We start from the raw sequence: 144,179 nt of genomic DNA, 5'->3' as shown, positions 1-144,179 counted from the left end.
CTTAACTTTATTAAAATTTGTTACTTGGGAGGTGAAAACGGAATCTTTGAGGCAGAAATTGCATTTATTCTAGGAAGGATTGCCATAGTGAGCCTGGCAGATGCAAGTCATGCATGCATCTACTCATTGCTTTGGGAAGACTGAATCAGTGAAGTCATCTGAGTGTTGGTGTATCACAGAAATGTTGAATCCTACCTAGTAATATAGATTGCATACATTTTAGCTTTATACCTAAAGACTTAAAGACACTCCTTTCCTAAGTCTTGATCTCGTCCACCTTTTGACTAAAATATTTGTTTGTTCTGTGGTGATATGTGGGTCTCTGCATTCAAGTCCTCAAGATTTGGAGGTGAGTCTGAGCACCATCTGAAAGATGTGTTGCTTACCATCTCTCTGTATCAATTCGAAGGTTAAAACAATCAAGTAAGCTAGATAACACTTGACGTAATACAGTGTGATGTAATACAACTAAATGTTTGGTACATCTCACATGATTGTTTAAGACTAAGACTGGGAAATGTGCTGTCATATATGATGATTTTCTTTTTGTCTGGCCATGGAGTAAAAAACACACTGTAAATACGGATAGTGTGTGATTTCCTCTAAAGGAAATGGACATTCCCATTGTCAATCATCTTAGAGCAAGAAAGAAAGCAAGTCTGAAATCAGGATGTAGACTAACCTGCTTCTCTGTCTGAGATTTACAGAATTATGATCAAGACCCTACTATGGAGGGATGTCTGGATATTCCCACTCGTGGGGACAGAGTGGACTCCCTGTGACTTGGAACATGCCAGATCCTAAGCCTGGAGAGGGAAGTTTGGTGAAGATTGGTAGTTCTTTAAGAGTACTTATTTTTTTCTCAGGATATTAAGCTTCAAGCATTTTCAAGCTTTTAATAAATATAGCCCGGGGAATTAAGAACTGAGCCTCATTCCATGTTTTGAAGGTAGGACAGTGCAAACAGCATTTGTTTGAAGACTTCATTTACAAAATAGCAAAGTGAGACCAGTGGGAAAGCTTGAGTTGGGTCTGAAGGTGCTAATCAATCACACCACTCTCTGTGCCAATCTGTCCCAACTAAGAAACAGTCGCAGCAGTAAGACAGGCATGAAAAGATCTACTTCATTGTTATTATATAATGAAAAATGTGTATTGAATCAAAGGCCAAATACGCTTCTTGCTACCTTCTCTTGAATTGAACTTATATACCTAGGTAGAAGCAGAACAGCTGGACAGCAGTAAATTTCCTCTAATGACAGGAACAGAGAGAGAAGAGAGAGAGGTGTAAAGGAAGAAGGAGTTGGAAAGAAGAACATATTCAGTCTGCAGGAAGGGAAGGTCCTGAAGTAAGAGAGGAGAAGGGCAAGAATAGATTGGGCTACACTTGCTTAGTTTCATCTCCTCGGTGTCAACAATAAAGGCATTCCTCCAGAGTGAGTCATGGGGGAGAAGAGAAGGCCATCCTCCCAAACTGCTTTCTCTTAGGAGAGGTATGGAAGTTTGTTCTTGATGGGAACTGAAGAGTGGTGGTAATAAGCTGTCCCACTAAACGATAATGATAGTGGGCTTTCTTTCTCCTTACTATTTTGTTGGTATTTCTGAAAACTGCATCCTAAGGACTTTTAGAACTTCATAAAAGCATTCTTGGGGTAGGAGAGCCTGTTGTGTTTTCTTCTAATGCTTTGTTTGTTGGAAGAACTCAGGAAAGTGTGGCACAAATGTAGAAAGAGGGTATGTTTCAGAGAGTAAACAGAAAAAGAATTTTGACTTACAGATACTATGAAGGAAGAAAACTTTGTTCAGAGACATGAAGACAAAAATAATCTGGATATAAAATGAACATACTTTAGAGTGCCTCTATCTGCAATAAGGAGATGACAACATGCATTGCTGGTCAGAAAATTTCAGAATCACTGACTTCCATATGGAAGCTTTTTTCAGGCAGCCAATTATTCCAAACTTTGTTTTCCTCTAGATGGAATCTTGTTGTCTTTGAGCAAGCCAAAAGGATCATAGGATATTTCTCCACGGTCTGATTATACACACATGGGGGGAAGTGATATTTGCAGAGTGCTCAGGCTTATTACATTTCCAATTGCTGTTGGTCGGTGGGAAGTGTTGTTAAAGAGCTCCAGGAGGTACGACTTTCTTGAACTGGATAAAAAAGCAACAGTCAAAAGTTAGTGGTAAAAAAGAAACCACAGAAGGTGAATAGAAAAGCAGAATTTAAACAGCAGTTTAGGAGTCTGAATGACAGACCATTATAATTGGAAGCCCATTTTTTTTTTAATGGTTTCTGGAGAAGGAAAAAGGCATAGTACCCATCTTTCATTCCCATCATATATATACAAGCATACCTTGGAGATATTGTGGGTTTTGTTCCGGACCACCACGATAAAGCAAATATCACAATAAAGTGAGTAGCACATTTTTTTTGTTTCCCAGAGCATATACGAGTTATATTTACACTATACTGTAGTCTATTAAGTGTGTAAGAACATTATGTCTAAAAAATGTACTTCCTTAATTCAAAAATACTTTATTGCTAAAATGCTAATGATCACATGCAACTTCAACCTGAGTTGTAATGTTCTTGCTGGTGCAGTGTCTTGCCTCAATGTTGATGGCCACTGACTAATCAGGGTGGTGGTTGCTGAAGGTTGGTGTGGCAGTGGCAGTTTCTTAAAATAAGACAACAATGAAGTTTGCCGCATCAATTGACTCTTCCACTCATAAAAAATTTATCTTTAGCATGTGATGCTGTCTGACAGCATTTCACCCACAGTAGAATTTCTTTCAAGATTGGAGTCAGGCCTCTCAAATCCTGCCACTGCTTTATCAACTAAATTTATGGAATATTCTAAATCTTCTGCTGTCATTTCAACGATGTTCACAGCATCCTCACCAGGAGTAAATTCCATCTCAAGAAACCACTTCAGTTATCTAAAAGAAGTAAGTCCTCATCTGTCAAAGTGTTATCATAAGATTGTAGCAATTCACTCTCAACTTCAAGATCCACGTCTAATTCTATTTCTTTTTCTGTTTCCATCACATCTGCTGTGACTTCCTTCATTGAAATCTTGAATCCATCTGATATGGTTTGGCTGTGTCCCCACTCAAATCTCATCTTGAACTGTAGCTCCCATAATTTCCACATGATGTGGGAGGGACCTAGTGGAGATCACTGAATCATGGGGGCAGTTTCCCCCATACTGTTCTCACAGTAGTGAATAAGTCTTACAAGATCTGATAGTTTTATAAGGGGTCTCCCCTTTCACTTGGTTCTCATTCTCTCTTCCCTACCACCATGTAAGAAGGGCTTTTTGCTTTCTGTCTTTCTGATTATGACTCCTCCCCAGTCACATGGAACTGTGAGTCAGTTAAACTTCTTTTTCTTTATAAATTACTCAGTCTTGGGTATGGCTTTATCAGCAGTGTGAAAACAGACTGTTACACCATCTAAGTCATCCAGGAGGGTTGAAATCAATTTATTTCTAACTCCTGTTCATGTAGACATTTTGACATTCTCCCATGAATCACGAATATTCTTAATGGCACCTGGAATAGTGACTCCTTTACAGAAGGTTTCCAATTTTCTTTGCCTAGATGCATCAGAGGAATCACCATCTATGGTAGCTATAGCCTTATAACATACATTTCTTAAATAATAAGACTGGATACTTTGGGAGGTCAAGGCTGGAGGATTGCTTGAGCCCAGGAGTTAAAGACCAGCCTGGGCAACATAGTGATACCCTGTCTCTAGAAAAACAATTTTTAAATTAGCTGGGTGTGGTGGCAAATGCCTGTAGTTCCAGCAACTCAGGAGGCTGAGGAGAGAGGATAGTATGAGCCTAGGAGGTCAAGGCTGCAGGAGGTTGATAATAATACTTTCGAGTCAAAATTACTTCTTGATCCATAGGCTGCAGAGTGAATGTTGTAGTAGCAGACATGGAAAGAACATAAAATTCCTTGTACATTTCCAGTAGAGCTCTTGGGTGACCAGGTACATTGTCAAGCAGCAGTAATGTTTTCAAAGGAATCTTTTCTTCTGAGCAGCAGATCTTAATAAGGAGCTTAAAATATTCAGTAAATCGCTGGGTGTGGTGACTCACATCTGTAATGCCAGCACTTTGGGAGGCCAAGGCAGGCAGATCACCTGAGGTTGGGAGTTTGAGACCAGCCTTACCAACATAGCGAAACACTGTCTCTACTAAAAATACAAAATTAGCCAGGCGTGGTGGTGCACATCTGTAATCGCAGCTACTTGGGAGGCTGAGGCACAAGAATCACTTGAACCCAGGAAGCAGAGGTTGTGGTGAGCCAAGCTCATGCCGTTGCACTCCAGCCTGGGCAACAAGAGCAAAACTCCATCTCAAAATAAATAAATAAATAAATAAATAAATCAGTAAATTATGCTATAAACAAATGTGCTGTCATCCAGGCATTGTTGTTTTATTTATAAAGCACAAACAGAATAGATTTAGCAAAATTCTCAAGGGCCCTAGAATTTTTAGTATGGTAAGTGAATACTGGCTTCAAATTAAAGTCACCAGCTGTATTAGCTCCACATAAGAGAGTTGGCCAGTCCTTTGAAGCTTTGAAGCCAGACGTTAACTTCTCCTCTTTAGCTATAAAGTCCTAGATGGCATCTTCTTCCAGTGAAAGTCTGTTTTACTTCCTTATCATTCGTGTTTTGACTGGAGTAGTACTTTTAATTTTCTTCAAGGTATTTTCTTTAATATTTACTACTTGGCTAATTGTTTGGCACAAGATGCCTAGCATTTATCGGTCTTGGCCTTCAACATGCCTTCCTCACTAAGCTTAAGTATTTCCTGCTTTTGATTTAAAGTGAGAGACTATTCCTTTCACTTGGACACTTAGAGACCAACATAGGGTTAATTGGCTGAATTTTGATACTGTTGTGTCTTGGAAAATTGTGGATGCCCAAGGAGCTGTTGGGGGAGGGGAGAAATGACTGGTCAGTGGAGTAGTTGGAATACACACAACATTTATCTATTAAGTTCACCATTTTATACAGGTACAGTTTGTTTGTGGCACCCCAAAACAATTACAATAGTAACATCAAAGATCAGTGATTGTCCAAGCGTGGTGGTGCATACCCTGTGGTCCCAGTTACTCTGGAAGCTGAGGCAGGAGGATCATGTGAGCCCAGGTGGTTGAGGCTACAGTGAGCCATGCTTGTGGCACTGCACTTCAGCCTGAGTGAGAGAGTGAGACCCTGTCTCAAATTCCCAAAAAAAAAAAAAAAAAAAAAAGCAAACAGACAGTAAAAAAAGATCACTGATCACCATAACAGATATAATAATAAAGATAAACTTTGAAATATTGCAAGAAGTACCAAAGTATGACACAGAGGCAAGATATGAAGTGAGCACAGTTGTTGTTAAAGAGGTGCTGATAGACTCGCTCCATGCAGTTTCTCCAAACCTTCAATTTCTAAGAAATATCTGCAAAGAGCAATAAAGTGAGGAACAATAAAACAAGGTACGCCTGCATGAAGCAACAGTAGCAGCATTTGAATGTTGGAGTTGTTTTATCATCAAAAGTTGCTGGAGATGATATTTAACAGCTGTTAAGAGTTGAGTATCTGATTGGACAGATGAGGAAGAATAGTGGCTTCCTAAAGCAAGTGATAAGCTGATATTAAAGACAAGTTAATATTTCTTTTACTATTCTCAAGCTTTCTTAAGATTCGCTTTTTGAATAACACCATTATGGAGCTGGCTGGTATAGTAGAAAAAAATGGATTTTCCCATCCTACAGACTTGAATTTTAACCACACCCTGCCCTTCACTAGTTCCATGACCTGGAGCAACTTATTTAACTTGCTAAGCTCAGGTTTCCTACTCCATATGATACAGTTAATAAGACCTATCTTATTGGGCTGCTGGGAGGATGATGGGAGAATTCATATATAAAGGGAAAATCAGGGCTTGGCTTTTCCCAGATTTCTTCCCAAGGGCAGATTAGATGGAAGACTGGTTGAATGTTTGAACCATCAGCTGGCAGTCAGCCAGCCTGATATTCAAAAGTTTCAAAATCTAGGCTCCAATGGATGACCTAGCAGCTAGACAAAATGTTAGAATTTTGGATTCTAGCCAATTGTGTATGTATATGTATGTGCTTGTCAGTCATCTGTGCTACTTTTTAATTAACGGCTTTAACACCAAGAGTCAGAGATAAAGGAAAAGTATAGAACTAGTTGAGAGGATTACATAGATTTAGAGAAGATGCTAATCAAATGGAATTGGTGTGAGCTCTACAAACACAGCTTCAAGGGCAGAACATTTTAAATCTACTGTTAACGTGCTTACTTCTGCAGCCTTTGGGTTCCTCTTTAGATATTTTAATGGTAAATAATGTTTCTCATGAATGTTGAAATATCTCACTCAAGAATTCTGGAAACATTTTGCATACTGTATTGGGCTTAGGACTTTGAACAACTTTCTTTGTGATCAGAAAGTAAAGATATTATTTTCCTCTTCCTATTAGTTATATAGAATGTAAGTTCTTCAGACATTAAAATATCAAGAACCCACAGGCAGAGAAAGTGGATGTGGATAAGATTCTTGAAGAGAAAAGTCAAAAGGTCTCATCTCATGACTGTTGGTAAAGACTCTCTTTATAGGATGTGTGTTGTCATGGCATTGGAGAGCAGCGACTGAATTGGGAAGAAATTAAAGACATTACACTGTGGTAAAGGGACTTAGCATATATAAGCTATGGAGAAAATTATATTTCCTTTATCTGGTCTTGACATCACACAGCCAGCTTACAGGATGCTGGCAGACATTACGGAAATGACAAATAGCTAAAGATTCTGTGATTCAGACTGGTCTCCACATTATCTCAGCTATAACTCCAGAGTTGAGAGGGAAATTGGGTGGAAAATGCCCTGGTAGTGTTAACAGCTGGAGGTTCTTTGAGAAGAGCAGGGGAGGCACACATACATCAACCACAAACATTTTTGACACACCTAAATGTCAATTCAGCACATTTGAATATTTACTTAGAAACACTTGTGCACTCAGCCTTCTAATAGATGCTGTAGAGCATATAAAGAAGGTAGATATTACCCCTAACCTAGAGGAAATAAAAGTCAGATATCAAATGCAAACTTTCTTTTTATAGTGAATCTTTTAAAACTTCTGTATGAGAAGCTTCGAGAATCATGCTTAGGAACCTGTAAAGCACAAATTTTTCAAAGACTTATTTTTTACTGTAAAGCACAAAGTTTTCAAAGATTTATTTTTTAATAATAATTAGTAAAAATATAACTTCATTGATAACAGGCAAATAGATTAAAAATATGTATATTATATTTAGACTGTTTCCTCAATCTTCCATATACTAACTTTATAATTTTTGCCAAACCTCAAATCACCTGTAATACATTTCCTTATTATCTAAACAAGTTATTTCTTTTTATTTAAATTAATTCATTTGAAAAAGAAATGGGAGGCAAGAGAATCGCTTGAACTCGGGAGGCAGAGGTTGCAGTGAGCTAAGATCATGCCACTGCACTCCAGCCCAGGCCAGACTCCGTCTCAAAAAAAAAAAAAAAAAAAAAAAAAAAAAGGGAACTTGGAAAGAAGTATTGTCTGCCATAATAAAATGTAATTGTAAAAGTAAGTACAATTAAAACAAAATAATGTAATTCAATTCAAGAAAAATACTTCTGCTTGCTGAAGGAAGACCTGTTACCTACTCTTCCTTTGCTTAAAAGGGAGAATAGTAAGTGCTAGAAAGTGTGAAAACATACTGGCACCAAATAGGGATTTTCCTTTTTATGTAATTACAAGGATTAAAATAAAATTGAAGTAATTTTCATACCATGTGATTTAATATTATTGAATACATGTCCAATAGTCATCTAAAATCATCATGTTCCACACTTTGGTATTCACTGCCTTAAGGCTTCCAAGGTCAAGTGTATGTAGTTCATTTTGTTTAGCCTTACAAGAATAACAACATATTCATTTATTAATCCAATTTTACAGATGAGGAGACAAAGGCACAAAGAGGTTAAAAGGCACCCATCTGTATTTAATCAGTGGTAGATATGGACACAAACCCAGATTTTGGAGGGACAAAAGTTGTTTCCCATTATACAATCATTATATCATTATGTTATATACTATTATGTCTTATATATTGTACAGCTATTATTTCATGCAATTTTATTATTAATGAACTCAAATAAGTGAGTAACAACAATTACTGAATTTTTTTTATCAAGCTATAGGGAGCTGATTTTTCCATATTTTAATACCCTGATGATAAGCATTTTATTAATTAGAGAAACAGCCTCTGCTAATGGTGTGCTTTAAGAGGGATGTAGTTTGGTAAGTAAATTTTATTCATCTGTTTTTGTATATTGTAATAGATATATGGAAAGGAAAGAGATGTGACCCTGGGTGGCAGTATAGAGAATGGACTCCAGTGACCTCAGATTTAGAGCAATGGAAATGGAGTCTCCTAAAGTTGAAAAATACAAGGCAACTATAGAGGGAGAAGCAAAGAACTGAAGATAAGATTTAGGAAGACTAAAGTATAAAATGGGTTGCAACTTTTGATAAAGCCAATGATAATCAGAAGACCCTAGTTACATTAGGGTAAGAATAAGATCATCAAATGAATAAACTCAGTGCTGTGGTTTAGAGTGTAAAGTTTGATGGTTGAAGTAGGAGAGAACTCTTTAATCTCTATTTTGCTTTGTCTTTTCTCTTAAAGAGACTGATTTCATCACTAAGCTGTGTAGAACAAACATTGATTGGGAGGAACAGAAGACGAAAATGGGATAAAATACTATAAGAGATAATCCTACTGCTAAAAATGAGTTCAAGTTTCATCTTGTGAGCAAATTTAACCCCAGAATATAATATTCTAGGGTGCAAATGAGGACAGTGATATGTGAAGGAGAAAGGGAAAATGGAAAAGAGGAAAATGTAAATGTAGATTCACATTTTAGAGGATAAAAAGATATATGTTGCTATTCAGGACTAGAGAGCTTTAAGTTAACCCTGGACAAGGTCCTAGAATGAACTATTAAAGACATGATTCATAAAAATCTAGAGGAGATCCAGCAAGAGATCACTAAGATTACTTCACAATGGAATAACATCATTTTGTTCTTTAGCAGGAAATAGTGACTGTTGAATGAGTGTATCTGATATTCCACAGGCATTTTGGGAACACTTTCACGATATTTCTGGAGAAATCATGAAGAGTGGGTTTAATGCAATAATAAATACCCAGTTGGAAGATGGTTCCTATGTATCTGAACAAGGTCCGCTTAACAAAATGACAGCATTCAAAGAGGAGATTCTTAATGTTTCTTCCCAGGATTTTTCCATGTTTAAAATTTGTTGCAGGCTAGATCTGCTGGTAATGAAGCTTAGTTTTTGTTTGTCTGAGAAAATCTTTATTTCCCGTTCTTTTATTTTTATTTTTATCTTTTTGAGATGGAGTTTCACTCTTGTTGCCCAGGCTGGAGCCTGCCTTGGCCTCCTGAGTAGCTGGGATTACAGGCACCCGCCACCACGCCCGGCTAGTTTTTGTATTTTTGGTAGAGATGGGGTTTCACCATATTGGTCAGGCTCGTCTCGAACTCCCAACCTTAGGAGATCCACCTGCCTCGGCCTCCCAAAGTGCTGGGATTGCAGGCATAAGCCACCGTGCCTGGCCTTTTTTTTTTAGATGTGGTCTTGCTCTGTCACCCAGGCTGGAGTTCAATGGCATGATCTTGTCTCACTGCAACCTTCGCCTCCTGGGTTCAAGCGATTCTCCTGCCTCAGCCTCCTGAGTAGCTGGGACTACAGGCATGTGCCACCATGCCTGGGTAATTTTTGTATTTTTAGTAGAAATGGGGTTTTGTCATGTTGGCCAGGCTGACCTGAACTCCTGACCTCAGGTGATCCGCCCGCCTTGGCCTCCTAAAGTGCTGAGATTACAGGTGTGAGCCACCATACCCGGCTCTCCTTCACTTTGGAAGGACTATTTGACTGGATATAGAATTCAAGCTTGTTGGGTTTTTTTGCTTTCGAGACTAAATATTTTATGTGACTCTCCTTTTGTTTATATAGTTTCTGATAAGAAGTCTATTATAATTGTTATGTTCATTCATCTAAGGCAAAGTTTTCTCCCCCTCTAGCTTCTTTCATAATATTCTCTTTATGTTTGGTTTTCTGCAGTTTGTTTTGTTTTTGGTATTTATCTGGCTTGATATTCTCTGATATTCCTGAATTTGTGATGTGGTGTCTGTCATTAATTTTGGAAAGTTTTAACTATTACTACTTCAGCTATTTCTTTTTCTCTGTTCTCTTTAAATTTTTTTCTTCTGATATTCCAATTACATGTATATTATACCTTTTAAAAGTGTCTATAGTTCTTAGAGAATACGTTATTTTTAAAAAATTCTTTTTTCTCTTTGCATTTCAGTTTGCTATTAATGATCTTCAATCTCACTGATTGTTTTCCTTAGCTGTTTTTGTTTTTTATTTTGATCATCTGTTTTGCTTCTTAGAGTTTCCATCTCACTGCTTACATTACTCATCTCTTCTTGCATGTTGCCTTCTTTTTCTACTAAAACCCTTGACATATTAATTATAGTTACGATATTGCAAATTCCATGTCTGATCATTTCATCATCTGTGTCATAGCTAAGCCTGATTCTCGTGATTGCTTTGTTTCCTTAGACTGTTTGTGTTTGTTTTTTCTTGGCATGCTTTGTAATTTTTTATTCAAATCAGACAGAAAAATAGACAAATAGGCAAGTAGGCCTTTATTGTGAGGATTTATGTTAATCTAGCTAAGTGCTGGGCTATGTTTACTGTTTGCTATTGGTGTGGGTGTCAGAAGCTTCAAATTCTTCCTTAATTTTGTCTCTCACCTTGACTTTAGGCTTCCCTAAGTACTTCTCAGAATCTCTGTTTTGCAGATTTTTCAACTGTAATCAACTGTCATACAGGAGCCCTATTGCTGAGGTGAGAAGGTTCTGGGAGGGAGAAGCATTCCATAATCTTGTTAAAACTCCATCTTTTGGGGGGCCCATGTTTCTTAACTGTCAGCGGCACAAGTGTTTCTCCAGTGTCATAGCTTTTTAATTTTTCCCTTAGAGAGGACTAGAAGGCTAGAGAAGACAGGAGAGAGAGGAATACCTTTCCTTCCTTCCTTCCTTCCTTCCTTCCTTCCTTCCTTCCTTCCTTCCTTCCTTCCTTCCTTCCTTCCTTCCTTCCTTCTGGAATAAGGCCCTGGAAAAGTCTTTCCCCTGCAAAGTAGGCCTTTGTTATGGAGAATTCTCCAAGGGGATTTCATCCTCTTTTCCTGTCAAATCTGGGGGAGGATCTTTCTCACATCCTTACTATGAGAATTTGGACATGTTCTTGGAGGTGAAGCTCACAAATGTGTGAGGGTACCCTTAGAACTGTGGCCCCCCTGAACTTTTTTTCTCACATGAGTCCACACACAGCCTCCAGCAATTTGTCAATATTACCATGTAAGTGCTCCTAACAATTTAAGGCTCCAGCACCTTCTTTTCCAGGTAAGGAGATCCCAACAGCTTCTTTTCCACATAAGCAGATCCCAGCTGTGTCTCTAGATACACCTGTCTCTCCAAATTTGGGGGTAGTGTTTTGCCCTGAAAATTCAGTTATTTGATGGGTCCAAGAAAAGTCATTGTTTTTGTTTATCTAGCTTGTTGTTCTTGTTGCTGTAGGAATGGAAGTGGTGACTTTTCATCTCATTACAGTTATGTGCATCCATGTGAAGAGACTACCACACAGGCTTTGTGTGAGCAATAAAGCTTTTTAATCACCTGGGTGCAGGTGGGCTGAATCCAAAAAAGGAGTCAACAAAGGGAGATAGGAGTCCGTCAGTTTTATGGGATTTGGGGAGGGAGTGGAAAATTAGAATTAAAGGGGGTTGTTCTCTTGCAGGCAGGGGTAGGGGTCACAAGGTGCTCTGTGGGGAGCTCCTGAGACTCATTGTCCAGGAGAAGGAATGTCACAAGGTCAATTGATCAGTTAGGGTGGGGCAGGAACAAATCACAATGGTGGAATGTCATCAGTTAAGGTAGAAACTGCCTATTTTCCCTTCTTTTGTGGTCTTCATTTGCTTCAGGCCATCTGGATGTATACACACAGGTCACAGGGGATATGATGGCTTAGCTTGGGCTCAGAGGCCTGACATTCCTGTTTTCTTATATTAATAAGAAAAACAAAACAAGATAGTGGTGAAGTGTTGGGGTGGCAAAAATTTTGGGGGATGGTATGGAGAGATAATGGGCGATGTTTCTCAGGGCTGCTTCAAGCAGGATTAGGGGCAGCATGGGAATGTAGAGGGGAGCTATCAAACTGGAGAAAGATTTTGGGGTAAAGGGTAATATTGTGGGGTTGTTAGAAGGAGCATTTGTTGTATAGAATGATTGGTGATGGCCTGGATTCAGTTTTATATGAACTGAGAAACTAAACAGAAGACACAAGGTCTGAATAAGAGAAGGAGAAAAACAGGTATTAAAGGACTAAGAATTGGAAGGACCCAGGACATCCAGTTAGAGAGTGCCCAAAGGAGTTTAGCATAAGTGTTTGCTTGGTTGGTTGGGGCTCTATCCTTGAGGTTTTTTATGTTGTCATATACCAGGCCAGACTGATTTAGGTAAAAACAATACTCTTCATTTAAAAATATACAGAGTCTTCCTTTTTCAGCAATGAGTAAATCAAGGCCTCGGTGGTTCTGGAGGACAACTGCAGCTAAAGAGTCGACCAGGGCTTGGAGGACAGATAAAGTTTGTGATATATCTGTAATGCTAGCAGAGAAGTCATTATAGAGGCTGTGGAATCTTGTGACAGAGGTTGATATGCCTGGTATTCCAGTTCCAAGTGCAACAGTGGAGGAAGAAAGTCCTAGACTCACAAGTAAAGGGATTACTGGGATGACTTTTTTGTTATGTTGGTGTCATGAGGGGGACAGGAAGTTGTTCATTCCCATCTGCAAACTGGATTTTGGGGGTAAGGAAGACTAGAGTACATGTGCCCATCCAGTTGGCAGGTAGGCACATGTAGGTGGAAGAGTCACATAAAAGAAGAGACTTTGTGTCAGGTAGAACTGGAAATGTAAAGTGAAAAGGTGAGAGGGTGTACTGAAAGAGGAGTCCTGCACCCAAAGTCCTAGAGCTCCAGCAAGGGCAGCAGCCATTACAGGTTGTAACAGGGATTGATGGTGCAGCTCATAGAGGGAAAGGTTTGGTTTTCATGGTGTATGAGAAAGCACATTGTGTCTATGAGTAACCTTTCACTGCTATTCATGGGGCTGGGTATAAGAAAGCAAGAGGAAGGGCTAGGAGGAGATTCAGACGAGCAGGGGGAGGATAGCCAAGGATGGAGTGAGATGCAGGATAAGTGTCTTCCTAAGCAATAGTGACTGCCAATGTTTTTTAGTTTGTCAATAATGATAGAGGGCTTATCAGTAATGCAAAGTTGGAATACTCCCATCTGTTTGGTAATGTATGTGGCTGGGTTCTGGAGATAGAGTAAAAGAACATTTGGATGGTGGAAGGTTGCCTAAAGGGATTCCAGTAGGCTGCTGTTGGGAGATGCATAAAGGAGCAGCAACAGGGATAGTTGTTTGTGTCATGAGGGGTCCAAATATTGGGGGGATGGAATTGACATAAGGAGAAAGTTGCCTTTCTTTCCTTTTGGAATAAGACTCTGTGACCTGCACATATACATCCAGATGACCTGAAGCAACTGAAGAACCACAAAAGAAGTGAAAATAGTCAGTTCCTGCCTCAACTGATGACATTCCACCATTGTGATTTGTTCCTGCCCCACCCTAACTGATCAATTGACCTTGTGACATTCCTTCTCCTGGACAAAGAATCTCAGGAGCTCCTCACCGAGCACGTTGTGACCCCCCCACCTCTGCCCGCAACAGAACAACTCCCTTTAACTCTAATTTTCCACTATCTACCCAAATCCTATAAAACTGCCCCACCCCTATCTCCCTTTGCTGACTCCTTGTTTTGGATTCAGCCCACCTGCACCCAGGTGATTAAAAAGCTTTATTGCTCACACAAAGCCTGTTTGGTGGTCTCTTCACATGGACATGCATAACATTTGGTGCTGAAGACCTGGGACAGGGGACTCCTTCAGGAGACTGGTCCCCTGTCCTTGCCCTCACTCCGTGAGGAGATCCACCTATGACCTCAGGTCCTCAGACCAGCCCAAGGAACATCTCACCAATTTTAAATCAGGTAAGTGGCCTCTTTTTATTCTCTTCTCTAACCTCTCTTGCTAGCCCTCCACCCTTCAAACTCTCCCTTCCTTAATTTTGGTTCCTTTCCCTTTATGGTAGAGACAGAGGAGACACGTTTTATCCATGAACTCAAAAATCTGGCGCTGGTCACGAACTTGGGAAGGCAGTCTTCCCTTGGCATTTAATTACTGCGGGGATGCCTGCCTTGATCCCTCACGTTGGTGGCAAGTACCACCTTCCCTGGGTAGCAAGTACCACCTCCCCATTCCCCCTCCCCCGCACCACCCCCCCACCCTGCACCATGTCTCTACCCTCTTTTTTCTCTAAACTTACCTTTCAACTATGGGCAAACTTCTGCCCTCCATTCCTCTTTTTTCTCCCTTAGCCTGTGTTCTCAAGGACTTAAAACCTCTTCAACTCACACATGACCTAAAACCTAAATGCTTTATTTTCTTCTGCAATACTGCTTGGCCCCAATACAAACTTGACAGTGGTTCTAAATGACCAGAAAATGGCATTTTTGATTTCTCCATCTTACAAGATCTAAATAAATAATTTTTGTCAAAAATTCGGCAAATAGTCTGAGGTGCTTGACGTCCAGGCATTCTTTTACACATTGGTCCCTCCCTAGTCTCTGCTCCCAATGTGACTTGTCCAAAAGCTTTCTTCCTTCTCTCCTATCTGTTCCTTCAGTCTCCACCCCAAGCTCTGAGTCCTTTGAATCCTCCTGTTCTAGGAACCCATCTGACCTCTCCCCTCCTCCCCAGGCTGCTCCTCACCAGGTCAAGCCAGGTCCCAATTCTTTCTCAGCCTCTGCTCCCCCACACTATAATCCTTCTATTGCCTCCCTTCCTCACACCCATTCTGGCTTACAGTTTTATTCCGCGACTAGCTCTCTCCCACCTGCCCAACAATTTCCTCTTAGAGAGGTGACTGGAGCTGAAGGCATAGTCAAGGTTAATGCTCCTTTTTCTTTATCCAACCTCTCCCAAATCAGTTAGCATTTAGGCTGTTTTACATCAAATATAAATACCTAGCCCAGTTCATGGCATGTTTGCCAAGAACCCTTAGGCACTTTACCACCCTAGACCCAGAGGGGCTAGAAGGCCGTCTTATTCTCAATATGCATTTTGTCACCCAATCCGCTCCCGATTTTAGAAAAAGCTCCAAAAATTAGATTCTGGCCCTCAAGCCCTACAACAGGACTTAATTAACCTCGCCTTCAAGGCGTACAATAATAGAGAAAAGGCAGCCAAGTGGCAATGTATTTCTGAGTTGGAATTACTTGCCTCCACTGTGAGGGAGAGAAACCCTAGCCACATCTCCAGCACACAAAAACTTCAAAATGCCTAAACTGCAGTGGCCAGGCATTCCTCCAGGACCTCTTCCCCCAGGATCTTGCTTCAAGTGCTGGAAATCTGGCCACTGGGCCAAGGAATGCCCAGCCTGGGATTCCTCCTAAGCTGTGTCCCATCTGTGTGGGAACCCACTGGAAACTGGACTGTCTAACTCACCTGGCAGCCACTCCCAGAACCCCTGGAACTCTGGCCCAAGGCTGTCTGACTGACTCCTTCCCAGATCTTCTCAGGTCAGTGGCTGAAGACTGATGCTGCCTGATCACCTCAGAAGCCTCCTGGACAATCACAGATGCTTTGGGTAACTCTTACAGTGCATGGTAAGTCCACCTCCTTCTTAATCAATATGGAGGCTACCCACTCCACATTACCTTCTTTTCCAAGGGCCTGTTTCCCTTGCCTCCATAACTGTTGTGGATACTGATGCCCAGGCTTCTAACTCTCTTAAAACTTGCTGACTCTGGTGCCAACTTGGACAACATTCTTTTATGCACTCCTTTTCAGTTGTCCCCACCCATCCAGCTCCCTTATTAGGTCGAGGCATTTAACTAAATTATCTGCTTCCCTGACTATTCCTGGGTTTTGGCACCAAATGTCATGTCTGTCTGTGTGAAGACAGTCTACCAACAGGTTTTGTGTTACTCTCTTCACATGGATGTGCATGACATTTACATATTAGACCTGAAACTGGAAGTCCTCAATTCTTCTGTGTTTAACATTTATTAATTGTCTAGGTGAAGATGTAAAGAATTTGGTCAGCCAGTTGAAGATGAATTAAACCAATAAGAATAGTGACAATATAAGGTGGCAGGTTTGTGATACTATTAAACTGGACAATGACATGAATTTTACCAAATGTATCATATGAAAGATAACTTTAAGTTCCTGCTTTGGTTTCAAAACATATCCTTCATGGATAGGAAAGAGGAGTGGATCCTTAACGATGACATTCATGGAAACAGTGTGGGGCTCTGAGTCATCATTTTTATTATCGTGAGTCAACAGTGGGGATTAGCTTCCAATATAATTACAGCATCAGTTTGCCAAAGTGCTTGTGTGAGAGATGTGTGAACCAGAGCAACTGTATCTTAAATAGGAGCTGGGTAAAATGAGGCTGAAATTTACTGGGTTGCATTCCCAGACGTTTAGATGGTTAAGGCTTTCTAAGTCACAGGATGAGATAGGAGGTCAGCACAAAATACAGGTCATAAAGACCTTGCTGATAAAACAGGTTGCAGGAAAGGGGCCGGCCAAAACCCACCAAAAGTAAAATCTCTATGAGAGTGACCTCTGGTTGTCCTCACTACTACACTCCCACCAGAGCCATGACAGTTTACAAATGCCACGGCAACGTCAGAAAGTTACCCTATATGGTCTAAAAAGAGGAGGCATGAATAATCCACCCCTTGTTTAGCATATCATCAGGAAATAACCATAAAAATAGACAACCTGCAGCCCTCAGGGCTGCTTTGTCTATGGAGCGACATTATTTCATTCCTTTACTTTCTTTTTTTTTTTTTCTTTTTTGAGACAGAGTCTCGCTCTGTCGCCCAGGCTAGAGTGCAGTGGCCTGATCTCAGCTCACTGCAAGCTCTGCCTCCTGGGTTCATGCCATTCTCCCGCCTCAGCCTCCTGAGCAGCTGGGATTACAGGTGCCCACCGCACACCTGGCTAATTTTTTGTATTTTTAGTAGAGACGGGGTTTCACCTTGTTAGCCAGGATGGTCTCAATCTCCTGACCTTGTGATCTGCCCGCCTCAGCCTCCCAAAGTGCTGGGATTACAGGCGTGAGCCACTGCGCCCGGCCTATTCCTTAACTTTCTTAATAAATTTGCTTTCACTTTGCCCTAAGGACTTGCCCTGAATTCTTTCTTGCGAGAAATTCAATAATCCTCTCTTAGGGTCTGGATCGGGACCCCTGTCCTGTAACACTTACAGGTATTAAACAAGAAAAAGACCCAATCTCAAATACACTGGGTTAAACCTCTTTCTTTAATGAAGAACTTCTTAGAAACTTTCATTGCTCAATTTCATCCATGCTTTTTCAAGTGAATAAAGAACCTGTATTATTTTTCAAATTTATTTGACCATAAATCTGTTTTGGAATTCTTGTTCTGCAATTTAACAATTGTGAAAACACTAGGCAAAACACTCTGAGGATCTTAGTTAGCTTATTTATAGAGTAGAAATAATGATTCCTATTTCACAGTCTTGCTGTGAAAATTAAATAAGGATAAGGTTAAAAACACGCCATAATGCTGGGCAAATAAGCAGTTCTGAGTAGATGTTGATTGGTTTTTTTTAAGTTTTTTTTTTTTTTTTTATTGATTTCTGGACAAAATCTTTAAAAGGATATTTAGGAATGAGTCTGACTTATTTAGTAACTGGTATGATTTGGGCATTTACCAATGAAAAAGGACATTGGTTCAGGAACAACCCCTTGGTTATTGGTCATTATGATGTCAGGAGGGTCCTAAGTGATGGGCACTTGGTGAGAGAATTAGAACTATGGCTTTTTATCAACTTTAGTAAAACCATTTCCATATTTTAATTCACATTATATCTATCCCAGTATGTATCTGTCCACTATCAGCTTTGTATATAGGCAAATAAGAGTATGTTCAGAGAAGAATATTTAACAGGGTGAAGACACTCACTATAAAGGTATATGAGGATCTGTTAAAGGAAGCAGAGATGTTTATTCCAGAAAGGAGAAGACTTAGGGGAAGGGGGTGGGCATGAAAGCTGTCTTCAAATATCTGTCTTCAAATATCTGATTGTCAGGTGGAAGACAGGCTAGACTCATTCTGTGTGTCTCCAAAGGGTTCAATCAAGAACAATCAACGTGTGAAAGCTTTAGAGCATGAAAGTTCAACTCTACACAAGTAAAAGTTTTCAGAACTCAGAGTAGTTCAAAGAATAGCTGCCCCCATCAAGTGCTGAATTCCCCATTACTTTAAGATGTTCAAAAAGGCAATAGTCAAATGCCTGGAATGGATGTTGTAGAGAAGATACAATTATCAGATAGTCAGTTTTATAGACTCAACTCAAAGATCCCTTAGTCCCTGAGCATCTTTGTTTCTATGACCAAAAGGTGGAGGTTCTTAGTGGTAATTCTCCCATTTCTGTAAACTATATGCATTATGTTGAGTTTATTTGCATCTTTAGCCATAAAACAGAGAGCTAAGAACTATATAAATTAACTAGCAAGACAAGCTGCTGGTAAATTAGAACATGAGTTGAGAACGTCTTCATTTGTCAGGGCTATTAATCCAAAGAGAGACAAATAAAAACAGTTCACTATCACAGAGGAGTACGCAACTCAAACCTGAGGTCAGTTTATTTTTTAAGGAGAGTTTTAAAATGCTGACATTTGCCTTAATTCTACACATAAACACATTTTACTTACATATTAATACTAGTTACTTTAGTAAAGAAGGAACCGAAGAAGCATAAGAAAGACTCAGAGACATACAGAGAAAGAAGGATGAGAGAAACCTAGAAAAAGGAGGGAAGCAGGCAGAAGGAAGTTCTCTTTTATTTTCCTGACTCCCTTGACTAATCTTCATGCCTTCACTGCTGCCTCATTAAATTTTCCACCTCTGTGAAGTCTGGGTCTTTCATCTATAAAAGGAAGCAGATGGATGTGATACTTTGTTTATTCATTCAACAAACATTTATGAAGTACAAACCTGGCAAGCAGGCACTGTCCTAGCTCTCTGTGTGTGATGCAAAGACACAGGTCTTTGCTCACCCTCAGCTTCTCTAAGCCCATGTCATGTCAATGACAAGACGTCTGTGATCCTGGGCTGCCAGGTGTTGCCTTTGAATAGCTCACGATTGCCTTCAGCCTGAAATGATTTTCTTCAATCATCTCAAATGAATGGCTGGTTGTGAAAGGGCTGTGAAACCTGGAACACGCCATCTGCATGCATATTATTATTATCCGAAAGTCTGTGCAGAAGGAGCATGGGGGCTTAGACATGGGAAAGAAAACAAATCACTTTTGAATTGCCACGAATTTCTTCTTAGGAATGACTGTGAGTTCTGATTCCTGCCATTCTCTTACTTCTTTTCCTCTTTTCCCTCAGGATTTTGGATGGAAAAAGTGGCAAGTCACTTCTTAAAATTTGTTACAAAAGTCTGACCTAGGCATGGATTTTATTCTTAGGTATAAAATCTCATGAGAACATAGCCTGGGAGATGCTACCCGTTAAATGATATTTCTTATTGTAGATGTTAAAAATGAGCTGTAACCTTTAGGCTTTCTGCTGTATGTTATTAATTTCCCTCAAAACTGGCCTTTTATACAGGTTGTGATAATATAAAAAAAGAAGCAGAGACCATCCTAATTCAGATTAACTAAAACAACACCACACACACACACACACACACACACACACACAATGGTAGAATGCATCAGAAAGAGAGTCAGTGACTGCCATATTAGTTACCTTTTCTCCTGGGGCTACCACTGAATAGGAAAGCACTGCAGAAAACTTGGCCTCTTATATGGAAGAGGTCTATGTGATTTGGTGAGACAGTGAATTTTGCTATATTTTTAATGAAGTACAGATTTGTGTTTAGGAGCATAGGCTCTGAAGCTAGACTTCTTTGATTCAAATCCTGGCTTTGTCCATTTCTATATAGATGACTTAGGCAAGGTGCTTAAACTTTCTGTGCCTCAATTTTCTCATTTATAAAATGATGAGAATAAGAGTACCTGCCTCAAAAAGTTGTTGTAAAGATTAAAGGTTATTGTACGAAAAGCTCTTTGACCAATGCTTGAAATATAATAAGTGCTAGATGTATGTGTTATTATTATTATTAGTTATTCCTAGAAGTTTATTGTCACAAGGCTTTAATTTCTTAAGTAATATAAATGAAAAAAGTTTTGTCTTCCAAGAGAGTTGCTTTCATTTATCTTTGTTTGGGTTGAAAATTGCAAACTGTAGCATTGCTTATTAGGATTTGTACTAGAATCACCTAAGTGCTTGTTTATAATGCACATTTTGGGCCGGGCGTGGTGGCTCACGCCTGTAATCCCAGCACTTTGGAAGGCCGAGGTGGGCGGATCATGAGGTCAGGAGATGGAAACCATCTTGGCTAACACGGTGAAACCCTATCTCTACTAAAAATACAAAAAAATTAGCCGGGCGTGGTGGCAGGCGCCTGTAGCCCCAGCTACTCTGGAGGCTGAGGCAGGAGAATGGCGTGAACCCGGGAGGCGGAGCTTGCAGTGAGCCGAGATCGCACCACTGCACTCCAGCCTGGGCGACAGAACGAGACTCCATCTCAAAAAAAAAAAAAGAAGCACATTTTGGTCCGCAACAAAATCAGAATATCTGGGAGGGTAATCTAGAAATGTGTATTTTAAATGAGGTGCCCAGAAGATCCTGAGGCAAATTGGAGTTTGAAGACAACGGAGTAAAGCAAGCATGGCCGATATTAGCTTAATCACAGCAACAAGTCAATTTCTGGAGGGTAAATTGTACACCAGCCACTGGGCTCTTGGGATATAATCTTATTAAATCTTCACAAGAGGCCTCTGAAGGCAGGTTCTATTATGAGCTCAGTTTTTCAGATCAGAAATTGTGGCTTTCACAGTATCTGGGTTAAATGATTTGCTCAAGATCTGCTGGTGAGGGGCACATCAGGAATGGAATTGGGTTTACCTGTTCAGAATTGGTATTCCTAAACATTCTGAACATTTTACATCCTGTCTGAACCCAAGCTCCTCCTCTATTGAGGCTTTCTGTTTTGGGGAATGTGACGCATAATATTCACCTCCCAATTAAGTCAAAGATGACACAGATCCACCTCCACATGAATAATACATTAGCCAATGTATATCTTCCTGAACACGGGCTGTCTGCAAACAGCCAGGAGGATGGGTGAAGAGCAAAGGCTGGGAGAACCATCCTCAGTTGGGTCGTGGTTTATTTCATTTTCTAACATCAACTCTGCCAGTAGGGGGCGTCTGCTAAATCCACACCCCAATTCTACAACGTAGGACGCTCGATCCTTAAGACTCTGAATCCCTAATATATTTTTTTAAACAGATAGAAGCAGATTTATACAGGAAGAATGGAAAATAGGGCAAGGAATATGTTGAGATAAATGTACTGTCACACTATAATGCTGGAAACCTCTAATTATTGCCAACTCAAAGCATATTTATGTAACATAAACCATGAACCAGGTGCTATGCTTGTCTACGCTGGAATGCAAGAATGAATCACACAAAGTCTGCAAAGACCTGACAACATGTTAATAAGTAGCACTGTTACTATTATTCAGCTCTCACTAGGTGTCAGGCACTGTACCAGATGATCTACATGTATTTTGTCATGCAATTTAATCCTTTTAAAAATTCCACGAGGTAGGCATTTTCCAGATGCCCTGAGGCTCTGAAAATTTTAAAAATTGCCTAAGTTCAGGTAGCTTTTCAGTGGCAGAACTGAGACTTAATTTGAGGTTTTTCTATTGCAATATAAGATTTTCCGGTAACAAAGTAAGACAATTGCTTAAATAATAATGGAAGGCCAAATGAGTATCATTAAAACAACATAAAGATAAATTACTAAGGGGGCTCAAAGAAAAGTACAAGTAGAGCCTTTGGGTAAAAGTGTCTTGAAGTACATAGTAGAAATTGTAATGTATGAGCTGGGCCTTGAAATGTGGCTCCAGCTTTGGTAGAAACGGTGAGAAGGATCCTAGGTGATTGTGAGGAGGCAGATATTCCAGGCATGAGGAAATAATAAGCCAAGACATGGAAATGGAAACCATGTTTGGAGATACAAAAGAGTTCACTGTGGCAAGAGTAGAATAAAGGGACTGGGCAAATTGGGTGATAAACCTAAATGGTAGTTAGATCCTGTTGTAAGGAGTTTGTACTTAATATGACAAGCAGTGGTGGAAAGGAAAAAGCTGAGTTTTTAAGTGTGTCTGTGTGTGTGTGTGTGTGTGTGTGTGTGCGCGCGCGCGCGCACGCGCGCGCGCATGTGTGTGTGGTGGGGGAGAAATTTGGGCAAGTAGAGAATCTTTTAAAAATTATTTTTTTAATCAAACACTATGAACCAGATAATGTGCTATCAGATTTATAATAATATCTTAATTATTTTTTCTGCCCGTGTTTAGAAGCTTGCTGTCAGAATATATGAATCTGGTGGTAGTAGGAATGATGGACAGAGGTGGGGACAAGGGGATTAGAGATCGAAAGTGGGAGACCAGTTAGATGACTATTACAATGGTGCAGATGAGCAATTCCGAGAGCTTCCATTTCAGTTATTGGGTAGATCCCACTGAGTGTGCTGCTCTTCCCACGTTTCTCTGAGTGGCATGACTCCTGAAGAGCATTTCTTGTCTAGCTTCAAGTTCTGGGGGGTGAGTAAGCTAATTATGGAGTATAGGTTTAAAAATCATTGTTCTCCCATCCAAAATGTCAGTAGAATCTGCACAGCTGTCCAATGTTCCTTTCTTGGATTCAACACAAAAGCTTGACAAGAGATCCTGATATATCTGCATTTATTTCACTCACGGAGAGTGTATGAATTTTTCCTACTTACCCTGAGACAAAGTTTACTCAGCTGAATTTTCAAAGATATCCTAGGAGAAATTGTATTTGTTCATAGTCACATTACTATCACTTTCTTACAAAGCAGGCTCACAGCAGACTTGCTTTCTCTTTTTTTTCCTTAAGGAAAAATGTGTTTAATTATTTTCTTGCCTTTCTCCTCTGAAAAACAACATGTTGCCTTAACTCCTAGTGACATTCAAAATAGTTTGGGAGGAATGACGCTGACAGTGATATCACTTTCCTACAGTTCTGCTTCCCCAGGCGGACTGAAAATGCTTTCAAACGACCAAAGAGCGTGTATGCATATATAATTCAAAATTCTCTTTCTGTGATTTTATAAATACCCACACAAATTCCATTTCTATCTATTTAACACTTATGGAGTCTCCATGAATAGAGAAACCATTCTTTCTATTTAAAATGCATCAAGAAATATCCCATTGTAAGTAAAACAGAATTATAATTGCCTAGCTAAAAGCTATAGAGAGCCCAGTCCACTGGGGACACTCCTTTATCCATTTAGGATGATATACTCTTAATATTATGACCAAGAGAGTGAGATGATTTTCTTTCTTACGTGTACAATTGCTCTGCAACAGTTTAAAATACAATTCATTCTCTACCTGCATGGATTCTTGTGAGAGACAGATCTATAGGTCAAGGTCTATGGAGTCACTTCACTATTTTATACTCTCATAGGGTCAGTTTCTACCAAGTCCATGCATTAGGATGTTTGTGGTGGTCACAGGCCGGTGCTCACACACGAACCTCAATCAGAGATGAGAAGGTGAAGCCGTGTTACTTGCCTGGGTGTGTATTATTAGAGGGAATAGATGCCACTCATCATTGTTTTCAGTGACCCCCTACCACAAGCCATTCTAAAGGGTGCCAGTGACTGAAGCTTTCCCCAGGACTACAGCAAGGAACAGGACTGACATCATATTAGATGTGAACTCCACATCAATGGGCCAGTGTTAGGAGCAGGAGCATCTCTGCAGCTACCCTGCTTCTTACTGAGTAAAAAGAGCTCTTCAGTAATCTAACCTTAGACCATCTCAGAATTCGAATTTTAGAATTTGGCTTGTAAAAAGATCCATGAATATGTAGATGAGACATGTATATCTTATTCCTTCAGGAGACTTTCCTTCTCAAATAGCAATAAAAATAATATCATGTATCCACAGGTCTCTACCATCTGCCAGTCCTGTGCTAGGTACCTTGTGCCTATTAACTTTCATTGTTTTGCTGCAAGGTGTGTGTCATCAGCCCTTTGAAAAGAAGAAGAAATGAGTCAGGTGGGTAAAGTGACTTTCCAAAGTTACATGACTAGGAGTAATAATAATAGTAATTAACAGTAGTAGTAACAGTAACACAATAAAAACACATATTGAAAGAACACCTACTACGCCACATTGTGCTAAATGCTTTCCCTGGACTAATTCATTTCATTTTTACAGCAGTCCTAAGAAGTATATCATATTATTATCCACCTCTAACAGGTGACGGATCTGAGTTTGTTAATGTGGTGGGCATCTGCTTCCTTTCAGTTTGTTTATTTTGTTTGTTTGCCCTACAGTCTCTCATTTTCTATGCCCGTTTTTCTGCTCAGGGGTGGACACTGTCCTAGACCTGGACAATTGGAATATTCTATCCTTTTTAGTCACAGTATCTGGCTCGGGGATTAACTCATATCCCAAACTAGCTCAGTGAGGGCCATCCCAGGGATTTGGGCTGCAATTAATGAGAAAGAAAGGCTCCTTTCTTTTGAATCACTAGTTATCTTGCTAATGTAAGCTTAGGGATGCCAGAGGAATATTTGCCATGACCTAGGGAGAACCTACTTGAGAAAAATCCAATATAAAAGAAAGTAGAACAATGAGAGTGGTGAGAGAGAAAGACAGACAGAGAAAGAGAGAGAGAGAGAACCTCCCAGAAGCCAGATTAAGTCCCATTTCTGTTTAATCTGTTTTGGATTAAATCTCTTTCACTGTCAACCATATAAAAAAGGGACACCAAGGATGGGATGCAGATTACAGATCCAAGGATGGGGTTGGCTCATTAGAGGCACAATGGGAAGCAGTACAAATTCACCCATCCCTACTTCTGAAAGCTGACCGTAATTACTATAAATGGTCTTCGCGAATCTTGATTAAAACCACTTCCTACTGAAGGTTAAATTTTAGAGACTTATTGGAAAAATATCAGGATGCTGGAGGGTTTGTGATTTTCTTATACCTTTTATAAACTGTTACAAGTAAGTTTCAGTCAAACCTGGACTGTCAGAAAGCTGAGAGAAAAAACACAACCTTGCAAAGAGAGGTGTTTTCAGTGAACAGAAAGCAATCCAAGATAGCTGAGATTCAAAAATACATATCCTGTAACAAGTCAGAAAAGCTAAATTTTCTGGCCTTTGCTAGTCCATGAAAATGAAGGCAGAGGCCAGGCAAGGTGGCTCACACCTGTTATTCCAGCACTTTGGGAGGCCGGGACAGGCAGATCACGAGGACAGGAGTTTGAGACCAGCCTGACCAACATGGTGAAACCCTGTCTCTACTAAAAATACAAAAATTAGCTGGGCGTGGTGGTGTGCACCTGTAATTTCAGCTACTCAGCAGGCTGAGGCAGGAGAACTGCTTGAACCTGGGAGGCAAAGGTTGCAGTGAGCCGAGATCGCGCCACTGCACTCCAGCCTGGGCGACAGAGTGAGACTCTGTCTCAAAAAAAAAAAAAAAGAAAAGAAAAGAATATGAATGCAGAGAAGCAGGAAACTAGTAATTAGTTTCCTATTACTACTGTAAAAAATTACCACAAATTTAATGACTTAAAAGCTGTACCACCCCATTCAGTTCTGGAGGTGAGAAGTCTAAAATCGAGGTGTTGGCAGGGCTGCACTCCACACAGAGGTTTCAGAGGAGTACATTTCCTTGCCTTTTTCAGCTTCTAGAGCAAAGCTTGTCCAACTCATGGCCTGCAGGCTGCATGCAGCCCAGGATGGCTTTGAATGTGGCCCAATACAGATTCATAAATTTTCTTAAAACATAAAATTTTTCGTGATTTTTTTTTCTCTATCTCATCAGCTAGCATTAGTGTATTTTATGTGTGCCCAAGACAATCCTTCTTCTTCCAATGTGTCCCAGGGAAGCCACAAGATTGGACACACCTGTTCCAGAGGCTGCTCATGTTTGTTAGCACATGACCACTTCTTGAATTACTTCAACATCTTGCTTCCGTGTCACATTTTCTACTACTGTCTTTGACCTTCCTGCCTCCCTCTTGTTAGAACTCTTGTGATTATTACATTGGATCCCATCCTATAATCCAGGATAATCTCCCATCCTTAATTTAATTAATCCCATTTGCAAAGTCTCTTTTACCAGGTAAGGTAACAATTCACAGGTTCTGGGGACTAGGATGTGGACATCTTTGAGGGTGGTCATCATTTAGCCTATAACAGTTAGCTAGAGCCATTAGGGACCCTCAGATTCACCCAGGTACCTCCTAATATGCACTTTCTTTGTGATCAAAAAAGACCGGTTACCTGGTACATTGTTTAAATCTTTGTTTTTGTTTTGTTTTGAGATGGAGTCTCACTGTGTCACCCAGGCTGGAGTGCAGTGGCACAATCTCAGCTCACTGCAACCTTCACCTCCCAGGTTCAAGCGATTCTCCCCTCTCAGTCTCCTGAGTAGTTGGGACTATGGGCACATACCACCACGCCCAGCTGAATTTTGTATTTTTAGTAGAGCTGGGGTTTCATCATGTTGTCCAGGCTGGTCTTGAACTCCAGACCTCAGGTGATCCACACAGCTTGGCCTCCCAAAGTGTTGGGATTACAGGCATGAGCCATGGCGCCCGGTCTTGTTTAAATCTTTGGATCCAAAAAAGTACAAAACCAATTCTGAACTTACCAGTCAAATTAGCTATTGAGTTCAGAGTCTATGATTCTTTCAATTAAGTTTCTATAATCTCTAACCCAAACGTGCCTGATTTGTATACTTGCCCAAGGTCATATGGGAGCAAGCTAAGACTCTCCTCTTTACCCTATGAGGGTCACTGATGAGAATGCTTGTTTGTCCACTATTCGAAGGGGACTGTTAACTGTCAGTTAGTACTCTCCCTCTCAGTCTCCACTTCTACTCATCTTGGCCACAGGGTCCTATGTTCAGGGCCACACTCTCCTCTTATCCTCACCAAATACTCAGCCTATTTATTTCAGTGCTCTTCTTTAAAATGGTATTCACTGGATCACTGGAAGGCCAGGCTGTAGATGCTAGAACCACAGAGATATACCTTTCCTAAGGTATAAGAAATATTTTATCTTTAGAGGGAGAATAGATAATTCTCCCCTCCCCTGCCTCCAACATTGAAAAGCATGCTTCTTATAAGATGCAGTTAAATTTTGAAATTCTGTTACGTTAAATCCTTAATACTCATGAGCTACCCATAGACTTCACTATTGGTTTCCTGGGAGAAACCATTATTTACTTCGGGAATCTGTATCATCAGAATGGCAGCCATTATTCCACTCTTGGCATAAAAGTAAAAGCAAAGCGGGGCCTATCATGGGGAGGGGGGAGGGGAGAGGGATTGCATTGGGAGTTATACCTGATGTAAATGACGAGTTGATGGGTGCTGACGAGTTGATGGGTGCAGCACACCAACATGGCACAAGTATACATATGTAACAAACCTGCACATTATGCACATGTAGCCTAGAACTTAAAGTATAATAATAATAATAAAAAAAAAGTAAAAGCAAAGCATGAACATGGCACAGGATAATCAATTTAATCTGATTTATACCAGGTGGCAGGCAATTATTGTTTTGTGAAATAAAATATATGGCTGTTGATTGATTTTATTGTGTTATGATAGTCTGTATTTCTGTAGCAGTTCACTTTAGCTGGGATGTCCCTTCAATTTGGAATTTTAATCCATGAAGTGAACCAGTTGGGATGATCCTGTCTCCTCAGGCTTGTTTATGGTTGCACATTCCCTGGGGCTTTGCTCTATTCCTTATAGAAGATTTTGTGGGTTTTGGTAGGATTGTGACTGTTGCATGTCAGTCTGACTAGGCTAAACTACATTTCCTTGAATTTTCTTCCCTGAATGTTTCCTGAAAAAGACACGTGAGCCAAAGTAAACATTGTTCTGTGAATTTGGTGGGGCAGAAGTGAAGCAGCTATTTTGTAGCTGGCACACACTGCTGCCCGTCTGCTGTCTCACCTGGTGCATGGGCAGCAGCTGGGCCTGCAACTGTTGCACCTCCCTGGATCTTCCTCCAGCTTCTATGATTCCTGGGCCCAGCTTCTTCGGGAGGGCATTCCATTTGCTAAGGTCAGAGGCACTGAGAGCTGACACATGTTTCAGTTTGCCCTGTGTGTCCAGCTTACACCTGGGAATGCAGTTTATTCTTGCTCCCCGCCTTTATGTTTCTATCCATCTTCCCTTCCCAACTTCCTGCCCCGCAGACTTCAGGCTCCAGCATCAGATGCAACAGCAGATATATAGAGGCAGCTTCACTGGCACCCACTATTGTGTAAAGTCAAATCCCTTCCGACTGATCAATCAATTGATCGATTGATAGATGGATTGCTCCATCTCTTAGTGGTTCTACCTTTCTGTTTCAACCCTAATTGAAACAATACCCCTGTCCCAACTCTGTAAGTCAATGTTTGTATAAGATTGACTTCAAGCTGCCAGGATCAATGTTTTCCTTTTAAATGTATTTCTTGTTTTTATTCAGTACTCTGTGACCATATCTTAGCCATAACATTAGCTTGTGGCTTTTCACATGTGATTAAGATTAAAGGTCAAGATTTTATGACGTTTCCCCAAATCCTGATTCTGGACCTAAGATAGCCTTAACAGTAAGCATTTGGCATTGGACAAATGGAATGTGAATATTTACATAATTTTATTTTGATTCTTTACATTCTTATATGAAGATCTTTTCGTTATCTTTTTTTGACTTTAGATTTAATAATGGCTACATTTGTACAATGTCCTTTAGCATTAAGAATAATAACTAGGGGCCAGATGTGGTGGCTCACACCTGTAATCCCAGCATTTTGGGAGGCCAAGGCAGGCGGTACACCTGAGACCAGGAGTTTGAGACCAGCCTGACCAACATGGAGAAACCTCGTCTCTACTAAAAATACAAAAATTAGATAGGTGCCGTGGTGCACGCCTGTAATCCCAGCTACTCAGGAGGCTGAGGCAGGAGAATCTCTTGAACCCAGGAGGCGGCGGTTGCAGTGAGCCAAAATCATGCCACTGTACTCCAGCCTGGGTGACAAGAGCAAAACTCCATCTCAAAAAAATAAAAAAAGGATAATAACTAAGGAAAAAGCCACATGATCCAGTAAACTACATAAAACAGTCATGTTTCATACAGTGAAGATTCTGCAATTGTATTTGAAGTAAGGATCATAGGGCAAATTCTCACATACTTTCTAAGTCATAGGTTGTTACAAATAATGGGGGACAACTTACCTCGTTATGAACAAAATAGCCTATGTTTTATCTAGTAGATAGACTCATCTTGTTGCTAAATGTGTCTCATGTTGCCGTCTACTTGCAGGAAAAAATAATGCACATTACAAACCATTTACCTGAACTCCATTATTCCCTAGGGCAGCATAAAAGCGTGTTTTTAAATAAAGGTAAACACATGATTAGCCAAGGCTGACAGAACTCTGGATCATTTCTCTATCTTTCCAAATCTGAGATAATTTTAAGGCCATAAAAAATGTCAGAGCATTGTTTTAGAAAGAAGGCAATCCAAAAATAAAGACACAAATTTCCATAAAAGCTAGGCTATAGGTATGAGGTACGTGTTGCCATGGGGTAACAGAAATCTAGGAGTAGGAGAGACTCTCCTGTGAATGAATCTGAACTCTCTCAACTTTGCTATGTCCCTCGATTGAGGTACTTGGCAGCCCCAAGGGAGTTGGGAGTGGTTGGAGGCATGTCCTTTGGAGCTAATGTATTTCTATACTTCTGTGTGTATTGCAGGGCATTTGGTTGAATTAGTGCCACTTCCTGCCCTAAGGATCTCACAATCTAGTATGTCCCTGTTTGTTCTTAGGCTTGGTCTTAGTTTCTGCATTCTCCCATATGATTCCACTCAAGATTTTCTCAGCAGTAAGCTTGCTACTTGAATTTCTTGGGAGGACACTCCCACAATAGGGTCCTCAGCAGCTGCAGTGTGTCTCTGGGGCAGGTCTTGAGACTGCCTTAGGCTCTCTGCTGCTCTCTCCTGGCCACAACTGTCTCTACTGCCAAGGTGCTAATCCTGAACTACTGTGGGATCTCTGGTCCAAGGAAACATCTGCACACAGGCCAGGGATGGCGCTTAGCTTCATCTGTGCTGCAAGCTCTCATCAGTAGGCTTGCTGGCTCTGTGACCTTACTAGCTGAGCTCCTTAATCTCTCTGCACTTCATTTTTCTAGTCTATACAATGGAGATAACAGCAGCACCTACCTTGGAAGACTGTTATGAAGATTAAATGTATTACTGTTTATGAATCAATTAGGATAGTAACTTGCACATAATAAGTGTGATATGAGTGTTTGTTAAAACAGTTAAATAATCAAACAAACAGAGAATTAGTGTGCTGACTAGAGAAGGGCTGGTGATGACGAGGGAGGGAGATCTAGGATCTACTAGAGATGTCTTCCAAGGACAAGGGAGAGGGGATTATCCAAGAGTGAGGGGTTGTCCCTGACATAGACCCCAATGGACTCAGCCCTAGACACAATTTTAAAGGTGATACACTTATTACTACTCTCCAACACCTATTCTTCTTCTCTTTAAAAATGATCTGAAATGTATTCTCTTGGGGATAAAATTTATTTTATATATAATATATAATTCTTGTTATATATGTGTGTATATATAATTATTTGTGTGTGTGTGTGTGTATATATATACATAAAATTATTTTTATTGTGTGCTATTATTTCAAGTCAGATGCCTAGAGCTGGGGACACATGTAAGCAAGTTAAAATGGCCCCCGGCCAGATGAAGCTTAGATTGTACTTGGTGAAACAGACATTACAGAGATAATTGTGCAGTTGCTTATTTAGTTACAACCATGAAGAATACTCTGAAGGGCAAAGACAATGTGTAACAGAGTCCTGTCCTAACCCTGTGGGTTAGAGATAGTGTAAAGAGATGACATTTAAGCTTAAACACAGAACTTAGGGGAGCTAGTTAGCCCAGGGGCTTGGGCTTGAGGAAGAGAAGGGCATTTCACACAGAAGGAGCTGTGTGGGCAAAGCCTCTGGAACCATTTTGTACTATGAGAAATCCAAAAAAGAAAAAGACTTAAAAAGGAAGGAGTGGTCAGTAGCAGTCATTTAACATAATCACCTTTTTCTCCCAAGGGCAGATTGCATTGGCCCTCTACATTTTACTAGCATCATGCAATATCAATATGGAATAGAGAGGATTCTAATTCTGATTGGGGGAGGAGAAAACTTCGTGGCAATAATTTTATTAGGGTTTTAAAGGATCGGTTGGGCTTCAGTGGACATAAACTAGAGGACAAAAAGCTGTAGACTAAGTAAATGACTCTGAAATTATAAAACTTTTGGTATTAGCAAGTTGGTAGAATTTGTTTTTTTCTTAGGTCCCCTCTGCAGCCCGCTGAAAGCACACCATGAAATCTGCAGCCAGAAGCATTTACAGTAAAGTTGTCCTGTTTATAGCTTTTTTGATAAGCTGTTTTTATTTTTTATTAAATAAAAAACGATGCCATTGTCCTTTACAAAATAGCTGAGGTTTTACTTGAACAAAATCTGTTTGGAAATGTTAAGCTGGTTACACAGAACTAATATGCCTCAAGGTGGTCATTCTCTCTGGATTAAAGCTGTGGGACAATTGTGGCTCCTGTTACAGGGAAAATTACAATGGGCCATTATGAAAAGGGACAAAAATCTCTGTTCCCAGAGGGGCACTGACAAGCTGAAAGTCCCTCTCTACATGCCAACACAAAAGCCTGATTGCTTCAGATTGTTTGTTTATGTAAATCAAAAGGGTGCCTTTAACTCTGCCAGGGGACTGGCAAGCAACAACGAAGGTGGTGATTGGCTGGATTCTTGCTCATGGCTCCTGGCAGATCTCACAAATCCTCTTACTTTTGCTCTAAGCTCTGTCTGGATACTTTTAGGAAAAGAACCGTGTTATTATGTACAAAAGTGAATAATTTGTGCTCTTAGAGTAGGGGTTGGAACTATAGGACTTGAAGGCAAGAGCAGGTATCTTATCAAGAATCTACTCACTCAGTTTCCCTAAAACTCTCTCTCCAAATCAGATTCAACCACACATCATGACAGATGTTCCAGCTACATTTACCCAGGCTGAATGTAATGGGGATAAACCACCTGAAAACGGTCAACAAACAATCACTAAAACTAGTGAGGAATTGACTGATGTGGACAGCCCCCTGCCACACTACAGGGTAGAACCCAGTCTCGAAGGTGCTCCCAGCAAAGGAAATCGGGAGGAAAGAAGAAAATTACAAGGGAACATGTTGCTCAACTCATCCATGGAGGAGAAAATTCTAAAAGGTAAAGTGTTTCCCTTCTCCTTAATTTTCTTGTTTTGACTTATAAATTTGCCCTGGATTTTTTTTTTTTGATAAACTATTATAAGAATGAGCTGGACACCCCAAAAATGTAGCCCTTTATTCTACTATGCATAGCATAAGGACTAAACCTCTTCCTCTGGTGAAATCCAGGCTTGTCTATTTGATAGCTCTGTGACCCCAGACAACTTTCTGTCTCCCGAAGCCTGAGTTTTTTCACTAGAAGAAGACAGAATACTAATAATAATACCTACAAGTGTAGGGTAAGTATTGGCTAAATGTTCACTACTGTTATTTATTATGATAATGGGCAGCCCCACTATTAATTGAACAAAGAGAATTCAAAATTTTTAAATTTCCTCCTAAATATACCTGAAGTCTGAATTTATGGTTCTATATCTTATAGATATATATATCTTACATAAATATTAAAGGAGAGATTACCAATCAATGAAGTGATCATTCAGTAAATAAATTGAATTGATAAAGAATGAATCTGAAGAGTCAAATAGTAATTTTTAGTGATCAGATTTAAAATTAAAGACATCTACCTAGAGTTTAAATTGGTAACTTATTAACCATTGACCAGTAAATATTTTAAATGCTAAAATACTAATTTTATTTTTTTTTCTAGAAAACTCAGAACAGAAATTCTTTATTGTTCATAAGGCTATCACAGATCTTTCTCTCCAAGAAACAAGTGTTGATGAAATGACATTCAGAGAAGGTAACAAGAACTACAGTTTTGTACACAGAAATTGTTTGACTGAATATGGATGACAGTTTTTCCATGAAATGTTGCATGAATGTGGCATTGACAAAGCAATCCAGGCAATGACTTCAAATTTTCAAAGCTGCTGTAGACAGATAAAAGAGTATAAACTTATCTGTGGGTTCCACCTTATAAAGCATTCCAGACTGTTCAAGGCTGAGGCTGCATGGACTGGCATAGCTGATTGGCATGCCAACGTGATGTCTATCTCTTAAGTTAGTCCACTGAGTCAACCCTACTTTTTGATTTGGTGTGTCCAAATCTGTGTGTGCACCTTGTGAAATGTAAATGTTTCAAAAACGGGTCTTTCCTAAAAGTCTACAATTAACACACAGGTTTATTTATTTATTTATTTATTTATTTATTTATTTATTTACTGAGACAGAGTTTCACTCTTGTTGCCCAGGCTGGAGTGCAATGGTGCAATCCCGGCTCACTGCAACCTCTGTCTGCCTCCTGGGTTCAAGGAATTCTCCTGCCTCAGCCTCCTGAGTAACTGGGATTACAGGTGCCCCTACCACGCCCAGCTATTTTTTTTTTTTTTTTTTTTTTTGGTATTTTAGTAGAGATGGAGCTTCACCATGTTGGCCAGGCTGGTCTTGAACTCCTGACCTCAGTTGATCCACCTGCCTTGGCCTCCCAAAGTGCTGGGGTTATAGGCATGAGTCACTGTGCCCGGCCAACATACAGTTTAAAGTAATCTCATGAAATGATTTACTTTATAGGCCTCTAATGTAAGTACAAAATTGTTAACTATTTCATGTTAAAGAAAGACAGGTTGATAAAGTTAATTTTAATTGTGTTCTTTAAGATAATGGAAGAATAAAAGAAACATTGAAGTGATTATGTTAAATTTTAAATAAACTTAATAGACTAGGAGACACAAAATCCTTTAGATTTTTCTTCTAAGAAGACACCTACATTTAAACAGTTTCCAAATAAAGTGTAGGATAAAATCTATTAATTAATCATTTCTTTCCTTTCTTGCAGCCATACACATCTTATGTCAAATTGAAGTCAGCTTGCTAAATCTAACCAATTTAGCTTTGTTAGGACTTTAACAGGCAAAATATTGAAGAGACTATTGGTTGAAATATTAGAACATCACATAAAATAGTAGATGTCAAGGAGGACAGGAATGTGATTGGCTATTTCCTACATCTGCTCCCTTTGCCTGAACACCTCTCAGACTATGTCTGATTAGCAGTGTATCACCACTTAAGGAAATATGTAGCAAGCAATAGCCAGTGTCAAGCTGTTACATTACCAGAGATAATTTGTAAGACTTAAGACTCCACAATGTGAACTAAATAACCTATTTGCCCTAATTTTTCTTCTTCCAATGTAACAAGCTCTCAGAGGCAGAATCTCAACCTTCTATCATCTAGAGCATCTTTCGAATGTTTGATCAGGAGTCCATTGCAGATAACAGTTGTCTAGATCTTTCATTTTCATCAAATGGAGAATGAAAGCAGTCTGTAGTTTTCAGCTAGATGGTCTTGCCGGTTAAGTTTTCCCTCAATGAATCCTTTGCTGTTTGACGGAGTATGTTTTTCCTCTATAATAGAGGCACAGATTTTGGTGTCTTTTATCTTCACAGTGGCAAACAGCTATAAAATCTTCAAAAAGAATGTTACTGGATTAAAACATATAAAGATGCTAAAAATATTGAGGAAAAACTATAAATTCAAGGAGTAATTTTATATGTGACAATCTCATGCCTGAATCATGAATATAAACAAAATATCACTTACTTTGCTTCTTGTGGAAAACAAAATAAAACAAAACAAAGCATAAGATTATAGCAAACATTCTAATGTGTATTTATGGATAAAGTTAGGAACATTGACAGGACACTAGCGACCTGAGAGCAGCTGTGTGTAACAAATTAGGGTGATCACCCGTTTTTACTTCTATCTCTGTAAGTTTACTATATATTCCCTAGAGTGAGAAAACAACAAAAAATAAAAAGAGAACTAAACACCTTGGATGAAAATGGACTTGTGAACATCTTTCAGAGAGAGTAGAATGTTGTGGAGGAAAAAGACAAAGAGGAACGTTGCCTCTCACCTTACTTATAGACTCTCATGGTGTCAAAAGAAAATGGTGAACTCTGGCCTGACAAGGGGTGTAACCCAGACAGATTTCTGAGTTGTGTACACCACAGACTGAAACTTCCCACAGAAGCCTTGCAGGGATGAAGGCTCAGAGAACAACCGCAGCTTCCTTACAATTAATTCTTACCAAGTTCAATCAATATTGTTGAGGGTATATGATGGTATGATCTAACTGTTTGAAAAGTGACCAGTCATGGACAGTCATCATTTTCAGTATTGGAAACAAGGATTTTTTTCTTTCTGAAATATTTTTCTAATTTTCCTTGAGGTGTGAGTGTGTGTATGTGTGTGTTTGTGCGCGTGTGTGTATATGTGTGAGAGAGACATAAGTCCAAACATTTCATTTTACATGTGCACATATCCAGTTGTGACTGGCTAGACAAGATTTTTTTGTTTAAGTGTGTCTCAGGGAATACGAGTCTCACTAAATATACTAGTCCACAACAGAGTTCCACAGACAAATGAAGTTAGGTTGTTGACTTTCCTACAGATTTAAAATACTCATTAACATTTCAAAGGCTTGTAAAAATTCGGAAGATGCTTATTTAACTGTATTTAATGCAGTATTTTCGAAATGACTTCGACTGTGTAGCCTGTTGTGCAAAACATATTGGTAACCCACAGAATCATATCCCATAAAACACGTGTTGGGAAGTGATTAGCAAGAAAAATTATTTGGAGAATAACAGACTAATGGCTGGATATTTTGGAATCTCTACACATCTCATCTACCAATTGATTTTGCTACAGGGCATCAGTGGGAGAAGATTCCTTTGAGTGGCAGTAACAAGGAAATAAGAAGACAGGAGAGGATTGCTGAGCAACCTCTTGAAGAGGAAGAAGATGAGGACAGGAAGAACAAAGGTCACCAGGCAGCTGAAATTGAATGGCTGGGATTTCGAAAACCTAGCCAAGCTGACACGTTACATTCTAAACCTGAAGAGGAGCAGAAGGTTTGGGATGAAGAAATTAATGATGATGATGATGATGATAATTGCAATGATGACGAAGATGAAGTTCGAGTGATAGAATTTAAGAAAAAACATGAAGAGGTTTCTCAATTTAAAGAGGAAGGTGATGCAAGTGAGGACTCCCCACTGAGCAGTGCCAGTTCCCAAGCCGTGACACCTGATGAGCAGCCAATCTTAGGGAAGAAGAGCGATATCTCCAGAAATGCTTATTCCAGATACAATACAATATCCTATCGGAAAATCAGAAAGGGAAATACCAAGCAAAGAATTGACGAGTTCGAGTCTATGATGCATTTATAAACTAACTGGAACTGAGAAAGTCTCATGCCCACTAAAGGAAAAGCTAATTCTATTGTCCCAGGGTGCATATTTCCATGCCTTTTTTGAGTTATCACCTGGGGGGAGGTGGAAATTGGCTCTCTTTTTCACTGTAGAATAATGTGGAAATAACTCTAGATAAAATTCAGTCTGATAACCTCAAATCAAAAAGCTTTAAATTCATTCTTGGGCGTTTGTCTTTTAAAACTTCACTAATACAGCATTGTGTGATCAGCACTAAGCAGTCAGTCCCCTGGGGGAATGTGGCATAATTTGGCTATAAATGTAGCAGTGCTTGGAAAGGTGGTCATCAAATGAGACTATTTGAGGGGACTATTTGAAATGATTCCTGTGTTTCTTTTGGCGTCTTCCTTCCTGTACATTGGAGTGATGGAAAGTCTGGTATTAAAACCTTTCTTACTTTTAAACATGGTTTTACAGACTCTGGCAATAAGCCTTCCAAAATTCTGCGCCTTTTCTGTTATCTCCAAACAAGATTTTAAGTGGCTTTCCTTGGCCTCTACAGAGAGAAAATTCTATAGCCCTCCTTCCTAGGTGTTACCATTCACTGAATCTTCTCACAGAGGGAGATGAGCAATTGTCAGTCAGGAGAATTCTGTTTGCTAAATGTTGCCTTTATGCTTTCAAACTGAATTAAACCCATTGTGAGGTTGACACTGGGAGGGGCTAGAAGATTGGTGGGCAGCAGACTAAAGAGTTATGTTGGATAGTTTTATTTCTGTGGCTGAAAATAAAATCTTGTCTAGCACAGTTAAAGTCATTAAAAATAAAAATGACAGCTTTAGCACAATTTTAAGAAAATGCCCCTCTCTATTACCACATTTTCTCTTATTAACAGTATCTCAGAATAATTTTCTTTCCTTAGAAACCTGAGACAACGCTAGTCATAACTGTACTAGTTACTATGAAAATGGAAATAATTATCTTAGAATATTTTCAAAGTAGAGCGTGAGCATGTATTTTTAGTGAGAGAGCTCTGATAGTTGTTGGGAATATATAATTTACTGGACCTCAGCCCAAATCAAGATGCTTAAAATTGTACTTGTGGAGCTTCACTCAAACCAATGTGTCAAATAACGTATTGAATATTTATGAAAAGAGAGACTATATTTATATTCTTAGATAGTTTGTTCCACAATTTTTCATTTCATGCTTCCATATATATTACCCTGAACTTTCTATCACCACAGATAAAGATTTTGTTTTGCCCTGCAAATAAAAAGACAATTCCTTATTGTCTGAATGTAATACAGTCTTCATTGTACTATTCAACCCTTTGTTTATTTCTTTTTCATTTTGTGAAAAACTCCGGGTTAGTCCTCTTGGATGACTGCTTATTTATGTGTAACATAAATCCCACATATTCTAATGACAACTTCTTTAATCCTTCCGGGTCATATATTATATTTCCATAGTATCACATACTATTATTTAGTTGTTTACAAGACTCAAATTTGAATTCAGGATTACAGTGCTCCTTTTATTCTTTCAAACAGATACCATATAAAAGTTCTGTTACCCTCATTCTATACAACCTATAGATTTCATGTGTTACAATGTCAGTTTCCAGAATAAAAGTGAGGGAAATCAGGTCTTTATTGATAAAGTTAGGGAGATTGATTCAATAGGACAATTTCCAGTTTAATTTAGATCATCTAATTTTTCTGCCTGGACAACCTGTTTTCCGGGTTACTGATAACCCCTACAATTTTCTACTGAATTTCAAAACCTGTTATGTGTTATCTATCACATAACAGGACCATGTTTTTAACCTACTGTCAAGAGCCTGTATTTTGAGTTATTCCAACAGAAATGATGGATTCCTGTAGAAGTAGAGGTGGGTGACCTATGGTTACGTGGCACAGCAAAGCAAGTAGCTCTTATGGGACTCTAATATATGCTAACGCTGGTCCTCTTAGCTCTGTGCTCTCACCAGTCAATGAATGAACTATGAAAGATTTAGTCAACAGAAACTATTTTAGGGTATGTTTAGTTGGTAAATGCTTCATGTTCATGGATGATGCAATGTTTTTGCAAAAAAAACCCTGAAACTATTCTTTGGCTTGGTGTCCCTGGCCCTATACCGCCATCTTACATGAAAGCCACAGAGTTAAGTGACCTTAGGTAACATAATGGTGATGGCTGGCGATTTGAGCCTTTGTAACCTAGGAAACACAAAGGTCTGATTCAGATTGTGTGGGGGATTTTTAACATATTTGAAACTCGGGGGAAGATGATTAATAACACAAACTGTTAGCTACACATGAAGGTTTACTTGAGCTTTTGTGATTCAAAGCTCAGGGGTGGTAAGGACTCTAAAACCAGGGAAGAGGGAGAATTAATTTATTGTGCAAATGCTGGTATTTCTTACGTGACTGTTTGCCTTTGTTGCTAGATGAACAGAAACTAATAATAGCTCTATTTCTCTGCCAATATAAAATCTACCTTTCATACAATGCCACATTGAAGGCACAGAATTTGCTAGCATATCTCTCTCCCCCTACCTACCTATCTATCTACAATTTAAATAAAGAACTGCTGTGTATGACTTACTCTCAATAAAAGTTTGTCTCTATTTCTGGTTTCTAGACTTTATTTTATTTAGCTGCCTTTTAAACTTTAGAAAGAATCCTTGTATATCAGCAGCTACTAAGATAATTAACGAATGCCTCTTCAGAAATCAAGAGAACACTTTATTTTAATTCATTTGCATTATTTATTTCAAAAGGGTCTTAAAATGATTTATATAAAATTGTAAAAAGGATTTCTGGTAGGTAGATATGTAATATACATGAAAAATTTTTATTATTTTTTAAGGAACTGAGATACTGTTTAAGATGCATCTGAACATGAACAACTTGAAAAAAATCTCTGTAATCATCAAAGTAATACATTTAAACTATGCTGACATTTTCATATTAATTGTTTCTGCATATTTACATGGGATAGTACTTTTGGCACGTTTTCAAATGGAGAACGGACATTTAAGTTTTTCAATGTGATAGGGAAAACATTTAAAATAAGTAATAATAGAAAATTATGGAGAAGGATAAAGCACCAGAGTATAATAAAGAAAAAATATGTTTGACAGTATGAGAAAGGCAACCACTTCTCTTAAAACTTGAACTTTCATCACTCTAAAAACCAATAGGATTGTAAAATGCAATGTTAAAAACTATATTTGCCAACATTAAAATATCAGACAGAAACATAACACAATGAATATGGGTTTCTGATAACCCGTACAATATTCTACTTAACTTCAAAACACAGTATTGTTTAAAGACAATGAAAATGTGTATATAGCTCACGAAGAACATGAGATAACTGAGCCAGGCAATCAATACAAACACAATGACTTGGGTAGCAGTAAACAGTTGAAGTCACTCAGAACATGGCAAACTGCAAAAGCAAATGAGGATCTCTAGTAGCTAACTGCCAGCACAGGAGAATTTTGGAAATGAATTTAGAACGTAATTTGGGTGTTTACCTAGAATTTAAAGTTACATACTTGATTCCTTCTTTATAATAACTTCAGTTGGTCAGATGCAGAAAAAAAGTACTTAAAGATGTTTAATTCCAACATCCTTTATACTCCATAGTTTTAGTTTTATTCTCCCCTTAGCAAACGTTTTCAGGCAATCCTTAACACAATTCACTTACTTAATCTTTGACTTCTCTTGTTTTTAAGCCAATATATATAAAACTAGCAAGTTTGGGGTAGTTTCTTGAAGCAGAAGACATGTGTAATCTTCAACTAAATAACAAGCACCCTGATAACTGAGAATTTGATTATTCCTTGAAGTTTGGAAAACGGTATCCAGAGTGAAAGTTCACTTGAGATACTTTTGTACAGAAGGCCAGATGCAGACAAAGCTATACACCTGAAAGAATTAAAAATATCCAAAAACATTTAATTTTCTTTACGTTGTGAGTAGAAACTCTTGATATTTCTTTCTTCCAGATCAAAGCATCAACAAATATTTAGATACATATATATACACACACATCTACACACATACAGTATATTTACAAAAATTGCTGTTTTTGAACGGTCACTTAAAAATCTATTCATGCTATCAAAAATTTTAATTTAACATCTAATATAAAGGCTTGATTATATAGATAGTTATGGACAATATCCTTAAACTGGTAAATACCTGTCAATCAATAATAAAACAGAAAGATCTTGTTTTCAAAGAAATTATTTATTACTTATTTGATGGCAACTCATTATTAGAAACTCAGCATAATAGAAGTTGCTGTATTTGCTGGAAAATGAGAATTTTCCCTTGTGTTTTGTGTTTTTACAAAGCAACGAATCACATAAACTTGCAAAGGGACCCTAATTGAAATGATAACTATTGTTGCATTAGGTTGAAAACAGAGGCATTACTTCTGTTTAGTGTGATGTTATTTTTTTTCTTTCTTTGAGATACAGATACCACCAACACCTAGAATACCATCCATTAAGCCTTATTAGGGATATACAATACTTCATATGGCTTATTCAAAACTGCCAAAAAATAAATATTTTGTACAATATCTCTGGCTAATATTATTTTTTCTGATTGTAAGGCATATTGTCTTGTAGCAACTATTGAGTAACCCGTGTAAAAGTTGTTGCAAAACACAGTAGTGACAATCTACACAATCAGTAGAAATAAAAAGTCATGGTTTGTGCTTTAAAGGACTCCAACTTTTTAACTTTTTATTTCTATTCAAGATGAGCAATCTGCTAGCTTTGTTTAAAGGTTGGAGGAATCAAGAGTTGGTAATATTAATACAGGAGTCATTAAAAATTTATTTTAGGCCATTAGAAAGGGTAAAATAGTTCTCGGTGAATTTTTCCTTTAATAAAAAGCGGCCCCCAAACCATTTGTTTTCTAACAAAAAGCAGCCTGAAAAATCAAGTTGCAAGCATAGATATGCAAGCTAGAGGCTCACATATGTAAAGCTAGCAGCTGTACCTGGAAGCCAGGCACATTCAATATGGCAATTCCCGCTCCCTTTTCCTTGTCACCAGGTGTGTGGGTGTCATGGTGCCAGTCAAGTAAAGCCACGTGTGCAAGGTCATGGTGACAGCCAGGTAGAAGCTGCGTTTGCATAATAAAAGATTAGGGTGGGAGGGCCAGTCTTTTCACTGGCTATGTAAATAGTACACCTGGTTAAACCAATCCCCTGAGCTCTATGTAAATCAATCACCACCTCCTCAAGCCTCTGTATAAAATCCATCAAATCTTGCCCCAAACCTGGAAAACCCTCTCTTGAGCAACTCACTTTCTCAACATGTGTAAGCTTTCTTGCTCTCTTCTTCTTTATCTATTAAACTTTCCACTCCTAGACCCACTCTTCTTGTGTGTCTGTGTCCTGAATTCTATCTTGGCATGAGACAATGAACCATGGGTATTTCCCCAGAATATGGAGCTGTTTCAATATTATTCACGGAGGAAGAACCTTCCACATGTCCACTTCTTTCTCTCATATTTGGTCCAGGAGATGAAAGAGAATAGGTTCTGCACGAAGTCAAAGAGACAGATCACAGCAAAACATGTGGGGGTAGCCATGGTTATACCTACCCATCATTTGGTTATCACAGAGAGACCTAGTTTCTTTTTTCTGTTTATACAACATCCAAAAGAGACCAAAGAAGTTTAATTCAATCTCATTTCAATACTGTGGCATCAGTAATCTGAGACCAAGAAACTTTTAAATGCACCCACCTGAGATGACAGCCTTATGTAAAGAAGAAAATTAATTATATAGCATCATGGTATAGTAAGAGAAATGTTTTTTTGAGCCAGATAAAATGGAAACTGGGCTTTGTCTCTTACTTGTAGGATGACCTTGGGCAATTTACCAAATTCCTCATCTGTATATGGGAGTTATCCTACTTCTTCGTATAACAGGGAGAATGAGACTCACTTCGTGAGTTGTACCCATCAGTGAGAGGGGACACATATAGTGCCTACACAAATAGTGCCTACACATACTCAATGATAATTAGTTCCTTTCTTTTTTCCCATCACCCATTGTCCTTTTTTCATTTTTAATCTAAGATTTTGGGGCTTTCTTCTGAGGTAAAAATTCTTCTTCTTCTTCTTCTTCTTCTTCTTCTTCTTCTTCTTCTTCTTCTTCTTCTTCTTCTTCTTCTTTTATTTTTTTTAGATGGAGTCTTGCTCTGTTTTCTAGGCTATAGTGCAGTGGCACAATCTCAGCTCACTGCAACCTCCACCTCCCGGGTTCAAGCAATTCTCCTGCCTCAGCCTCCCAAGTAGCTGGGATTATAGGCGTCCACCACCATGCCCAGCTAATTTTTGTATTTTTAGTAGAGATGGGGTTTTACCATGTTACCCAGGCTGGTCTTGAACTCCTGACCTCATGATCCACCCGCCTTGGCCTCCTAAAGTGCTGGGATTACAGGCCTGAGCCACTGTGCCAGGTTGGTAAAATTTCTTTCTTGTATTCTGAATATAGGAATTCAATCAGAGATGTTAAAACAAAGAAAGATGGTACTCTCTGGTATGTTTAAACCTCATTCTGTTGCATGAGTGCCCACTAAAAATAATTACAAGCCATTCATGAAATCAAGGTTGGTTGGGAATATTGGACTCTTATACACTGTAAATGGTATCTTTGCCCCTCTTCAGTCCCAAACTAATACTAGAAGCAAGGTGTTTTAATATCTAAGAGAATGTTTCCAAATTAGTGTGGTGAAGCTAATAATACATTGTGATCATGGCACATGGTGGTTTGCTGTGAGTGACAGCTGAGGGGATGTCAGCAAGCAGTATTAAGCAAATTTGATGCTGGTGATAAAACACGGTTGTACCAACAACAGCTGTGTCAGCTTACAAGAGAGTAGGGCAGAAGTGCTGGGTAACTGTTGAAAAAGAAAGAAATTGTGCAAACTGAAAAGTCTCAGAAGCACTTAGATGGCTTGGTAAGTTGGTTAGTCCTGTCAAATACTATCAAGACCACCCTTGTATTCAAGGTCACAAGATGCATAGACTTTTTTTTTTTTTTTTTTAAAGAAAAGGCAATGACCTAAGCTAAGTCAGGGAAAAATCTGTAGCTCCTATAACACAGTCTCCTATTGAAGAATTCAGTACTGATTAGTACCTGTCTCATCCAAAGGTTTATCATTAGAAGTACCAGAAGATCGAGTAGCATTTATACCTTTATTCCAGTCTCCTGAAAAAAATTTAGAAGGTTCTGCTTGAGAAAACGTTGGTAGTGAATTTCATAATAAATCAATACACTCAAGTTTAGGCCCATATAAATTCCCAAATAGTGATCAGTTCCTTGCTTTTTAGAGTAACTGAGCAAATATATGACAAAAGCAATGTATAAAATTCTATCCAAGAACAAATTTGTGATGTTTGAAAATAATCCTTTGTTATATTGACAACATAGATTTAAATATAGCTTTATATAATAAGTTGGTCAAGGTAAAGTCAGGAAGGATGTGAACTGAGAGGACTGCAGAAGGTTCTGTTAAGGAAAAAAATCCAACTTCCTTTAGCTGATATACCCAAAGATGACTGTATTCAAAACACAATTCATTTTTTTTTTCAGAACAGAGTTGACTTCTTTGTGGAAAGTATTTTTGGATAAAAAGAGAGCCTATATACCCGGGGGGAAAAACCTCTCAACATTTTTTAGTTACATGAAGAATTACGTGAAGCACCTAGCATATTCAGTGTGTCACTAACTCAATTAGTCTTTTGGCAACTGACTTGTGTCCCCCGGCCCCCCTTGCCCCATATGGCTCTGTTTTGAAAAGAATTACAGTCATGCATCATTTAATGACACAAATACATTCTGAGAAATGTGTCATTAGGCAATTTCATCGTTGTGTGAACATCAGAGTGTACTTACACAAACCTAGATGGTGTAGGTAGCCAACTACACACCTAGGCTATATGGAATCCCTGTTGCTTCTAGGCTACAAACTTGTACATGTTACTGTATTGAATACTGTAGGATATCGTAACACCATGGTGAGTATTTGTGTATCTAAACATATCTAAACATAGAAAAAGTAGAGTAAAGATACCATACTATTAATATAATCTTTTGGGACCAATGTCAAATATGTGGTTCATTGTTGACTAAAACATCATTATGTGTCATATAACTGTATCTCATTTTCTAGTCATTCTCTTACTCATCTACAATTTTCAATTATTTGAAGAAAACATCTTAAATATGTTACAAATGTGCAGAAATAGTTCTTTTTTCCCATTCTTATAGTTTTGCTTTTACGTTAACTCACTAGAAGTTAAAATTAAATGTTAAACTAGAAGTCAGAACGAAATATACCTAGTTTCACCTTCATCTCAACTGAACCAAGGTTTAACTTAAAAAAAAAAACAAAAACATATTAACAAGAATATAGTATGGTTGTCCTCCAGGGACCCAATCCCAGCAAAGAAATTTGTGTACCTCTTTCTAAGGAATTCTGTGAAGCAGATTTGTTCAGGCCAGCCAGTGACCTGAGGCAGCAGAATGAGCCCTGTCTCTGGAAACCTGAATTCTAATCTTGATTCTTTGACAGACTTGCCTGGGTTTTAAGATTTTTAGGTAATTTGTCCTCTCAGCATCAGTTTTCTTAATGAAATAAATGCAAAGGCTATCCTGATTTCTAAGGCCTCTTCTGGTATGCCAATGTATTGGGATACTTAAGATTAGAGGCTTTATTTGGATGAAATCAGTATTTAACTTTTCCCAAATTTTCAGTGTTTTCACTGGGTTCACACTGAGGGCTTTACTCTTTTTTCCTTCATAGAGATACCAGATCCCCTTCCTTCTCTGGTTAAGTCCAGGGGAATTTTTTCTTAACTCTCTTCCTAAGACTTGTTTACCTCACTCCTTTCCCGTTTCATGGTGTTTCCTTCACTTTACTTTCCCTCTGAAATATTTTAGAGCCCATTTTTAGCATATTTCATTCCTGTGACTGCTACTATATCTAAAGTCGTATTTTATTATTTTTATATAAAATAAACTTTCAGCAGCTCTATTTCTGCTTTACTCATTTCAACTCCTCTTACTTGGCCCTGCACTAGAGTGCATTCAATGCTTAAATGCATTTTTGGTTACTACAGTGTGTTATAATCCAGCCTTTTTTCATTGCCTTTAAAAAAATCCACATGAATCTAGGAAGTTATTGGTATCGCAAATCTTTAAAATTGTAGTTTTAAAAGCACAAAATGAGCTGAAATGGTGTTCACACCTAGAATTAAATAAGCATTTGAAGCCCTCTTCTTCCTCACTTAAATTTTTTTCCACTGATTCAGATTGGGAAAAACCATTATGTAATTTAGATCAAAATGCTGCCATCAAGCAGGGTTACTGGCAGTAGATCAATACCATTTCAAACTGTTAGGTAAGTATGCATGTAGTCTGGAGGGATTTCACAAACGTGATAGCTGTGGGCATCCAAGGTCTTCTAGCCGTAAGAACTCAAGAAATTTTTGTTTGATGAAAAAATCTCCAAATAAAGGACTAAGTTAAGTTCTCATTGATCATTCCTACTTGTGGGCCAGAAGAGCTGATTATTATCAAACACAGTCATTGGGAATACCCTCATGCTTTCTCAAGTCCTTCTGTCTTCATTTCCGGTTACTTGTTAGCTTCACAGGCAAATTTGCAGGATGAGTTCTAGCACAGGGTGGAAAGCAGGCAATTCAAAAGGCCACCCAGTTCTGAAGAAGGACTTCAGTCCAATGTTGGACTGTTTTCCTGAGTTATCTTTTGGTATTCCAAATATTGTGATTTATAAAAAATCTTCCATTCAAATTCTATTAAAATTGAAAATTTAAACTACCGCTGAGAAATATAGTTAACAAGTTCAGTGTTATTTTCACAGTATTTAATGCATTTACTATATAAAAACAACATCAGCTCCATTTCAGGCTTCATAATATTTTTCAAATTTCCACTTTTGATATGGCTTCACTGGGTCACAGACAGCTACTTTCAGGATCTTTTGAGAAAAATTTCCTTCCAAGCATAATAATTGCTGATTGTTTTCAAAAACAATGTGATTCACCTGGAGAGAAAGAGGATCTGGGAATGAGGTTGAATTTGATAACTGCGATATAAAGAAATGAAAACCAATTTAAAAAAACTGACAGGCAGTTATATTTTTGATTTTTAAGAACTCTTCTGAACTAAATTATTAACATAAACACAGACTTTGAAAAGTATTAAATTTGTCTCTGTCTCAGACTAAGTAATGATCCTCCTCCAAGCTATAAGACTTTTAAGTCCTCAGGAGGCAAAATAAAAATTTTTTGATGATGTGGCTGAGAACTATATACTCTTTAAAGAGAAAACATTACAGATGACATTTATTGGATTTGATAGATGATAACTACTTCATTGACGGTAAAGAAAAAATACATACCGCAACAAAAAGTTAATTAATTTTTAAAGTAGGTGTCTTTGTGAATTTGGATTACAAAATTCTGGAAGTGATGTATTTTATTTATGAGCTCTTTACCATAATCTCTGACAATTCATAACAACTGATGTCCAAATATTAAATAAAGTTCTATTATTGCTTAATATTTAGTGAATATCCTAGAAATGGTAGATAAATTACATAGAACTTACTAATGGCTTATATATATTTTTATCTATAAATTCTCTCAATTACTTATGACTATGACAAAGACGATCTTAATTACACATGTTGTTTTTAAACCTTAATAAGTTATCAAAAAGGGGTGACTTTCATAATAATTTATTTTAAAGATTGTTCCTACAAAAGTATCATCACCCTTGCAGGATTTTGGAAATATGATGCTTGAATATTGTCAAGGATTTGTAAAGAAGTCTCATTTTATACTTCTCTTGTTGTTTAAGACTTACATGTACTGGGGGACCTAGGAGGTATAGCATGAAAACTACTGAAAAACTGAAAAAAGAAGAAAGCTGATCACCAAGCTACTAATCTCCAGGACATTTGGTAACATCAAAAAGGAAATCCAAGACAGAAGGCAGCTGTGTCAAATGTCACAAAGTCATACATAGGTACAAAGAAGGTAGGGAAAAGGTTTTCCAATTTTTGCTATCTTAACTAAATTATCTCCTTTACCAAATCAGCTTACTGCTTAAGAGAAATTGCTATGCTTGAACTCCTTCCCAAGATTCAATTCTGGAGATGAAGAATGTGTTTTAGTTCTCGTTCTTATTCATATTCTCTCTCTCTCTTACTCACTTTCTCTCTTTCTCTCCTTATCCCACTCCTCCTTTCTCCTTCCCTCCCTCCTGACTTTGGCACAGGGAGAAGGTAAGATGTAAGTTATTCACTACACTGCATGTATATGGATTTCCTAACACTATGCAAAAATAAAATTAGCAGCATATATGCTAATAATTCCTAATCTTTCTGAATAACTCAATAATAACCATTATTACTAAAGAGAAAAAAACTGTCCAGAAAGAATTGAAATACAACAGAGAGGATCTAATGGGAGAAAGGCTGGAGAACACATTACTCAGGCCCCAGTTTTGGCCCTGAGCAGGAAGAAAAATGTTGAGAAGAGAACAGTCACTGGCTGTGTTGTTAAAAGGAACGGAGGTACCTCGAGGAAGAAAAGGTGCTTACTTTAGGGATAGCCCTGGGCAAACTGAGAGTCTCCAAATACCCAGATATTTACTGTAGACAGTAGATTTGGTGGCTACCTGCTAGAGAGATGGTAGAAAATTTAAGAAGGCAGTTCTGAGACTATTCTTGCCAACCTTAAGCTCCTACACCAAGGCTTATGACTCCATATTCTGTTAAAATGTAATTGGGAAAAATGGAGAGGACTTTGAGCATGAATACAGTAGACCAGGAATGTTCTGGTAAATAGAATAACTGGACCTTCAGAAAAGTATCCTTGATCCAGTAACATCTTCCGATTTCTGTGGTATAAATACTCCCGATATGGCCAGTTTCAAGCTACCAATGTGGTATGATTGAATGCAAAGTTGGCAAGGGTGCACACAAGCGGCTCCAGTGAGGTGATGAAAGCTGGCTCCAGCAGACCCTTAGAAGCCCCAGTCTCTGGGTACCGCAGGGGATGAAAAAGTCTCCTTCTATGGAAAGGGGGCAGAATGAGGAATCAGATTCATTCTAAAGTGCAGGACTTGTAGGAGACATGCAGCTTCCTGTGCTGCCCATATCCTCTCCTTATAAGCATTTCTGATAACGAGTGGGGACCAATTCTAGCCTTTAAGCCTGACTTTTGGTGTTGTCGATTGACTGATGCAAATGATAGCAATGTAACTACAAGAACTTGGTGACTTCTATTTAAAATAACCCATTTGAAATAAATTTTGAAAAAGAAAAAAAAGGACTTGCCAACTTTCAAAAGATACCCATGTATCTCTGTGAGTGAGCTTTTACATAATCCCATTGTCACAAACACACAAAACTTCTGACTGAGGAAGCTGATAATGAAAATTTTATGTCCTATTTGATCAAAAGTCATATTTGTGGTAAAGAAGAGGTACCAATCTTTTGCTTACCAGTTCTGGATGAAAGACTGATGTTGATTTATGCAGCCATTTTAGCTCTTTGTTTCTGTTATCACAAGGGTGCAGGCTTACGCCTCCTTTATCAGGGGTGGGGGCTATACACCATTCTCCACATTTAATAAGTCTTAACCAGGTGTAATTAAATTGTTGAAGCTGTGGGGGAAATGAATAAAGAGTCACTTTAGGCAGCAGACACAGGCAGGGGCTTTGTCAAACATTTTTGTTAGCAATAGTTAAGAATATAGGAACTATGATCTGATATTTTAGATTCAAGTCCTGGTATTATCATTTGTAATTCTGATAGTATGGGCATATTATTTACCCTGTCTAATCTTATTTTTCTAATTTTTAAGTTGGACAGCGATTGTATCTATCTCAGAGGGTTGGGGTAATGACTATCAAGTGTTTAGCACCCAATAAGCCTTCAATAAATGTTAGTTACAATAATAAAATTATTTAGTGCAATTAGTTCTGTCTGCATATGGATGTCATTTCAGTGTTCTGAATCCCAAACAAGCCTGGTGCTTAAAGAATTGGAATGTTCAGTCTACCACATGATTAAGGTTCTAAACCACGGGTGGCTATGGGGAGATAACAGTCACAGCCCTAAATTTCTTGGGTGGATTTTTGATGCTTCCTTGTATAAAACTATCATAAAGGCTTTGTCCAATTGTGGAAAAGGTGGAAGTCTTTCTTTGCTACTAGCACGAGGAATCATCAGGTTGCTACCAGGTTGGCATCCCCCAGTTCATAGAAACTGCTCTTGGAGAAGTTGCCAGTGTCTAAAATAAGCACCAATTCTGGTAATGAAACTATGTTTTTAATCCTTAAATATTTTTCTTCAGTTGTTTACAACCTAGTATTATCTGCCTGGTCAATTTACTCTAATGCTCTGGGTCTGTGGGAAATTTATTGTTTTGTACTAACATAAACATATTTGAAAAAATAGGCTTCTGGTAAAATCTATCTAAACCTTTACCTCATGAATCATTTGTATTGTAACTGAAGTTCAACTTTGATTATCAGCTTAGATCAAAGTCATTGTGTTGGAACTTGACATTGGAATGGTGGTCCTTGGACCAACATCCACATCACCTGGGAGCTAGTTAGAAGTGCTGAGTCTCAACCACATCACGGACCTACTGATTCAGAATCTGCAGTGTAGCAAACTCCCTAGGTGATTTGTGTGAACATTAACATGTAGGAAGCATGGAAGTATGGCATAATATAAGGAAGTTATGTGCTACTAAGAGAAGCTAGATATTACCTTGGAAAAATATGTCTCAACTGCTTGAAAGGTTAATAACCAAGGAGATATTTTAGGTAGAAGGTAAAGGGATAGAGCTGGATGATTCAATCTAAGGGTCTTATTCTTGTTGAGCCTTTTTGGATGAATGTTGTAGTCATTGGCTTGGTATTAAGCCTCATTAATTCTGCCGAAAGTGAGTTAACTTCCTCCACATTTCTTTACTTTTTATGACCCAAGCAAACTATGAGAGGCAGAAGCTAAAAATGAGCAACGAGACTAAAAGGGAGCTGGGGCTTTGTGGAAGGTGAAGGCTGAATAATTTATACTTTTGCCTCCCAGCATCCAATTGAGAAAGACTCAATGGTCATCAAGAATAGAACTTGGGTTTTCAGATAAAATACTGGTTACTCTGGCACAAAAAGTCCCTGCAATGATCATTCCCCCCTCCAAAAAAAAAAAAAAATGCATTATTTAATACTTTTCCTTTTATATAATGTGAAATAACTGTAGTTTTGTTTTTACAATTTATGACTTTATTTCCTCTTTGTTAGTAACTGAAAGTTATTTCTTTTAATGTGTTTTAACACTTTTTCACTTCCCTTTGACTCCTTTCTTTCCTAATTAAAAAAGAGTGGCCTTGGCTTCAGGTTTACAATTCATAGCTAAATATAGCAATAGAGATACCTTTTCTTCTAGTAGCAGCTTTGAGTTAAGAGGTAGAGATGGGATGCACCAAAAAATATAAACAGTATCTTGAAGTCAAAGCAAAGATGTAAGACTTGACAAGCCTAGATTACCATTGCAAAATAATCTCTGTACCAAAGAACAATCTGCAATTTTGGGAACTGATTTCTACTCATGAATCTATTTTCCTCTGAGTCCTACTTGCCACTCAAACCAATAACTGTTTCCACAAACACAGAACTGTTAGGGAATGTATGTTAGCGAGGGAAGTGTAATCACTCAGAGCTCACCTCCAGCACTGTGGAAGGAGTCTCTATTCCCTGCTTCCTGGCCCTACTCCCTCTACTAACCATTTCGCTCTGAGTTTGTGGAGTTTTCCTATAGACGTTTCTACCATGGATCATGGATTTGGTTATTTCCATTATTCCCTTAAAATGCGGGAGAATGAGGGGAAAGGGGAATGGAATCAGAGAAGAAGACCGCTTCCTTAGAATGATTATTTAGAAATATGTTCTCTCTTTAGTATCTTTGTCTATGTTACACATTTTTTACATTTTTATCTTTATTATTATTACAGCAAACATCTACAGAGCATTAAGCATTAGGTATTGTTCTGCAGGCTTCATAGGTATTACCTAACTCCAGCCTCACACCAGTTCTAGAAGTAGGCATGATTATTACTACCATTTACCCAAAGGTTAATGAATCTGCAGAAGTTAATACACTTTGGCAAGTGATGGTGGCAGGACTGTATTCTTTCTGGATCCAGTGAGTTGACTGCAGGACCCACACCTTTATTCCCTCAGTCACTGTCTTTGTGTTTAGTGGTGGATTCTCTAATTACAAAGAAATTTAGAAAATTATTTTCCTATTGGGGAAAGATGAATTTCTCAATTGTGCAATGAATGTGTCATACCCTGCACCTGTCAGCTACCATGAGATAGAAAACAGTTTAGCATACCTCTTTGCTCCCATCGCAGTCTTCCAGAATGACTGTAGTGTTTTCAATGGAAATGCATTTACCCAAAGCCACATTAATAAGCTAAGAAGCAAAATATGAAACAGGAATTAAAAAACAATTTAAAGTAGAACAAGACATTCAGACACATTTAGAAAATACAGAATATAAAACTATAATAAGGTTAAAAGATAGTTAATAGCTTAACATTACTTAGCACTATCCAGTTTTATTGGTTGCTGTCTCTAACAGAGACATAATGTAATCTTGTAATAGTACAGCTTCAATCTGTTAATTTTGGCCTGTGATCAGCCATAGAGCCAACACACAGAAAGTTTTAATTAACCCTTGCCTGGAATGCTAAATAACAAATGAGCAAAGGTGGCAAGAAAAGTAGTTATTTTCTAGTCTTAAGCTTATCTAATGCAGATACTGAAAGTCAATGCACATATAAGAGTTATGAGCTATGTTCCCTGACTGACCCCTTCAAGCCTTTTGACTGCTTAAGCACTGAATCATAGATAAATTGAGTCCTTCAAAGAACAGCAGATTCCAGCTGATTCCCTGTCAGAATCTCCTTAATGACTCAAGCGAGCTACAATTCATTATAGGAAAGTCACGAAAGCTAATCTAGAGCCAAGCATAAAGGCACTTTCTGGCAGGCCCCCAGGTTTTTAATGGATTTACAGGGTCAAATATGGAGGTAGCTTTCTTTAAGTCACCATTTATTGCAGAAAAAGGTTGATTTCCTTTCCTCCTTTGACATCCTGGGCAGGGCTAACAAGATGATGGGTTAACAGTGCAACTTAGGGTTTTCAGATTTCTAGAACAGCTGTGCAGAGCCGAATCTATATGACATGTCCCGGGAAAGCTTCCTGAGCTGGGAGGAGCTGAAGTCTTTGTTGCCAGGGACACTATTTGTGCCTTTCCGGTTCTACGATGCCTAACAAAGAGATCTAACTCAGGGTGCTGCACTGATGGCGGCTGGATGCTTACAGAGTTGCCAGACTTCATAAAAGGGGGCTCAGTACATTGGTCCTCACTTTTACATGCTTAGCTTAGTGGACAAGAAAGTAAAGGATATCTTCAGGGATCAGAATACGCAGAAAAAATTAAAGGCTACAGGGAACCATGCAAAGGTTGGCAAGAAAGACTTGCTCCTTCATATGGATGGAAGAAAAACAGAGGCGTGGGTAAGCCAAAAAGCTGGAATTCAGGTCTTCCACGTAACAGCGGAAAAACAGACCTTCAGTTGAATGCTGCACTAGGAAAAACAATGTGCCCATTAGCACAGGGAGAAAACAAGGAAGCTGGATTCTCCCTGAGAATCTGAAACTTTACACCAGACTTCATTTGGGTTTGAGATGAATATTTACACCACGTGCTTTGGACAGGAACCATCACAGACTTTCAAGGCATAGAAACACACGCTAAAAATAGTACCAGGTTGATAATGACTTCTGAGGTGCCTGGCACGGACAGAAACAAAGCAACTATGGAAGGATGGCATCTCTATCAAAAATCCTCAGAGAAAGCTCTATTCGCAATTTAAAATGACAAATATGGGAGGAGACAGCTCGCTGTTAGTAAATGTGGGCATCACAAGGCACAGAAGGATTTAGTGCCCCCCAGTCCCAGCCCTGAACTTCAGAGAGGAAGGTGAATAGAAAGACGTAACGGTAGAATAATCTCGGGGCTTAAAAGAAGGAAAGCATGCTGCAGTTGCTCTCTGTACTTCAGCACAGATAAATATTATATAAGCTCCTATATTTGTGGATCATGCAGAAATATTCTATCTTCAAACAAATTTGGAAAATGCAGGTTTCCACAGAGCTGAACAGGTGGTTCTACTCCAGAACTTCTCAAAATCTTCAGGGTGTGTATGTTCAGCTTGCTGCTCAGAATGTTCTACAAATGTTTCTCAAATGTACTTGACCATGGAACTCTGAGACAGCACAAGTAACATTGGTCAGGACAGTGTTTGAGAACTCCCTGGTTAACTGATATTTGTGTTTATTTTGTATAATCCCTCCAAGAACCGAAAAGCATTAGAAGGAAAGATAAAATTTTCTGTCCCTTACATGTCCCTCTCTCACTTGACCTGAGGATGTTTTTTTTTTTCCCCTTCTTCTTAGGAATTACCAAGGAAACTATTTAATTGCGGTTTTTGCCATTGAAGGAACTTTTACACCAACCTAATACTTTTCTTCATATAGACATCGTCTCTGAAGTGCTTTGGAATTGTTATTCTTCATTTCATTATTAACCATTTTTAGAATTTTTCCTTTTTATTTAAAAATAATTGATCCATGTTTTTACTGTAAACCATTTTAATCTTTAAAAAAATCAGGCAGTGTATAAATGTTAAATTATCCATGTTGTATTATTTCACTTTCCAATTTAGGAAGTAGATATTCCCCACAATTTATGACAGAATTGTTAAACATTAGGCTATTTGCCAGCAGTTTAATCCAGTGTAAAAATACATTATTGGTGAGATTCTTTTATTAGCTTCAAATATTGTCGTTTCAATAAGAAAATATTTCTTCTTATTACAAAAAACACGAACTTTCACTGGATTTAAATTCCTACACGTGGAGGTTGAAAAAAGGGAAACAGAGCTATAGACTGTTTGCCAGCAGTTTAATCCAGTGTAAAAATACATTATTGGTGAGATTATTAGCTTCAAATATTGTTGGTTCAATAAGAAAATATTTGTTCTTATTACAAAACACAAAATTTTCACTGGATTTAAATATCTACGTGTGAAGGTTGAAAGAAGGGAAATGGAGCAAGATACAAAAAGAAGTTGTGGAGTTTATTTTCTTGGAAATTTCCAAGATTATCTATCTAAAATAATGATCTACTTAATTTGTTCCAAATTACCTGGAGAAAGGTCCTAATTTTTTTAAAATGGTAATAACGCTCTCTGCTGGTTGCTTCAGAAGGGAGCAAACTACATCTTCACTGAAATTTGTTTAAGGAAACAACAAAGGAAAATAGAAGGAATTTGTTAAAATCAGTTTTTAAACTACTTGCTGCATTTTGATATGTTATAGCGGAGACATCAGCAGAAGGCTGTTTCATTAGGAGAGCTCTTCAGAAATTTCGTAGGAACTCACACAAGTTAGCCTACCAGTGGAGCCAAAACGTAGTTTTCTAGTGCCCTCTGGTGGTTAAAGTTCAGTATTACTCTTACTGAGATTGTGTTGTTGGAATGGGAAAAATTACAATAGTGGGAATTCCTTCTTTCTTTCTTTCTTTTTTTTTTTCTGCTCAGGGGTTGAAATTAAAAACTGTAAATTTATTTTACAGTTATATTTGACATGTTGTCATTTGAACAGTGTGTATATAAATCCAAACTGTCTGATAAATTACCAGGTTGAGCCACCTAAATTAGCTGCCATTCTATTTGGACCTATAAAAATGGCAATTTTATAATACAGTGTATTACCTAAAAACATATACTTATTTATCAGTTGAATTTTGTAAAAAACAGAACCACTTTTTAAGGCTAGTTTCTTGTCTTTCATAGCTTTCCTGGATTTCCCTAATACTTTCAAGGGGAGTATTATAATAAGTTTTTGCTATCACGAGAATTTCCAGATAGAAAGCATGGTATAACCCACTCTCTAGAAGAACTGAAAAAATGTGGCCTAAAAGGGCAGGATAACTAATGGTCACATTTTAAAATAATTTCTTGGATGAAGAAAAAGGAAGCTGAAATAAAACAAAAACACTGGGGATAGTTATAAGTCAAATCAAATTGGAAATAAAAAATTAGAAATAAGCATGAAAGGCAAAGAACCCCAGCTGAAGGCTTGGCTAATCATATTTAAACCCATGTGTCTTACCATCCTCTTCAAATGCAGCTTGACTCCTAGAATGGGTTTGAAATGGCTTTTCCCCAGCTTTTCCTCTTCCTTGATGTTTTCTTAGTCTTGTACTCTGGCCACCTTATCTGGCTTAGCTTCTTCCTTTTGGATACTATCTCTCATGTCCTGGAATGTTATCTGCTATTCTCTGATATTTTCTGTTCCCTCTTTGAAATCTTTACAAATCCTAATTAAATCTTATCACCCCCTTGCTTAACTCTGCTCAGTAACTTCCCACTACTTTCAGAAGAAAGAAGGAAGCAAGGAAGGAAAGATGGAAGGAAAGAAAGAAAGAAAATCCTTACTTTGGTTACAAGGACCTGTGTGATCTGGCTCCTTCCTTCCTCTTCACCTTCATCTGGCGCCATTCTTCCCTCCTGCACACCCTGACAACAACATTTGCCTTCTTTCCAGTGCTTGGATGGAGAACACTCACCTGTCTGAGGGCTTTACATGACCTTCACCCTCTGCCTAGCACTCTTCTTTAGAGCATGGCTGACTGACACTTAGTGTTTTAGGCCTGAGTTACAAAGTCTCCTTCTCAGAGAGGATTTCTCGACCACACTGAGAATTCATCAACTGTGGCCTGCTCCCTAAATGAGAGCTATTATATTTTGTATTTACACTTGACTTGCTTATTTGTTTATAATCTTTCTTCCCTACCCAAATTAAGCTCCGCAAGGAAGGGATCAAGTCTGCTTCATTCATCGCCCTGTAATCCAAGTCTGAAATACTCCCAGATCTATGGATATTCAATAGATATCTGTTGAGTTAATCAATGAACATGACCACTTGGTAGCCTTCCTTAAGTTTACCTATATTTAATTCTCAGCTATGCTTTGTCCCATCTATGCTCATACTTGATGTTTATTTATGATGTAATTATTCATTCTTTCCACACATGTTTGAAAGAGATTTTGTGTTTTGTTTTGATGAAGTAAGATTTTAAATTGTCACTTGAACTTACCACACCACTGGCTCTCACAATGGGAGCCTTTAAGTCAGGAAAGACGTTCTCCAAGTACCATTTGAAACTTTTGCACTTCAGTTTCTTTCGCAGCTCCCTTTGCTGGGTGAGGTTGCCAACATCTAGCCCTTGGTCGATGAGGTGGTCTCCATGGCCATAGAACAGTTCCTTATACTCATCCAACCAGACCTCAGCAACCCGCACCAAGTTCCGCTCTACTGTCTTCATCCGGTCTTTGGGGAAGGAATACGGATTGTCATTTCTGAATATATGGCCTACTCGGGAGCAGGGAATGATCTCAATTTCACCACCACACATCCACACCTGGAAGAATTTGATGATAAGCATCAATTATCAAAATATTATCCACAAATCATGAGCACTTAACAATGACAAGAAACCACCTGGCTGGCGACCTTGTTTCCCCCTACCTGAAGTAATACTCAACTTCAAAAACACTTTTGCAATAGAAAATCAAACTCAACAGGCTTATTTAATTTTGTGTATTGCTGTGGATCATTTTAGGATTAGTGAAATGTAGTTTTTTCATTTCCTAACCTGCAATATAAGTTTGTTATTTATTTGTAAATAAATCTTCACAGAATCCCATTTTGTAAAATATGAGTTGTTTTGGTTGAATCAGGGAAAGAAGTGTAGATGTCCATTTGTTCACGTTCCCCTACTCTCATTTTGGGAAAAACCAAAAGGCTTGTGGTACACAACTCAAAACCATTTTTCTTGATCAGCAGCTCCAAAATTATACCCTTTTACCTACATACAGAACACCCACCCAATAGGAAAGCAATTACTTTTTGTACACTCTCTACTACTGCTGTTGCCAAGGCTTTCTCAGAAGTTAATTGGTGATTGTATAATAGATGGTATAAAGTATCCAAAGGAGCTGTACTATGAGCACACCTGACCTGTCGGTGACCTGCTTTAGAGGTATTTTTATGTCCTGTCATTTTGTGTTCTCCAAGATAATCCAATACAGATTGAGTCTATTCCTTCCAACATACTAGACAGATGCCCCAGAAGAGTTATTCTGTATCACGTATGACTCCCACAGCATTTACTCTGAGTGGCAGAAAGTCATTTCCCCCATATTTACAAGCAGAAATGGTGTTGTGAAAGACTAAGGAATGCTAATAAATTTCACGACAGCAATTGATTCCTCCAAATTCAATCTGAGATATGAAAAAATTAATCCAGAGACCCTAAAATTTCTGTGAAATTTCCTCTTAGTGGCAGTCACATATCTGATTATAGTAGTAAAATCAAACCATTTAAATTGATTAACTCATTATTGTAAAGAAAATTTGGGAAACACCTGGTAATACCTTGAATGAGAGCTCCATATTTTCTCCACCCCAAACATCAAGGCCAGGGTCGTATGTTCCAAGTTCAAAAAAGTAACTTTTGTCAATAGAAAATAATCCACCAGCCATGACAGGGCACCTACAAAAAGAAAAGTTTGTTTTTTAAACTTATATTTCAAGAAAGTTCGACTTTTAGAGTTAGTCCTCTGTACATTTGTACTGGAGGTAGAAGGCTTTTCAGAATAGCTATCCGATGCAGGGAAGCCCTGGGACAGAGTCACAAATAGGGCTTAAGTGATGCCATCCCTGGATCACGGTGGCAGAGCTTGATTAGGTTCAGCAAAGATGCATCCTGGAACTAGAATTATTTGCCCTTTATACTGTGACACAAACTGTCCAGGAATGTTATTTTTAACACTTATTCAGGGCTAAGGGAGTATCAAACACTATTGTAAGTATTATATACATACCAGCCCAGACTTCACAAAAAATCTTGTGAGTGTGTATGATTATTAAGAATCTGCAACACTGGGCCAGGCGCGGTGGCTCAAGCCTGTAATCCCAGCACTTTGGGAGGCTGAGACGGGCGGATCACGAGGTCAGGAGATCCAGACCATCCTGGCTAACCCGGGGAAACCCCGTCTCTACTAAAAAATACAAAAAACTAGCCGGGCGAGGTGGCGGGCGCCTGTAGTCCCAGCTACTCGGGAGGCTGAGGCAGGAGAATGGCGTGAACCCGGGAGGCGGAGCTTGCAGTGAGCTGAGATCCGGCCACTGTACTCCAGCCTGGGCGACAGAGCGAGACTCCGTCTCAAAAAAAAAAAAAAAAAAAAAAAAAAAGAGAATCTGCAACACTGGATGTGAGGGCGATCTGGCTGCGACATCTGCCACCCCAAGGATTGTCAGGGTTGATTCGGCTGATCCGGCTGGCTAGGCGGGTGTCCCCTTCCTCCCTCACTTCTCCATGTGCGTCCCTCCCGGAAGCTGCGTTCTCTGTGGAAGAGGACGACCATCCCCGACACAGGAGGGCCGGTCTTCCCTCAAGGGTGTACGAGCAGCTGCGCTCCCTGCTAGAACCTCCAAGCAAGCTCTCAGGAATCGGCAACACAGAGAAGGTAAGAAACTTTCCCAAGGACAGTTGACACCTTGGGTTTGCTCTGGGCAGTCTGAGGGGACGCTGTGCCACTCACTCCACTGTACTGCCTCTCGCGGTTACCGGAAGGAAGGCCGTGCGTGTGAGTTATCCAGGTTCTGGGTAGTTTGAACAAAGAATTGAACAAAACACACTAACAAAGGAACGAAACACGTGAACGAAGCAGCACAAGCAGGGATTTATTAAAGCGAGAAAGCGCTCCACAGGGTGGGAGTGGGCCGGAGCAAACGGGTTACAAAGTTTTCTGAGTACTCCTTTCGAGGTCCCTATCGGCTGCCCCTTATCTGGATGAAGGATTTGGTTGGCTAATGAAAGGCTGAGGTGAATTGGCGCCCTATGCAGATGAAGGGAAGGTCCCTGCTTGGCCAGTCCAAGGCACCCTCCCTTTCTGTCTGAGAGGTGGTGGAAGGGAAGGGCTGTAGGGAGAGTAGCCTTTGATCCTTTTTTACTCGGGTGTGGGGAAATGGAATTTTCCTCCTAGTTTAGCTTTAGGAAGTGGGTGTTAATCGGCCTTCGATCCCCTGCCCCTAGACCCAGGTGTTTTCCTTTTGATCCAGCTTTGGGAAGTCAGCAGGAATTGGTCTTAGATTCCCTGCCCCCCAGACCTTGGTGTTTTTCCTTGATTCGACTTCAGGAAGTCGGCATGAATTGGCCTCAAGGTTCTTGCCTCCAGACCCTATTCTTCTGCCTCACAACCACACACAAACTTTACCGACAGCATGTTATATGGCAAGCACCTTTCAAAGCACTTTATGTATTATCTGATTCAGTTCTTAAAACAATCTAAGTAGCAGCTACTTTTATGAGTCTTCATGTAAAAATGAGGAAATAGAGGCTGAAGATGATAAGTAGTCTTTTCAAGCTCATACCACTTCTCAGTAGCAGAGTGGAGATTCAAACTGTCTCCAGAGCCTTCACTAATAATATTGATTATGGAGAATAGAAACTATATTTTAGTCAGCAGTTAGCGAAGACTGGAATCACTTCCTATGGTGGTCACCACTCAGCCAGCTGAAGTAGTTTCTGTGGAGAGTTTGCTTTGTGCTTAGTGTATACAGTAATCTCAAGGGGGACGTAATTCCTGTCCCATGCCTCTCTCCCCTCTGCCACCATTTATGTTCCTGTTCTTTCTGCACTCCAATTTTCCTACTAGTCGATCCAGAATGCATTCTCTTCCTAACATTATGTTGAATGTAGTCTGAATTCAACCACTGTATTGGCCCTCAACGTGAGAGTTTGGAAAAAGCAGAGGTTCTTTAGGTGTAGGTGCAGAATAAGAGTGTTAAATCCAGGTAGTTCTGGGTTTGAGTCTCAAATTCTTCTTTCATTAACTGTGGATCTCTGGGAAAATTACTTAATGCTTTTGAGTCTCAATTTCCTCACCTCTTTAAGGTGAATACTTCCACCTGCCTCCTAGAGTTAGGAAGAGAGTTAGGTGCCTGGCACAGAGTGCTTAATAAATGGTAGAACCTTCACTTCTTTGCTTGGTGGAACAATTCTGAAGTCATCACACCTGGCAAGGAAGGTGGTATGATTGATTGAGGGGTAAGTTTGGGGAAAACATGCTTCAATGCAGTCTGGGCTTGGCTTTCTCTTGGGGCTGGCTTGCTTGTGTCTGCTTAAGTGGTCACTACAAGAGGGAAAACTTAAGCTCCCTGCTGCTCTTTCTGTGGCTGGCTGAATGCTTGTCCTGCAGGCCTAGATTCTGAAGAAGTAATGGGAAGCCTCCACTTCAGCTTCAGGTCTAAGCTGTGTTCTTTGATGCAGTTTCTTGGGAATAAAAGCCCAAACTTGAATTCATATCCAGCTTCTGAATCGATTTTTAAATTTATTCATAGAATTTGGCACTTCTCTCATGGAGGGGGTAGGATTAGGCTGTAAAAGAAAATCCTAACCATTGCTATCATTAGAATGATATTTCTATTACTATTATTTTTAATTTGCACTTATGTTTACTTTAATATTATGTGTGTTTATATAGTATGTATGCAGCACATTTTGCTAGTCTGTGTTTCTTAGGTTGCAAATCCTAGGGGACAGGATAGCATTAGTGAATTTTTGTGTGTTCAGCCCTGAGTAAGGTACAAATGACCAGTGAAGAATTAGTTTTGGGAACAAATTTCTCAGGAATATTGTGTTTGCTTTGATAATCTATTGGCTAGAACTGTGATTCTTAATGTTCTATAGAATAATAAGCTGTTTTGTAGAATTTTTTATGCTTTTACAAAAAGATATATGACTGCTTTCTAGTCTTAAATTTCACACACTTACTTTATTGCATCAGTTTCTTTAATTCTGTTTTTTGCAATGACATCTGGAGGAATTGTTCTCCAACCAAAGTTCATGGGCCACACAAAGATGCCTCTTTGAAAGTTGTCCACTGTCATGTAACTAATCCAGGAAGAAAAAACCAAAGTGTTATCTGGGATTATATAAATCTTTATGTACTTTATCAATTTGGTTTCACAACGTAGTCAAATGAATGAAACAAGTGCTTATGATGATTTTAGAGCACCACCTTTTAATAATAGTTCAAGAACATTTACAAGTACAATTTGCTTTAGTAACTAATTGGCTTGATTATTTGTGCTTAACTTATACTTTTATTTTAATACTGTTCTGGCCAGTTTTGAAGAAAAAAAAATACAAGGGCAACTTAGAAGCACATACGTGTTTCCCACAGAAATAAGAACTAAACTTGAGGTAAATAAATATTTGTGGGTTCAGCTAAATATAAAGGGGAAAAAACAGTTAATGACTATTAGGATTTATTGGTATTTAGAGTTAAGAATTTGTAGTGACCAGATAGATTATTGCATCAGCAGACTCTGATCCCAAGATATCGACCATGCTTTTCCATTTATTTAAGTAAGCTGTATATGTTTTGGATTTTCAAAAAATGCACATATTGGGCATATACTCAGCACTTTCTGCTGCTTGTGTTTACATATGTGCTTAGAAGTATCTTGTGGAATGTGTCAATATTACCTCATATCCTTATCATTGATGACTTCGATTACTGGACAGGCCACTTTCTTTCTACTTAAATACACTCTTTCCAGAAGAGGTTCCAACCAACCAACGTTACATTCCACGTGAGAATCTAAAAATGTCAACACATCACCTAGAGAGCCAAAAACACAAAAATCTTTGAAAATACAGTATACTGAATGTGTGTACTTCATGTTCAAAAGTATTGATGATTGCTCCAGAAATGTAGCTGTAAATGCAGTAATTTTTTTTTTTTTTTTTCTGAATTCGTGGTCAGCATAATTTCATTTCACACTGAAATGAGAGGAACTTTGCTCCTAGGAGTCCTGTGGTGCAAACATAATTTATGTTTGGAAAAAATTGGTAAGCCATTTAGAATGGGTAAAAGAATCTGAAAAGAATACTTGGTATTAAAGGTAGTTGCTGAAGTCCCCTCTAAGAGAGTGTGCCCATTAACGCTGGGGGTGCAGGTTTTGGGACTTTGTTTTTAAGAAGCAGAGAGACTGAGATGACAAGTTTGTCCTTAGGAATGATGAAGAGGAAAAATTACTTCACACAATAGGGATGAAAGAAATTAAAGTGGACGAACCAGCAAGGCTAGGAGGTACTGGAAAAGAGTTATAGGAGACGGGAGTAGGGAATGGGAGGTTGCTGATTAATGAGTTTGGAGTTTTATTTTTGCAAGGTAAAAAGAGTCATGTAGACTGCACATCAATGTGAACATATGTAACACTATGGGCCTGTACACTTAAAAATGGTTAAGATGGTCCATTTTTATATTCTATGTATTTTACACAATTTTTAAAAAGACTTAAGAGGAAGAAAAAGAAAATAAAAGGAAAAGAAACTTGGAGACCAGAAGTAGTATTAAGAACTCTTTTTTTTCCCTCTTAGTTGTGTGAAGTAACACTCTTTCCCTCCCCAGTGAAACCTCAGTAGCATCTACATTGCTCCAGAGGATCTTATACAAGTGAAGTATGTATATGTGTGTGTGTGGTGTGATGTGTGTGTGAGAGAGTGTAACAACGTAGGAAATAAGCTCCTGGTCCAGATCCTATGTGTGATCTTTCAGGCCCAACCACAGGTAAAACAAAGGCTCTACCTAGTGGGGCGCTCATGGGGGAAACCTGCTTTCTCACTCAGACTTGGTGCCCAGCCAGTGTGTTGAAGTTTCTAAAGGGAGTTGTGGTCCAGGACTCAGACCCTCCACTCGGCTGCAGGACTTGCTCTTCTGCCTGTCTGCATTCCTAACCCAGGTGCCTCCATTCAGGCCAAAGCCTCTGCCAGGACCATTTTATTGGAGAGGGAATGGGTCTCGAAGACACTTTGCTCAACTCGGACTCACTCTTCAGTGCTTTCCCACTCCTAGCCTTTCCCTTTCTTACTCTGGATCCCAGGGCCACATAACAGAAGGACCCTTTTGTGCTGGGTTCCTTGGGCAGGCAGTGAGCTGCCCCTCTTGTCTGCTCTGATCCACTACTCAGCAACATTCCAGGGGGAAAAATGGAACACAGGAGGAGCCAATGCCTTCTCCTCTTCAGCCTCCTGCTGATACTGTTGCAGTAAGGGATTAAGGCTTGACTACTGATTTCATTTTGGTTTATCATTTTAATTGACTACTTTGATACCTGGATGCTCAGCTCAGCTCTTGACATACCTGTAAGAGCAACCATCATCTAAGTGTTTGTTCTATGCCAGCCTCCGTTCTAAACATTCTTCATGGATGTTTTATGTTGTCCTTACAACAACCCTGCAGTATAGAACTAATTTTTATTCCCACTTAAGAGACAAGGAAACTAAAGAACAAAGACCTTAGGTAACTTTTCTATGGTTGCACAGCTAACAAACAGCAATGTGATATTAGAAAACAAGTAGCTCATTCCATAGATTACATTCCTTAAAATTTGCTAGAAGGAGGCAGAGCTTTGGGTATGGCAAGGCTTAGAGAACAAAATGAGGACAGTTATCTAGATGATAGATCATTATCACTGAAATCTGCAAACTACCTCTCAATTAATGGAATTTAGCATCATAATAATTACTTGGTTAACAATGGCATTTTTGCATCAGGGTAAGGTATTGGTGTGGAGTGTTCTTGAGGAGTCTGTTTAGTGAAACCATCTGTGAGAGGCAACTCCCCCACCATGTAGTCTTCTGTTCTTGGAGATAGCAGTTTCATCTCCTGACCAGGCTGGAAGGGTCCTATTTTCAGGGCATTAATGCTTGTTTGACAATGACAGGGTATTGTCCCCTGCATGGTCTGAATGTATGTGTCAATCCAAAATTCGTGTTTTGAAACCTAACCCTAAGGTGATAGTATTAGGAGGTGAGGCCTTTGTGATAAGATCATGAGGGTGGAGCCTTCTTAAGTAGGATTAGTACCCATATGAAAGAGGCTGGAGAGTGTTTGTGAGCCCCTTTTGCCCTTCCAACATGTAAGGTCACAGCAACAAGGTGCCACCTTTGAAGCAGACAGTGGGCTGTCACTAGACGCTGAATCTGCTACTGCCTTGATCTTGGACTTCCCAGCCTCCAAAACCGTGATCAATAAATATATGCTATTTATAAATTATCAGTGTAAGGCATTTTGTTTTAGCAGCCCAAAAGGACTAAGCCATCTCCTAAGGGTGTCCTTTGGGGATGGCACCTTTGGGACAACCCTCTCCCCGGTCATGGGAAGACTCACAGGGTCATGTAGGTGTATGAAGCATGGCCTGCTAAAGTCCACTTGGCTAGTGGTATACATTAGCACTTTGGGAGGCCGAGGTGGTAGGATCATGAGGCTGAGAGATCAAGGCCATCCTGGCCAACATGGTGAAACCCCATCTCTACTAAAAATACAAAAATTAGCTGGGCCTGTGTGTGTGCCTGTAGCCCTATCTATTCAGGAGGCTGGGGCAGGAAAATCACTTGAACCTGGGAGGTGGAGGTTGCAGTGAGCAGAGATCGAGGCACTGCACTCCAGCCTGGTGACACAGCGAGACTCTGTCTCAAAAACAAAAAACAAAAAACACAAAAACAAAAACAAAAAATAAGATTTCTACTTGTGGTCCATTCAGACCTAGAGTTTAAAGAGCAGTGTTTACTATACCACCTGTCCCTATCCCCATAGCAGCCTTATGAAGTCAGAGGGGCCTGGATTATCTTTCTCAGTCCCCAGTGGCAGCAGGATGGGTTCCCAAACCTACATTCACTTCCCACCTGGCCCAGATCCCTATGAAAATTCTCATTCATTTGCTGCCAGGACCTAAGGGAAGCAGCATCTGCTCAAAACAGTCTGGAATTTTATATTGTTTTATTTTGGGGAAGAGGAGAATCCTCCCATGCATGCATGCTATTGCTCTACTTTCAGACATTTTGTTTTAAAATAAGATCTTAGGACTATGTTAGGTGAGAAAACAGGGAGCTTTCTGTGTAGCTGACTCTTGGTGGGATTTCTGATTGGTGTGATTATTGTCTATGGACATTGTACACACTGTTCCTGATTTGGAGAGGCTGAGAAGCACAGTGAAATAAGCATAGCATTAAAGTTACATACAATAGCCTTCAATCCGAGCTCTGCTTTTCCTAGCCAGTTTAGATAAGTCACTTAACCTTTTTGAGCTTTGCCCTCTAAAGATATTTCTAAGATCTACCTGATACCTAAATTCTTTAAAAATGGCTAGTATAATTTACTGTCGGAATAATCAACCCAATCACTTAAAATTTTTAAATTGACACATAATAATTATATATATTTATGGGGTACATAGTGATATTTGATACACAAAATGTGTAGTGATCAAATCAGGGTAATTAGCATATCAATCACCTCAAACATTTATCATTTATGTGTATTGGGAACATTCAAAATCCTCTCTGATAGCTGCTTGAAAACATATAATAAACTATTGTTAACTATAGTGACCCTATAGTGCTATAGAGCATTAGATTTGGAAAGGGTAGGGGAGAGGGGATATAGGGAGAGGTTGGTTAAAGAATATAAAATTTTAGTCCAATCTTGATTGCTACCTGGTAGGATTTTCTGTTTCTAAGGATAGGTCACAATAATACTGGATTGTTTACAGATGGGTTTCATTTGTAACTTAAAAATTTGGAGGGTGCGGGGCAACATAAAACTGTTCAATGTGCCAAACAATTTTGGGTCCTTGTTGAGCATGGACCCCCACTTATATCCAGTGTACCAGCCTGGAATATTGCTGCAGAACCAGTTAATGCTGGATGGTTATGTCAAGGGTTCCTCGAGGGATGTTGGCTTGGCATGCCATTTAATTTTACATAATGCCTCCTAAGTAACGCTAAGGAAATAATTTTTACCTGCAGCAGATACAAGTTATAAAAGTTTGCAGAAAGATGTCTACTGTTGCTTTTTAGGAGACCTTGGAGTTTGCTAGGAGTTAGATGTCACCTGTCTAGTTACTTAAAGTTAGCCAAGTGATTATTTAGAATGCTCATAGAAATGTCAGGAATTTTGCTAAACGCCATGTCATGAAGGAAATGAAAACCTAATATTTACTCTGACTCTCTACTGCCTGACTGTAACTCCTCTTGGCAGGGCAGTAAATCACTTGGTCTGTTCCATACTAGGAAGGAATGTGGGTGATCTACTTGTTCCCTGATATTTCATTTACTGCATATTTTTAATTCTGTTGGCTTCATAGAGTGAGCAATTCTTAGAGATCCATTGCCCCTGGCCTACCTGTCAAATTTTGAAATCCTACTTGGGCCTCTCAACCTCCTCATTCACAGCAAGCAACTGATTGGACCTAATCTTTTTGCCTGAAATAGATTCAGATGAAGAACTAACATGCCCTGGAAATGGAATGCATAGTAGACATCGCTAATGGTAAGGCAGATCAGTGCTTGGCCCCTTATTATTTTGCAGATGATTGCAGACTTTCAGAGAGCCTCCTGCAGACCTTTAGAGAGCCTCATAATACCATGGGACCAAAATAGGCCATCTGACTTCTATTTTTGCATGTCTTTGGATCTCTGGATCTCACCCTTGCCTGTTAATTCCCTTTTGAGTCCTAAAGGGAAAATCTTTAGGGAACAGTTGCGCCAAGGCCTGTCAGATTCTGGACTCAGATTCTTATCTTTAAACTCTTTGTTTGGTGAGGCATCCTCGAGAAAATTTTTGTCTGCTGTCTTTGCTGACCTCTAATTTACAGGAACTCTTCAGGAGACTCTTAGTCTCTTACTTATCTCTACTCTTGAGAGCTGTGGCACACCCAGGGGAGTTTGAGAGGACCCACCCCGCCTGCCATCTCTGCTCAATGCCAGTCTCTGAATTACATTCTCTGCTAAAACTGATCCTGCATTGCCTTGAATTCCCCACAGGGGACAGGTGTACTTCCTGGCATTGGATGTATCCCTGGGCAAGGATACATCGAGACACACCTTTCTTCTTTCCAAACTCTCAAGTACCTAAGCTCCACTAATGCTGCTCAAAGTGTAGGTCACAGACCCTTCTGTCTACAGGGAGATAGCAATAGAAATTGAGAACAAATATTTTGAAACTTTATAGCAATTTGCCAAATTTATAAATTTATTATTTATTAACTGTTTTTATATATATGTAGATACATATGCATATATATATATATATTATTTTTTTTTTGAGACAGTGTTTTGCTCTTGTTGCCCAGGCTAGAGTGCAGTGGTGTGATATCACCTCACTGCAACCTCCACCTCCCGGGTTCAAGAGATTCTCTGCCTTAGCCTCCTGAGTAGCTGGGATTACAGGCACCCACCACCACTCCTGGCTAATTTTTTGTATTTTTAGTAGAGACAGGGTTTTGCCATGTTGGGTAGGCTGGTCTCGAACTCCTGACTTCAGGTGATCTGCCTGCCTCAGCCTCCCAAAGTGCTGGGATTACTGGCGTGAGCCACTGCACCCAGCCATATATATTTTATATATAATAAAAATGGGTTTGTGTTTTATATATCTACTTTCCTTTTTGAGTAATTAATATTTGTTATAATTTACAAAGGGGTAGGTCAATAAAAAAATGGAAATTAGGGGAAAAAAGTCCTTTTTAGATAGTTTGGGAAGCATCACTCTACTAGGCAGTGGCAAGCAATTAAGATACACCTAGCTGGGGTTTTTCAAACTGAGAGCTGTAGATCCTCTTAGTGAATCAATCACTAAATCAATTTATTGAGATTGGCCAGGATCTAAAAAATAAATAACATAGAAAAGAAGATATTAGAATCTATTCCATATGTTATTTGATAAAATGTCTACTGTAGTTATATGTGTGATTACACATGTAGTGAATTGTGATGAAAAATTTATTTCTACACAAGTCATCATCAAAATGGTTTGAAAGTTACTGAGCTAATATTCTCAAGGGTGTTAATGAATCTGAATTTACATTCAGATTTGCTAAATTCAAAGAAATTACTTTATGAATGTAACTGCAAACACTTGAGCAAGCAGTTGCAACTGCTTTAATCAAGCTCATAACACCCCTTCTAAGACACGCCACCCATGTCGTCTAATAGTTTGGACTGTGTCGGAGGCCATTACTAACATACTCTGTGCTCCATGCAGGCAGAGAGAATATTTTTAAATAAGTAATCCATATTTGGTTCTGTATTCTACTTTCTGCATGTGAATATCTAATTTTCATCTCAAATTTATATGGACAAAATCAAAACTCAACTGCAATTCCAAACCTGCTCCTCCAATTTTGAGCCTACTACCCACCAAGCTGTTCAGATACCAGTCCTAGGGTTTGTTTCTGATTGCTCTCATTCTCTTCACATCCTATCTGATGGCAAGTCCTATACGTTCCATGTGCACAATCTATGATGAAGCTGACCATTTCTCCCATTTACCCTGGCACCTCCCTGGTACTTGGACAACTAAAATAGCCTCCTAACTGGCTTCCCTGCTTCATTTTTCATCTTCCTAATATCCATTATCTACACAGTGGCCAAAATGAACTTTCAAAATGTACATTAGACAGTTTTGTTCCCATTTAACATTCTTCACTGGCTTCACCTTATACTGAGAATAATGCCTACAATCTTTAAGTGATGCACAAAACTTTAGAAAAACTTGCTTTTTTCTTTCCCCCCAAATGAATCTTTTATGACTCTCCCCATGGTCAGCACCCATGAGTCAAAATGAACTTATTTCTTTACCTTGAATATGCCAAGCTCATTTCTTCATTAGGACATTTGTACTTCTTGTTCCATTTGCTTGGGAATAGTCTTCACCCAGACCTCAGCTCAAAAGTTCCTACTTAAACTAGTTCTTGAGTATCCTATTTGTACATCATTTATAGATAATTATTTTCCAAAGGAAATTAAGCATGGAATGCCATTAGATTTTTCTGAATGCAGTCTCTCATCAAGAATCTTAACTGTCACTGCAATGCCAATTTTGGTGTGATGTATTTGTTGTTCACTTAAAATTTCCTCTACAAAGAGAAGACATTTGTTAGCAACCCAATGAAATGAGAAGAGCTTCAAATATGGGGTCCAGTTATGAGAAAATTAAACTCACGTAAGCAGATAATTTCCCATCAGAACATGCTTGAATTTAAGCTGGTGAAGAACTGTAAAAGCAGGGCGTACAGGGCCGGAGTAGTGACTAAGTGTCTAGAGCCCTCAAGGTGTAGTAGATAAGAGGATGGCCTCTGGAGTCAGGGCATTCAGGTGCCAGCTTTGGATTTACCACTGACTAGATGGGTGAGCTTGCATAAGGCACAGCCTCACTGCACCTCTATATTCTCATATGTAGAATGAGGATGTGATTGTACCCATCTCATAGAGTTATTGTGAGGATTCAATCAGTTAATATATGAAGTATTCAGAATGGCACCTAGCATATAAGTCAGCTAGTATCACAGGGCACAGATCCTTCCTTAGAAACTTATGAGCATGAACCCAAATGTTTGATGTTGTTTGTAGAATACTCATAAAATAGATTCACTTCTCATTCACTCAACAACACCTGCACACTAAAAAAAGGAGGGGAAAAGAAGGCATATGGCCTTTGGGGAAGGCAGAAAAAACCTAGGAAGAACAGACATGGGTCAGAGAAGAGAGGGGTGAGGATTGTAGAATTAAAACTTTATGAAATCTTGAAATACTGATTGGTCAGGTCAAAAAAGCGCAGGCTTGAAGAAGCTCCTAGTGACCAAATTTGGGACAATTTGAACACCAACAAGAATAATGGTGATATAATACACATTTAACTTCTAAGCCATAAATCCATATTGGTGAGGGGATGAGAGGGAGGGGAGAGGGAGGTTGAGGGGGAAGGGAGGAAGAGTTAGAAAACAGGAGAGGGAGAGATAGAGATTTTTTTCCTTACACATGAGTGCCAGCTAAATAAAAAAGAATGAATTATAGAAAAGCAATTTTTCAGTCCTCAGTGTAATAATTGATTTAAGCAAGGATCATCAATGGATACTAAAAACCATTGGGTAAAACATTGTAAGAAAAACAGAATATTCTCATGGGTTAATGTATCATTCCACAAATTACTTCTTACTCCCAAAGTAAAGATCTAGCTGTCAATATCTTAACTAACTTCTCAAAGTTAGTATCAACAATACTGGTGATATTATGTTATATTATATGCCTCTTGATGAGATGTATACCATTTCTATCACCTATGTAGTAGCATTCTATATAATATTTTCACTCCAAAAACATTTATCCTGCAGGTAACAAGAGGAAATTGAAAATTTCAGAACATGGTCAGTTGTACCAAACAAATGGCATGAACTTAAAATACACACACACACACACACACACACACACACACAAATGTTTAAGCAAAGTGTGAGGAGTTGACTATTCTAGACTAAGAAGACCAAACTATCAAATGCAGGGTATGAAACTTAATTAGTTCCTGAATTTTAAAAAAACGTTTTGCAGCCTGTAATCCCAACATTTTGGGAGGCTGAGGCAGGTGGATCACGATGTCAGGAGATCAAGACCATCCTGGCTAATGTGGTGAAACCCCATCTCCATTAAAAATACAAAAAATTAGCCAGACGTGGTGGCGGGTGCCTGTAGTCCCAGCTACTTGGGATGCTGAGGCAGGAGAATGGCCTGAACCTGGGAGGTGGAGCTTGCAGTGAGCTGAGATAGCGCCACTGCACTCCAGCCTGCACTCCAGCCTGGGCATCAGAGCGAGACTCTGTCAAAAAAACAAAAAAACAAAACAAAAAAAAACAAAAAAAATTCCAAAACCAAAAACATTTTGGGAACAATGACAAAACTTGAAAATAGCATATAGTAGGTATCATATTTAGTTATGAAAGCTGTGCTTATTTAAGAGAATGCTCCTGTTCTTCAGAGACGCCTACTGAGGTCCTTAGGGGTGCAGTATGATGATGTCTGTAACTTCTTTTTCAAAGGTTCAGGAAAAAAGTATATATAATAGGTGTCTATGTGTGTTTATGATAGAGCACATATTATAAAAACTTTAAAACTGATGGAACTAAGTGATGTATACATAGGCATCATTGTGCTGGTCTTTCACATTTTCTGTATGTTTGAGAAACATTTTAAATTAAAACAAAATGTAACACACAAAAAAATGAGTAGCTTCTTACCTGTTGCATTCTGTGCTCCTGCCAGCCTGGCCCTTATTAAGCCATGTCTCTCTTTGAGATGAAGAATCCGAACTTTTGGAAACTGGGACATGTATTTATCCAAATTATCTTTTAGGTAGTCTACATCAGAGTAAAGATAAACCAGGAACACTTGAATTAGCTAAGTCTGGATAGTATCAGAAGTGCCTTCCGAAGTCAAATGCCAAAAACTATGACATTACCATCATCACTGAATTTTATTCCTTGGGTCATAATTTTATTTTCTGATGTCATTTTCTTGGAAGGATTCTGTCTCGTTTCAATATTCAAAGCTGTCTGATTTTTCAAACCCCAAATCTTTGTTTTCAGTGTTGCAAGGTGATACAGTGGAGGGCACACCTTTCTGAGTATTTGTCAAGGTAGGGGAGGATTGGCCTTAAAATAAATATAGCTTAGGCTTCTGCACAATTCTGCTTCTACTCTCAGCCCCACCTCTTGCAAAAGCCCTTTCCATGACCCAAGGAAGAGGCTACACAATGTGTGCAAATAAGACCCTTTCATTTCCTACTCTGACATCCCCTTCCATTACACCTTTTCTGTCTTATTAGATGGCTATGGAGGGATCCAGCTAAAGGAACAGTTTTCTGGGGGCTTTATGAGCCATGTTTATGTGACTTATAGTCACTTCTGTGTGTAATTAAGCTATTGACAGCTATCCTAGGTCGGAATGGCTTCCAGAAAACTTTCTAAGAAAGTTTTTCTTAGGACTCTGAAAACTGAATAAGCTTCAGGTCCCACAGAATCTGGACCTACCCCTCATGAAGGGACTCTTATCTACTTTCTAATTGGGTGCTATTTTTGTTTATGCTTTCAAGGCCACGTTTTATGTTTTCAGCCAGTTTTTCTCTGTCATCCCACAGTTTCTTGAGCTCAATGTGATTATGGTAGAAACTCTGAAGCTAAAGAAACTTCCCATGTTGCTGTGGTCACAGCTCAAGGCTAAGACTTAGCTTAAGGCTAAATATATTAGCATTGCCAAGTCTTTGCTATTTTCTAAACTTTTCTGAAAAATGGGTTCCATTTTGGGAATTTGTAATGTGGCTGTCAGACCACCTACACACACAAGTTATTTGACAACCTAAAGAGTGAGATTCTTCACTGTAATAAACAAAAATGAATGTAAAGGCTATGGTGGATTCTTCTTTTGAACTTTATTGGAGTCACCTCATCTCTCTTGTCCTATTGGCAATTTGTCTTCTTAACACTTAACTGAACACATCATATGCCTTGCTCTCAAGGAAGAAGCCATAAGACCTCAATTTCTTTGCCTTCCATAAAGTCTAACTGTAACTCTAGTTATTACCAGTAGGCAAGGCCTCCCTTTAATTGTGATTCCATTAAAAGAGATTTATGCAATTGTAGAGGACATCTAAACTCCAGTACTTCAAAGTACCCATCTCCAAGGAGCCATAGTTAGAAGATCATTCCAACATGGTAGGAGAGTTACAACTGAGACAACTAACTGAATAGAGCTCCAGATGACTTTTAATGTCCACGGATGCTTAGACTTATGTCTCTGAGGCTCCACATAAAACAATGCATTTGTACAATGTTTATGCTTCATCAAATTATCTTGTAATTTTGCCATCCAAACTGCTACCAAACTTTGCTTCCACCAAACTTTGACATTTCAAGAGATAGCCCGAGTGGTTTTCTTACCTTTGGTGCTGAAGTCATCTACCAGCAGAATCTCCTTGATGAGGTATGGAGGAGAGCGATTGAGGACACTGTGAACAGATCTCAGGAGAGTGGACCACACTTCATCCACAAAGCACATGATGACACTGGTGGTTGGGAGGTTATTGTGAACTAGCTGCTCTGTACATCTGGGCCGGAATATAAGCAGAGCACAAGAGATGTGCTAAGGAGATCCACAAGATAGTTTAAAAAGTCACAGAGTGTGATGGTGTGCATATACACACACAGTCTGTCATCGATCTGTCTGGTCTATCAATCATCTATTTGTATATACCAACGATGATTTTATTATTTATCATGTACCTTTTCTTGAGGAGGGGTATATGCAAAATAAAAAAGCAGAAGGATTACCTGTAACAGTGGTTGTTATAAAAGGACTAGAGATGCAAGACATGAGAATGTCCCATGGAGACATCACACTGCGGTGGAAAGGACATGGGCTTTACAGATAGTTAGACTCTATTTTAAATCTCATGGCCAATATTTCTCAGGTCTTTAACCATTAATGCCTTCTTTAACTTCTCTGTGCCTCAATTTCCTCATCTGTAGAATGAGGTAATAAATGGTTCTTATTCAATAGAGTTTTGTAGCCTAGTGATAATGTACATACAAAGCCTAGCAGGGTTCCTGGCACAGGAATTTATGAAATGGTAGTTACTGCTATCATTACTAGTTTATATGTTAGAAGATAGCATTCTGACTTATTTAATGTTCCCAAGTAGTTTATGATTGCCTTTCCAACTGGTCATCTGCCAAGTGCCACGGGATCTATTCTTTTGTCCCATTCTGCTTGTGTATGTACTTATGGCATAATATATATGTGCCAAATAATTAAACTCTTTTCAGCTTCCCTATCTGCGGCTCCCTTGTTGATACTCTGCTACAGAATAGCCACAGTTGAAAAACCATTTTGCTGGCATAGGAATGCAATCCAGGCTACAGTGGGAGTTAGTATTCAGGTGGGTTGCAACTGGCCTGGGTTTTTTCCCATGCCCTGCGGAATACACTGCCTCACTGCTGGCATTCTTTCACCCCCTGCCTGTGCCACTCTTCATAGGCAGTGTCTAGTAGAACCTCACAAAATGTATTTTCCATCTTACTAACACAGCTACTGTCAGTAATGTGATCATTAATGATGATGATCATAAACATTATAAGCATTCCATATTATTTCAATGTCGACCTCAAATTACCAGCATCTCTTTCTCTTTCTATTGGTGAATAATCAAAATCATGGAAAGACTAGTCCATGATTCTACTGTTAGTAAATGGCAGAGCTGGGATATGAACACTGATCCAGTCTGGCTCCAAAAGTAACCATTGAGGAAGCCTTAGATCCACAAGAATAGAAGCAGCTGGCAGTAGATACAGCATTTTGTGAGAGCTGGCACTTCTGCCAAATAACATGGTTACACTTTACTTATTCCATAAATAAAAATAGGTAAGAGCAAAAACCATAGTAAAGCAAATCACATTTGCATGGCACTCTAGTGTTGCCAGAGTGCTATTCTGTACATAATTGAATTCGGTCTTCATGACAACTGCTTGAGATACATATTATTATACACTTCTTCAAATAGAGCAAACTAAATCTTGGGAAGTTAAATGACTTACCCACATCATCCACCTAGAAAGGATATATAAGGAAATGTGAACAAATAATGTTTTCACTTTACTGCTGGTTTTTCTGTAGGAGAATGGGTTTTGGAAATAGATATGTGCTCAAATATCAGTTTTTCTAATTACGGATTTGGAACAGCTTTACTACTTCTTTGAACCTCAATTTGCCAACTACAAAGCTGAAATTAAACATGTACCTGTAAGATTACCTATAAATATTATGTAAAGCTCATCTAATATATATCTGACACATAGGGAGTACTTAAGAAATGGCAGACAAATCCAGCTATGTTTCATAATATCAGTGGTTTCTTAAATGGTTATCATAACAATTGACAAAGCCTTAGAAAAACATAAACATCCAATCCTCAGCCCCAGAAAATCGATGTACAAGGTTTGCAGAGGGCCCAAGAATCCATGTCTTAAAATACAAACAAATAAAACAAAATGCAAAGAAACCAACCAACCAACAAACAAAAGAACGACTCACAAATCATTGATCGGTGAGTTTAAGAACTTGAGCTCGCCGGGGGCGGTGGCTCAAGCCTGTAATCCCAGCACTTTGGGAGGCCGAGACGGGCGGATCACGAGGTCAGGAGATCCAGACCATCCTGGCTAACCCGGTGAAACCCCGTCTCTACTAAAAAATACAAAAAACTAGCCAGGAGAGGTGGCGGGTGCCTGTAGTCCCAGCTACTCGGGAGGCTGAGGGAGGAGAATGGCGTAAACCCGCGAGGCCCAGCTTGCAGTGAGCTGAGATCCGGCTACTGCACTCCAGCCTGGGTGAAAGAGCGAGACTCCGTCTCAAAAAAAAAAAAAAAAAAAAAAAAAAAAAAGAACTTGAGCTCAAGATAAAGTTAATTTATTCTTATTATTTGAGGCCAATATTAAAAAAAATAAATTGAGGGCTGATAGGAGCATGTCCTAAATGTTCAAGTGACATATAATTAAAATAACACATTTTGATTCAGTGTCTTGATGTAGTGATCTAATGGTAACTTAAAATAGACTGTCTAAACTAATATTAGTCTACACAAAGGATCCATGCATTGGCATTTCTGAATAATATGAGAAGATATTCCTCTCTTCACTTAAGAGCTTTATCAGTTTACTTTGGTTACCATAACAAATTACTGAAAATTCTGCTTAACAGTTCCTTCCTGAATGTATCTATTTTCTCTCACAGTTTTACTCTGAACAGAAAGAAGATAACAGTCCGCATCCTCAACATTTTACTTGGTACTCTCCTCAGCTAAATATCCGAGTTAATCATTGGCAAGTTCTGCTAATTTTCACATGACTATAGGACACAATTAAGCCAAGCTCACTGCCACTATGTAACACGGATCATCTTTCCTCCATTTCTCAATCATGTGCTCTGTATTTCCTTCTAAGCCTGTACCAGAAGTACTTACAATGCTCATATTTTTGCCAACATTCTGCTCAAGATAGCATACATATTTTCAAAGATGACTGATAGAAGCTTGCTTTCTTTCTATTTTTTTCTGAAACAGTCTTGCTCTGTTGCCCAGGCAGGAGTGCAATGGCGCAATCTCAATAGAAGCTTTCTCTACTGTGCTGCTCACTTCCTTCTGAGCCCTCACCAACAGCATACTTGATAGCCATATTTCTACCACCAGTGACTTCAGGGCATTCTAGGTTTTTTCTATGATGCTTCCCAGAATTCTTCCAGCCTCTACCTATTACCTAATTCCTTGGTGTATTAGGCCATTTTTGTGTTGCTCTAAAGAAATCCACCTGGCCAGGTACCTGTAATCCCAGCAATTTGGGAGGCTGAGGCAGGAGGATCACTTGAGGTCAGGAGTTTGAGACCAGCGTGGCCAACATGGTGAAATCCAGTATCTACTAAAAATACAAATATTAGCCGGGCATGGTAGCAGGTGCTTGTACTCCCAGCTATTTGGGAGGCTGAGGCAGGGAGAATTGTTTGAACGCTGGAGGTGGAGGTTGTAGTGTGTAGTGAGCTGAGATCACAACACTGCACTCCAGCCTGTGTGACAGAGTGAGACTCCATCTATTAAAAAAAAAAAAAAAAAAAAAAGAAATACTTGAGACTAGCTAATTTACAAAGAAAAGAGGTTTAATGGGCTCATGGTTCTGCAGGCTGTACAGGAAGCATGGCTCTGGCATGTGCTCAGCTCCCAGTGAAGCCTCAGGGAGCTTTTACCCATGGCAGAAGACAAAGCGGGAGCAGGCATGTCACATGACAGAGCAAGCAAGAGACAGCAAGGTGAGGTCTCCCACCCTTTTAAACAACCAAATCTTGTGTGAACTGAAGGAGAACTCACATATCACCAAGGGGATGGCACTAAGTCATTCATTACAGATCTCCCTCTGTGATCCAATACCTCCCACCAAGTCTCACCTCCAACACTGGAGGTCACATTTCAACATGAGATTTGAAGGGGACAAACATCCAAACCATATAACTTGGACATTCCTTGGATGATACTTCTGTATTTTGGGGTATTTGTTATAGCAGCACCTCACTCCTTGATACCAAATTTATATTAGTTTCTTCTGACTACCATGACAAATTACCACAAACTTGGTAACATATTCTGTCACATTTCTGGGGGCCAGAATTCTAAAACCAAGATGTCAATAGGGTCTCACTCCCTCCACAAGCTGTAGGGGAGATTCAGTTCCTTGCTTCTTTCAGTTTCTGCTGGCAATCCTTGACTTGTTACATCACTGAAATCTCTCTCTCTGTCTTCACATTACTTTCTCCTCTGTCTCTCTCTGGGTGAAACCTCTGCCTGGCTCTCTTTTTTATAAAAGTGTTTATACATGTGATTTAGGGCATTTGGGGCCTATCTGGGTAATTCAGGGTAAATGTCTCCTCTCAAGATCCTTCATCACATCTCTTGCTTCAGAAGGTAATATTTACTCTTTTTCCAGGTGAGGTAATAATCACAGGTTCTGACAATTAGGAAGTAAATATAGTTTTGGAGAACCATGTCTTTTAGCCTGACACAAGGGCATATTGAGTTAAGGCAAGAAATAGGCTGGGTGAGGTAGCTCATGCCTGTAATCTCAGCACTTTGGGAGGCCAAGGCAGGCAGATCACTTGAGGTCAGGAGTTCGAGACCAGCCCAACCAACATGGAGAAACCCCGTCTCTACTAAAAAATACAAAAAATTGAGGTCTGCTCCAAGATGGCCAAGTGGGAAGAGCTCTGGTCTGCAGCTCCCAGAGTGATTGACACAGAAGACGGGTGATTTCTGCATTTCCAACTGAGGTACCTGGTTCATCTCACTGGGGCTGGTTGGACAGTGGGTGCAGCCCACGGAGGGTGAGCTGAAGCAGGGTGGAGCAGTGCCTCACCTGGGAAGCGCAAGGAGTCTGGGGATTTCCCTTTCTTAGCCAAGGGAAGCTGTGACAGATTGTACCTGAAAAAATGGGACACTTCCGCCCAAATACTGTGCTTTTCCCACTGTCTTAGCAACCGGCAGACCAGGGGATTCTCTCCTGTGCCTGGCTCGATGGGTCCCACACCCACGGAGCCTTGCTAACTGCTAGTGCAGCAGTATGAGATCAAACTGGGAGGCAGCAGCCTAGCTAGGGGAGGGACGTCCACCATTGCTGAGGCTTGCGTAGGTAAACAAAGCAGTCGGGAAGCTCAAACTGGGCGGAGCCCACTGCAGCTCAGCAAGGCGTACTGCCTCTGTAGACTCCACCTTTGTGAGCAGGGCATAGGTGAACAAAAGGCAGCAGACAACTTCTGCAGACTTAAACGTCCCTGTCTGACAGCTCTGAAAAGAGCAGTGGTTCTCCCAGCACAATATTTGAGCTCTGAAAATGGACAGACTGCCTCCTCAAGTGGGTCCCTGATCCCTGTATAGCCTAACTGGGAGACACCTCATATAGGTGGGTGTCCCTCTGGGACAAAGCTTCCAGAGGAAGGACCAGGCAGCAATATTTGCTGTTCTGTAGCTTCCACTGGTGATACCCAGTCAAACAGGGTCTGGAGTGGACCTCCAGCAAACTCCAACAGATCTGCAGTTGAGGGACCTGACTGTTAGAAGGAAAACTAACAAACAGAAAGGAATACCATCAACATCAACAAAAAGGACATCTACACTAAAACCCCATCTGTAGGTCACCAACATCAAAGACCAAAGGTAGATAAAACCACAAAGATGGGGAGAAACCAGGGCAGAAAAGCTGAAAACTCTAAAAATCAGAGTGCCTCTTCTCCAAAGGATTGCAGCTCCTTGCCAGCAGTGGAACAAAGCTGGATGGAGAATGACTTGGACAAGTTGATAGAAGTAGGCTTCAGAAGGTCAGTAATAACAAACTTCACTGAGCTAAAGGAGCATGTTCAAACCCATCACAAGGAAGTAAAAACCTTGAAGAAAGGCTAGATGAATGGCTAACTAGAACAGTGTAGAGAAGACATTAAATGACCTGATGGAGCTGGAAACCTGATGGGCAAGAGAACTTTGTGATGCATGCACAAGCTTCAATAGCCGATTCAATCAAGTGGAAGAAAGAGTATCAGTGATTGAATATCAAATGAATGAAATGAAGTGAGAAGAGAAGTTTAGAGAAAAAAGAGTAAAAAGAAATGAACAAATCCTACAAGAAATATGGGACTATGTGAAAAGACCAAATCTACATCTGACTGGTGTACCTGAAAGTGATGGGGAGAATGGAACCAAGTTGGAAAACACCCTTCAAGATATTATCCAGGAGAACGTTCCCAACCTAGCAAGGCAGGCCAACATTCAAATTCAGGAAATACAGAGAACACCACAAAGATACTCCTTGAGAAGAGCAACCCCAAGATAAATAATTGTCAGATTCACCAAGGTTGAAGTGAAGGAAAAATGTTAAGGGTAGCCAGAGAGAAAGGTCGTGTTACCCACAAAGGGAAACTCATAGGACTAACAGCAGATTTTTTGGCAGAAACTCTACAAGCCAGAAGAGAGTGGGGGCCAATATTCAGCATTCTGAAAGAAAAGAATTTTCAACCCAGAATTTCATATCCAGCCAAACTAAGCTTCATGAGTGAAGGAGAAATGAAATCCTTTACAGACAAGCAAATGCTGAGAGATTTTGTCAACACCAGGCCTGCCTTACAAGAGCTCCTGAAGGAAGCAATCAACATGGAAAGAAACAACCCATACCAGCCACTGCAAAAACAGGCCAAATTGTAAAGACCATTGATGCTATGAAGAAACTGCATCAATTAATGGGCAAAATAACCAGCTAACATCATAATAACAGGATCAAATTCAAACATAACAATATTAACCTTAAGTGTAAATGGGCTAAATGCCCCAGTGAAAATACACAGATTGGCAAATTGGACAGAGTCAATACCCATCAGTGTGCTGTATTCAGGAGACCCATCTCATGTGCAGAGACACACATAGGCTCAAAATAAAGGGATAGAGGAAGATCTACCAAGCAAATGGAAAGCAAAAAAAAAAAAAAAAAAAAAAAAAGCAGGGGTTGCAATCCTAGCCTCTGATAAAGCAGACTTTAAACCAACAAAGATCAAAAGAGACAAAGAAGGCCATTACATAATGGTAAAGGAATCAATTCAACAAGAGCAGCTAACTATCCTAAATATATGTGCACCCAATAGAGGAGTACCCAGATTCATAAAGCAAGTCCTTAGAGACCTACAAAGAGACTTAGACTCCCACACAATAATAATGGGAGACTTTGACACCCCACTGTCAATATTAGACAGATCAACGAGACAGAAGGTTAAAAGGGATATCCAGGACTTGAACTCAGCTCTGCACCAAGCAGACCAAATAGACATCTATAGAATTCTCCACCCCAAATCAACAGAATATTCATTCTTCATAGCACAGCATCACACTTATTCTAAAATTGACCACATAATTGGAAGTAAAGCACTTCTCAACAAATGTAAAATAACAGAAATCACAACAAACTGTCTCTCAGAACACAGTGCAATCAAATTAGAACTCAGGATTAAGGAATTTACTAAAAACCACACAACTACATGGAAACTGAACAACCTGCTCCTGAATGACTACTGAGTAAATAACGAAATGAAGGCAGAAATAAAGATGTTCTTTGAAACCAGTAAGCAAAGACACAACATAACAGAATCTCTGGGACACATTTAAAGCAGTGTGTAGAGGGAAATTTGTAACACTAAATGCCCACAAGAGAAAGCAGGAAAGATCTAAAATTAACACCCTAACATCACAATTAAAAGAACTAGAGAAGCAAGGGCAAACACATTCAAAAGCTAGCAGAAGGCAAGAAATTACTAAGATCAGAGAAGAGCTAAAAGAGCTAGAGACACAAAAAACCCTTCAAAAAATCAATGAGTCCAGGAGCCGGTTTTTTGAAAAGATCAACAAACTTGATAGACTGCTAGCAAGACTAATAAAGAATAAAAGAGAGAAGAATCAAATAGACACAATAAAAAATGATATCACCACTGATACCACAGAAATACAAACTACTGTCAGAGAACACTATAAACACCTCTACTCAAATAAACTAGAAAACCTAGAAGAAATGGATAAATTCCTGGACACATACACCCTCCCAAGACTAAACCAGGAAGAAGTTGAATCTCTGAATAGACCAATAACAGGCTCTGAAATTGAGGCAATAATTAATAGCCTACCAAACAAAAAAAGTCCAGGACCAGACAGATTCACAGTCAAATTCTACCAGAGGTACAAAGAGGAGGTGGTATCATTCCTTCTCAAACTGTTCCAATCAATACAAAAAGCGGGAATCTTCCCTAACTCATTTTATGGGGCCAGCATCATCCTGATATCAAAGCCTGGCAGAGACACAACAAACAACAGAGAATGTTAGACCAATATTCTTGATGAACATCGATGCAAAAATCCTCAATAAAATACTGGCAAACCAGAATCCAGCAGCACATCAAAAAGCTTATCCACGATGATCAGGTCAGCTTCACCCCTGGGATGCAAGGCTGGTTCAACATACATAAATAAATAAACGTAATCCATCATATAAACAGAACCAAAGACAAAAACCACCTGATTATCTCAATAGATGCAGAAAAGGCCTTCAACAAAATTCAGCAGCCCTTCATGCTAAAATCTCTTAATAAACTAGGTATTGATGGAACGTATCTCAAAATAATAAGAGTTATTTATGACAAACCCACAGCCAATATCATACTGAATTGGTAAAAACTGGAATCATTCCCTTCGAAAACTGGCACAAGACAAGGATGCTCTCTCTCACCATTCCTATTCAACATAGTGTTGGAAATTCTGGCCATGGCAATCAGGCAAGAGAAAGAAATAAAGGGTATTCAATTAGGAAAAGAGGAAGTCAAATTGTCCCTGTTTGCAGATGACATGATTGTATATTTAGAAAACCCCCTCACCTCAGCCCAAAATCTCCTTAAGCTTATCAGCAACTTTAGCAAAGTCTCAGGATGCAAAATCAATGTGCAGAAATCACAAGCATTCTTATACACGAATAACAGAGAATCAAATACCTATACAGGAATAACAGAGAGCCAAATCATGAGTGAACTCCCATTCACAATTGCTACAAAGAGAATAAAATACCTAGGAATCCAACTTACAAGGGATGTGGAGGACCTCTTCAAGGAGAAATACAAACCACTGCTCAATGAAATAAAAGAGGACACAAACAAATGCAAGAACATTCCACGCTCATGGATAGGAAGAATCAAAATAGTGAAAATGGCCATACTGCCCAAGGTAATTTATAGATTCAATGCTGTCCCCATCAAGCAACCTATGACTTTCTTCACAGAATTGGAAAAAACTCCTTTAAAGTCCATATGGAACCAAAAAAGAGCCCACATTGCCAAGACACTCCTAAGCAAAAAGAACAAAACTGGAGGCATCACACTACCTGACTTCAAACTATACTACAAGGCCACAGTAACCGAAACAGCATGGAACTGGCACCAAAACAGATACATAGACCAATGGAAAAGAACAGAGGCCTCAGAAACAACACCACACATCTACAACCATCTGATCTTCAACAAACCTGACAAAAACAAGAAATGGGGAAAGAATTCCCTATTTAATAAATGGTGCTGGGAAAGCTGGCGAGCCATATGTAGAAAGCTGAAACTGGATCCCTTCCTTACACCTTATACAAAAATTAATTCAAGATGGATTAAACACTTAAATGTTAGACCTAAAACCATAAAAATCCTAGAAGAAAACCTAGGCAATACCATTCAGGACGTAGGCATGGGCAAGGACTTAATGACTAAAACACAAAAGCAATGGCAACAAAAGTCAAAATAGACAAATGGGATCTAATTAAACTAAAGAGCTTCTGCCTGGCAAAAGAAACTACCATCAGAGTGAACATGCAACTTACAGAATGGGAGAAAATTTTTGCAATCTACCCATCTGACAAAGGACTCATATCCAGAATCTTCAAATAACTCAAACAAACTTACAAGAAAAAAACCAACCCCATCAAAAAGTGGGCAAAGGATATGAACAGACCCTTCTCCAAAGAAGATGTTTATGCAGCCAACAGACACATGAAAAAATATTCATCAGCACTGGTCATCAGAGAAATGCAAATCAAAACCGCAAGAGATACCATCTCACGCCATTTAGAATGATGATCATTAAAAAGTCAGGAAATAACAGGTGCTGGAGAGGATGTGGACAAATAGGAACGCTTTTACATTGTTGGTGGGAGTGTAAATTAGTTCAACCAGTGTGGAAGACAGTGTGGCAAGTCCTCAAGGATCTAGAACTAGAAATACCATTTGACCCAGCGATCCCATTACCAGCTATATACCCAAAGGATTATAAATCATGCTATTATAAAGACACATGCACACGTATGTTTATTGTGGCACTATTAACGATAGTAAAGACTTGGAACCAACCCAAATGTCCATCAATGATAGACTGGATTAAGAAAATATGGCACATATACACCATGGACTACTATGCAGCCTTAAAAAAAGGATGAGTTCATGTCCTTTGCAGGGACATGGATGAAGCTGGAAACCATCATTCTCAGCAAACTATCGCAAGGACAAAAATCCAAACACCACATGTTCTCATTCATAGGTAGGAATTGAACAATGAGAACACTTGGACACAGGGCAGGGAACATCACACACTGCGGTCTGTTGTGGGGTGGGGGGCTGGAGTAGGGATAGCATTAGGAGAAACACCTAATGTAAATGACGAGTTGAGGTGTGCAGCAAACCAACATAAACCTGCACATTGGACACATGTACCCTACAACTTAAAGTACAAAAAAAAAAAAAAAATACAAAAAATTACCCGGGAATCGTGGCGGGCACCTGTAATCCCAGCTACCCAGGAGGCTAAGGCAGGAGAATTGCTTAAAGCCAGCGGGGCAGAGGGTACAGTGAGCTGAGATCATGCCATTGCACTCCAGCCTTGGCAACAAGAGTGAAATTCTGTCTCAAAAACAAAAACAAAACAAACAAACAAAAAGTAAGAAATGTGCTGTTTTCAAATAAAAATTTAAAATGGTTTCTCTACCCCTCCACAAAAGGTAGGTTTATTTTGAATTTACAGAATTGTTAGTCATGCTGTTTTTTTTCTCTAAATTTGAAGCTTCTTTGTAGTTTTAGGAATTTGCACATTGAAGTCCATGAAAGTGTTAATTGGTGATACCAAATTATGAACTATTGTATTGAAACTCAATTTTAGAAAAGAAAGATAATTAGAAAAAAAAAGAAGAAAGAATATAAATTGCGGAGCTTCCAAGAAGTACATAAAAAATTGGTCTATTTGGTTGCATGATTACCAACAATTCCAACAATTAAAGGACAATTTTGGAACTGGACAAACTTTAAACTCTGAAATGTTTTTCATAAGGCAAAAGAGGAAACATCTCCAAAATAAGATTCTAATTCTCAGAATCTCTTGTGGTGAACATTAAAGACCAGAGTGATGAGACTAAAGTTTCCCAACGAGAGATTGGTGGGGCGAGAGCACAATTCACTACAAAGTAAAAGGTAAATGAACAGTGAAACACCAACTCATACCACTTAGAATGGCAGTTGTTAAAAAGTCAGAAAACAATGGTTGCTGGCAAGGCTGTGAAGAAAAGAGAATGCTTATACACTTCCATACTGTTGGTAGGAATATAGTTCCTACCAATTACTTTATGCACTGTACAAGGCATTTTGGAGATACCTCAAAGAACTTAACATAGAACTACCATTTGAGCAAGCAATCTAATTACTAGGTATATATCCAGATGAAAATAAGTTGTTCTACCAAAACAATTCAGCACTATTCACAATAGCAAAGACATGTAATCAACGTAGGTGCCCCTCAATGGTAGATTGGATAAAGAAAATATGATACATATATACCATGGAATCCTATGAAGCCATAAAAAAGAATAAAATCATTTCCTTAGCAGCAATATGAATGCAGCTGGAGGACATTATCCTTAGCAAACTAACAGAGGACTAGAAAACCAATTATCACGTGTTCTTACTTATAAGTGGGAGCTAAGCATTGGGTACTCATAGACATAAAGATGGCAACGATAGGCACTGGGGACTACTAGAGAGGGTAAGGAAGGAGGGGCAAAGGTTGAAAAACTGATTGTTGGGTACTATGCTCAGTACCTGGGTGACAGAATCATTTGTAATCCTAAACCTCAGCAGAACGCAATATACCCATGTAGCAAACATGCACATGCACTCCCTGAATCTAAAATGTTGAAATTATTTAAAAAAGGAGTAAAATGTAAATGAGGGAAAAGATAGTATTTTGTAGACAATTTTGGGAGAAAACCTAGAAAAGAAAGAAATAGGAGGGTAGATAGGTGGGATACAAGGAAAATTTGTCATCCCTGTTCTCCCTTCCTCTCTTGAGTAGAAATGGACAGAATCATTTTTATGAGCATCAGAGAAGGTACAGATAGAACTAAGAGTTGAAAAAAATATCAGTAATTGATAGGATTATCAATGAAGCAAGGTCTCCTTATGTTAACCCACCTTACAGTGGCAGTTGATACAATTAACAAGTCTAGTTTCTTTTGGCCACTCTCCATTTTTAAATTTTTTGTCCCATGAGACATGACACTCTCCTAGTTTTCACCCATCACTCACTGGCTTTTCACCTTCAGTTTCCTTCTCAGCTTTCTTTTCCTCTTAAGAAACACAAGATTCTCAGAGCTGGGTCTGGGGCTTTGTTTTCTTCTATGTATGATATGACTGTATGAGCCCATTATGCCCACAGTTTTAAGTGTGATAATATCTTCCTAGTTTATATCCAGGTCAGCTTTCCCATCTGAATTGCAGACTTACCTTACATCCAAACAACTTTGGAACATCTCCTCTGCATGTCTCACAGGCATCTCACTCATAATGTGTCTGAAACAGAAACCTTGACTTCACCCCAATCAACCCAACCAGCTCCTTTGCATTTCCCTCATAATGGCATCACCATCCTCCTTCCTGCAGAAACATGGATTCTCGTCTAGAATTCACCCTCTTCCTGACCGTAAATATAATCAATCCATGAACTTCTATTCTGTATATTGCCAACAAATACCTCAACTCTAACATCTTTATACCTCCACAGTTGCCTCCCCTGGCTCTTGAGCATCCATTCCCTTTCTCCAGGATTATTGCTGGAGTCCCGTAATGGGACACTACTTCCACGGTTTTTCAGATCAACACCACTCTCCTGTCTAAAATCCTCAGTCAATTTCTATGGGACAAAGTGAAAAGGAAAAAAAAAAAAAAAAGAAATCCACATTCTTTAGTTTATAGGACCCCTGCTCACCTTTCCAACTGCCTGTCATTCCACTCTCCCCTCACACACTCCACCTTGGCCTTCTTTCAGTTCCTTGAAGAATTTCAGCTTTTGTTATTTGCTTAACTTCTAGCATTTTTGCTACCCTTCCCATACCTTTGTGGCTGGCTGCTTCTGTTCATTTAGTTCCTGTCTTAAATATTCCCTTCACAGAGATGCCGTCTCTGATTACCCTCTCAAATTTAGGTATTCTTTTATTATTCCCTATTGCAGTCACCTGTGTTTCTGTCACAGCATTCATTTTTCAATCTTATTTCCTTATCTTCTGCATCCAAAATTTTCTGAGGGCAGGACAAATCTGCCTTGCCTACTGCAGTACCACAAGCTTCTAGCACAATTAGACAATAAATATTTGATAAATATGTATTGAATACATGAATAGATGGATGGAGATGAGATGGAGCTTAAATTTAAAGCCAAAATAGTGGAAGAAATATTTCCCTTTGAGATAGAAAGTACAAAAAGGTGATAATGTATACAAATATATTTATGCATATGGGATGAGAAGTTGAAAATAGCCGTAGCTCATACTGGAGGAAAGGTTATCTGTTAATGTAATAAGCTAGGGGCTTGAGGAGAATGGAGAATATTTTGGACAGATACTATGGGCAATGGGAGAGAATACTAGCCAGCTAGCTAGGATTTCAGATGGGCAGTAAGCGCTTTTCTGAAACTGGAGATGCCAAAATTTTATGAAATTTCAATATATGATTTGCTCCACCAGTGCCTGCCAGCCTGAGTGTAAGAAGAGATAAAGCAAATTGCTGGATTAATATGAGTCTAAGGGACATCAAAGCACTTGAGATAGAAAGAGAATGGGTAGTGAGGTTTGAGGGGACTGGTGTAAGGTGGTTGAATATTCCGGGATGACCTCTGGGTCAGGGAAAGAGGAAGTAAAGCTAAGAGAAGTGTAATAGCCTGAGTGAAAGGGAGGGTACAGAAGAAAACAGCTACAGCCTATGACTTCCTCATCTCTAATTTTAGAATATAAATTAATGAGAAATGCACATTTCACACTTAAATTTTTTTAACGGTATTTGGTGCTGAAAAAAAATCTAATCAATTCTAAAAAGAAAGGGTCAATTACACAAATTCTACATAAATCAACAAGCCCAGCAGTGAAGTCCTGAGAGTTGCTTTGTGGTTAAAATTTGGTTGATCTTAGAAACATCCAGTGACAAAAGGAATTGTATGAGAAGGAGTTAACTAAGCAGGCTCATGCAAATGACTCTTCCTATATTTTAAATTAGTAGAGTTTTTGTCTTTTTTAGAAGGAAGTTCTAAAAAGTGCTAGAGAGTGTGAAATTGGAGGTAAGAAAAACTCTCAGAAATTTGAGAGATTTGGGGAAGGCACCTCTAATCACCAAATATCTAATCCTCCATTCCCCCAATGTGTCATGGTGCCTCAATTTTACCATTAGTACCCTACATGGGTAGATCATGAGGGATTGCACTAGATGCTAATATCCCAACAAATAAGTAGCACCTCTGCCAGTTGTTGACAAATATATATCTTAGATGTGTTTAAAGAATTACAATGAAGAAAATTCTGTGGAAGATTATATGGTACAGATCATATTAGTGCCTGGTAAAAGCAATATTATAGGATGGCAAAGAGGGACCCAGAAAGAGATGCCAGAGAGTTCCAATACAAAGTTTCAGGGTGTGCCTTGCTTTGGGGTCACTGACATGTCAAGGCACTCTAACATTTACAGAGGCCTGTTCTCCTGCATTACTAAACAGATTAAACATGTTTCCGGGTATCTAGAAAAACTAGTGTGCTTGTTTCATTCAAAGGAACAGTGGGAAACCCCAGCAAAGTTTTCAGCATTTTAAACTCTTACTCCAGTCTTTCATACTGGAAGAAAAGTTACTTGCTATTGTAATAGGGTAGGGACTTGAGGAGAATGGAGAATATTCTGGACAGACACTACGTCATCTAGTTGGCATAGGTTGTAAAAACCATTTCAAGTTATCCTACACCAACTTAATTCAAGCAAGTTTCCTTTATTCCAATTTTCCCTTAATTTCTGTCTATATCGTGGGAGGAGGAATTGCTGCTAAAGTCTAATTTGAATGCCAGATATTTCTAGGTTTGTAACTTTTTTGAGGCTAGGAAATCACATTTATATTCTATATGCCTATTTATTAAACAGATTAGGTATTTAGAGTCTACTGGTCCCATGCTATACTTAAAAATTAATCTGTTTTGTCTCGTGGGAATCTATGCTTAGATTACTGTAGCCAATCCAAGTTCTAAAAACAAATGGGGCCTCTAATGTGGGGAGTTTCACTGTCCTACACTTAGCTGACGGTGGACAGAAAGACCCTGGACTTGAGAAAGATGACGAGGGACTAAGTTTTCTGTTCATTCTAGCATTTATTGGCCCTATGGCCATGGGCAAGTGAGTTAGGCTCCTAGAACCTTAGTTTCCTCACTTTTAGGATGAAGATTACAATGCTTTCATCACAGAACGGTGATGAAGATTTGATGAGATAATGGATGTAAAAATATTTTGTAAGCTTCATGCTGAAAAACTCATGTGAGAACCTGTGATTACCCATAATGCAAATACACACATTTTGACGGAGCACACTGCCCTTTTCTGAGGCAGTCCTTTAATCTGAATCTGTCAAGTGCTCAATCATTTATCGAGAGACCCAGAAAGTGATGCATCCCACCCTCCTGGCTTCTGTGTGCTGAATGCTGAGCCACTAACCTGATTTGAATGTAGCCTATCAAATAGAGAAGGTTTTAAATCCTAAGATTGAGAGAATGATAACATTCTCTCATTTCTATGAATTTTTCATTTTATTCCGAGACAGTCAAGATGTACTATGTGGGTCAAGTCTCAGACTTCACAGGTTTGAACAGAAGGTCAAGGAGAATATTTTCTTAACTTCTATTTGCAATTCAACTACTGCCTTGATGTGAGCCTTCAGGGGCCTTCACTCCCCAAGCGCTGGCATCTCAGGAACATCAGGAGGAGAATTGAGCACACAGCTGAAGAGCTCTGCCTGGAATTGTATTCTTTTCTCCCAGACCTTAGAATTGTTTGGGGCCGCTTTCCCTCTCACTGATAAGACGGTACAGCGATATAAAAATTGTACTTTCATGTTTTGTTCTTTCTAGGGTAGATTATCCGTGACATTCAGTCAAAATCACCTGGCTATTGACTCAGAAAATTTAAGTCACACCCATCACTTCTACTCCAAAGTTCTTAGCCAACTGCGGCCGTGGTTGCCGTGGTAAATGTAGAGTCATCAAAGTGACAGGACTCAGGCTTAGAAACATAAGCCACCAGCATCAACATTCACCACTTCAACAATAGTCTATTTTGAGCAGGAAGCTGTCACAGTGAAATTTCGATGGCAGGGAGAAGAGGAGGAGGTGGTGTGATGTGACAGAAATAGTACTAGGTGGGGATGTTCTGTCTTTCCTGCTGTGTATGACCTTGGGCAAGTCATTTTTCTCCTGGAACCTTCTCTGTAACATAAAGGACTACATTAGATAACTTTCAAATCTTCACCTAGTATTAACATTCTGTGGTTTTCTATGCAACTTTAGCATTTACCTGTAAGTGCTTTCCTTTGGGTCATAAGTCCCCTGAGAAAAGGTGAATTAAATTGTTATTTCTATGGTTTTAAATCCCTTAATGATTTCCCACTGGCCCTTAGAAGAACCTAAACAAGGTCCTGAGTGATCTGGATTCTACTTACTTCTATGGCCTCATTTACAACCTCATTGCTCTCCTGCAACCCATGTCAGATTTCCTCAGTTTCTCAATGGATCATCCTTTTTACTGTTTTCTCCATTTCTCTGACTCTCTACTCTTTCAGGTTGCAGCTCAAACATTTCTGTCTCTCCCAGTTCAGGTTTAGCCTTTTATCTCCTTTTCCCCAGTAGTCTCCTGTGTTTCTGCATCACATTTTGCTGTACATGCCTTGAAGTCTATGACCATGCTCTGATGCCATACTGCGCAGTAGCAGTCCTGAGAGATTTGTTCACTGCAGGGTTGTGTTATGGCTCAGTTTTAAAGAATCACCTTTGCTTAGTTCTGTATAGGAAATGGTTTTCTATATTTTTTTTCTCTGATGAGGTACATGTCATGCAAACTTAACTCCCCTCATGCATCTCTTACCCATGTATAAGGAAGAGAGGTGTTTTAATTTCTGCCAAAGTCATATGACTATAAGGAAACAAAGGAAGGAGGAGCTGTCACCTGTGGAAAGAATTAAAAATTGGGAAATTTTCTTTTGAATCCCAAATTTGCTATTAGCTTGCTAGGACAGTGGATAAATCATTTATTCTTTTACAGTCTCACCCTTCTCAACTGTAAAACATATGAAAGTTAATATCTCATAGTGTTGCTATGAGGATTGCTTAGAATACACACACACGCAAACGTAAGTCTACATGCATACATATATGCATACACACACATCACTGACTGAAACAAAACTAAGCACTTCTTTTGTGTGTGAAGCTGAGCAGTGGAGGGATTCCCCTTTATGCACAGGGCCTTGGCAAGTCAAGGAGAGGTACAGGTGATGATGGTCACTACATGGGGAGAGTTGCTGGGGGCGGACAGGGAACCAGACTGGTGCAGTGGAATTATTACTGCGTGAGGAAGAATCAGAAAACTAGAGGTTGGGTCCCAACATTGGCACTTGTGTGCTGTGAGGCCTTGGGCAAGTTACATTACCATTTGCTCTCTTTCCCCCCTCATCTGTTAATAAAGAGATGTAACACTTTGCTAATCTGGCATGGCCACAAGGATCAGATGAAATGATATGCCTGAAGGATGAAAGGCCTCAACTGCCCGGCATGGTGCACTGCTCCTGATTGATAGGCAATGAGCAAATATCATGTACAATGAAATGAACTGCCACTGTCTGAAATATCTGCTATTACCTGAAACCTCAGCTTCCTCTCTAAGTCTCAGTTTTCTATAGGTAAAGCCGGGATGATGATAGTATCTACCTTGAGGAATTTTTTTAAGGATTAAATGAGAAGGCAAGTTGTGAAGACCTTTGTAAACACTGTTTCCTCACATTGCTGCTTTTCACACTTGTCCATATTATCAACATTTTAGAAGCAAGGCCAATTGAGAAGGTACGTGAGTTTGGTATGATATAGCTGTTTTTTCCAGGAGACTCTAAAAAGCTCCTTTCATTTCAAAAGCAAACAGCAAAATACAGCTTCTAAACATTGCTATTTTCTCTGAATTTTGTGAACCTTGAGCAAAAAAGTTGTTTCTCTCTTGAGAAGCTCTGTTCTGATTGGATCAGCCAGAAAAGCCCAATAGGAAGTTATTTTCAGGGCCAAGAGTACCAGGGCAATATTACAGCAAAAGTTTGATATATTATGCTGATGGTTAAACTGGGCCTTGTGTTCAGTATATGAAAAAATATACTTCTTTCAAATTCCTGCATTTATTAACTATTCTCTCCCAGGAGTGTTTCTAGGGCTTTCACAGTATTTAGGAGGAAAAGTCAGGAATTCGCTTTAACATTTCTCAGTTTTATATTCATTAGGCACCGTTTAGCTGTTTTCTTCTCTTTGAACTAGAGGCAGAATTGTGCTTTCCATTCTTCTCCTCTGATCTTTGTTGTCTTTGTTACTCCCTTTGTTATAAGGAGAGTGGGATAAAGAAAAGTATTCAAAGGCCCAGTTCATTGTCCCTTGGCCATATTTCACCTTCATTATGTTACAGTCTAGTCTGAACCTTTTAACAAGTTTTCCTTTTTATTTCCTGATCTCCTACATGACTTTTGAGTAAAATAGAGCACTGTGCCCTAACACACAAACACATGCATATGTTCACAAATGCACGCACGTGCCCACAAAAATGAACACATACACACTATTCAAAAGGTATCACTGCATTGCTTTTACCCATAGAGGTGAAAGCAGGAAGTAAATCCTTTTGAATTCATCTTGTGAAGTTTTTTTTTTTCCTGCCTCCAATTAGTTTCTCAAGGAGATCTCATAGCTTCTCCAATGAATTTTAATTAATATTCTCCAATCGCTATTAGTCACAAAAGCATGTTCATTTCATCAATTAAGATTTGTATCCCATGTAAACATTAAAAATTTAAATTTAATTTAACTTTAAAGTTTCTTTTTTTCTCTCAGCCTGATAAACTTTTAGAAGCTCAAAGTTTGGGAGGATACCTGATCACTTTATTTTTTCTCTTCTGTATCCTCCCGCTCCTCCCCTTCCTCCTCCAGTAACTCATCAGTTATAGTTTCTAACCCTACTAGGATCAAAATTAAGGTTCCAGAAAGTTTTTCTTTCCCCTCAGTAATTTAGATTGGTTTGTGGCAAATGCATGGTGCTATCTTTTGCTTTTCAAATGTGCCAAAAAAAAACTTTCTTTAGCTGTGTAGGAAGGAATCAAATTATTGGTTGACAGTCCTGGCTCTGGACTAAGAGTATAAAGACCCATTTTAATTGCTTTATTGAGGGGCTTGCCAGAGTTTTGTAGGGAAAGCAAAGCATTAAATTAAGCAATTGAGTAACGTTATGAGGACACAGCAGTGGCAGACAAGCACGCCAGAATTCTTATTGTACTTTAAAAACTGAATGCTGGCAGCAAAAATTCCTTTGAGTCATTTTTCTCTAAATTCAGATTCAGGAAGTGCACTCTTAAAATAAGTTCATTTTTGGAGTTCCATCTTAACTATAGCTTCAGGCCAGAAGACAGACTTCTCCAAGAGAATTGCCCTGCACAGGATCACATTTTAGCAAAACCTGTGTTTACGTATGTGTGTGTGTGTGTGTGTGTGTGTGTGTGTGTATGTGTATGTTTGTTGATTGTTGCTGACAGAAACAAACTTCAATCATTAGGAGCAAGAACTGAAAGGATTAGCTTTTAATTAAGAAAAGATTAAATATGGAGCTTTAACTGTCAAAAAAGCATTTTATTTCAAGCAAATTTTATAGGCAAAATTTCTAGGCAACAATGAAGTTGTATTTTACATGCTGACATAAAACATTCTTGTAAATAAAATAGGCTTTCCTCTCTTGAAAGCCAAAACATTAAAATTAAGAACCAAAACAATAACAAAAATGTAAAATAAGGAATAAACACAAATTAATGAATAGATCATAGCGTTAAACAGAATGTATTTGCCTTAAATCAGATTTTAATATATTCCATATATTCATAATGAAAAATTAAGAAGTCATTAATAATTTATAAATAGACTTGTTGCAGGTTTCATTTGAATTGCTGAATTGCTACCTTTTGATTATTTTTAAGGTAGTATCAATGTTCAAAAATCATTTCAGAGAAACAAATTCAGAGAAACAAATTTTAAATTCATACTGTGTAGGCCGGGCGCGGTGGCTCAAGCCTGTAATCCCAGCACTTTGGGAGGCCGAGACGGGCGGATCACGAGGTCAGGAGATCGAGACCATCCTGGCTAACACAGTGAAACCCTGTCTCTACAAAAATACAAAAAACTAGCTGGGCGAGGTGGCGGGCGCCTGCAGTCCCAGCTACTTGGGAGGCTGAGGCAGGAGAATGGTGTAAATCCGAGAGGTGGAGCTTGCAGTGAGCTGAGATTGCTGCCACTGCATTCCAGCCTGGGTGACAGAGTGAAACTCCATCTCAAAAAAAAAAAAAAATTCATACTGTGTAAACCTGTTGCTTCTGAATGGACAGCACTCTGATCAGTGCTAAAGGAGTACAAAATAAAGCTAAAGACAGAGTTTCCTTCAGAAGCTTATAATTTCACTAAGGAGACAAAACAGACGCAGTAAAGAGTGTTTCAGTAACTAGGATGCCTGTGTACACTAAGAGTAATTGCAATTTAGAGGTCACAGCGACCTCATGGTCCAGGTGGAGGGAAGCCACAGTTGAATTTTGAGGAATGTTGGATTAGAATGTGTGCAAGAGAATGGTGAGGATGGAGGGAGGCTGTGGGAAGGGACCAGTGAATGTAAACCTCAGTGGATGGTTACAACCATAATGGGTGGAGAAGAGCAAAGAGATTAGCTTTTCTCATGCTGAGGGCCCAGCTTGGAGAACTTTCATGTGTGGGGTGCTATTGCTATACCACAAAGGGGAGAAACATGGGCAGACAGAAAAGGACAGTGTGAGTAACCCTGAGAACAGAAAGGAGTTCTTGTGCTTTAGAAAAGAGGTGTGAAATTGCATCTTAACATTTTAGCAATGGTCCTTTGGGACTCAAGAGAAAAAGGAGGAAAGAGTAGGTTTGGAAAAGAGAATCTGATTTTAGAACTAGAGTAAGAGAAGTTGTCCTGGAAATCCCTGCCTGTCTCCTCTGCTTTTGTTGTTGTTGTTTTCTGCGACAAGATCTTATTCTGTCACCTAGGCTATTGTGCAGTGGCACAATCTTGGTTCACTGCAACCTCGACCTCTCAGGCTCAAGTGATCCTCCCACCTCAGCCTCATGAGTGGCTGAGACTACAGGCATGCACCACCACCCTTGGGTAATTTTTAAATTTTTTGTAGTGATAAGGTCTCACTATATTGCCCAGGCTGATCTCAAACTCCTGGACTCAAGGGATTCTCCAACCGTGCCTCCCAAAGTGCTGAGATTACAGGTGTGAGCCACCATGCCTGTCCTCTACTTCTTAATGGTAACCTCACCCTAGCACATCAGCTAATTCATCTTTAAATGATGTTAACTACTGACTAGTTATTATCGTCACTGGGGGAAGGTGAATTTAAATGATTATACCAAATCTGTGTGTGTGTGTGTGTGTTTTTGTTGTTGGTTTTTTTTACATTTTTTGGTGCATTCTGTATTCAATGAGCAGTAGTGATATGCCAGTTATGTGTTAATTCATCTATAACAGTGGATTTTGGGGAAATGAATAGGTCAATAAGGAAAATATTCTCCAATACTCTCAAAATTTAAAGGTTGCAGTAGGATGCTACTTCAGCTAATTTTAAGGTAGCCCTCTTGTGTTCTTATAGTTGTTTCTCTCTTTCACACACACATACTCATTTTCTTATTCTGTTTTATAACAATTTCCCCTTATGCTGACTTTGAAAACTTATTGTCTTAAAAAATCTTATTGCGTGCGTTCCTGTAAGCAGCTACCTCAAACACATTTTGAGCAAGGCTGAAAATAAATAAATCCAAAGTAAAAAAAGAAAAAAAAAAAAACTCCAAATCTTGCCAACCTGATGAATCAAATGTTTTTTGATCGTATTTTCTTTAACCTTTATCTGCATGAATACATAATTTACACATATTTATAGTCAAGGTGTTTGGATAAAAGAACAAAAAATGATTTATCCTCTTTCAAAGAAGAGGGCTACAAAAGGACTGAAAAATACTTTGGGAGGCCGTAGGTCCAGGATCCCTGGTGGTAGACTCCTGAGTGGAGCGTAGCATCCGCCAGGCAGCTTGAGAACACGCCTATATTTAGCCAAGGTGGGTTATGTGATAAGAGGGAGGAGGCCTGGCCACATGCTCTCTGACTCATCCTCTCAAGCACACGTGTCAGTTTTTCCTACAGTTGGGACAACCTCCTTCAGAAGACAGAGGACAGAGCCTGACTGTAACTTTCCTGGGCTGCAATGCTCACCTTCTACAGACCAAAGTATAGAAACTAACAAGCACTGGGAGCCACTGAGCCTTCAGTGAGCCCCACTGGTGATAACATTGTTATTACTTGCTTTGGGCACCCCCACCCCACCACACATGTGCCTTTTCTCTGGTTTGGAACTGGAGCTTGTGCTTCTGTGCAGTGTCTAATTCCTCCCCAGACTCCCTAGCAGCCTGCTGGGTCAATAAGGGCATGTTAAAATGAAACTACTTTAACAGCTACTTCATTTCCCTGCACTTTCTGTTCAAAGCTGGCATGTGTAATCCTGTGATACACAGGACTTTAGATTAGAGCTGGGTCAACATAATTTATAGGATCCTTTTTGAGGGGAGATTGGCAAGAGATGGAGAAGAATGCAGCATAATTTTGAGCATGAATTTTAATCATTATCTACAATGACTAGCTTTGTGACCACAGGCAATCTAGCATCCCAGGGCCTCAGTTTCCTCATCTTTGAGTATGTCTGTGTTCTCCTCAAGGCTGTGATTATCACCAGGGTGAGAAGTGTGAATGGCACAGTGCTTGACCTAAGCAGTGCATGGCTGATAGCCGTTTGCTGACGGCTAAGAGATGGAAAATGACCTGGTTGTAGCGACGTCACAATGAAGAGACTCTTCTTTCCAATATGGATAAAGCTTCCCCTGTATCTGCCTTCCTCCTAGTAACACTGACTAAAATGTAATGCTGACTACCTAGATCACAAAGAAGAATTTTCTACAGAAGCCACAAGGCCATTGTTTACATGCCACGTGTGCTAAGTCTCAATCTTGACATTCCCCAATCCAACTTCCTGGCAAATATTGTTTGACTCAGGGAACTGAGTTAACAGATATTGAAATATGGCTATTGAGTACCTTCACTTATCAGTGGGCCAAGAAAAAAAATACCAGGAACCTAATTATATTTGAATCAGATTAAATATCTATATGCTTTGATCCACACCTGGTGATATAGGAATTTAACTTTTTGAAGGACTGGTTCCTGAAGGTCCACTGGGCAGCTTTAGAACTGCATTACTTTGAGAAAGTGTTGTAACTTCTGAGCGCCCTCGCCAGCTTGTTAATTTGAACCATAATGCCAGCGTCCTCCTTTCCAGGGCTCATATGGAGTTCATCTATATATATGCAGGCTCTTTGTAAATAGTAAATGTCTACAAATAGAAGTGATTATTATTATGCTTTTTATACCTCCTCTAGGTGTTTGCTGGTATGGACTGATTGACTTTTTCCAACATTATTATTCCTATGTAACTGATCTCCTGAAATGTCTACCATCTCCATCTATAAAAGACATTAAATTTTAGGGAGTAAAGTCACTTCTTCTCTTGCTATCCTGGTTATCATTACTCATGATTAGGCAGAATTCTGCTGGCTGAGATATGATTCCAGGGAGGCCTAGAAGAGTCCTTCTGTGTGCTTCTTTCCCAAATATATTCCTGACAAACTTGCTAATAATGAAAAGCTCCAAAATTGGGAATTCACTTCATTGTCACTATTCTAATGGAATTACACTTTAAGCTCTACCATTTATATATACGTTATTCTGAGTTCATCTAATCATTTTAACAGGTTTTCAACAGAGAGAAGGAAATTGAACATGAGCTAATGGTGGGGACCAAAGTCTCAGAGAATGAGAACTCTGCAACTGCTGATATGAGAATTTTTCTCTGTATAGTTGGTGAAATATTTGAATGATATCCAATGATTAATGTTTCTTTAATTCTCTAGGTGACCAAAAACCACACGGAATTATCTAGCAATAAATTCTCTCTATATAAGAACCAAAGCACTTGGGGTTGAGGAAAGAGAAGAGAAATAGGTCTTACCCAGCAGGTCTGGTATCTTCAATGGCTCTATCCACTGGGATCAAATCACTAAGGTAGACATTGAAGTTCCCTTCTTTCCATCTTCTTTCTGCCTCCTTCTCCTTTCCATGGGGGACAACTACAGGACGCCCAAACTGCCCTGGAGCTTTGGGGTCCCTTGGAGAAAGCGTCGCATCAATTCTTAACACCTGGTGCATTCCACTGTCTTCAGGTAAAAGGGCTTTTGTATGACTCTGGTTGTATTCTGTAGAGGGTGCTTTGGCAGTTATGTTGATTTTTGCTGGCTCTAGCCCTCCAGCTAAAGCATGGTTAGTTTGGGACAGTGGTACTCTATGTGGAGCAAGTGAAGAGAAAGACATTTCACTTCTATTCCTGGAAATGTGTTTACCTTGGCTTTTACCCAATACTTTAGGAAATACAGTTTTGGTTTTAGAATTGGAGACCTCCTTGGGGTCTGCCTTTTGCTCTTCTTCTTTGGTTATAATCACAACATGGCTTTCAGAGAAATTGAGTTTCTTCCCATGAGCCAGTCTAGCTCCATCATCCTTTGACAAACTTCCCAAATGTGTCTCATTAATAGATGGCTTCCTTAAGCGATTTGAATTGACAATGAACTTAAGAAAAGGAAGACTCGTATTGGCCTTGTGTTTATTTGCATTGACTTCTTTGCTCTGAGACTTAGTTTTGTTTAAGGCCATGACTTCCCCAGACTTCGGCTCTGCTGTGCTGGCAGGGTGTGCCCTCTCTTTTGCTACTGCCTGTGATCGCTTCTTTGGTCTGTCAGTACTAAGACTGATGGTCACATTCAAGTCCCTTTCAGCTGCTAGTTTTGATGTGTCACTGCTGGGACTATGACTCTTCAGGGGCTCCTGTTTTAAACTGACACGTCCCATGTGTGCTGATATTTTGACTAATGGAGTTCCTTTTGCTGCTATGAATGAGGTTTTTGGAGCCCCCTGAGCTGTCATTTGCTTTGGTGTCCCCTGGTGAGAGGAGGCTTCAGGGTTGGTGCCTCTCCCTTCTGTCTTCTGCTTGTTAGGAGGCACAGGGAGGGTCTGCAGATGTGCAGGATGCCACAACGGTACAACCTTGCCCCTTCCCAGGGCATTCTGCATTTTTCTTTCCCTCTGGGTTTGGTCCAAGTCGACCTCAACCTTGAGCACACTCTCCTCAGTTTTTCTAAAGTTCTCTTTGCCCCGTGCCCCTTTCCCATGTCCCCTTAGGGGAGGTTTCATCTCTTTTATGCTGCTGTAAAATATTTTCACTTGGTCTGGCTGAACTCTGAATCCTATCCGCTCCCTCCTCACAATGTCTTCCTTGATGACCCGAGTGTTGATCTCATTGAATGAGAGGCGGAGAGCTGCCATGTCAAAGAGCAGCCAGATGACAGAAGCTACAAAGATAAATGCCAAGACTCGCCCACTTCCTCGGAAAAACTTTCGGATCCTGTTCATGGTACAAAGCTTTCCCTAGCAGCCTGCCCTCCCTTAGCCTGCTTACCTTGAGTGGAGAGGGAGCTGAAGTAGCAGCAGCAGCAGCAGCAGCAGCAGCAGAGTTGCCAGAAAGTGACCCCCTCCCCTGAACACAGCAGGAAGCAGCAGTCCAAGGGGAAAGCTCAGATCCTACCGCTTGTCAGTCTCTGCCTGCGTGGCATTTCATAGCAGAGCATCTGTGCCTGCTTGGCTGGCCCTGGCTAAGTTCTGGTAAACACTGGCCTTAGGTTACTCCAGGAAAAGTTGATTCCAGCCACCGAACAGTTCAACACATTACTTGTCTTGTCTCCGGGAGCCCATGTCCACCTTCCTACAAGCCCAAGAAAAGCTGGGGGCCAGATTGAGGCTGCTGTTTCTCTCCTCCCCGTTCTCCGTCTGCACGCTGTAACTCAACACCACTTCTCATAAGGAAAACATTTCATGCCATTACCCAGAAAACTTCATTCAGCTCTCACCTTCTGTGTGATGTGAGAGCGTGTGTGTTTTAAGGGCAATTAAAGAGAAAAAAACGCTATCTAACTTGGAGGCCATGTGTTCCTGGTTTGTAACCCCACCTACCCCACTCCTGCTCTTTAACCCTGTTGTACCCAGGTGCCAATGCTCTGCCTGAGGAATTTATCACTGAAGTTAATATTTCAGCTTTAAGACACAACAGCTTAAAGAAGGGGCCCGGTATATCCTCACTTCCAGAGATGCATATGTTTAGTGATTTAGACCATTCCTTCAGGGGGTTTCAATGTATTTCTTTATAAGCCAACTATTGTTTTTTCACTAATCCATCTGTTTTTATTATTCCATTCAATTAAGAATAAACTTAATTTGTCATATTGCTATAAAAGTTTCTGAACACTTTGTTATGGTCTGAATGTTTATGTCCACCCCAAATTCATACGTTGAAACCTAGTCATAAATGTGATAGGGCTTCTGAAGATGATGTGATTATAAGGATAGAGTCCTCATGAATGGGATCAGCACCCTTACAAAAGAGGCCCTATGGCCTTGCCATTCCACAATGTGAGGGCATAATGAGAAGGTGCCATCTATGAACCAGGAAATGGGCCTTCACTACTCAACAAATCTGCTGGTGACTTGATTTCTGACTGCCCAGTCTCCAGAATGTGAGAAATGAATTTCTGTTGTTTATGAGTCACTTAATCTGTGTTATTTTTCTAGAGTAGCCTGAACAGATTAAGACACATTTACTCTCAGTTTCAGTACTTATCTCGTCATGAACCAGCGAGAAACAGTTTGAGCCACACCAGGACTTGGACTAGATTTTGAGTGATGCTGGTTGACTGGTAGGGTAGTGGCTCCCCCACAGGCTTTTCATTAGAACCACTTGAAAGAAGATTCCCCCAAACTAAGATCAATTGATGAGAGAGGAGGCAGAGATGATAGTTGGGTTGATATTTTACACATATATATATATATTTTTACAGAGCTTCCCAAGTCTTTCAAATGTGTAGCTAAAGTTGAGAAACACTGGTCTAGAAAAAAAGTCTCTTTTTTTTTTTTTTTTTTTTGGTTTTTCAACATTGCCCATGAGACATTTAATTTTAGGTGTCTACTTGACTGGGCTAAGGAATACCCAGAGAACCAGTAAAGCGTTATTTTTAGGTATATCTGTGAGGGTGTTTCCAGAAGAGACTGGCATTTGACTCAGTGCACTGAGCAGAGAGGAGATGCCCTCACCCAGTGTGGGCAGGCACCACTATTTGGTTGAGGGCCCAGATAGAATAAAAGGCAGGGGAGAGGTGGATTCTTTCTCTCTTAGTGAGGTGGGACATCTTTCTTCTACTTTTGGACAAGAACTTTAGGTTCTCTGACTTTGGTCTCTGGGGCTTGCACCAGTCTGCCCCCACAACTCCTACATCCTCCACCAGGTTCTCAGGCCTTTGGCTTCAGACTGAGAGTGATGTTATTGGCTTCCTTGGTTCACAGGCCTTTGGACTCGGAATCTGCCATGTTACTGGCTTTCCTGGTTCTCCAGCTTGCAGGTGGCCTGGCCTGAGGTTTCTCAGCCTCCATAACCATGTGAGTCAATTCCTCTAATAAGCTGCAGCTCATTTATCCATCTCTATGAATCCTATTGGTTCTGTTTCTCCAAAAAAAATCCTGGCCAGTATAGTCTACAACTTGTGTAACATTCCTTCCCTGACAAAGTGCAGTCTAATAAAAACTGTGCATTTCCATAACAACAAAATCAGCATGTACATTTTGACATTGCCAAATAGAGTCCATTTGACTCTATGGACATTGTCCATAGAGTTTGAGAAGCACTGCTCAGGACCACTGTCCATCTCTCTGAGGAACTCTGAGTGATTTGTAGACAATACTGCCATTCATTACTCTAGTGTGGGGCGGGTCTAGCTTCCATGCTTTGAGGTAAACTTAGGTTTCCAATGACTTGAGAGGGGAAGGAGAGATTCCAAATTCTTTATACATATGCATTGCTTTCTACAGCTTTTGGCCTTTGCCCCATGGGAAGGAATGCAGATAAATGCAGCTACCATAACATGTTTGTTGAGTGTCTCTTTTCTGTTCAGTGCCTGCACACTTCAACTTGGAATATCCACATGGGTGGCAGCATCAATGGCTCAACTATTTCCTGTGTGCATCCCTGTCTCAATTTGTCCATCCTTCCAATATATATTGCTTATATTCCACAGCTCAGGCCATGTGTTGGGTGTTGAGGGACACTAAGTAAAAGGATATAGTTCTTGTGCTTGAGGACCTCACAGTTTATTGATTGACACAGACAAGTAGGAACATGTTATATGTTACAATATGCAATAAGTAATTTGGGAGAAATAATATCCTGGATTCTATGGGACAGAGCTTAGTTTTGGGAGGCAGGGATGATTTTGAATAAGCTATTCTTAGACTTGAAAAATGAATAAGAGAATAAGAGAATCTTTGCCCATATTGTAGTCTGAGAAAAGAAATATTAGATGGTGAAAGGCACATAAATTAGCAAAAGCATAGATATGAAGAGAGAGCATAGTACCTTAGGAGAATCACAAGTTTTTGAGATCTAGCATGACTGGAAACACTTAGTGTTTTTCTACATACATGTATGTGCATGTGTGTATGTATATACATATGTGTATTTATTTTATATATATATAACTATATATATACCTTAAAACTCCCCTCAGTAGAATGCCACCAGCAAAAAACAGCACACATCTTTAGCATCCATGATCTAAAATAAAGTGAGAATTTTTTTAGCATCATGGATAAATGGTTTGCATCGCAATATTGTTTTAAGTGTTTTATATATACATCTCAATCACTTTGCTAAGTTCTTTCCATTGACTATCTCACTCAATCCTCACAAGAATCTAATGGGAATGAGAAAATTACAATATGCATTTTGTAGTCAGTAAATGAAACCTTAGAGAGGTAAAGCAATTTCCAGTAGAAATTGGAGGAGTTGGGTCTTGAATACACGACTGTAGTCCCTGTGCTTCAATATCACACAGTACTGCTTCTCTAGCTGTGTGACCTTGCAGGATAGTTAATTTTATGTGGTTGCTGAGCAATAAAAAAATATTCTGCTTTGCAGGTTAATGTGAGAATATTTACAAATGGTTTAAGTTATCGTTACATTTGAAGGTACTCTGTAAATGTTAGCCACTGCCATTCATATTGTTGCTAATACTTTGCTGTAATAGGAGTGTTGGGTGCATGTGGGAGGCAATGTACCCAGCTCTTCCCAGAAAACAAGTAGAAAACTAGTGACTAACATGATTCTGGCAATGGGGAAGAAACATATCTGAGTATTTTATTTTATTCTTGCCATTCTTATTTCCTCTAATTATAGATTTAACAAGACCATTGTTCACTGAGAACTCCCTACATGCCCCAAACATGAAGTAGGTGACATTGTCTCTGCCCCTAACAACCTTAAAACTCCCCTCAGTAGAATGCCACCAGCAAAAAACAGAGCACACATCTTTAGCATCCACATTCCAGAATAAAGTGAGAATTTTTTTTTGGCATCATGGAAAAATGGTTTGCATTATAATATTGTTTTAAACATGAAAATAGAATGCTTTAAAATTGTTTTACTCTGCGTGATTCAATCTTGTCCAGCCACCATCCCACCCCAAATGGCAGTTGGAATTACTCAAATGTCTTTTAGGAAAGTCAACACTTGTTACATTCTATGCCTGATAGTTTAAAACACTCCTTGAAATATATTCTTGTTTCCATATAACTGTTATCAAAGAGTACTGATTTCTTTTTATCCCTCTCTAGTTTGTCCTTACAACCAAAACACAAATTACTTGCAACTGGAGAGCAACATGTTAAGAAAATTAAAAGGGAATCTTGGCTTATCTATTATGGGTAAAGCAACGTATTAACTCTGGCTTAGTTTTCAGTCTATCTGACATATAATTCAGAATGAGATGTGAAGAGTAGGTAAGAGAGTAAGTAAACGTTGATTAAATATCCTAGAAATAGAGGAGTAGATTGGTTGTCAGACCTGGTCTCAAGTACTGACTTGGCCACTAATAGCCATATGACCTTGGATGTGTCACACATGGAAAAGCTTGTGTAAGGTTCTCTTCCCAGCCTCTTCTTGGTCTTTTCCCTTGTGAGTTAATGGTAATCTGTGATGATGGCAGAAGTTGGTTATAAGCCATACCACTGATTCAACACTATGGGTCTTCAGGGACTCAGTAACAATTTCTATGGCCCCCATAGCTATACAGCTCTCTCCTTTTTCTTCTCTTTTCTGACACACATGCTGTTTCACATCTCAGATCAATGAATTTTATAGGTAAAAGAAATAAAAAAAGAAAAGGATATTAGGAAATTCTACCTATTCATCAACACACATATTGCCCAACACATGACCTTTATATATTGGTAAATGATGGTGCTTCTAAAATTTTAGTTGTATTAATTTCCATGTTATCAGCAGGAAACTAAATATGCAAGTTGGTTGGTTATTTGAGGTACCCCACAGTTAGGAAGCCTGGCTTGTCATCTCAATGGTAGAATGCAAGTACCTTTGGCTGGTCAAATTTTTCAAGAATCTGCACGTACTTAGTTGGAGATGATATCCGTCTGAAAATCTGGAGTTATGAATTATCCTTGGGAGACGTTTGGAGGGGTTATTCCAATGATCAGTCTCACTCCAGTTGGTACTATAAATTTAAAAACAGATTTTAGTTTCTTCTTCTGTAAAACAGGTATAACAGTAGGAGGACTTGCCCTCTACTCTATTTGGTTGTTCTCAGGATAATCATATTAATAGCAACCATTCATTGGGAATTTACTGAGGGCCTGCCACTAGTCACTTGACATTATCTCATTTAATCCTCAACATTTATTTTCACAGACTAGATCATAAACTGTTCAGTAAAACTGATCTGCATAAAGTTAGCATGAAAAGTATATTTGTGTAATATTCTCATGGCAAATATCTTTGAATTGTCCTCATTGTTAATGAAGTAGGAGCTCAGTAAACACTGTTTTATATCTAGCCTTAAATCTCTCGGATGGGAATACAGAATCTTAGAAACATCAGTTACAGCTCTCTGGCTGTGCATCTAGCATTACTTTCTCTGGGTATTTGAAAGTTTCTTGACTATGTGATTATATCCTGAGTAAATAATATTTGTTTTATTTTATGATATTCACTCAACTACTCACCCCTAAGTAAAAAGAAAGATGTAAAAGGAAAATTAACTTAAATGTATATTTTACAGAGAATAATGATTATCCATAGATGCATCACTTAATTTCTTTTCCCTAGATTTATTGAGCTATAATTGACTAATAAAATTATATATATTAAATATTTAAGGTGTACAACATGACTTTTGATAACCTTATACATTGTGATATGATTGCCTCAATGCAGCAGATCTCCATTATCTCACATAATTATCTTTTTTTGTGTGTGGTGAGAACATTTAAGATCTACTCTCTTCACATGTTTCAAGTATACAATATATTATTATCAACTATGGTCATCATGCTGTACATTAGCTCTCCGGAACTTACTAATCCTGTATAACTGAAACTTTGTAGTCTTTGACCAATATCTTCCAACTTTCTCCATCCCCCAACCCTCAGTAACCACCATCCACCATTATACCCTCTACTTCTATGAGTTCAATTTTTTAGCTTCTGCATATAAGTGAGATCATGAAGTATTTGTCTTTCTATGCCTGGTTTAGTTCACTTAGTGTAATGTCCTCCAGGTTCATCTACAGTGTTGCAAATGATAGGATTTTCTTCTTTCTTTGAGGTGAAATAACATTCCTCTCTCTGTGTGTGTGTGTGTGTGTGAGTGTGTGATGTATATATGTTTGTATGTTGCACTTTCTTTATTCATTCATCTGTTGATGGACACTTAGGTGAATTCCATATCTAGGCTATTGTGCATAATGCTGCAATGAACATGAGACTGCAGCTGTCTCTTCAAGGTACTGATTTAATTTCCTCTGGATATATAGCCAGAAGTGTGATTGCTGGGTCATATGGTAATTCTATTTTTTAGTTTTTTTGAGGAAACTCCACACTGTTTTTCATAATGGTTGTACTAATTTACATTCCCACCCTCAGTGTACAAGTGTTCCTCTTTCTCCACATCCTTACGAAACTTGTTATCTTTTATCTTTTTCATCATAGCCATTGTAAAATGTATGAGGTGATATCTTATAGTGGTTTTGATTTGCACTTCCTTGCTGATTAGCGATGTTAAGCATTTTAAAGATATACCTGTTGGCCATTTGTATGTCTTCTTTTGAAAAAGGTCTACTTATTTTTTTGCCTATTTTTAAATCCAGTTGCTTTCTTGATACTGAGTTGAGCTCTTTGTCAATCAGTAGGAGTGCAATAAACATGGTTATATATTTGAGATATTAACTCCTTATCAGATGTGTGGTTTACAAATATAGTCTGTCATCCATAGGTTGTCTTTTCACTCTGTTGATTGTTTTCTTGGCTGTCCAGAAACTTTTTAGTTTCCTGCAGTCTCATTTGTCTATTTTTGTTTTAGTTATCCGTGCTTTCGGAGTTGCAAATAATCACCACTCAGACTAATGTCAAGAAGATTTTTCCCTATGTTTACTTTTAGTAGTTTTACACTTTTAGGTCTTCTGTTTAGGTCTTTAATCAATGTTGAGTTGATTTTATACCACAAAGAAATTAAGCAAACAAACATATTTACAATAGCATAAAAATACTTAGGAATAAGTTGTTTTTTAACTAAGGAGATGAAAGCATTTTTAATCAAGAAGGTGAAATATTTGTGTACTGAAAACTATAAAGTATTGATGAAAAAAATTGAAGACATAAACAAACGGAAAGGTATACTGTGTTCACAGATTGAAATAATTAATATTATTAAAATGTTCATACAAACCAAAGTCATCTATAAATTCAATAAAATGTCTATCAAAATTATACTGGCATTTTTCACAGACATAGAAAAAAAATCCTAAAATTTGTGTGGAACCATAAAAGATATTGATTAGTCAAAAAAATCTTGAGAAAGAAAAATCTAGAGGCATCATAGTATCTGACTTCAAAAGTATACTACCAGGTTATAGCAATCAAAATACTATAATACTGTCTTGAGACAAGCCTGGGCAACATTATGAGACTGCCATCTCTACAAAAAATTAGCAGGGCATGGTGGTGCACCTCTATGGTCCTAGCTGCTCAGGAGGCAGAGGTAGGAGGATCACTTGAACTCAAGAGGTTGAGGTTTCAGTGAACCGTGTTTGTACTGCTGTACTCCAGCTTGGGTGACAGAACAAGACTCTGTGTCAAATATGTATATATATATGATACTGTCATAAAATCAGACACATAGACCAATGGCACAGAACAGAGAGCCCAGAAATAAATCCACAAGTTTACAATCAGTTGTTCTTTGACAAAACAGCCAAGAATGCATAAAATGGAAAAGGTAGTTTCTTCAATAAATAGTGTTGAAAAAATTGGATATCCACATGGAAAGTTAATTCCAACTTATTGGGACTTTGAAAATGCAAAATCCTGTGAAACAAATCCATAAAAGGAAAGAAAAGTTTTAAAATCATATACTAAAAGGCAGGCATTATTGCAATATCAACAGGTAGAGTAAAAATACAAATGGAAACATTATTCCATTTTAACTAATTCTTCCAATGAAGATGAAGAGTTACAACTTCTGGCAGTCATTAAACATTGGTGTATGTCTCTATTTAAATAAAATTTGGAAGCTGATGACCTTATTTCCTAAGACCAAGAGAATCAGAATACTCTTTAGACATTCGTTATTGAAAAGGGTTGCCTATATTAGTCATAAACCAGAACTGATTAAGCCTAAGTTTTAAAAAAAAACAAGAACCCTATCATTCAAAGACAATGTATTGTGTTTAGACCTCAGTTTTCATTGATTTTTGAGTAGTGAGGCTAAGCCAACATTTGTGCTATACTACTTTATAGGTTCCTAGCCAATTTTTACTTAAAAAATACTTTAGTTTAATTAGGAAAAATTTTATAAATTTAAAAGAAAAACATTAATTGAGTATCTTCCTTTGCCAAAGAACTGTGCTAGTTATTAAAATGAAGAAAGCGTGTGGGTTCCTGAAGGACAAATTGTCAGTGAGCCCAAAACTGGCAACTCATAATCTTAGTTAACTGAGTGATTAGTATTAGTTAATTATAGATTTGGGGATAAAAAGAGAAAATAGCTCAGGGTGGCTCTGTAAGGACTTCAATAACTTAAACAGCAGGGAACAATGATAGTTTGAGAGACAAGAAAAGTTCAAATTTAAATATGTTGTATTTGAAATATATGAAGATTTTGTAACTAGGTGTATATTTAAAAAATATTTATGGAGTACTGACCACATACTAGACTAGGCCCTGTGCTAAGCTTTGGGAAAATAAAGAAGTCAAAGCCCATAGTTGAGTGCAGTTGTTTTCATTTGTGTGTGTATCCATCAAACATTTCATGAGGAAGGGTTACTAAAATATAGATTGCGACGTTCTCCCCTCAGAGATTTTGAGGTTGGGTGTAGGGCCTAGCAATCTGGATTTTAACTGGAGTAGATAATGATTCTGATAGAGTTGGACCACCAACCAACCATACATTGAGGCTCACAGGTTCAGCGGCAGAAGCATATTAATATCAAAATAAGAAAACTGGAATAGCTTATTTATAGCGGTGTTTGGAACGGTGTCCTGGGGGTAATGACTGAGTGTTAATTCCTCTTATGGAGAGGGAGAGGATAATTTAGGAAGAGCAGTCTATGCAGAGGTAAAAGCAGGCTCAAAACATTGAGGGAGGAAGGCATGAGAATAACATGAATGGATAATTAAGATTTGTTTGATAGTACTAGATTTTACAGTAGATTGGCAAGCAATGAGGTAAAGATTGTTGGCTGAGCTTCGGTTGTGTTTGTTCAAGATTTTGGATTTTTACTGTTCAAAGGATAGAAGCTTTTTAAAGTTGGAATGTTATACTCGCAGGGTTTTGGATAGAGAGCGGGTGGGTGTATGAAGAATAAACTGGTAGTAAGCAAGCTGCAGGATGGGAGACCAATTAACATAAGTGCTACATATTTACTGCCCTTCTTTCAAGCAGTCTAATCACACATGGAATAAAATCTGATCTTTAATTGTACGTGTTAATCTATTTAAGAGATATTTTTCTAGATCAAGTGGGAAGACTGGAAGCAGTTCCATTTCTACCAATAGAGTGGGTCTTCATAAAAGACACAGTCTCTTAGAGTACACATAAGGCACAAATATACAAAGCTATGTCCTCTGTTTCTAAATCTAAGGTGTGTTTAACTTTTAAGAAACTGCCAAAATGTCCCCAAAGTGCTTGTATCATTTCATATTCCCACTGACACTTCCCCACATTTTCATTAACACTTAACTTTTTAATTGTAGTCATTTTTGTGGGTATATAGTGATATCCATTTGTGTTTTAATTTACATTTCCCTAATGACTAATAATTTTGAACAGCTTTTTCTGTGCTTATTTGCCATCTGTCTACATTCTTTGGTGAATTATCTCTTCAAATTTTTGATCCATTTGTTAATGGATTGGTTTTCTTATCATTTAGGGACACAAAGAAACCTTTAAGGATGATAGATATGTCTACTATCTTCATCCTGGTGATGGTTTCAAAGGTATGAACACAGTATGAAAATGTATTCGATTGCACACCCTAGAAATGTGCACTTTGTTGTGTATATATTATACCTAAATAAAGCTGTTTTTTTTTAAAAAAAAAATCTAAGAAAAGAATAAGGACAATTCCTGGACCAAAGAAAGAGTTCCGTGTTTTAGTTTCTTACCATTCCAGGCAGGAAAAAAGTGGGCGATGCCATTATTACAGATTGTAGATTCCCAAGAAATGAGGTCCCTACTTCTTTGGTCCTAAGGAGGAGCTTCAGTTCTGGTCTCCACAAGGTCAGTACGGAGTCTCTGGTTTGTGCAGCGCTGCCTCAGGCTGTTAAAGAGAGCAGGTCATTGTGTGCTCCCTGGATGGGCCCAGCCAGATGCCCTTCTCACTCTGTACCCCGGGCACAAAGTACCCACCAATTCTTTTAAAATATTTACAGGGAAGGCGGTCTCAAACCTAGACTTCATCCCATTGCCTCTACATTCAAATTGTTATGTTATCATTGAGTTGTATAACATTTAAAATGAAGGCCTATAGGCTTCAATTACAGTATTGTTTGAAGAAAATCTTTATAGAATATGATATTTGCGGAGCAGAGTTGGGTAGGAGCTCCAGACTCCAGGTCCAGAGTCAAGATTGTGCCAGGGGCTCTTTCTAAGAATGATGGTGAGGGCTTTGGTAGTATAAAGAGAGTGGATACGGCCTAATCAGATAAAAGCGTGTCCCCAGAGGAGACAGGAAATGAGTTTACAAACACAGGCTGATAATTTAAGTGTAAAAAAAGATTAGAGACACCTTTTGTTTTGAAATTGTATCAGTTCCAGGACAGATAAAAATGAGTGGAAGAAAGCAAAGTTCAGAGTTCGGACCTGGTGACTTCTGATTTTCTCAGAGAACTACAAGATAGACCAGTGGTGAACAGTGAAGAGTTGATGAGGGTGAGTGGTATCAAAAGGCAACACTGTAACAAATTTAGTTTAAAGATTTAACAGGAATTGGGGCGGCATCTCCTCCACAAATTTAGATAAGGTGCTCTGATGGGCATGGTAGAACAGTTGGTTTTTATAAGACAGTCTAAGCAGGACCAAATATATAGCATAATACAAAAAGCAGATGGGTGAGCATCAGGTTACTTTCCTTGCGGGGTTAAAAGATAGGATGTTTCCTGACTCTACCAGCTAAAACTGGCCTGTTTGGGTACTCAGCAATGGTCTTTTTCTCCTGATTTCTTGAAAGGCGAAATAAACAACTTTTTTAGTTTGGTACCAAGGAACTTTAGCATGAATGACTCCATTTTGATGTGGTCTGTTGGGGCCTAGTTCAGGAGGTCCATCGAAATCAATGGCCTCATGTAAATTTTATTTAACGGTGGGTAGGGGGTGGATGCATTTGGTAAAGTTTGGAATCAGCTGTTACGAGGAGAGAGAAATGTGCTACCTCAGAACAAGAGTAAGGATTTCTCAGAGAGCTTCGAGAGTCCTGCTGGCATTTTAACCAATGCCTCCAAGCAAGGAGAAAACACAATGAGTGACAGTAGAACAAAGAAGGCATGTGGACACTTCCACAGCATTCCTGAGACAGAGTGACAAAAGGTGACAGGGAAGCAGATATGGAGTAACGATTTCTGACAAATGTGGAAAGAAGGGGATATCATGAAAGGATTTTAGAAAGCGGAATTGCCATATCTAAAAGCATTAGGAGAAATTCTACAGGCTAGAATAAAAAGAAGGCACTAGAGATTTTTGTTGTTTGTTTTATTTGTAGAAAGAGACATTCTTTAATGACTGCAGGCATGTTAGGACTTTGCCTTTTGAAAATCTATTAGTAATGATATAAAAATCTTTCCTTTGTCTCTTTTGGCAGAAGCTGAATTAAATCTTCAGCCGCTCTCTGAATCACTCATTTGAAAGTTTCAATGATTCATATGCAAAGCTTGAGTTAAGAGAACAAAGACCTGGGCGAGTTTCTGTAGGGCTTGGCCTGAGCAAAGTGGTCATGCAGAACAACATGAGTGCTGGGTCCCCGACCTTTGGCCCTAACAACCTCCTTCTGAGCAGCGACTCCTATCCAACTTACTGCTGCCCTGCAGCCTCCCAGGTGCTGCCCTGGGAATGCCCTCAGAGTGGGTCATGTCATCTGATCCTGACTCTCCTTCCTCTTCTCATCCATCCCCCTGAAATGATCCTATCCTCTTTATGGCCTCCATTATAGCAAAGAAAAGGGTAGGAAGAAGAGAGGAGTAGAAAAAGAAGTCTCATGGGAGGAGCAGACAGCAGACAGCAGGTGCTATGGAGGGTATTTGAGGGCTCTTTTCATGTGCTGTGAAGAAGTGGGATGAAATGAAAATCTTTTTGAAAAAGCTGGAAGCTGTTTCAGATCTCCCCCTACCCTGCTCCCCACCAACTCAATTCCTGCTCCAGGGGAAAGTGCAAAATACCTTTCTGTGGGATGATATGATGACAATGACTTTGGGATCCAATAACATTATAATAACCTGGAAATAACCCTTCCGTCTGAGGCTTGCAAAGGCACTGAACTGTGAAACTCAGACTATGGTCAGAGAAATGAAAGAGACTTGAACTCAGGGCCCTTTGGACATTTCCTTCAATATCAAAGAAAAGTTTTTATTTCTCTCCTCTGAAAATAGGGTAGGAAATGGGTAAGTGATAAACAGAGAAAAAGGCAGAGGCAATACCTAATTAGAAATCAAACTAAGAGAGGAAAAGAAAAATGGGTTCAGATTCATGTCACGTTGGGTTATTCCAGGCTCTCAACTTCTTTGCTGTTATCACATACTTTCAGAGGCATTCAGGTCTTGTGATGCCAAGTGCTTGAGTGTTTTTCTTACTCTTGGAAGCTGAGGATTAATACTCAGGGCTGGACGCACAGGAAAAAAGGGTGTGTTAAGCATCCACTCCTGGTTAAGCTAAAAAATGTACGTAGAACCTGAAAGCACCCAACTCATTTCCAGAGGGATGAAATAAGCCTGAAAATAGGTGAGCTCTGATTGTATTGGGGCTGGCCTGGAAGCACACAAGAAAGGAGCACTTTAAAGAGAAGGAGAGAGAAGCAATGTGCATATTTTACATGGATGTACACATTTGTGTCTATATATTTATATACAAATGTACAAACTCCATGTGTGCTTCATGTTTGTGCATATTCGTATTTATACACCTGTGTATATGCAGAGTTCGCATAGCATACCTACACAAATACACACCAGAGGTGCTGACTTTGAGGTCTGTAAGAAAAAATTTGCTACTCAGGAAGAAATGAAATAGGCCTTTTGAGGACATTGGCCATATACTACCAGGTATTCTACTTTTTGGAGGGCAGATCATATGTTTTGCATATGTTTATTTTGGGTAGGAGGAGACTCAGGAGCAACATAATAACTGCTTCAAAATTTTAGAGGAATATCATGTGGAAGAAGGGTTTAACTCATTCCATATGGTTCCAGAAGAGAGAACTGAGACTGAAGCATAGCAGATTTCTATTCTAAATGAGGATGACTTTCTAACAATTAGTACTAAACAAAAGACACGTGCATTTCTTCTAAAAGTGGTTAATGATATGCCTGCTCTTGTAAATGACATGTGGCAGAGGATGAATGGCCATCTGTCATAGAAACTGTAGGGGGTATTCTTCCATTCGGCGGGGGTTTGGGCTACAGCATTAGCTGGACCAACTCCATTCTGAAATTCAGTGGTTCTCTGAAATACGTAAACAAGTTTTGAGACAAGGTAAGTCAGATAATGGTTTTGGTTTACTGATTGCTTTTCCTTCATTCAGTGACTTAGGAGCAGATAACTCCTAACTCAATAGTTTCTATAGATATCTATTTTTTTGCCTTTTGTTTGATTTCTATTCTTCCCCCTTTTCTCTTTACCTTTAATTTTTGTGTTTCTATTATCTTTTCCTTTTCTTTTCTTCTTCCTCCCCATGCCCTCTAGATATAAGGGATGGAGTAAAGGCAATGTTTGTCAAGAAAGCAACGAGAAAGAAAAAAGAATAGAGAAAGGAAAACTTTGAACTCAGTTAACTTTTGTAGTTTCACTTTGAATCTTGGCTGTGTGTATGTGAATACATATATGTATACTGGATTTTGTGTGTGTGTGTGTGTGTGTGTGAGAGAGAGAGAGAGACAAAGAGAGAGAGAGAGAATGTGTGAGTAGACCCTCAGATGTTTGGAAATACTGGAGGTTAGGTACCACTTCTTGTTGTCACGATGCCTAGGGGGTGCTAGTCGTAATTAATGGCAGAAGGGGAGGAATGCTGTATGTCCAGCAATATGCATGTCAGTGCCATCCAATAATGTATTATACTACCTTACATAACAGGGTCCCATTGAGGAACACTAGGCAAAGGCTGTGGAGACAGATTGTCTGGGTTTGAATCCTGGTTCTGCCATTTTTAGCTTTAGGATTTTGGGCAAATACTTTAAGCTTCTTGGGTGTTTGTTTTCTCATCTGTAATATGAAGGGTAACAAGAGCACCGACCTCACATTATTGTGAGAATTAAATGAATTAATATGAGTCAAGTGCTTAGAAAAGCACAGACACATAAAACACATTCAACAGTGTCATTTGTGATTTTAATTTTTCTGAAATGGCTGGAAATGGATTACCTGGATTCATCTTATGTGCTGAGTATATGAAAGTTTCTATATGTGTTAACTGATTTTTAGGGAACTAGATCATAATGAACCAGTACTTATGAAAGTGTGGCTTATGGACCCCTTGATATTGTGAAATTTTGTGATATCACATGAACACACCTGTGTGCTAAACTCAGGCAAAATGAAATTAATTTGCCTTGTTCTTTTTCTCTTCCTCACACATATGCAAACATATAGTCACATACCACATAACTACATTTTGGTGAGGAAGAGACATCATATATGACAAAGGTCCCATAAAATTATAATGAAGCTGAAAAATTCCTATTGCCTAGTGATATTGCAGCCATCTTAACTTCATAGCCCAATGAATTACTCATGTGTTTGTGGGGATGCTGGTGTAAACAAACCTACTGCGCTGCCAGTCATATAAAATTGTAGCACATGTAATTACATATAGTACATAATACTTGATAATAATAATAAATGATTATGTTTCTGGTTTATGTATCCACTGTAGTAAATTTATATTTACTATAATTTATTATTGTATTTACTATACCATACATTTTATCATCCTTTTAGAGTGTACTTCTACTCATTAAAAAAAGTTAACTATAAAACAGTCTCAGGTGGGTCCTTCAGGAGGAGTTCCAGAAGGCATTGTTATCACAGGAATAAAAGCTTCATGTGTGTTCTTGCCCCTGAAAACCTTCCTCTGGGTTAAGACATGGTTGTGGAGGATGGTGATATGGGTGATCCTGACTCTGTGTAAGCCTAGGCTAATGTGTGTGTTGTGTCTTAGTTTTTAACAAAAAGATTTGCAAAGTAAGCCATAAAAAATTTTAAAAATAGAAAGCAGCCTGTAGAATAAGCATATAAAGAAAGAATATTTTTGTACAGTTGTACAATGTATTAAGTAAAAAAATTAATAAAGTTAAAAAGTTACAGTAAGCTAAAGTTAATTTATTATTGAAGAAAGTTAAAAATGAATTTGGTGTAGCCTAAGTGTCCAGTGTCTATGAAGTCTATAGTAGTGTACAGCAACAGCCTAGGTCTTCATATTCACTCATAATTCAGTCACCGACTCACACAGAACAACTTCCAGTCCTGCAAGCTCCATTCCTGGCAAGCGCGCCATGCAGGTGTACCATTTGTTCTTTATCTTTTATACAGTATTTTTACGGTACCATTTCTATCTTAGATGTATTTAGATGCACAAATACTTATCATTGTGTTACAATTGCCTACAATATTCAGTATCGTCACATACCATATAGGATTGTAGACAGAAGCAATAGGCTATGCCATATAGCCTAGGTGTGTAGTAGGCTATACCATCTTAGTTCATGTAAATACACTGTATGATATTTACACGATGACAAAATCACCTAAAGGTGCATTTCTCAGGACATATCTCTGTTGTTAAATGACACACGACTTTATACCCAACCATTCCCCTAATCCACATACACACGGACAGATGCATTTGTAATAATAAAACGTAAGTCCTAGGATATTTGTCACATGTATTTGCTTAATAAGTGGGCACAACAAATGCATTTACAATATGTGGGAGGCTATGGAATTTTGAAAAAGTTTTTTCTTTAATTCCTTGTGCTTGATAAGGTTCAAGCTTCATACAACAGACCATTCTTAATCCTACATTAATACTGAATATTGTTTTATCTTTTAAAAGATTGATTTAGTAAGCAATTCAAGATTTTGCCACAATCCAAGTACATAATCACAGACTGTAATGATCATTCTGTCATAAGTCAGTTCTAGAAGGCACATCTGATTAAATGGAATCTGTTAAAACATTGTAATTCCATAGAAATTGCTTTTAGAAAAAATCACCAACATTAGCTTGTTTACTTTTCATTTTTAATTTATTTTATGAAAACAGAGTCAAGATTCTTCATAATAGTGTGTGCTTTGGTATGATGAACAATATTTTCAATTGATTTTGTCCCATCTGTTTAAATAATTTCTCTTTCCCATTTGACCAACTCATTTGGAGGGAAATGCAAGTACATATGCAACATGTGGACAGAACCATACGATTCCCCCATGATATGATTATTACATTTTTCTACTAATACATATGGAGAAGTGTTAAACTTTTTCCTGCCATTCATGGACACATTTGTTGATGAACATCTGGCACATGTAAACTGCATAGGCTGGATGCCATAAATTACATGGAAAGGCAGGAGGCATCTCCCAGTTTATTAAAATATGTATACTCATGCATTTTCCACTATTTGTTCTAAGGATTAAAGTACTTCATATGGGTCAAGTGCTTAGAAAAGCTCAGATGCATAAGGCATATTCAGAAAATGTCAGCTATGATTTTGATTTTCCTGAAATGACTGGGAATGGGATATTGGGATTCATATTACAGGTTAGTAGCTCAGAGTTTCTATACGTCTTAATAAGTTTTTAGGGAACTAGAATTAGTACTCAAAAGTCCCATGGAGAAGGAGATGTCTTATAATTTATTAACCCTTTTCCCGTTTGCCCCGAGAATACTTGCTGGCAGAGCTTATGGCTGCAGCGTTTCCCCTAAGACAGCTTTGCCGTGAAATATCTCAGTTTACTTATTGTTTTTGCATCATTTTAATGTATCAACTTTGGACACAAAAGACATCATTCTATTTACAGCATTCTGTTTTTAGTAGTGGTATTTCCATGTACAAAATGTAGTAATTCTTGATTGTGGAAAATGTCAAATCCTAGAAAACGTAGCATTCCTATGTGTGATGTTAACATTGTTCACGAACAGTTGTTGGCCGAGGATTCATTTGATGAATCTGAGTTTTCTGAAATAGATGATTCTGATGATTCAGACGATTCTGATGTTAGTTCTGTTTAGAAATAACTCCAAGAACAGCTTTTATATTTTACTTTCACATCGAAAATCAGTCAGATTTGCTTCAGCCTCAAAGAGCATGTTTATGTAAAATTAAATGAGTGCTGGCAGAGAGCTGCACTTTTTTGTTTCTAAACAGGAAGAGGGTTAAAATATGAGTGCTCAACTTACCACCTTGCTGCAGGATATTGATACTGGGGGAGGCTATGCATATTTGGGGACAGGGAATACATTGGTACTCTGTATTTTCTATTCAATTTTGCCATGAACCTAAAAATTCTCTAAAAAGTAAAGTTTATTAAGGACTCAGAAAAATACTATTGGCATTATAAAATAATAATCATAATAATGTCTGAGAAAGTCAGGGTCCATAAAAGCAAACTTTAAATTACAGCCTTTCTCTCATTTATAGCCCTACCCACAACACCAATAGGTGGGTTACCAGAATTTGACTTTACGAGGAATTTCATTTACCGATTTGTGTTTGTCTGCCTTTGAGGTAGCTCAGCCTGGAAAACAAAGCTGACAGTCCTTTGTGGTGGTGTGATTGGCCTACTCAGGATACTACTGACTTGCCTAAAGTGCTCCTGTTACATTAGTTTATACAGTAATGATCTGGGTTATTTTCTTCTGATCTGCATTATTTTCTCTTGTCTTAATTCTTTTGTGTTTTGTGTATTAAAGATTTATCACATAAAAAATAGGAGTACTCACCACCCATTCATTCCTTGTTATCAAAGACACAAAAGCATTGAATAGAGAACCACGTTTGTAAAAAGTTCTGTCCAGGAAGGCATGCTGTAAATAGAATGATGTCTTTTGTGTCCAAAGTTGATACATTAAAATGATGCAAAAACAGTAAGTAAACTGAAATATTTCACGGCAAAGCTGTCTTAGGGGAAATGCTGCAGCCACAAGCTCTGCCAGCAAGTATTCTTGGGGCAAACGGGAAAAGGGTTAATAAATTGTAAGACATCTCCTTCTTCTCCATGGGACTTTTGAGTACTAATTCTAATTCCCTAAGGTAATAAAAAGTAGAGTTTGAGACAACCAAATCTTAAACTCAAATCTCAACCCCATTATATTCTTGTGATGTGTCTAAGGCACCCCGGTATCTTCACTCAGCTTTAGTTTCCTCACATGCAAGTTATGGACTTTAAGCCTATTTTTTAGAGTTGTGAAAACAGGAGATGAAGACGGTAAAATCACTTAACTCGGTTTTGGGTATATAGTAGATGCTTATAAAATGTGAGGTAGCAACTAACAGCCATGGCTATTACTATCTTTATGCTGACATTATTTTTAATTTTTTGATTTTTAATTTTTGTAGATAGGTACACAGCAGGTGTATATATTTGTGAAGTACATGAGATATTTTGATATAGGCATGCACTGTGAAATCATCACATTACGGAGAATGGAGTATCCATGCCCTCAGGCATTTATCCTTTGTATTACAAACATCACGATTACACTCTTTTAGTTATTTTAAAATATACTGTTGAGTTATTGACTACAGTCACACTGTTGTGCTATTGAATACTAGGTCTTATTCATTCTTTCTAATTAATTTTTATACCCATTATATGTTGAAATTTTTGATAAATGAATACTATTAAAGCATTGTCATTTGTTTTCAATTACAATATTATGAAGTAGTGCCTACAGCAATAATGGCAATGAAAAGATTGAGGACTAGGCTCAATGATTTGCTATACAGTCAGCAGATAGAAACCTAACCTACAGTCTTCAACAATATGGGCTACAGACTTTAGGGACAAGATACAAGCATGCCCTATGTGACTGAAATGTACACAAAACTGCTCAGCATGCATGGAATTAGTGTGTGTTTGAAAGTTTCCCCAAAGTAACCAACATGGGTTTGTGATTTGGATATAGGTAACAAATGAGTGTTAGGTGTGTGTATATGTATGTGTGAATGCTCCTTAATTTATAATTAGAAGGAGCAAGGCTAAAGTGTAATACAAATAAATTACAAACCAGGACATTATGAATTTATTTAACAACTATTAATGGCACATGTTATGTGACAGATACTGCGGTATATGCTACAAGTAGAGGTGTGGAAATTTGTAAGACATAGTCCTTAAAATCAAGTTTTTTTAGGCCAATAAACCAGCACTTACAACACAGATACATGATAAATGCTGTAGAGAATTTTATGCCACAACTAATAATGTACAAAGAAGGACATCTGCTTTGCTTGAAAAGATCAGGGGAAATGGAAATGACACTAGGAATGAATAATAAAGATTAAATAACAGCTATCCAGGAAGACAAAAAGATTGGGTATTCTAGTCAGAAGGAATTGTGTGTGCAAAGGCAGAGACTTAAGAAAATGTGGGTATGCGATAGGGCAGGGAAATGCAAGAAATAAACCTAAAGGGGTAAAAAGGGACCAGATCATCACATTGTTTGTATAGGATATTACAAAGCAAAAGAAGAGGCCCAACAATCAGCAGTAGCAGGAAGAAATTCATCAGTTGCCCCTACAAGTTAGTGAACTAACATTTCAAGGGCTCTGTATCATTTGGGTTTTTATTACAGGTTCTCTTTTACAAGTTCTTCTTTCCCTATCCTAACCCTCCTCCCCGAGGGAGTCCACACATTGTGACCACACTGATTGTATATTTGTGTGCTCCATGTAGGGCACAGACTCCTTAGAAGTGAAATTTTTGGTGGGAGAACAGAGCTTGTATTTGCGTAATGCAGTGGAAGATCTATTGGTGAGCAGATAATAGTTACAGCTTGTTCTGCAAAATGATCCTGGAGCCCCCTCACCCACCAAATAACAACTTTACTTTGATATCTAACTTGATTTTCCCATTTCTTACATTTATTTCAGGAATTAAGAACTCTTATGATGTCTTCCTGTGTCTCAAGTCTCTCCCTGCTGTGATTTCTGACCTGATATGATTGTTCTTGCATGATTGGGTTCCCCATGCTGGGTTTCCCCAGTCTTTCTCAACCTTTCGTGACAACCCCTACCTGAAATTATCCTGTATACCTTAATGATGAGTTAGATTATCTGACCAGTTAATTTACCCTCAGATACTAATGGCTTACCATGGCTCAACTGATTGACCTTTTCCAAGAGGAAGATGATCGTACTTCATGTTTTCATCATTATATTTCCATTGCCTCACTTTTCTTGCCATGCCCAATTTATGTTCTTTGCAGTATTATATGTGTATTTGTAAATCCTTTTCAATGTTTTCCTTTTTTTATTTTTTGAAACAAAGCTACTGAAATAAAGAATGGGCAAAATGCAATACCGTTACTATTGAAGGGTGCTTTAATGTTGAAGCTGAAGATGGGCCTCCATGGTGAAATGGTATGAAAGTAGGCTGACTTAGGTGACATTTTGAGCAGAGGAGTCTTTGGTCTCTCAAGTTACATAGCCCAAGGATGTTACTAATTTTGATACACCAAGGAAGTTCTTTGCTAAAATTCAATTGTTCTCACCCTTTTAAATTTTAACAGTTTGCTTAAAAGAGTTATCAGGGACACCATAACACTGGACAAACCAGCAATCTCTACTTCAGTGTAGCAATGTTCTTGTATGTCTACAATATTAACTGTAATTATTGAATTCTTGATTTTGTCACTCTTCTTACCCTTTTTCCTTTTAGATGTAACATTTACTGTCTTGACCATGAGTTTGAAAGGAATAGTTCCCTTGATCCTTCATGGGACTTGTGAAGGGGGTGGCTCATTTACTCAGCCCACTGTTCTTAGCCCCTCATGGGAGTGGGAGCATGCAGGTGAGTAAGTGCAGGCGCCAAGACGAGTGCTTCTGGTCACTGGCAGGAGTAGAATTTTGTGCTACCCGACAGCAGCATCTGGGGAGTATCCTTGACCCCTGGAGCAACAGAGGGCGCATGTTACAGTGTGCTCTTTTAGATTTGCCACCCATGGATGGCTTACGTGTTTAATAGCTCAGAGTGACAGCCCTCTGTATCCCGAGCTCTTGTTTGGCATCCAAGAAGAATCAGGTGACACGAATGAATTGAAGATGATAAATATGGAGGATTTATTGCTGATGAAAATGGCTGTCAGTGTGATGGGGAGCTGGAAAGGGGAAGGAGTCAGAAGTTGGTCTTCCCCTGGAGTTTGGCCATCCCCAGCCAAACTCTTCTCCAAAGTCCCACCATCAAGCCGTCCCTCTGAAGTCAAGCTGCTCCTCTCTGACGTCCTGCTACTTCTCTTCTCTCCTCCTCTGCTACTCCACTGCCAGTGGAGCAGGGTTTTTTTTTGGATGCTGGATGGGGGGCAGGCCAGGCCAGGGTGGTTTTGGAAAAGACAACATTCAGGTGGAAAAACAAGAATGCATGTTCTTACTTTGGGCTGCAGGTCCAGGCTTGATGCTGGGGCTTCACTAGGGACCCTGCCCTTCTCTGCTTAGTATTTCCCTGCCTCCCGTCCATATTAATTTCATATATCCTCACCAGGCATAGCTCTTAGGTGAAATGCATTGCATAATTCCAGCAGGCACCATTATTCTTTGAGAAGTATTATCATACTTAATGTTTTCGTCATTATATTTCCAAAGGTATTCTTATACCTTCGGAGTTGTGCAATACTGCAGCTTTGCACATGTGTAAGCACACAATCTTTTTCTGACTTGGCTTGGTGGTTACTCTGTGCTTCCTTAACCTGTGATTTTCACCATCTCCTTATAGTGATGTTAATCTCAATGTTCATTTTGACAAACCACAGTAACATTGTCCAAATTAACTAGAATAAAACGAGATTTTCTTCTTGATTTAAAGTCTGTCTTAGCACTGAATCTTAGAGAATGGGACTGGGTGGGTGGAGAATGCTATGACCATTTGTGCTTTGATAATTTTGCCCTGATTACATGCTCTTATTTATAGCAAAAGTAAATTTTACCTGTAGAGTAAAAGCTATTTCTATTAGTTTTAAAATATTTTGGGGAGCATGATCCTGCTTGCAGTCAGAGAATTTATACACTAGGATATCAGCATTACCACTGATGATCATAAACACTTTAAGTTAAGATACATGGTCTCTTGTTCTCTTTGTGCTACATAAAATACTGGGTCACCATTTTGATTTCCCCTCAATCATTAGCTATAGGAGTTTTCTTGCAACCCAGAATAATTTGTCTTGTTCTGTATTGTCACTACTTTGAAAAGTATCTCAACACTTAAATCAGAAACTCCTCATTTTCTAATGTTGAAAGTATAGCGCTTTATGCTATTTTAAAGAAGTTAGAGTGGTACGGACTTAACTAGTCAACTTGTCCACACAAAAGTCACTATCTTCTCAAGGGAGGACGTGCTGTTCAAATAGGAACATGTGTATTTGTAGAGAAACTTGGTCTAGTTTATAGTGCTTGGAGTAGGAATGTTTAGCCAGGCTAATAGAAATAATTTTGAGGTTCAGGTCAAGAGCACAAAGTTTAAAAGTATAGAATGTTGTCTTGGGAACTCCTTGTGAGAAGCTATGGATAATCAGCTATCCAGATGAGCTGTGACAAAGAGTGGACTTCATTATTTCTTTTCTTTTCTTTTTTTAATTGTACTTTAAGTTCTAGAGTACATGTGCACAACGTGCAGGTTTGTTACATAGGTATACATTTGCCATGTTGGTTTGCTGCACCCACCAACTCATCATTTACATTAGCTGTTTCTCCTAATGTTATCCTCCCCTAGCAGCCCACCCCCTAACAGGCCCCGGTGTGTGATGTTCCCGTCCCTGTAAGGACTTCATGATCTCTTTTTTTTTTTTTTTTTTTTTTTTTGGAGACGGAGTCTCGCTCTGTCGCCCAGGCTGGAGTACAGTGGCCGGATCTCAGCTCACTGCAAGCTCCGCCTCCCGGGTTTACGCCATTCTCCTGCCTCAGCCTCCCAAGTAGCTGGGACTACAGGCGCCCGCCACCTCGCCCGGCTAGTTTTTTTGTATTTTTTTAGTAGAGACGGGGTTTCACCGTGTTAGCCAGGATGGTCTTGATCTCCTGACCTCATGATCCGCCCGTCTCGGCCTCCCAAAGTGCTGGGATTACAGGCTTGAGCCACCGCACCCGGCCTGGACTTCATGATTTCTAAAAGCTTCCTCCGTCTCTTCCAAAAATAGCTTTTTTTTTTTAAAAATGAAAGACAGTGACATAATAACTAATTGCTATTGGAAATTTAATTTAGAGATCTTTATATTGGCAAAAATGAGTACGTATAATTTTTTCCTCTTAAAAGATCTTCTTGTTTCATTTTAATATATAATAGCTACCTTATTTGATGTCAGGATGTTCCAGGTTGTTCTGAAGCCTCTAGTCTCTGTGTATTCTACCACTAAAGAAGAGAATAATTTAACAGTAGATTATTTCATGATTCCCTAAGTATCTGAAGTATTTTTCTTCCTTTTTGTCTTTTTCCATTCATCCATTCACAGTACTATGTACCTGGTACCATGGCAAATGCTGGGAATATCAAAATGGAATAAGTTAGTGTCCTGGCTATACAGAAGTTCTTTAATAGTGGGGAAAGCAGACATATAAGTACAGTTAAATAAATACCAAGAAAAGTGAGCATGAAAGGACTCAGGGGAACTGCTGAGGAAGGAGAGGTGAACTGTGTCTCAGTGGTTGACTTTGCCTTTCTGCTTACTCTGTGACCAAGAACTCCTTTATCGTCCTTGATTGTGAATTGGCCACAGGGCTTAACTTTCCTTTTTCCAAGAGTTCTTCTCTGGCTTTATAAATTCTGGCTTTCAATACGTCATCCTCTATCATCTGTTTACTGTCTGAAGTTTAGAAATTAGCACACAGAATGCAGTGGTCTAGCTATTACTTGCTTAACTGAGACACTTAAAACAAATATTGAGTAGATTGAGTAGACTGAACTTATTAATTCAGTTACCAAAAAATATAGAATACTACTGAAGAGTTAAAGTTTCTGAAAAAATGTATAATTCTAAGAAGTCATGCTCCCACTCTTCATGTCTGCACATAAAGCATGAACTCAAATGTCAATGGTTGGGTTTGAATCTTGGCTATGACATTTTGGAATTGAGTGACTTTGGGCAAGCTGTCATTGGGTTTTTGTGAAAAAGAAATAAGACAGTGCATAAAGGATACAGCACATTACTGGTCATATAGTAAATGTTCAATAATCATTGGCTACTATTACTTCCTAATTGACATCATCTTAATCTTGCTCCTGCTGTTAAAAGAGAGTACTTTTTCTTAGGAATGGACTGAAGCATTTACTTAAGTGATGTGATTTGAAGGAACAATGGAAAGAAACATCAAACATATTATTTCACAAGTCTACAATATCTTGAAGTCCTACTGACTGTTATTCAATAAATTATTAATTCTGAAGTTTTCCCCACATTTGGTATTCTAATACATTTATGTCCTTACATGCAGAGAAAAAAGAAAATTGACTTGACTCAAGGTACCTCCTCCAACCTTCTTTGACATAATTGACAACTGTGGACATTGGAGGAGATAATCCTAAAGGGCACTAAAAACAACTTCACCTATTTTACAACTTTATGAAAAGTTGGATATATTTGCCTCTACTATTTCACATTGTAGTCATTAGGTCTAATGCAAAAAACCAAGGGCATCAACCAAAAAATACAATTTAGATGGTTTTCCAGTTTCCTGATGTGTATGTCTTCTCAAAGTTGAGGAAGATGATGCAGCCTGTGGGAATGTATTGCTTAAGAATGCATTAATTTTTCTTCTACATACTATAGGCACAAAGTGATGATGGTTGAGATATATCCAATCCATCATTTTGCTGAGAAAAAAAATTGGATAATATATAAAAAAGAAACATTTACTTGAATTCTTTTGAATTGAAGCAAGATAGAGAGAAAGCTGAGCAAAGTGGATGAAAATAGAGGTGAGGCTGAGTTCAGTGAGGCAGTGGTTAGAGATTATTTTCCCCTGGAATTGCTAAATTTAGAAAGAGGCCACAGTGAGACTAACCAGCTGAGAAGAACTTTAGACATCTGCGGTCAGAGAGGTGGAAGATTAGAATATATAGAAGGGAGGGTAAGAGACACAAGGAATACAGTGAGAAGGGCTAACATACGTTTAATCAAAGTCTAAGAGGAGAGAAGAAAAAAATGGGGCAGAAGCAACTGATAAAAGACAGTAAGCCAAAGATTTGAGAAGCCCTACAAACCCCAAGCAATACAAGGAAAAAGAAAAGAACACTTAATAAATTTTTAAAAAAGAAAAAATATCCAGAAAAAGATGAAAAAAAATTTTTTTAAATGTAGCTGAAGAAGAAATGCTGGTATCTTCAAAGAAGCAATAATTAGACTGACAGCTGAATTCTCCAAAAACAACAACAAAACAAAATAAAAAACAAACCAGAAAGCAATGGAATTAATTCTTTAAAGTATTAAAATGAAAACAACTGCTGACAAAAAATTCCATAGTTGATGAAAATATCTTTCAGAAGAGCATCTTCAGAAAACAAAAATAGGCCAAGAAAATTATGACCAGTAGACTCACATTCACAGTAAAAAAAAAAAAAAACAGTCAAGAGTATTCTTCAGGGAAAATAGAAGAAAAATCTAAATTGAAGTTTTGAGATTCAGAAAAGAACAAGGAACCATAAAAATAGTAAAATTCTAAAATGTGTGTAAATCTAAATGGAAACTGACTGCATAATACGATAGTAATAATAATGATGTCTTACAAAGTTTAAAATACAAATAATTAACATATTAAATAAAAATGGCATATAATGTGGGGGTTAGGCCTTGAATTAAAACGTTGCAAGTTTTTTACTTTGTTTGGAAGATGGTGAATGTATCAAGTTGGACTTAAATTTGTCAAGAATGTACATTGCAATTTCTAGAGTAAGCACAAAAAAGTAAACATACGTAAACATTTCATATTGATGAATGGGAAAGCAAGAATAAAAAAATCGTCAATCCTTTAGGAGAAATTAAAACACTTGCACACTGTTGATGGGAATGTATAGTGGTGAAGTTGTTATGGAAAACAGTATGCCTGTTCCTCAAAAAACCAGAATTGCCATAAGACTCAGCAATTCTATCTATGGATATATACTCCAAGAGGATTTAATACAGGATCTATAAATGATATTTGTACATCAATATTCATAGCACCTATTCACATTAACTGAAACATGGAAGCAATCTAAGAGTCCATTGACAGATGAAAGGATAAGAAAAATGTGGTATATATGTACAATGGAATACTATTCAGTCTTAAAAAGAAAGGAAATTCTGACACATGCTGTAATAAGAATGAACCTCAAGGACATTATACTAAGTGAAATAAACCAATCACAAAAAAGACAAATTCTGTATGATTCCACTTATATTAGGTACCTAGAATAGTGAAAATCATAGATACTGAAAGTAGAATGGTGGTTGTAAGGGCATGGGGGAGGAGAGCAGAAAAGTTATTATTTAATGGGCATAGAGTTTTAGTTCTGCAAGATAAGAGTTCTGGAGATGGATAGTGATGACGGTTGCACAACTATATGAATGGACTTACAATCATTAACTGCACACTTAAAATGGTTATGATGGTAAATGTTATGATACATGTATTTACCATGATAACAAAAATTTAAAGAAATGAATAAATCAATGCACTTGAAAGTAAAGTGTGAGAAAAAGAATAATAGAATGGGCAAAACAAACAGAAAAACAATTAGTAAAATAATATACTTGAACCATGAATATCAGTACTTGCATTAAATATAAAGAGATTAATATATCAATTAAAAATATTTTCAGATGATATGCTGTTTACAAGAGACACACTATTATAGACTATGATTCAGATATTTCAAAGGAATGTAAACATACAGCATGCTACTGAACTACAATACAGTTGAGCAAGAAATCAGCCACAGAAAAATAACCAGAAAATTCCCATATATTTGGAAATTAAGTAGCATACTTCCAAGTAACTCATGAGTTAAGAAAAAAGATCACAATGAAAAATAGAAAATGTATACATAAATGATAAAAGTACTGCACATCAAAACTTGTGAGATGTAGCTAAAGCTGTGTTTGGAGAGAAATGTACAGTTTGAAATAGATATATTGAAAAAGTAAAAAAGCTAATAATCAGTGAAGTAAACATCTAACTTAAACAATAAAAGATAAAGATAACATATTAGTCCTAATAAAAATAGAAAACAGTAAAAACTAAAACAAATCTGAAAATAATATAATAGAAGACACTCATAAAAATAAAGATTGGCTGGGTGGAGTGACTCACATCTGTAATCCTAGAACTTTGGGAGGTCAAGGCGGGTGGATCACCTGAGGTCAGAAGTTCGAGACCAGCCTGACCAACATGGTGAAACCGCATCTCTACTAAAAATGCAAATGTAAGCTGGGCATGGTGACATGTGCCTATAGTCCCAGCTACTAGAGAGGCTGAGGCAGGAGAATTGCTTGTACCCAGGAGGTGGAGGTTGCAGTGAGCTGAGATCATGCCACTACACTCCAGCCTGGGTGATAGCAAGACTCTGTGTCAAAAAAAAAAAAAAAAAAAAAAAAAAGAGAGAGAGAGAGATTGACAAGGGGCTTCAAGATAACTAGAAACATCCAGCACTTGCCGCCTCCACAAAGAATAACCAAAATTACGTAAAATAGAGCATCTAATAGAGAACACTGGACTTCAACACAGAAGTGACAGGAAACACCTGAGGTGTGCAAGGAGAAGGAAGCAGGCAGCCAGGCTGGCCAGGATTGGTTGGGAACCGGGAGAGGTTCCCCAGTGTAAGGAAAATGTAAACGAGAGACCCCTAGCAGTCCACATTCCCACTGTGGACTCCTGTAATCCTAGCCCCTCTGGAGAGCACCTCAATCTTAATGGGTTCTGAAACTAGCATAGGGAGCTACCTGGAGATTTTGTGATGGCATTGCTACAGAGAGGGAGCTCACACCGGGTCCCACCCTCACTACCCCCTGAGTCCTAAGCAGCTGTAGCACAATGCCATTTTCAGAGCCCACTCCTCACCAGACTGCATCCTGCCCTGAGGCCCAATCGTCCCTATACATCCACATCCCTAGAGCCACATTGACCTATCTCCATGTCTACCTGAAAGGCTGCAGTGATTCAATATTGGTTAGATGAGTAGAGTTCTCACATATCAATAATAACCTCAAATGTAAACAAGTTAAATTTTCCACTTAAAATATATAGATTGGCTGAATGGATTAAAAAATGACCCAACTATATCTAATGATATGCCACAAGGAACTAGAAAAGCAAGAACAAACCAATATCAAAATTAGTAGAAGAACTAAATGGAGACCAAAAAATAATGTAAAGTGTATCAGTGAAACTCAATAAACTGCTAGCTCAACTAAACAAGAAAAAAGAGAAGACCTAAATAAAACCAGAAACAAAAAAAGCAACATTATCACTGATATCACTGATAACATGCAAAAGATCATCAGAGAGTATTATAAACAACTGTATGCGAATACATTGGAAAACCTGGAGAAAATAAATTCCTTGACACATACAACTTCTAAATCAAGTTTAGCTGAAAGCTGCCTCCTTGCAGTTTGGCCTAAAGGTTTCTCTGTACATCATGAACTAACCTTGATGGAGTTATAAACAGACAGTAGCATACTCTTGTGACAATCAGAGTTTTGGTTAATTAAAGGCGGCCAATTTTTCATACTGTGTTCAAATAAGGCCAAGGCTGAGCTGTAATGAATCCAGCTATTTCTGTACATCACTTCCATTTTCTGTACATCACTTTCCTTTTTCTGTTCATAAATCTTCTTTCACCATGTGGCTATGTTGAAATCCTGAGCCTACTGTGGCTCGGGAGGCAGCCCAATTCATGAATCACTCTTTGTTCAGTTAAACTGTTTAATTTAATTCAACTAAGCTTTTTCTTTTAGCAAAACTTACCAGTGAAGAAAAAGAAAATCTTAGCAAACCAAAAACAAGTAACAAGATTGATTTTAAAAAGTTTCCCAACAAAGAAAAGCCTAGGATTGGATGGATTCATGGCCGAATTCTACCAAACTTATAAATAAGAATTAACACACATTTTCTTCAAACTACTTCAAAAACTTGAAGAAGAAGGAGGTTTGCCAAACTCATTCTCTGAGGCCAGCATTACCCTGATACCAAAGCCAGACAAGGACACAACATCCTTCATGATTAAAACTTGAAACAAACTAGGCATCAAAGAAGCATAACTCAATAAAATAAAGGTGATATATGACAAACCCACAGCTAATATCACACTGAATGGGGACGATATGAAAGCCTTTCCTCAAAGAACTGGAACAAGGCAGTGATGCCCACTTTCATCACTTCTATTCAACATAGTACTAGAAGTCCTAGCCAGGGCAATCAGGCAAAAGAAAAAAAGAAAAGGCATCCAAATTGGAAAAGAGGAAGTCAAGTTGTCTCTCCTTACAGATTACATGAACTTATATTTTGAAAAACCTTAAGACTCCACCAGAAAACCACTTAGATTTAATAAATAAATTCAGAAAAATTGAAAGATACAAAATCAACATACAAAAAGCAGTAGCATTTCTATACATCAGTAATGAAATGCTGAAAAATAAATCAAGAAGACAATCCCATTTATAACATCTGTAAAAAGAAATATCTAGGAATACCTTTAACCAAGGAGATGAAAGACCTCTACAAGGAAAACTAGAAAACACTGATGAAAGAAATTAAAGAGGACACAAATAAATGGAAAAGCTTCTCATGCTCAGGAATCAAAGGAATTAACATTATTAAAATGACCATACTAAGCAATCTAAAGATTTGATGTAATCACTATCAAAATACCAATGTCATTTTTCACAGAAATAGTAAAAACAAACCCAAAGTTTGTATGGAACCAACAAAGAGCCTGAATAACCAAAGCAATCCTGAGCAAAAAGAACAAAGCTGGAGGCATTACTCTACCTGACTTCAAAATATATTACAAGGTTATGATAACCCAAACAGTATTGTTTGTATTGTTTGGGTATAAAATGGACACAAACACCAATGGAACAGAATAGAGAATCCAGAAAGCAATCTACAAATTTACAGCTAACTTATTTTTGACATAGTTGCTAAGAATATACAATGGAGAAAGGACACCCTCTTCAATAAATGGTTCTGGGAAAATGACATTCATGTGAAGAAGAATGAAACTAGACCCATATCTCTTGCCATATATATAAATCAAGTCAAAATGATCAAATATCTAAAAATAAGATGCCAAACTGTAAAACTACTAGAATAAAACATAGACAAAACACTATAGGCCATTTGTCTAGGCAAAGATTTTATGGCTAAGACCTCAAAAGCACAGACAATGAAAACAAAAATAGATAAATGGGACTATATTAAACTAAAATGCTTTTGCACAGCAAAGGAAACAATCAAGAGAGTAAAAACAACTTGGTGATAGGGAGAAAATACCTAACAATGATTCATCTGACAAGAGAAGAGTATCCAGAATATATAAGAAAGTCAAACAATGCAACAGCCAAAAACAACAACAACAGCAACAACAAATGGTCCCACTAAATGTGGGCAAAAGATATGAATAGACATATCTCAAAAGAAGACAGAAATGGCAAACAGGTATGAAAAATTGCTCAACATCACTAATGATCAGGGAGACACAAATGAAAATCACGATGAGATATTATCTTTTCCCAGTTAGAATGGCTACTTTTAAAAAGGCAAAAAAATAACCTATGCTGGTGATGATGTGGAGAAAAGGGAACCCTTATACAGTGTTGGTGGGAACGTAAATTAGTACAGCCATTATGGAAAACTGTATGGAGGTTTCTCAAAAAACTTAAAAGTAGAGCCAGCACAAGATCGAACAATAACACTACTGAGTATTTATCCAAAGGAAAGGAAATCAGTGTATTGAAGAGATACCTGTACCCCATGTTTATGGCAGCACTACTCACAATAGCCAAGATATGGAATCAAACTAAGTGTCCATCAGCAGATGAATAGATAAAGAAAATGTGGTAAATAAACACAGTGGAATACTACCTGGCCATAAAAAAAAATAAAATAAAATCCTGTTATTTACAGCAACATGGATGAAACTGGAGGTTATTATGTGAACTGAAATAAGCAAGGCACAGAAAAACAAATATCATGTGTTCTCACTCAAATGTGAAAGTTAAAAAGATTGATCTCATGGAGGTAGTCAGTAGAAAGATACTTATCAGAGGCTGGGAAGGGTGTGTGTTGGGGGTAGGGGGTGGGGGGCATTGGGGGAATGAATAAAAATTGTTTAATGGGTAAAACATACATACAAACATACAATTAAATAGAAGAAATAATGTTTGATAGCACAGTAGATTTACTATAGCTAACAACAATGTATTGTAGATTTCAAAATAGCTGGAAGAGAGAACTTGACATATTCCCAATACATAGCAATGATAAATACTTGAGGTGATGGATAGCCCAAATACCCTGACTTGGTCATTCCATATTCTATGCATGTAACAAAATATACAAACATTATGTATCAATAAAAAGCTAAATCTAACCATGCTTCTCTTAAAAATATAGAAATTGACAAAGCCAGAAGTCTAATAGGCAAATAAAATAGATTAACTTGAAAAGGCTAATAAAATGGGTGAATGTTTGGTAAAATGATCAAGAAAAAAAAGAGGACAGATAACAAATGTAATAAATGGGAAAAAAATGACATTATTATAGACCCTTCAGAAACAAAAAATATCAAAGGAGAATATCATGAACGACTATACAGTAATAAGTTTGAAAATTTAGATGATATTGAGAAATTTCTAAAAAATCAAAACTTACCAAAACTGATGCAAGAATGGAAATAAGAAATGAGTATTAATACAAAGTTTTAATACGAAATAAGAGTATAAACCGTCAATATCATTTGCTATTAAAATGCTAAATTCTGAATTCAAAAGGTAAACAAATTAACCCAAATCAAACCAAACTGACCAAACAATATCTCACCTTTCCACAAATAATACTTCCAATATACTTATTATCTTTGTTGAATTCTGTCAAACATTTTAAGAACAAAGATATCAATTTAGAGCAGTTCTAATAGAAAATAAAAGAAAACATTCCTCAACTTGTTTCATGAGGCAAGCATAACTTTGAAATGAAAACTTCTTAAGAATATTTTGAGTAAGAAAATTGACAAGCCAATCTTACTCATGAACATAGACAAAAATCCCTAAACAAAGTATTAGTAAACCCAGAATGGCAATACACAAAAAAGATGATACATCATGATTAAGTTAGGTTTATTCTAGGAATGCAAAATTGGATTATCGTTTTAAAAATCAGTGGACTTCACAAATTAACAAAGAAAAATCATACAGTCATCTCAATATACATAGTAAAAGCTTAGACTAGAATTCAATTCTCATTCATGATCAAACATCTTAGCAAACTGTGAATAGAAGGAAGCTCTTAATTTAATAAGGAGTATCTACAAAAACATCCAGAAATATAATACCTAATGGGGAATGACAAAAACGTTCATCTGGATTTGAAGAATGGAACAATATGGCTGCAAATTTACTACATATTCTTCAATGTTGTCTTGAAGAGCCTAACTGATACAGTCAACCAAGACAAAGGAACTACAAGAATTGGGAAGGAAAAAATACAATTGTCATTGCATTTCAGAAGATATAACTGCATAACTAAGAAATTCTCAGTCATCTATAAACAAATTATTACAATTTAAAAGTTAATTTAGCAAGATTACTGAATAAGGCCAATTAAAAACATAAAAACATATAAATCACATATCTACTACACTGAAGAGTCTGAAATAAGCTTCAGAGGTAAGTGTTAGCTAACTCATCTAGCTAAATCCAAAATTTCAGACAAACTCAGAGGTGACAATCTTGAATCTGTGGGAAGAATTTACCCCAAATTTCTTTAAAATTCTCTGAAAGTTTTAAGTGTTTTTTCAGTGGAATTCTATTGGTATAGTGATAGTTATTTGAAGAAATGAGTCTTTTTTTTTTTAATGGAATATCAGTATCTGTGTAACTTTTTCCATGATAGTAATCACCAGCAAAACCTCATGCTGGAGAAGTCATCATCAATAGTTAAATGGGATTTTGTTCTATTATATTTCCTCAATGCTTTTTTTTCCCCAAGTGTCAGCATCTCCTTGTGAACAGCCTCTCTTTCCAAGTCCTCCCTGTGGTGAACCCAAATGTTGTTTATCAGACAGGCATAATTCAACTCACTAAAATACATCCCTGCCAATAGGATTCGTGCTATGAACCCCAGCCCCCTCTGCCTAGTAACATATGCACTTTGTTCTCAATCTGCGTCATGAAGATCTGTAGGCAGGTGTAGGTGGTACTTAACAGATGCAAACGTTTTATTTTTCTGGCTGTTTCCTTTGTCATTTGGACACGATGGCAGAAAAACAATCATCCCTCCATTACAAAGGATTCGGACTGAGAGTCAGCTGTCATGGCCGCCCCCAACCTACTCTTCCCCAGTGTGACCTGCCAGCTCATGGGAGAGAAACAAAACCACTCTGCAGCTTATTTTAGTCCAATCATGCCTTGTTGTGTTTCTGTAGCTGGGCCATGCTTTCTTATCATACATACCTAACTAGCTTAAAAAGAAGATGCCTAAATGGAATCTAGACTTAAAAACACAGCACTTGCTTTGACTCTTGTATTTAAAATGTGGTTGATATCATGTTCCTCCAACATTGAAATATTTTAAAACTGAATTCTAGGATTCAGAAAATGTAAGTATGTTTTAATCACCTAGCAACCCTCTATAGGTTTAGTAGACATGAAAATATGAGAAGGTAATGAGACTATGGTTTTAGCACTAAATTTCATTTTTTAATCTCTTTTTTTTAAACCAGGAAAAAAAGCAGGAAACTCCCTACATGTGAGTTTTTAAAAGATTCTGAATTCAGTTAAATCCTGAGATAAAAACAAAACCCCAAAATATGTAACTTATTTTATTCCCTCTTGATTTTTCTAAGTTGTTGGATCTAAAGTTAATTTCAAGGTCACTTGTTGGCTTTCCAGTTGGATATCCCAGGAATTTGTTTGTTTGTTTGTTTTTGATTTTTTGAGATGGAGTTTTACTCTTGTTGCCCAGGCAAGTTGCACTGCAAGAGTGCAATGGCGTGATCTTGGCTCACTGCAATGTCCATTTCCCAGGTTCAAGTGATTTTCCTGCCTCAGCCGCCCAAGTAGCTGGGATTACAGGTGCCCGCCACCAGGCCCGGTTAATTTTTGTATTTTTAGTAGAGACAGGGTTTCACCATGTTGCCAGGCTGGTCTCAAACTCCTGACCTCAGATGATCCACCTGCCTCGGCCTCCCAAAGTGCTGGCTTTACAGGCGAGAGGCACCACGCTTGGCCCCAGGAATTGTTTTTAAACTGTCGCTGATAGTAGTTCTAATAAACTTAAAAGATTTTGAAAATACGAAGATATGACTTGCTATCTGTAAACGAGATTATTTCAGAAATCAAAACTGTAACATCTGAGAAGGATCTAAACTTGGCATAGTTGTGTGTAGAAAAGGAACAGTGGATTTTGAAAGGATTAGAAGCTATGTGGTTTATTAAATCACTTATTTATTCAAAATCTTTCCACCTCTTCTAAACAATGTACATGTTTATTTCTATCTTTCTGTTTTTGCATTTGAAACTGAAAATCACTTTAGCTTCAGGAGTATTATTTGTAATTTTTGTTCAAAAATAGATTTTGGTTGTCTTTCATTTATTCAGTGGATTCGTTGTATTAAATAAGGAGGGCTATTTTTAGAAAGGAGAGGAAAAATTCACATTTAGCAATCAATTGTAATATTTTGATTGATGATGGTGTAAATCCCAAGCTTTGTACTGTCAGTGGATAAGTGAGGGTGGTCACTTCTGATAGGTCCTTGTCTTTTTGTGGTAGTGGTCTAATAATGCGTAAGTATTGCCAGCATTACCATAGGAGCCCCCTTAATGTCTTTTCAAAAGGCCAAGTCATTACTTGAAACATCTGCATTTGTTAACATTAAATCAAGCTCCTTTATCATTGTTAAAAATTACTTAGGGCTTTCTTACTCACATTTCCTTCTTTGTTTCCACTGCACAAGCATAGAATATTGATAGTACAAAATGTGTTAGAATGCTCAAACATAGGGTTTTTGGTGATATTTTAATAATAAATCTGTTTTTGCAGCATAGCCTATCATGGATTTTTTTTTTCAAGACAAATTTTAGAATCATTCATGATCCACTATGAATTCATGCTGAATGTTCAGAATTTTTAAAGCCCTTTGGCAAACAGTCATCTGCTTCTTGCCCAGAACATATGACGATTTCTCCAGGAGATTATACTCATACATGACAAACTCTGTTTAGAGCCTGCTCACATTCTAAGACAGAGCAATGAGCTCTGAGCTCTGCCTGATCCCTTTTACTTTCTGACACTGGGGGAACAACCCACTTAGACACTTACATTGGAGCTTCTCAAGGCAGAAGGCAGCCATCTTGGGCAAAATTGCATCAACTTGCTCTGAGCCCAGCTATTGTAAGTAGTGATCATTTGGCTTAAGGGGACTTAATGCTTTCTAACCACACCAACTGCTGTAAGGACAAGCTGACTTCACAACTGAATGGTCTCCTTACCCTGCTCATCTCTCACATTCCACTCATATTGCTGCCCTCAAAATTTTGCAAGCAGGAAGTAGAAGTCAATCTCTTTGTTCATATGCTCCCAATCTCCCTAAGACACATTACAAACTGTCCAAACACCTAATCACCTCACACACTTCTGGTTCTCCAAGATTGTCAGAGCTTAGCAAATATTCATGTGGAAAGTTAAATGCTTGTCTGACTGGCAAGCATGCCAATCTTTCTTTGCTTGTGAGTGGGGAGCAGTTCCTTTCTCTTTTTTACAGGCTGGGGAAAGGAAATGAATTGACACAGCACTCTCTATCTTGATGATCTATTTCAATCTCCCTTTCTAATTTATTATCAATTCTCCTATAGGCAGGAAATGGTTCAGTGTGATTGATGAAATCACTAGATAGTTTCTATAATCTTAATTAAGTCTAGCATAGGTGTATCTAGTTTTTCTTGTTTGTTTGTTTTCAGAAAGTGAATATACTTACTACCTACTGTTTTCATTATTGAAACTTCAGCAAAATTTCCAAGACAATAGGAAAAGACTCCTTCAACATCCTGTTGCTTTATCTTATGGAGTAGTTAAGCAGATTGTTAAAAACTGTGGCCGGCAATCTTCATGATTTTGAAAAAGTTAAACAATCTTATTAAGTAATCACTAACTTTCTATTCATGTTTCTGATTGCATTTCTGCACATTTAATCCTGAGGTGGTTAAATACATGTGAAAAGGAAAAAAGTCATGAAATAATGTTTTCCATTTTCCCATTTCACATGCCTTTCACTTTGACAGAAGATATAGGATAACTTGCCTCCTATTGATGCAAACTATCAATAAGTGTTGAACTTGCTCTAATGCACAATGACCTTGAGATTGGGAATCTAAATATTCTCTCAATACAGGGTGAGGGGTAGATATATGGGTTCCTGTGACTAGATGTGTGTGTGTGTGTGTGTGTGTTTCCTGGAGCTGTAGCAAGAGATTTCTACCAGATGTAACCCATGGAGTAAAAAATGGGAATAGTAGCCAAACCAGATTCACTGGCAAAACTGAAGCTCAAATACCATAAGCAGAAATAAAGTCAGGAGTCACAGATCCAGAAGACTGAGCCTTAGTAGAAATAAAATGAGGGAATAGATTGGGAATAAGTAAGAGGAGGTTCACAATAAAAGCTATAAACCCTGGTGGATACCTAAGTCTTGCTTTAAGGATCTATGGTATATGTATGTACTTGAGTTGGCCTAATTTAAAGAGCCAGAGCTAGCCACGATGAAAATAGTTATATTTTTCTTATTTAAAAGTCATTTTTTGGTGGAAACCAAGAATGCCTATGAGAATGAAACTTCAAAACTGCTTGCATTTCTCTAAGGCCATTAGACTATATACTAAACTCCTGGCAAGTTCTTATTTCTTATTTATGGTAACATAAGTCAATCTATTTTAAACATATGATGCTCTCTGGGAAAACAACAATAACATATACAATATGGCGAACCTCAATGGGTCCAGAAGGCAGATTTTAGTCTGTGGTGTGAAACCAAATTGTGAACCAGGGAGTAAATGAAAAAGCCCTCTAAATGATAAATGACAGTCCAGAGCTTACTCCAGAGAAGAGGTTGGCACACTTTCAAAACCTTACCCAGACAATTGTACATAGAGTAAGGGAGCAGATGAGAAACAGTAATATAATGACAATGGTGAGAAGTAATAGCCAATTTAGAGGAAGGACAAAAGACTTTTTATGCAAAAGAGAAGCATATTAGGGGCAATTTATTAGAGGAAAGGGCTCTATATGTCTTCTGAGTTATTAGGGAATTATTTCATTATAAACAATTTGCTAATTAATAATAAAAAAACTCCGGTTGTCATTACAGCCTAAAAATAATTAACAGTCAAATAATTTTCTTAAAAATATGGTTTTCAAAAGTGACATTGTTGCCTAGGCATGGTGACTCATGTCTATAATCCTAGCACTTTGGGAAGCCGAGGCAGGTGGGTCGTTTGAGCCCAGGAGTCTGAGACTGGCCTGAATAATATGGCAAAACCCCTTCTCTACAAAAAGTACAAAGAAATTAGCTGAGCGTGGTTGCACACATCTGTAGTCCCAGCTACTTGGGAGGCTGAGGTGGGAGAATCACCTGAGCCTGCAAAATTGAGATTGCAGTGAGCCATGATCATGCCACTCTACTCATGCCTGGGAGAGGAGCATGAGACCCTGTCTCCAAAAAAGCAAAACAAAAACAAAAAAATTGACATTGTTAAAAGAGAAAAAAAAAAAAACTATACTAAACAGTTGATTTTCCTGATAATGTTAGAGATATTAGATTTTGCTCTTTGTATTCAAGATAGTACATTTGAGTTATCTTTGAAGGCTTGGTTGAAAAATCTCAAAAAAATTAACATTGTTTTTTTTTTTTTTTTTTTTTTTTTGAGACGGAGTCTCGCTCTGTCGCCCAGGCTGGAGTGCAGTGGCCGGATCTCGGCTCACTGCAAGCTCCGCCTCCCAGGTTTACGCCATTCTCCTGCCTCAGCCTCCCGAGTAGCTGGGACTACAGGTGCCCGCCACCTCGCCCGGCTAGTTTTTTTGTATTTTTTAGTAGAGACGGGGTTTCACCGTGTTAACCAGGATGGTCTCGATCTCCTGACCTCGTGATCCGCCCGTCTCGGCCTCCCAAAGTGCTGGGATTAAGAGAAAAAAACCTGTACTAAACAGTTGATTATCCTGATAATGTTAGAGATATTAGATTTGGCTCTTTGTATTCAAGATAATACATTTGAGTCTTTGAAGGCTTGGTTGAAAAATGACTAGTGTACTACCAACGAGCAAAGTTGTCAATGACTTTTCTCATTGGAACTTTTCTGCTTCACCTTTACAAAGGAAGATGGCTGCTGAGTGGCCACGTCTAGAGTGGTAGACAAAGAGACGGTAGGATATGGGTGTTTATTCACAGGAAGCCTGCAGAGTTAAATATCTCTGGTCTACAGAAACTTTAGGACCAAATTTCCCATTACCAGTCAATGAGTGGTACTTGTTAGATTTGTGGTGTGTGTCTTCATCTTTATTTGCTGCCAACGTTATCAAGGTCAAAGTTGAGAGAGTATTTTAGATAAGGGGAACGGAGCCAGAATTGAGATTACCTCAGGAGTTAGTTCTCCCTAGAGGAGTAGCTAATCTGGGGACCCTCTGTGGTGATTGTTGGTGCTTCTCACCACAAGAGGTTCTCGTCTCAGGATTCTGAAAAGAAAGAGTAGTAGAAACCATTATTTTCATTGTGTTCTTTTTGCCGTGACTGCAAGGGAATTCACAGCCCTTCTGCCCTTCCACCATGGAATAATGCAGCAAGAAGATCCTCACCAGATGACCCCTTGATCATGTATTTCCCAACTTCCAGAACCATGAGCCAAATAAACTTCTACTGTTTATAAATTACCCAGTCTGTGGCATTCTGTTTAGTGACAATAAATCAGACTAAGATAGCTGGGTGGAATTATTCTCCTATGATTTGAAGAAGGCAGTGTTTCTCAGTATTTTTATTGCTTCTTTGGTTTAGGGGATTTTCAAACTGATTATTTTAATTAAGATACAGAGTATCCATTGGAAAATGTAAGTTATTTATACAATAAAATTGGGGCAGGTTTAAAGGAGGACAAACTATTCTATCATTTTTGCTTAATGCTTTTAGCAATTCCTTTTTCCTCATTCTTCCAAGAATCTCATTCTTGTCATTTGCATTATTTTGATTATTTTTCTTTGAGTATCTCAATTCTCTTTTTATGACAATAGTAAAGTAGTAATAGTTTCAATAGAAATTTCTTTGCTGTTTAAAAATATGCAAAACACAAGGGAACCAAGACCGCTTGGCATCTCATTGTACCCCTTCAACCTTGCTCCTAACTAAACCATACCAATATGTACTTGTTTATCACTAGAAATGATATCAAATAATCTAAGAAGTAATTTTTCTCATGAGATGTATTTATAGGTATTTTCAATAGCTTAGCTTTAAATTTAAGAAGCAGAGAAGGACAATTATAATCTGCAATTTGGGTGAGGAGCAGGGAAGAATTGATAGTAATTTGTTGACTGGGTACAGGCAGTACTAGCTATGTCTCCAGTCAAGAAGTTGCATAACTTAATGGTCATGCTTTGATGTTTGCCAAAATTCTTTAAACCTCATATACGCAAGATTAAATGAGATAAAACACACATTCGTGGAAATGAACTAGAGATAGCCTGAGTGGTGATTCCTCCTCTGTATTCAACCTCACAGGTGTCGAGCTTTTGTATTTGAGCCAAATTAGTGCTCTTCCTCTTTGCTGCTTTAGAATGAGCTGCTTCTCAAAACACTCTTATGTCTTTCTTGTAAAGAGACTTTTGTTAAGTGTACCAAAAAAAAGAGTTTATCAGTCCTTGAGTCATCTCCAGTCTTGATAAACCTGAGTCATAGAGTGAACATAGTGTAGTATAGAATGATGTATTAGGCTGTTCTTGCTTTGGTATAAAGAAGTATCTGAGATTGGGTAATTTATAAACAAAAGAGGTTTCATTGGCTCACGATTCTGCAGGCTGTGTAAGAAGCATGGTCCTGGGCATCTGTTCGGCTTCTGATGAGGCCTCAGGAAACTTGCAATCATGGTAGAAGGCAAAGGGGACCAGGAACATCACATGTTGAAAGCAGGAGCAAGTAAAACAGAGTGGTGAGGAAGGTACCACCACACACTTCTAAAGGACCAGATCTCACGAGAACTCACTATCATGAAGATTGCACCAGGCTGCGAAGGATTCGTGCCCCCATGATCCAAACACCTCCTACCAGGCCCCACCTCCAGCTTTTGGGATTACAATTTAACATGAGATTTGAGTGATGACAGATATCCAAACTGTGTCAGATGGGAATTAAGCTATAAATGTATCTCCTCTCTGATTCATTAAAACTCTGAATTGCCTTTTTGCTAAATTGCTTTGGAAACTTGGTATATGTTTTTACTGTTAATATTTCAGATGTATTTTTCTTGTACATATCATCCGCTACAAATTGGTAAAAAGCATTTTGAAGATCCTTAGGGTTTTTCTTTGAGACAGTCTTGTTTTGTCACCCAGGCTGGAGTGCAGGTGTGCAATAGGCTCACTGCAACCTCTGCCGCCCAGTTCAAATGACCCTCTCATCTCAGCCTCCCAAGTAGCTGAGACCACAGTCATGCGCCATCACACCTGGCTAATTTTTGTATTTTTGTTAGTGATGGGTTTCATCATGTTGGACCAGCTGGTTTTGAACTCCTGACCTCAAGTGATCCATCTGCCTCAGACTCTCAAAGTGCTGGGATTACAGGCATGAGCCACCATGCCCAGGCTGAAAATCCTTAGATTAGGTCTATGCTGTCCACACAGCTTATTAGGGGGAGGAATGTGTAGGATCATCCACATCTTGGAGCTTTGTAAAAATGTCCTGGATGTCATGATATACAGGATTTCTTCCTCTATAATAATATTGTAAATGTGCTTATGGAAGCAAAGGTAGTGGTTATAATAGAGAAGACTATGAGTTTGAATATGTGTGAATGTGTGTGCATTCACATACCCTTGGACAGAGTAGTGGCTAAACAGAGAACTACAGAGTATTGATGAGTTGAGCTTTTAGCACTTAACTCATCAATACTGTGTATTTATAAAACATATTTTGAAGAAACGTCCTTTTTTATTTTTTTTTAATTACCAGGAAAATAAATACCAAATCTTTGGCAAAGTCAAATCATATTTTGTATTTTTCATTTATACAGGAGTTACCAGATCCATAATGCTATTGTAGAAGTTTAAATTAGATAGGACTTACTTTGTAAAAGCCATTTATTTTTTGGTTTTTGGTGTACTGTTTTTTTTAAAGGATATTTGTAAAATATATTTATAAATTAACCTCATTTAAAATGAAAATTATTATATATGTGTGTGCATATATCATATCATTCTTTGAATATAGTGCAAAAACTGGATAATAGTACAATTTGCCTTTTTATGCATTGCACAGTAATTGAAAAAGTTCTTTTTTTTTTTTGAAATGGAGTCTCGCTCTGTCGCCCAGGCTGGGATCTCAGCTCACTGCAAGCTCCGCCTCCCGGGTTTACGCCATTCTCCTGCCTCAGCCTCCCAAGTAGCTGGGACTACAGGTGCCCACCACCTCGCCCGGCAAGATTTTTGTATTTTTTAGTAGAGACGGGGTTTCACCGTGTTAGCCAGGATGGTCTTGATCTCCTTGATCTCCTGACCTCGTGATCTGCCCGTCTCGGCCTCCCAAAGTGCTGGGATTACAGGCTTGAGCCACCGCGCCTGGCCGAAAAAGTTCTTATGAAAAAGCACAATGAATGAAAATAAAAGCAAGGCTCAGTAATTTGCAGAGAGGTTATGTTTCATTAATATGTGCCTCATATAAGCAGTCAGCATGTAAAAATGATGGCAAAATCTGACCAGGAGTTTAAAATTACAAATTATACATAGAATGTGCACCAAATTAGATAGATAATTAATTGAGAAGCATAAATTTAAAAAATCTAATTGATGTTGCACATGTGATAATCAGAGTCATTCTTCTACAATTGTTAAATATAATTTGTCTCATAATGCTACCCTTTGGTAAATTGTTATAACAGTGTATGATATATGTAGCTTATTAACAGTTTCATTAGTTGCTATTAGAGGAAAGAAGCTATGAAAGCTAGTACACATAGGAACAAATGTTGAGGCAGATGGTTGAAATTAGTGAAACATGATCAGTTGCTGAACCAGTTTACTTAATTAGCTTTCTGCATCAGAATAGTTAAAATAAATTTGTCATATTGTCTTCAGGAAATTGAAATTCAGGAGATGATCATCACATATATTTTTTAAAATTAACACGACAAAGAGCAAAGAACTGTGGGCTCTGACCCATGACCATTAGTTTATTCTGTACTGAGAGTCTGCTGAGCTGTTTAGAATGGAAGGGGAATTTTACCGTTAGGGAATAGCCAACTGTGCTGACATCTTTCTACTGTTTGTAGCAGGGAAAACAGAGGGAGAAGAGCAAGTGGAAATTGGCCACTGCCCACAAAATTAACTTGATGCTGTTACTTCTTAGTTAATAATTTTCAGAGGAGTTGAAATGGATCTTTGAAATAACGGTTTCATACAACAGTTTCCTTTTCAGCAAGGTTCCAGAAAATTTTAAGAAATCAAAATTGTAATAGTTTTCATGCTAAGGCATTTTTGGCCATATTGCTGTGTATAGCGGGGGTGGGAACTCAATTTTTAAGGTACTTGTCTTGGTTAATTCCTATAGATTTCAGTTTGGCATCCACAGCAATAGCATGAACAACAAATAGTCAAAAATGGGGGAGATTTTAATAGAAATATGGTTTATATGTTAGAGAAACTCTGATGACATTTGGAATTGTTTAATGGAATGCTCTAAATTGTTAATGGAATGCTCA

The 144,179-nt window shown here is 38.5% G+C and overlaps 2 protein-coding genes across 2 annotated transcripts; one reads left to right on the top strand and one right to left on the bottom strand.

Annotated features, from left to right (window-relative positions):
* Window positions 1–32,315: 32,315 nt before the first annotated feature.
* ERMN (ermin) lies at window positions 32,316–38,090 on the top strand. Its single transcript, XM_038002102.2, has 3 exons — window positions 32,316–32,787; window positions 33,439–33,531; window positions 36,444–38,090. The coding sequence occupies exons 1-3, from the start codon at window positions 32,547–32,549 to the stop codon at window positions 36,962–36,964; spliced, it is 855 nt and encodes a 284-aa protein (XP_037858030.2). The 5' UTR covers window positions 32,316–32,546; the 3' UTR covers window positions 36,965–38,090.
* A 691-nt stretch (window positions 38,091–38,781) lies between these two features.
* On the bottom strand, window positions 38,782–101,057 carry GALNT5 (polypeptide N-acetylgalactosaminyltransferase 5). The gene is made up of 10 exons (XM_038002101.2): window positions 98,915–101,057; window positions 74,010–74,176; window positions 72,312–72,431; window positions 62,728–62,863; window positions 62,011–62,130; window positions 58,608–58,725; window positions 57,268–57,591; window positions 52,429–52,509; window positions 49,526–49,687; window positions 38,782–47,057 (listed from the first exon to the last, which is right to left on the bottom strand). The coding sequence occupies exons 1-10, from the start codon at window positions 100,366–100,368 to the stop codon at window positions 46,917–46,919; spliced, it is 2,823 nt and encodes a 940-aa protein (XP_037858029.2). The 5' UTR covers window positions 100,369–101,057; the 3' UTR covers window positions 38,782–46,916.
* Between the last annotated feature and the right edge of the window lie 43,122 nt (window positions 101,058–144,179).

This window comes from Chlorocebus sabaeus, chromosome 10 (genome assembly GCF_047675955.1).
Source record: "Chlorocebus sabaeus isolate Y175 chromosome 10, mChlSab1.0.hap1, whole genome shotgun sequence".
In the NCBI taxonomy this organism is placed as follows: Eukaryota; Metazoa; Chordata; class Mammalia; order Primates; family Cercopithecidae; genus Chlorocebus; species Chlorocebus sabaeus.
The sequence above is the reverse complement of the archived record's forward strand: the minus strand, read 5'-3'. Positions and strand labels throughout refer to the sequence as shown.

Excerpts from the sequence above, each read along its gene's own strand:
- GALNT5 (XM_038002101.2), bottom strand. The coding sequence starts at position 100,368 with ATGAACAGGATCCGAAAGTTTTTCCGAGGAAGTGGGCGAGTCTTGGCA. Across the intron at positions 72,432-74,009 it reads AGATGACTTCAGCACCAAAG|ACTACCTAAAAGATAATTTG; the intron begins GTAAGAAAACCA and ends ACTCTGATGTAG. Across the intron at positions 47,058-49,525 it reads CAGTCTTTCATCCAGAACTG|GTGAATCACATTGTTTTTGA; the intron begins GTAAGCAAAAGA and ends CTTTCTCTCCAG.
- ERMN (XM_038002102.2), top strand. The coding sequence starts at position 32,547 with ATGACAGATGTTCCAGCTACATTTACCCAGGCTGAATGTAATGGGGAT. Across the intron at positions 32,788-33,438 it reads GGAGGAGAAAATTCTAAAAG|AAAACTCAGAACAGAAATTC; the intron begins GTAAAGTGTTTC and ends TTTTTTTTCTAG. Across the intron at positions 33,532-36,443 it reads TGAAATGACATTCAGAGAAG|GGCATCAGTGGGAGAAGATT; the intron begins GTAACAAGAACT and ends ATTTTGCTACAG.